The 144,179-nt window shown below is 46.8% G+C and overlaps 2 protein-coding genes and 1 long non-coding RNA gene across 3 annotated transcripts; 1 reads left to right on the top strand and 2 right to left on the bottom strand.

The window, feature by feature from the left end:
- Nucleotides 1-27,085: 27,085 nt before the first annotated feature.
- cnbpb (CCHC-type zinc finger, nucleic acid binding protein b) lies at nucleotides 27,086-70,120 on the bottom strand. Its single transcript, XM_045215123.1, has 6 exons — nucleotides 70,016-70,120; nucleotides 57,281-57,402; nucleotides 36,664-36,729; nucleotides 36,464-36,534; nucleotides 28,098-28,225; nucleotides 27,086-27,787 (listed from the first exon to the last, which is right to left on the bottom strand). The coding sequence occupies exons 2-6, from the start codon at nucleotides 57,381-57,383 to the stop codon at nucleotides 27,670-27,672; spliced, it is 486 nt and encodes a 161-aa protein (XP_045071058.1). The 5' UTR covers nucleotides 57,384-57,402; nucleotides 70,016-70,120; the 3' UTR covers nucleotides 27,086-27,669.
- LOC123484617 lies at nucleotides 39,547-42,113 on the bottom strand. The gene is made up of 3 exons (XR_006658599.1): nucleotides 42,050-42,113; nucleotides 41,626-41,722; nucleotides 39,547-39,590 (listed from the first exon to the last, which is right to left on the bottom strand). It is a non-coding gene; the product is annotated as an uncharacterized LOC123484617 (long non-coding RNA).
- Nucleotides 70,121-82,982: 12,862 nt separating the features above from the next.
- nuf2 (UF2 component of NDC80 kinetochore complex) lies at nucleotides 82,983-133,187 on the top strand. Its single transcript, XM_041870466.2, has 13 exons — nucleotides 82,983-83,075; nucleotides 83,379-83,506; nucleotides 83,919-83,993; nucleotides 93,198-93,274; nucleotides 98,510-98,571; nucleotides 104,346-104,443; nucleotides 112,967-113,040; nucleotides 113,255-113,348; nucleotides 113,469-113,531; nucleotides 113,624-113,902; nucleotides 125,680-125,855; nucleotides 127,024-127,159; nucleotides 132,218-133,187. Exons 2-13 carry the CDS (start codon nucleotides 83,384-83,386, stop codon nucleotides 132,323-132,325), a joined length of 1,365 nt encoding a protein of 454 aa, XP_041726400.1. The 5' UTR covers nucleotides 82,983-83,075; nucleotides 83,379-83,383; the 3' UTR covers nucleotides 132,326-133,187.
- The last annotated feature ends 10,992 nt before the right edge of the window (nucleotides 133,188-144,179 follow it).

The raw sequence follows: 144,179 nt of genomic DNA, 5'->3' as shown, positions 1-144,179 counted from the left end.
CATCAGAGGATCATCTGCATACAGTCTACCTTCACCCTCCATCAGAGGATCATCTGCATACAGTCTACCTTCACCCTCCATCAGAGGATCATCTGCATACAGTCTACCTTCACCCTCCATCAGAGGATCATCTACATACAGTCTACCTTCACCCTCCATCAGAGGATCATCTGCATACAGTCTACCTTCACCCTCCATCAGAGGATCATCTGCATACAGTCTACCTTCACCCTCCATCAGAGGATCATCTACATACAGTCTACCTTCACCCTCCAGAGGATCATCTGCATACAGTCTACCTTCACCCTCCATCAGAGGATCATCTGCATACAGTCTACCTTCACCCTCCATCAGAGGATCATCTGCATACAGTCTACCTTCACCCTCCATCAGAGGATCATCTGCATACAGTCTACCTTCACCCTCCATCAGAGGATCATCTGCATACAGTCTACCTTCACCCTCCATCAGAGGATCATCTGCATACAGTCTACCTTCACCCTCCATCAGAGGATCATCTGCATACAGTCTACCTTCACCCTCCATCAGAGGATCATCTGCATACAGTCTACCTTCACCCTCCATCAGAGGATCATCTGCATACAGTCTACCTTCACCCTCCATCAGAGGATCATCTGCATACAGTCTACCTTCACCCTCCATCAGAGGATCATCTGCATACAGTCTACCTTCACCCTCCATCAGAGGATCATCTGCATACAGTCTACCTTCACCCTCCAGAGGATCATCTGCATACAGTCTACCTTCACCCTCCATCAGAGGATCATTTGAATACAGTCTACCTTCACCCTCCATCAGAGGATCATCTACATACAGTCTATCTTCACCCTCCATCAGAGGATTATCTGCATACAGTCTACTTTCACCCTCCAGAGGATCATCTGCATACAGTCTACCTTCACCCTCCATCAGAGGATCATCTGCATAGTCTACCTTCACCCTCCATCAGAGGATCACCTGCATACAGTCTACCTTCACCCTCCATCAGAGGATCATCTGCATACAGTCTACCTTCACCCTCCATCAGAGGATCATCTGCATACAGTCTACCTTCACCCTCCATCAGAGGATCATCTGCATACAGTCTACCTTCACCCTCCATCAGAGGATCATCTGCATACAGTCTACCTTCACCCTCCATCAGAGGATCATCTGCATACAGTCTACCTTCACCCTCCATCAGAGGATCATCTGCATACAGTCTACCTTCACCCTCCATCAGAGGATCATCTGCATACAGTCTACCTTCACCCTCCATCAGAGGATCATCTGCATACAGTCTACCTTCACCCTCCATAGAGGATCATCTGCATACAGTCTACCTTCACCCTCCATCAGAGGATCATCTGCATACAGTCTACCTTCACCCTCCACAGAGGATCATCTGCATACAGTCTACCTTCACCCTCCATCAGAGGATCATCTGCATACAGTCTACCTTCACCCTCCATCAGAGGATCATCTGCATACAGTCTACCTTCACCCTCCATCAGAGGATCATCTGCATACAGTCTACCTTCACCCTCCATCAGAGGATCATCTACATACAGTCTACCTTCACCCTCCATCAGAGGATCATCTGCATACAGTCTACCTTCACCCTCCATCAGAGGATCATCTGCATACGTCTACCTTCACCCTCCATCAGAGGATCATCTGCATACAGTCTACCTTCACCCTCCATCAGAGGATCATCTACATACAGTCTACCTTCACCCTCCATCAGAGGATCATCTGCATACAGTCTACCTTCACCCTCCATCAGAGGATCATCTGCATACAGTCTACCTTCACCCTCCATCAGAGGATCATCTGCATACAGTCTACCTTCACCCTCCATCAGAGGATCATCTACATACAGTCTACCTTCACCCTCCATCAGAGGATCATCTGCATACAGTCTACCTTCACCCTCCATCAGAGGATCATTTGCATACAGTCTACCTTCACCCTCCATCAGAGGATCATCTGCATACAGTCTACCTTCACCCTCCATCAGAGGATCATCTGCATACAGTCTACCTTCACCCTCCATCAGAGGATCATCTGCATACAGTCTACCTTCACCCTCCATCAGAGGATCATCTGCATACAGTCTACCTTCACCCTCCAGAGGATCATCTGCATACAGTCTACCTTCACCCTCCATCAGAGGATCATCTGCATACAGTCTACCTTCACCCTCCAGAGGATCATCTGCATACAGTCTATCTTCACCCTCCATCAGAGGATCATCTGCATACAGTCTACCTTCACCCTCCAGAGGATCATCTGCATACAGTCTACCTTCACCCTCCATCAGAGGATCATCTGCATACAGTCTACCTTCACCCTCCATCAGAGGATCATCTGCATACAGTCTACCTTCACCCTCCATCAGAGGATCATCTGCATACAGTCTACCTTCACCCTCCATCGAGGATCATCTGCATACAGTCTACCTTCACCCTCCATCAGAGGATCATCTGCATACAGTCTACCTTCACCCTCCATCAGAGGATCATCTGCATACAGTCTACCTTCACCCTCCATCAGAGGATCATCTGCATACAGTCTACCTTCACCCTCTCAGAGGATCATCTGCATACAGTCTACCTTCACCCTCCATCAGAGGATCATCTGCATACAGTCTACCTTCACCCTCCAGAGGATCATCTGCATACAGTCTACCTTCACCCTCCATCAGAGGATCATCTACATACAGTCTATCTTCAACCTCCATCAGATGATCATCGGCATACAGTCTACCTTCACCCTCCATCAGAGGATCATCTGCATACAGTCTACCTTCACCCTCCATCAGAGGATCATCTGCATACAGTCTACCTTCACCCTCCATCAGAGGATCATCTACATATAGTCTACCTTCACCCTCCAGAGGATCATCTGCAACCAGTCTACCTTCACCCTCCATCAGAGGATCATCTGCATACAGTCTACCTTCACCCTCCAGAGGATCATCTGCATACAGTCTATCTTTACCCTCCATCAGAGGATCATCTACATACAGTCTACTTTCACCCTCCAGAGGATCATCTGCATACAGTCTACCTTCACCCTCCATCAGAGGATCATCTGCATAGTCTACCTTCACCCTCCATCAGAGGATCACCTGCATACAGTCTACCTTCACCCTCCATCAGAGGATCATCTGCATAGTCTATCTTCACCCTCCATCAGAGGATCATCTACATATAGTCTACCTTCACCCTCCACAGGATCATCTGCATACAGTCTACCTTCACCCTACATCAAAGGATCATCTGCATACAGTCTACCTTCACCCTCCATCAGAGGATCATCTACATACAGTCTACCTTCACCCTCCATCAGAGGATCATCTACATACAGTCTACTTTCACCCTCCAGAGGATCATCTGCATACAGTCTACCTTCACCCTCCATCAGAGGATCATCTGCATACAGTCTACCTTCACCCCCCATCAGAGGATCATCTGCATACAGTCTACCTTCACCCTCCATCAGAGGATCATCTGCATACAGTCTACCTTCACCCTCCATCAGAGGATCATCTGCATACAGTCTACCTTCACCCTCCATCAGAGGATCATCTGCATACAGTCTACCTTCACCCTCCATCAGAGGATCACCTGCATACAGTCTACCTTCACCCTCCATCAGAGGATCATTTGCATACAGTCTACCTTCACCCTCCATCAGATGATCATCTGCATACAGTCTACCTTCACCCTCCATCAGAGGATCATCTGCATACAGTCTACCTTCACCCTCCATCAGAGGATCATCTGCATACAGTCTACCTTCACCCTCCATCAGAGGATCACCTGCATACAGTCTACCTTCACCCTCCATCAGAGGATCATCTGCATACAGTCTACCTTCACCCTCCATCAGAGGATCATCTACATACAGTCTATCTTCACCCTCCATCAGAGGATCATCTGCATACAGTCTACCTTCACCCTCCATCAGAGGATCATTTGCATACAGTCTACTTTCACCCTCCATCAGAGGATCATCTACATATAGTCTACCTTCACCCTCCAGAGGATCATCTGCATACAGTCTACCTTCACCCTCCATCAGAGGATCATCTGCATACAGTCTACCTTCACCCTCCATCAGAGGATCATCTGCATACAGTCTACCTTCACCCTCCAGAGGATCATCTGCATACAGTCTACCTTCACCCTCCATCAGAGGATCATCTGCATACAGTCTACCTTCACCCTCCAGAGGATCATCTGCATACAGTCTACCTTCACCCTCCATCAGAGGATCATCTGCATACAGTCTACCTTCACCCTCCATCAGAGGATCATCTGCATACAGTCTACCTTCACCCTCCATCAGAGGATCATCTGCATACAGTCTACCTTCACCCTCCATCAGAGGATCATCTGCATACAGTCTACCTTCACCCTCCATCAGAGGATCATCTGCATACAGTCTACCTTCACCCTCCATCAGAGGATCATCTGCATACAGTCTACCTTCACCCTCCATCAGAGGATCATCTGCATACAGTCTACCTTCACCCTCCATCAGAGGATCATCTGCATACAGTCTACCTTCACCCTCCATCAGAGGATCATCTGCATACAGTCTACCTTCACCCTCCATCAGAGGATCATCTGCATACAGTCTACCTTCACCCTCCATCAGAGGATCATCTGCATACAGTCTACCTTCACCCTCCATCAGAGGATCATCTGCATACAGTCTACCTTCACCCTCCATCAGAGGATCATCTGCATACAGTCTACCTTCACCCTCCATCAGAGGATCATCTGCATACAGTCTACCTTCACCCTCCAGAGGATCATCTGCATACAGTCTACCTTCACCCTCCATCAGAGGATCATCTGCATACAGTCTACCTTCACCCTCCAGAGGATCATCTGCATACAGTCTACCTTCACCCTCCATCAGAGGATCATCTGCATACAGTCTACCTTCACCCTCCAGAGGATCATCTGCATACAGTCTACCTTCACCCTCCATCAGAGGATCATCTACATACAGTCTATCTTCAACCTCCATCAGATGATCATCGGCATACAGTCTACCTTCACCCTCCATCAGAGGATCATCTGCATACAGTCTACCTTCACCCTCCATCAGAGGATCATCTGCATACAGTCTACCTTCACCCTCCATCAGAGGATCATCTACATACAGTCTACCTTCACCCTCCAGAGGATCATCTGCATACAGTCTACCTTCACCCTCCATCAGAGGATCATCTGCATACAGTCTACCTTCACCCTCCAGAGGATCATCTGCATACAGTCTACCTTCACCCTCCATCAGAGGATCATCTACATACAGTCTACTTTCACCCTCCAGAGGATCATCTGCATACAGTCTACCTTCACCCTCCATCAGAGGATCATCTGCATAGTCTACCTTCACCCTCCATCAGAGGATCACCTGCATACAGTCTACCTTCACCCTCCATCAGAGGATCATCTGCATAGTCTATCTTCACCCTCCATCAGAGGATCATCTACATATAGTCTACCTTCACCCTCCATCAGAGGATCATCTGCATACAGTCTACCTTCACCCTCCATCAGAGGATCATCTGCATACAGTCTACCTTCACCCTCCATCAGAGGATCATCTACATACAGTCTACCTTCACCCTCCATCAGAGGATCATCTACATACAGTCTACTTTCACCCTCCATCAGAGGATCATCTGCATACAGTCTACCTTCACCCTCCATCAGAGGATCATCTGCATACAGTCTACCTTCACCCCCCATCAGAGGATCATTTGCATACAGTCTACCTTCACCCTCCATCAGAGGATCATCTGCATACAGTCTACCTTCACCCTCCATCAGAGGATCATCTACATACAGTCTACCTTCACCCTCCATCAGAGGATCATCTGCATACAGTCTACCTTCACCCTCCATCAGAGGATCACCTGCATACAGTCTACCTTCACCCTCCATCAGAGGATCATTTGCATACAGTCTACCTTCACCCTCCATCAGATGATCATCTGCATACAGTCTACCTTCACCCTCCATCAGAGGATCATCTACATACAGTCTACCTTCAACCTCCATCAGAGGATCATCTGCATACAGTCTACCTTCACCCTCCTTCAGAGGATCACCTGCATACAGTCTACCTTCACCCTCCATCAGAGGATCATCTGCATACAGTCTACCTTCACCCTCCATCAGAGGATCATCTACATACAGTCTACCTTCACCCTCCATCAGAGGATCATCTGCATACAGTCTACCTTCACCCTCCATCAGAGGATCATCTGCATACAGTCTACTTTCACCCTCCATCAGAGGATCATCTACATATAGTCTACCTTCACCCTCCAGAGGATCATCTGCATACAGTCTACCTTCACCCTCATCAGAGGATCATCTGCATACAGTCTACCTTCACCCTCCATCAGAGGATCATCTGCATACAGTCTACCTTCACCCTCCATCAGAGGATCATCTGCATACAGTCTACCTTCACCCTCCATCAGAGGATCATCTACATACAGTCTACCTTCACCCTCCAGAGGATCATCTGCATCCAGTCTACCTTCACCCTCCATCAGAGGATCATCTGCATAGTCTACCTTCACCCTCCAGAGGATCATCTGCATACAGTCTATCTTCACCCTCCATCAGAGGATCATCTACATACAGTCTACTTTCACCCTCCAGAGGATCATCTGCCTACAGTCTACCTTCACCCTCCATCAGAGGATCATCTGCATAGTCTACCTTCACCCTCCATCAGAGGATCATCTACATACAGTCTATCTTCACCCTCCAGAGGATCATCTACATACAGTCTACCTTCACCCTCCAGAGGATCATCTGCATACAATCTACCTTCACCCTCCATCAGAGGATCATCTGCATACAGCCTACCTTCATCCTCCATCAGAGGATCATCTACATACAGTCTACCTTCACCCTTCATCAGAGGATCATCTACATACAGTCTACCTTCACCCTCCAGAGGATCATCTGCATACAGTCTACCTTCACCCTCCATCAGAGGATCATCTACATACAGTCTACCTTCACCCTCCAGAGGATCATCTGAATATAGTCTACTTTCACCCTCCACAGGATCATCAACATACAGTCTACCTTCACCCGTCATTTCCTCTCTGCTGTTGTCTTGGTTTTGCTGCTCCCCAGCTGCCTGTGGTTGAGGCCACATCCTGTCCTTCTTCTTCTCCATCTTCCTTGTCTCAGTGTTACCATAGCTCTGACTGGAGACTGGAGGAGTCACCAGGTCATCTACCTTGTCTCAGTGTTACCATAGCTCTGACTGGAGACTGGAGGAGTCACCAGGTCATCTTCCTTGTCTCAGTGTTACCATAGCTCTGACTGGAGGAGTCACCAGGTCATCTACCTTGTCTCAGTGTTACCATAGCTCTGACTGGAGACTGGAGGAGTCACCAAGTCATCTACCTTGTCTCAGTGTTACCATAGCTCTGACTGGAGGAGTCACCAGGTCATCTACCTTGTCTCAGTGTTACCATAGCTCTGACTGGAGACTGGAGGAGTCACCAGGTCATCTACCTTGTCTCAGTGTTACCATAGCTCTGACTGGAGGAGTCACCAGGTCATACTGACTAGACTGCTTCATCTTCCTTGTCTCAATCCTAACCCTTCATCCCCAATTCCTAAGCATTCTAATAGACTCCAGTGGTGAGGTGTGGACTGCCAGGTTACTACTGTCAGAGGTTATTAGTCTGGTCAGGATAGGACCTCTGGTCAGGGTAGGGTCCTGTATTGGTCAGGATAGGACCTCTGGTCAGGGTAGGGTCCTGTATTGGTCAGGATAGGACCTCTGGTCAGGGTAGGGTCCTGTATTGGTCAGGATAGGACCTCTGGTCAGGGTAGGGTCCTGTATTGGTCAGGATGGGACCTCTGTTCAGGTAGGGTCCTGTATTGGTCAGGATGGGACCTCTGGTCAGGTAGGGTCCTGTATTGGCTGGGATGGGACCTCTGTCAGGTAGGGTCCTGTATTGGTCTGGTCAGGATGGGACCTCTGTTCAGGTTAGGGTCCTGTATTGGTCAGGATAGACCTCTGGTCAGGGTAGGGTCCTGTATTGGTCTGGTCAGGATAGGACCTCTGGTCAGGGTAGGGTCCTGTATTGGTCAGGATGGGACCTCTGGTCAGGTAGGGTCCTGTATTGGTCGGGATAGACCCTCTGTTCAGGGTAGGTACTGTATTGGTCAGGATAGGACCTCTGTTCAGGGTAGGGTCCTGTATTGGTCAGGATAGGACCTCTGGTCAGGATAGGGTCCTGTATTGGTTGTGATAGGACCTCTGGTCAGGTAGGGTCTGTATTGGTCAGGATAGGACCTATGTTCAGGTAGGGTCCTGTATTGGTCTGGTCAGGATAGGACCTCTGGTCAGGGTAGGGTCCTGTATTGGTCAGGATGGGACCTCTGGTCAGGTAGTAGGTCCTGTATTGGTCTGGTCAGGATAGGACCTCTGTTCAAGGTAGGGTCCTGTGTTGGTCAGGATAGGACCTCTGGTCAGGTAGGGTCCTGTATTGGTCAGGATGGGACCTCTGGTGAGGGTAGGGTCCTGTATTGGTCAGGATGGGACCTCTGGTCAGGGTAGGGTCCTGTATTGGTCTGGTCGGGATGGGACCTCTGGTCAGGTAGGGTCCTGTATTGGTCAGATGGGACCTCTGGTCAGGGAGTAGGGTCCTGTATTGGTCTGGTCAGGATAGGACCTCTGGTCAGGTAGGGTCCTGTATTGGTTAGGGATGGGACCTCTGGTCAGGTAGGGTCCTGTATTGGTCAGGATAGGACCTCTGTTCAGGTAGGTTCTGTGATTGGTCGGGATAGGACCTCTGTTCAGGGTAGGGTCCTGTATTGGTCTGGTCAGGATAGGACCTCTGTTCAGGTAGGGTCCTGTATTGGTCGGGATAGGACCTCTGGTCGGGTAGGGTCCTGTATTGGTCAGTGATAGGGACCTCTGGTCAGGTAGGGTCCTGTATTGGTCTGGTCAGGATAGGACCTCTGGTCAGGGTAGGGTCCTGTATTGGTCAGGATGGGACCTCTGGTCAGGTAGGGTCCTGTATTGGTCAGGATAGGACCTCTGGTCAGGGTAGGGTCCTGTATTGGTCAGGATGGGACCTCTGGTCAGGTAGGGTCCTGTATTGGTCTGGTCAGGATAGGACCTCTGGTCAGGGTAGGGTCCTGTATTGGTCTGGTGAGATAGGACCTCTGGTCAGGGTAGGGTCCTGTATTGGTCAGGATAGGACCTCTGGTCAGGGTAGGGTCCTGTATTGGTCTGGTCAGGATAGGACCTCTGGTCAGGGTAGGGTCCTGTATTGGTCAGGATGGGACCTCTGGTCAGGGTAGGGTCCTGTATTGGTCAGGATAGGACCTCTGGTCAGGGTAGGGTCCTGTATTGGTCTGGTCAGGATAGGACCTCTGTTCAGGGTAGGGTCCTGTATTGGTCAGGGATAGGACCTCTGGTCAGGGTAGGGTCCTGTATTGGTCTGGATAGGACCTCTGGTCAGGGTAGGGTCCTGTATTGGTCAGGATGGGACCTCTGGTCAGGGTAGGGTCCTGTATTGGTCTGGATAGGACCTCTGTTCAGGTAGGTTCTGTTTTTGGTCAGGATAGGACCTCTGTTCAGGGTAGGGTCCTGTATTGGTCAGGATAGGACCTCTGGTCAGGTAGGGTCCTGTATTGGTCTGGTCGGGATAGGACCTCTGGTCAGGGGTAGGGTCCTGTATTGGTCAGGATGGGACCTCTGTTCAGGTAGGGTCCTGTATTGGTCTGGTCAGGATAGGACCTCTGGTCAGGGTAGGGTCCTGTATTGGTCAGGATAGGACCTCTGGTGAGGGTAGGGTCCTGTATTGGTCAGGATGGGACCTCTGTTCAGGGGAGGGTCCTGTATTGGTCAGGATGGGACCTCTGGTCAGGGTAGGGTCCTGTATTGGTCTGGTCGGGATAGGACCTCTGGTCAGGGTAGGGTCCTGTATTGGTCTGGTCAGGATAGGACCTCTGGTCAGGTAGGGTCCTGTATTGGTCAGGATAGGACCTCTGGTCAGGGTAGGGTCCTGTATTGGTCTGGTCAGATAGGACCTCTGTTCAGGGTAGGGTCCTGTATTGGTCAGGATGGGACCTCTGGTCAGGGTAGGGTCCTGTATTGGTCTGGATAGGACCTCTGGTCAGGGTAGGGTCCTGTATTGGTCTGGTCAGGATAGGACCTCTGTTCAGGTAGGGTCCTGTATTGGTCGGGATAGGACCTCTGGTCAGGTAGGGTCCTGTATTGGTCAGGATAGGACCTCTGTTCAGGGTAGGGTCCTGTATTGGTCAGGATGGGACCTCTGGTCAGGGTAGGGTCCTGTATTGGTCAGGATAGGACCTCTGTTCAGGGTAGGTTCTGTATTGGTCAGGATAGGACCTCTGTTCAGGGTAGGGTCCTGTATTGGTCTGGTCAGGATAGGACCTCTGTTCAGGGTAGGGTCCTGTATTGGTCAGGATAGGACCTCTGGTCAGGGTAGGGTCCTGTATTGGCTGCGATGGGACCTCTGTTCAGGGTAGGGTCCTGTATTGGTCGGGATGGGACCTCTGGTCAGGGTAGGGTCCTGTATTGGTCTGGTTGGGATAGGACCTCTGGTCAGGGTAGGGTCCTGTATTGTCTGGTCAGGATAGGACCTCTGGTCAGGGTAGGGTCCTGTATTGGTTAGGGATGGGACCTCTGGTCAGGGTAGGGTCCTGTATTGGTCGGGATAGGACCTCTGTTCAGGGTAGGTTCTGTATTGGTCAGGATAGGACCTCTGTTCAGGTAGGGTCCTGTATTGGTCAGGATGGGACCTCTGGTCAGGGTAGGGTCCTGTATTGGTCTGGTCAGGATGGGACCTCTGTTCAGGTAGGGTCCTGTATTGGTCTGGTCAGGATAGGACCTCTGGTCAGGGTAGGGTCTTGTATTGGTCTGGTCGGGATAGGACCTCTGGTCAGGGTAGGGTCCTGTATTGGTCGGGGATAGGACCTCTGGTCAGGTAGGGTCCTGTATTGGTCTGGTCGAGATAGGACCTCTGGTCAGGGTAGGGTCCTGTATTGGTCAGGATGGGACCTCTGGTCAGGTAGGGTCCTGTATTGGTCAGGATAGGACCTCTGGTCAGGGTAGGGTCCTGTATTGGTCTGGTCAGGATAGGACCTCTGTTCAGGGTAGGGTCCTGTATTGGTCAGGATAGGACCTCTGGTCAGGGTAGGGTCCTGTATTGGTCAGGATAGGACCTCTGGTCAGGGTAGGGTCCTGTATTGGTCAGGATAGGACCTCTGGTCAGGGTAGGGTCCTGTATTGGTCTGGTCAGGATAGGACCTCTGGTCAGGGTAGGGTCCTGTATTGGTCAGGATGGGACCTCTGTTCAGGGTAGGGTCCTGTATTGGTCTGGTCAGGATAGGACCTCTGGTCAGGGTAGGGTCCTGTATTGGTCAGGATAGGACCTCTGGTGAGGGTAGGGTCCTGTATTGGTCAGGATGGGACCTCTGGTCAGGGTAGGGTCCTGTATTGGTCTGGTCAGGATAGGACCTCTGGTCAGGGTAGGGTCCTGTATTGGTCAGGATGGGACCTCTGGTCAGGGTAGGGTCCTGTATTGGTCTGGTCAGGATGGGACCTCTGTTCAGGGTAGGGTCCTGTATTGGTCTGGTCAGGATAGGACCTCTGGTCAGGGTAGGGTCCTGTATTGGTCTGGTCAGGATAGGACCTCTGGTCAGGTAGGGTCCTGTATTGGTCAGGGATAGGACCTCTGGTCAGGGTAGGGTCCTGTATTGGTCTGGTCAGGATAGGACCTCTGGTCAGGGTAGGGTCCTGTATTGGTCAGGATGGGACCTCTGGTCAGGGTAGGGTCCTGTATTGGTCAGGATAGGACCTCTGGTCAGGGTAGGGTCCTGTATTGGTCTGGTCAGGATAGGACCTCTGTTCAGGGTAGGGTCCTGTATTGGTCAGGATAGGACTTCTGGTCAGGGTAGGGTCCTGTATTGGTCAGGATAGGACCTCTGTTCAGGGTAGGGTCCTGTATTGGTCAGGATGGGACCTCTGGTCAGGTAGGGTCCTGTATTGGTCAGGATAGGACCTCTGTTCAGGGTAGGTTCTGTATTGGTCAGGATAGGACCTCTGTTCAGGGTAGGGTCCTGTATTGGTCAGGATAGGACCTCTGGTCAGGGTAGGGTCCTGTATTGGTCTGGTGATGGGACCTCTGGTCAGGGTAGGGTCCTGTATTGGTCTGGTCAGGATAGGACCTCTGGTCAGGGTAGGGTCCTGTATTGGTCATGATAGGACCTCTGTTCAGGGTAGGTTCCTGTATTGGTCAGGATAGGACCTCTGTTCAGGGTAGGGTCCTGTATTGGTCAGGATAGGACCTCTGGTCAGGTAGGGTCCTGTATTGGTCGGGATAGGACCTCTGGTCAGGGTAGGGTCCTGTATTGGTCTGGTCAGGATAGGACCTCTGGTCAGGGTAGGGTCCTGTATTAGTCAGGATGGGACCTCTGTTCAGGGTAGGGTCCTGTATTGGTCAGGATGGGACCTCTGGTCAGGGTAGGGTCCTGTATTGGTCTGGTCAGGATGGGACCTCTGTTCAGGGTAGGGTCCTGTATTGGTCAGGATAGGACCTCTGGTGAGGGTAGGGTCCTGTATTGGTCAGGATGGGACCTCTGTTCAGGGGAGGGTCCTGTATTGGTCAGGATGGGACCTCTGGTCAGGGTAGGGTCCTGTATTGGTCTGGTCAGGATAGGACCTCTGGTCAGGGTAGGGTCCTGTATTGGTCTGGTCAGGATAGGACCTCTGGTCAGGGTAGGGTCCTGTATTGGTCAGGATAGGACCTCTGGTCAGGGTAGGGTCCTGTATTGGTCTGGTCAGGATAGGACCTCTGTTCAGGGTAGGGTCCTGTATTGGTCAGGATGGGACCTCTGGTCAGGGTAGGGTCCTGTATTGGTCAGGATAGGACCTCTGGTCAGGGTAGGGTCCTGTATTGGTCTGGTCAGGATAGGACCTCTGTTCAGGGTAGGGTCCTGTATTGGTCAGGATAGGACCTCTGGTCAGGGTAGGGTCCTGTATTGGTCAGGATAGGACCTCTGTTCAGGGTAGGGTCCTGTATTGGTCAGGATGGGACCTCTGGTCAGGGTAGGGTCCTGTATTGGTCAGGATAGGACCTCTGTTCAGGGTAGGTTCTGTATTGGTCAGGATAGGACCTCTGTTCAGGGTAGGGTCCTGTATTGGTCTGGTCAGGATAGGACCTCTGTTCAGGGTAGGGTCCTGTATTGGTCAGGATAGGACCTCTGGTCAGGGTAGGGTCCTGTATTGGTCAGGATGGGACCTCTGTTCAGGGTAGGGTCCTGTATTGGTCAGGATGGGACCTCTGGTCAGGGTAGGGTCCTGTATTGGTCTGGTCAGGATAGGACCTCTGGTCAGGGTAGGGTCCTGTATTGGTCTGGTCAGGATAGGACCCTGGTCAGGTAGGGTCCTGTATTGGTCAGGATGGGACCTCTGGTCAGGGGTAGGGTCCTGTATTGGTCAGGATAGGACCTCTGTTCAGGGTAGGTTCTGTATTGGTCAGGATAGGACCTCTGTTCAGGGTAGGGTCCTGTATTGGTCAGGATGGGACCTCTGGTCAGGGTAGGGTCCTGTATTGGTCTGGTCAGGATGGGACCTCTGTTCAGGGTAGGGTCCTGTATTGGTCTGGTCAGGATAGGACCTCTGGTCAGGGTAGGGTCTTGTATTGGTCTGGTCAGGATAGGACCTCTGGTCAGGGTAGGGTCCTGTATTGGTCAGGATAGGACCTCTGGTCAGGGTAGGGTCCTGTATTGGTCTGGTCAGGATAGGACCTCTGGTCAGGGTAGGGTCCTGTATTGGTCAGGATGGGACCTCTGGTCAGGGTAGGGTCCTGTATTGGTCAGGATAGGACCTCTGGTCAGGGTAGGGTCCTGTATTGGTCTGGTCAGGATAGGACCTCTGTTTAGGGTAGGGTCCTGTATTGGTCAGGATAGGACCTCTGGTCAGGGTAGGGTCCTGTATTGGTCAGGATAGGACCTCTGGTCAGGGTAGGGTCCTGTATTGGTCAGGATAGGACCTCTGGTCAGGGTAGGGTCCTGTATTGGTCTGGTCAGGATAGGACCTCTGGTCAGGGTAGGGTCCTGTATTGGTCAGGATGGGACCTCTGTTCAGGGTAGGGTCCTGTATTGGTCTGGTCAGGATAGGACCTCTGGTCAGGGTAGGGTCCTGTATTGGTCAGGATAGGACCTCTGGTGAGGGTAGGGTCCTGTATTGGTCAGGATGGGACCTCTGGTCAGGTAGGGTCCTGTATTGGTCTGGTCAGGATAGGACCTCTGGTCAGGGTAGGGTCCTGTATTGGTCAGGATGGGACCTCTGGTCAGGTAGGGTCCTGTATTGGTCTGGTCAGGATGGGACCTCTGTTCAGGTAGGGTCCTGTATTGGTCTGGTCAGGATAGGACCTCTGGTCAGGGTAGGGTCCTGTATTGGTCTGGTCAGGATAGGACCTCTGGTCAGGTAGGGTCCTGTATTGGTCAGGATAGGACCTCTGGTCAGGGTAGGGTCCTGTATTGGTCTGGTCAGGATAGGACCTCTGGTCAGGGTAGGGTCCTGTATTGGTCAGGATGGGACCTCTGGTCAGGGTAGGGTCCTGTATTGGTCAGGATAGGACCTCTGGTCAGGGTAGGGTCCTGTATTGGTCTGGTCAGGATAGGACCTCTGTTCAGGGTAGGGTCCTGTATTGGTCAGGATAGGACTTCTGGTCAGGGTAGGGTCCTGTATTGGTCAGGATAGGACCTCTGTTCAGGGTAGGGTCCTGTATTGGTCAGGATGGGACCTCTGGTCAGGGTAGGGTCCTGTATTGGTCAGGATAGGACCTCTGTTCAGGGTAGGTTCTGTATTGGTCAGGATAGGACCTCTGTTCAGGGTAGGGTCCTGTATTGGTCAGGATAGGACCTCTGGTCAGGTAGGGTCCTGTATTGGTCAGGATGGGACCTCTGGTCAGGGTAGGGTCCTGTATTGGTCTGGTCAGGATAGGACCTCTGGTCAGGGTAGGGTCCTGTATTGGTCATGATAGGACCTCTGTTCAGGGTAGGTTCTGTATTGGTCAGGATAGGACCTCTGTTCAGGGTAGGGTCCTGTATTGGTCGGATAGGACCTCTGGTCAGGGTAGGGTCCTGTATTGGTCAGGATAGGACCTCTGGTCAGGGTAGGGTCCTGTATTGGTCTGGTCAGGATAGGACCTCTGGTCAGGGTAGGGTCCTGTATTAGTCAGGATGGGACCTCTGTTCAGGTAGGGTCCTGTATTGGTCAGGATGGGACCTCTGGTCAGGGTAGGGTCCTGTATTGGTCTGGTCAGGATGGGACCTCTGTTCAGGGTAGGGTCCTGTATTGGTCTGGTCAGGATAGGACCTCTGGTCAGGGTAGGGTCCTGTATTGGTCTGGTCAGGATAGGACCTCTGGTCAGGGTAGGGTCCTGTATTGGTCAGGATAGGACCTCTGGTCAGGGTAGGGTCCTGTATTGGTCTGGTCAGGATAGGACCTCTGGTCAGGGTAGGGTCCTGTATTGGTCAGGATGGGACCTCTGGTCAGGGTAGGGTCCTGTATTGGTCAGGATAGGACCTCTGGTCAGGGTAGGGTCCTGTATTGGTCTGGTCAGGATAGGACCTCTGTTCAGGGTAGGGTCCTGTATTGGTCAGGATAGGACCTCTGGTCAGGGTAGGGTCCTGTATTGGTCAGGATAGGACCTCTGGTCAGGGTAGGGTCCTGTATTGGTCAGGATGGGACCTCTGGTCAGGGTAGGGTCCTGTATTGGTCAGGATAGGACCTCTGTTCAGGGTAGGTTCTGTATTGGTCAGGATAGGACCTCTGTTCAGGGTAGGGTCCTGTATTGGTCAGGATAGGACCTCTGGTCAGGGTAGGGTCCTGTATTGGTCTGGTCAGGATAGGACCTCTGGTCAGGGTAGGGTCCTGTATTGGTCAGGATGGGACCTCTGTTCAGGGTAGGGTCCTGTATTGGTCTGGTCAGGATAGGACCTCTGGTCAGGGTAGGGTCCTGTATTGGTCAGGATAGGACCTCTGGTGAGGGTAGGGTCCTGTATTGGTCAGGATGGGACCTCTGTTCAGGGGAGGGTCCTGTATTGGTCAGGATGGACCTCTGGTCAGGGTAGGGTCCTGTATTGGTCTGGTCAGGATAGGGACCTCTGGTCAGGGTAGGGTCCTGTATTGGTCTGGTCAGGATAGGACCTCTGGTCAGGGTAGGGTCCTGTATTGGTCAGGATAGGACCTCTGGTCAGGGTAGGGTCCTGTATTGGTCTGGTCAGGATAGGACCTCTGTTCAGGGTAGGGTCCTGTATTGGTCAGGATGGGACCTCTGGTCAGGGTAGGGTCCTGTATTGGCCAGGATAGGACCTCTGGTCAGGGTAGGGTCCTGTATTGGTCTGGTCAGGATAGGACCTCTGTTCAGGGTAGGGTCCTGTATTGGTCAGGATAGGACCTCTGGTCAGGGTAGGGTCCTGTATTGGTCAGGATAGGACCTCTGTTCAGGGTAGGGTCCTGTATTGGTCAGGATGGGACCTCTGGTCAGGGTAGGGTCCTGTATTGGTCAGGATAGGACCTCTGTTCAGGGTAGGTTCTGTATTGGTCAGGATAGGACCTCTGTTCAGGGTAGGGTCCTGTATTGGTCTGGTCAGGATAGGACCTCTGTTCAGGGTAGGGTCCTGTATTGGTCAGGATAGGACCTCTGTTCAGGGTAGGGTCCTGTATTGGTCAGGATGGGACCTCTGTTCAGGGTAGGGTCCTGTATTGGTCAGGATGGGACCTCTGGTCAGGGTAGGGTCCTGTATTGGTCTGGTCAGGATAGGACCTCTGGTCAGGGTAGGGTCCTGTATTGGTCTGGTCAGGATAGGACCTCTGGTCAGGGTAGGGTCCTGTATTGGTCAGGATGGGACCTCTGGTCAGGGTAGGGTCCTGTATTGGTCAGGATAGGACCTCTGTTCAGGGTAGGTTCTGTATTGGTCAGGATAGGACCTCTGTTCAGGGTAGGGTCCTGTATTGGTCAGGATGGGACCTCTGGTCAGGGTAGGGTCCTGTATTGGTCTGGTCAGGATGGGACCTCTGTTCAGGGTAGGGTCCTGTATTGGTCTGGTCAGGATAGGACCTCTGGTCAGGGTAGGGTCCTGTATTGGTCTGGTCAGGATAGGACCTCTGTTCAGGGTAGGGTCCTGTATTGGTCAGGATAGGACCTCTGGTCAGGGTAGGGTCCTGTATTGGTCTGGTCAGGATAGGACCTCTGGTCAGGGTAGGGTCCTGTATTGGTCAGGATGGGACCTCTGGTCAGGGTAGGGTCCTGTATTGGTCAGTGATAGGACCTCTGGTCAGGGTAGGGTCCTGTATTGGTCTGGTCAGGATAGGACCTCTGTTCAGGGTAGGGTCCTGTATTGGTCAGGATAGGACCTCTGGTCAGGGTAGGGTCCTGTATTGGTCAGGATAGGACCTCTGGTCAGGTAGGGTCCTGTATTGGTCAGGATAGGACCTCTGGTCAGGGTAGGGTCCTGTATTGGTCTGGTCAGGATAGGACCTCTGGTCAGGGGTAGGGTCCTGTATTGGTCAGGATGGGACCTCTGTTCAGGGTAGGGTCCTGTATTGGTCTGGTCAGGATAGGACCTCTGGTCAGGGTAGGGTCCTGTATTGGTCAGGATAGGACCTCTGGTGAGGGTAGGGTCCTGTATTGGTCAGGATGGGACCTCTGGTCAGGGTAGGGTCCTGTATTGGTCTGGTCAGGATAGGACCTCTGGTCAGGGTAGGGTCCTGTATTGGTCAGGATGGGACCTCTGGTCAGGGTAGGGTCCTGTATTGGTCTGGTCAGGATGGGACCTCTGTTCAGGGTAGGGTCCTGTATTGGTCTGGTCAGGATAGGACCTCTGGTCAGGGTAGGGTCCTGTATTGGTCTGGTCAGGATAGGACCTCTGGTCAGGGTAGGGTCCTGTATTGGTCAGGATAGGACCTCTGGTCAGGGTAGGGTCCTGTATTGGTCTGGTCGGGATAGGACCTCTGGTCAGGGTAGGGTCCTGTATTGGTCAGGATGGGACCTCTGGTCAGGGTAGGGTCCTGTATTGGTCAGGATAGGACCTCTGGTCAGGGTAGGGTCCTGTATTGGTCTGGTCAGGATAGGACCTCTGTTCAGGGTAGGGTCCTGTATTGGTCAGGATAGGACTTCTGGTCAGGGTAGGGTCCTGTATTGGTCAGGATAGGACCTCTGTTCAGGGTAGGGTCCTGTATTGGTCAGGATGGGACCTCTGGTCAGGGTAGGGTCCTGTATTGGTCAGGATAGGACCTCTGTTCAGGGTAGGTTCTGTATTGGTCAGGATAGGACCTCTGTTCAGGGTAGGGTCCTGTATTGGTCAGGATAGGACCTCTGGTCAGGGTAGGGTCCTGTATTGGTCAGGATGGGACCTCTGGTCAGGGTAGGGTCCTGTATTGGTCTGGTCAGGATAGGACCTCTGGTCAGGGTAGGGTCCTGTATTGGTCATGATAGGACCTCTGTTCAGGGTAGGTTCTGTATTGGTCAGGATAGGACCTCTGTTCAGGGTAGGGTCCTGTATTGGTCAGGATAGGACCTCTGGTCAGGGTAGGGTCCTGTATTGGTCAGGATAGGACCTCTGGTCAGGGTAGGGTCCTGTATTGGTCTGGTCAGGATAGGACCTCTGGTCAGGGTAGGGTCCTGTATTGGTCAGGATAGGACCTCTGGTCAGGGTAGGGTCCTGTATTGGTCAGGATAGGACCTCTGGTCAGGGTAGGGTCCTGTATTGGTCTGGTCAGGATAGGACCTCTGGTCAGGGTAGGGTCCTGTATTAGTCAGGATGGGACCTCTGTTCAGGGTAGGGTCCTGTATTGGTCAGGATGGGACCTCTGGTCAGGGTAGGGTCCTGTATTGGTCTGGTCAGGATGGGACCTCTGTTCAGGGTAGGGTCCTGTATTGGTCTGGTCAGGATAGGACCTCTGGTCAGGGTAGGGTCTTGTATTGGTCTGGTCAGGATAGGACCTCTGGTCAGGGTAGGGTCCTGTATTGGTCAGGATAGGACCTCTGGTCAGGGTAGGGTCCTGTATTGGTCGAGGATGGGACCTCTGGTCAGGGTAGGGTCCTGTATTGGTCAGGATGGGACCTCTGTTCAGGGTAGGGTCCTGTATTGGTCAGGATGGACCTCTGGTCAGGGTAGGGTCCTGTATTGGTCTGGTCAGGATAGGACCTCTGGTCAGGTAGGGTCCTGTATTGGTCAGGATGGGACCTCTGGTCAGGGTAGGGTCCTGTATTGGTCAGGATAGGACCTCTGGTCAGGGTAGGGTCCTGTATTGGTCTGGTCAGGATAGGACCTCTGTTCAGGGTAGGGTCCTGTATTGGTCAGGATAGGACCTCTGGTCAGGGTAGGGTCCTGTATTGGTCAGGATAGGACCTCTGGTCAGGGTAGGGTCCTGTATTGGTCAGGATGGGACCTCTGGTCAGGGTAGGGTCCTGTATTGGTCAGGATGGACCTCTGTTCAGGGTAGGTTCTGTTTTGGTCAGGATAGGACCTCTGTTCAGGGTAGGGTCCTGTATTGGTCAGGATAGGACCTCTGGTCAGGGTAGGGTCCTGTATTGGTCTGGTCAGGATAGGACCTCTGGTCAGGGTAGGGTCCTGTATTGGTCAGGATGGGACCTCTGTTCAGGGTAGGGTCCTGTATTGGTCTGGTCAGGATAGGACCTCTGGTCAGGGTAGGGTCCTGTATTGGTCAGGATAGGACCTCTGGTGAGGGTAGGGTCCTGTATTGGTCAGGATGGGACCTCTGGTCAGGGTAGGGTCCTGTATTGGTCTGGTCAGGATAGGACCTCTGGTCAGGGTAGGGTCCTGTATTGGTCAGGATGGGACCTCTGGTCAGGGTAGGTCCTGTATTGGTCTGGTCAGGATGGGACCTCTGTTCAGGGTAGGGTCCTGTATTGGTCTGGTCAGGATAGGACCTCTGGTCAGGTAGGGTCCTGTATTGGTCTGGTCAGGATAGGACCTCTGGTCAGGGTAGGGTCCTGTATTGGTCAGGATGGTACCTCTGGTCAGGGTAGGGTCCTGTATTGGTCAGGATAGGACCTCTGGTCAGGGTAGGGTCCTGTATTGGCCTGGTCAGGATAGGACCTCTGTTCAGGGTAGGGTCCTGTATTGGTCAGGATAGGACCTCTGTTCAGGGTAGGGTCCTGTATTGGTCTGGTCAGGATAGGACCTCTGGTCAGGGTAGGGTCCTGTATTGGTCAGGATGGTACCTCTGGTCAGGGTAGGGTCCTGTATTGGTCAGGATAGGACCTCTGGTCAGGGTAGGGTCCTGTATTGGTCTGGTCAGGATAGGACCTCTGTTCAGGGTAGGGTCCTGTATTGGTCAGGATAGGGACCTCTGTTCAGGGTAGGGTCCTGTTTTGGTCAGGATAGGACCTCTGTTCAGGGTAGGGTCCTGTATTGGTCAGGATGGGACCTCTGGTCAGGGTAGGGTCCTGTATTGGTCAGGATGGGACCTCTGTTCAGGGTAGGGTCCTGTATTGGTCTGGTCAGGATGGGACCTCTGTTCAGGGTAGGGTCCTGTATTGGTCAGGATAGGACCTCTGGTCAGGGTAGGGTCCTGTATTGGTCAGGATGGGACCTCTGTTCAGGGTAGGGTCCTGTATTGGTCAGGATAGGACCTCTGGTCAGGGTAGGGTCCTGTATTGGTCTGGTCAGGATAGGACCTCTGGTCAGGGTAGGGTCCTGTATTGGTCAGGATGGGACCTCTGTTCAGGGTAGGGTCCTGTATTGGTCTGGTCAGGATAGGACCTCTGGTCAGGGTAGGGTCCTGTATTGGTCAGGATAGGACCTCTGGTGAGGGTAGGGTCCTGTATTGGTCAGGATGGGACCTCTGGTCAGGGTAGGGTCCTGTATTGGTCTGGTCAGGATAGGACCTCTGGTCAGGGTAGGGTCCTGTATTGGTCGGGATGGGACCTCTGGTCAGGGTAGGGTCCTGTATTGGTCTGGTCAGGATGGGACCTCTGTTCAGGGTAGGGTCCTGTATTGGTCTGGTCAGGATAGGACCTCTGGTCAGGGTAGGGTCCTGTATTGGCCTGGTCAGGATAGGACCTCTGGTCAGGGTAGGGTCCTGTATTGGTCAGGATAGGACCTCTGGTCAGGGTAGGGTCCTGTATTGGTCTGGTCAGGATAGGACCTCTGGTCAGGGTAGGGTCCTGTATTGGTCAGGATAGGACCTCTGTTCAGGGTAGGTCCTGTATTGGTCAGGATAGGACCTCTGTTCAGGGTAGGGTCCTGTATGCTGGTCAGGATAGGACCTCTGGTCAGGGTAGGGTCCTGTATTGGTCAGGATAGGACCTCTGGTCAGGGTAGGGTCCTGTATTGGTCTGGTCAGGATAGGACCTCTGGTCAGGGTAGGGTCCTGTATTGGTCAGGATGGGACCTCTGTTCAGGGTAGGGTCCTGTATTGGTCTGGTCAGGATAGGACCTCTGGTCAGGGTAGGGTCCTGTATTGGTCAGGATAGGACCTCTGGTCAGGGTAGGGTCCTGTATTGGTCAGGATGGGACCTCTGGTCAGGGTAGGGTCCTGTATTGGTCTGGTCAGGATAGGACCTCTGGTCAGGGTAGGGTCCTGTATTGGTCAGGATGGGACCTCTGGTCAGGGTAGGGTCCTGTATTGGTCAGGATAGGACCTCTGGTCAGGGTAGGGTCCTGTATTGGTCTGGTCAGGATGGGACCTCTGTTCAGGGTAGGGTCCTGTATTGGTCTGGTCGGGATAGGACCTCTGGTCAGGGTAGGGTCCTGTATTGGCCTGGTCAGGATAGGACCTCTGGTCAGGGTAGGGTCCTGTATTGGTCAGGATGGGACCTCTGTTCAGGGTAGGGTCCTGTATTGGTCAGGATAGGACCTCTGGTCAGGGTAGGGTCCTGTATTGGTCTGGTCAGGATAGGACCTCTGTTCAGGGTAGGGTCCTGTATTGGTCAGGATAGGACCTCTGGTCAGGGTAGGGTCCTGTATTGGTCAGGATAGGACCTCTGTTCAGGGTAGGGTCCTGTATTGGTCTTCAGGATAGGACCTCTGTTCAGGGTAGGGTCCTGTATTGGTCAGGATAGGACCTCTGGTCAGGGTAGGGTCCTGTATTGGTCAGGATAGGACCTCTGGTCAGGGTAGGGTCCTGTATTGGCCTGGTCAGGATAGGACCTCTGTTCAGGGTAGGGTCCTGTATTGGTCAGGATAGGACCTCTGGTCAGGGTAGGGTCCTGTATTGGTCTGGTCAGGATAGGACCTCTGTTCAGGGTAGGGTCCTGTATTGGTCAGGATGGGACCTCTGGTCAGGGTAGGGTCCTGTATTGGTCAGGATAGGACCTCTGGTCAGGGTAGGGTCCTGTATTGGTCTGGTCAGGATAGGACCTCTGTTCAGGGTAGGGTCCTGTATTGGTCAGGATAGGACCTCTGGTCAGGGTAGGGTCCTGTATTGGTCAGGATAGGACCTCTGTTCAGGGTAGGTTCTGTATTGGTCAGGATAGGACCTCTGTTCAGGGTAGGGTCCTGTATTGGTCAGGATAGGACCTCTGGTCAGGGTAGGGTCCTGTATTGGTCAGGATAGGACCTCTGGTCAGGGTAGGGTCCTGTATTGGTCTGGTCAGGATAGGACCTCTGGTCAGGGTAGGGTCCTGTATTGGTCAGGATAGGACCTCTGTTCAGGGTAGGGTCCTGTATTGGTCTGGTCAGGATAGGACCTCTGGTCAGGGTAGGGTCCTGTATTGGTCAGGATAGGACCTCTGGTGAGGGTAGGGTCCTGTATTGGTCAGGATGGGACCTCTGGTCAGGGTAGGGTCCTGTATTGGTCTGGTCAGGATAGGACCTCTGGTCAGGGTAGGGTCCTGTATTGGTCAGGATGGGACCTCTGGTCAGGGTAGGGTCCTGTATTGGTCTGGTCAGGATGGGACCTCTGTTCAGGGTAGGGTCCTGTATTGGTCTGGTCAGGATAGGACCTCTGGTCAGGGTAGGGTCCTGTATTGGCCTGGTCAGGATAGGACCTCTGGTCAGGGTAGGGTCCTGTATTGGTCAGGATAGGACCTCTGGTCAGGGTAGGGTCCTGTATTGGTCTGGTCAGGATAGGACCTCTGGTCAGGGTAGGGTCCTGTATTGGTCAGGATGGGACCTCTGTTCAGGGTAGGGTCCTGTATTGGTCAGGATAGGACCTCTGGTCAGGGTAGGGTCCTGTATTGGTCTGGTCAGGATAGGACCTCTGTTCAGGGTAGGGTCCTGTATTGGTCAGGATAGGACCTCTGGTCAGGGTAGGGTCCTGTATTGGTCAGGATAGGACCTCTGTTCAGGGTAGATTCTGTATTGGTCAGGATAGGACCTCTGTTCAGGGTAGGGTCCTGTATTGGTCAGGATAGGACCTCTGGTCAGGGTAGGGTCCTGTATTGGTCAGGATAGGACCTCTGGTCAGGGTAGGGTCCTGTATTGGTCTGGTCAGGATAGGACCTCTGGTCAGGGTAGGGTCCTGTATTGGTCAGGATGGGACCTCTGGTCAGGGTAGGGTCCTGTATTGTTGGTCAGGATAGGACCTCTGGTCAGGGTAGGGTCCTGTATTGTTCAGGATAGGACCTCTGGTGAGGGTAGGGTCCTGTATTGGTCAGGGATGGGACCTCTGGTCAGGGTAGGGTCCTGTATTGGTCTGGTCAGGATAGGACCTCTGGTCAGGGTAGGGTCCTGTATTGGTCAGGATGGGACCTCTGTTCAGGGTAGGGTCCTGTATTGGTCTGGTCAGGATAGGACCTCTGGTCAGGGTAGGGTCCTGTATTGTTCAGGATAGGACCTCTGGTGAGGGTAGGGTCCTGTATTGGTCAGGATGGGACCTCTGGTCAGGGTAGGGTCCTGTATTAGGGTCCTTTCAGCTCACAGAGCTGATGCTGAATCGATCACTCTGTTGTTGGGGACCATCTTCAGTTGGATCCGAGTTCCCTGAAGGATGTCATTTTATCCGAGCAAACAACACCTGGGGAAAGACAAGTAGTGCTACACATCTGCACTAATCAGTGTGAGGATAGAGAATAAACTGCATTCCCCAAAAAACATACAGCTGCAATTCAGTGTTCTTTCTGTTCCGCAACCAATTACCTTCAGAAGTCACAAAATTAGTTAAATAATGTCCACCTGTGTGTCACGTGATCTCAGTATATATACACCTGTTCTGAAAGGCCCCAAGAGTCTGCAACGCCACTAAGCAAGCAGCACCATGAAAACCAAGGAGCTCTCCAAACAGGTCAGGGACAAAGTTATGGAGAAGTACAGATCAGGGTTGGGTTATAAAAACATATCCGAAACTTTGAACATCATTAAAGCACCATTAAATCCATTATTAAAAATGGAAAGAATATGGCACCACAACAAATCTGCCAAGAGAGGGCCGCCCACCAAAACTCACAGACCAGGCAAGGAGGGCATTAATCAGAAGCAACAAAGAGACCAAAGATAACCCTGAAGGAGCTGCAAAGCTCCACAGCGGAGATTGGAGTATCTGTCCATTGGACCACTTTAAGCCGTACACTCCACAGAGCTGGGCTTTACTGAAGGGTGGCCAGAAAAAAGCCACTGCTTAAAGAAGAAAATAAGCAAACACGTTTGGTGTTCGCCAAAAGGCATGTGGGAGACTCCCCAAACATATGGAAGAAAGTACTCTGGTCAGATGAGACTAAAATTGAGCTTTTTGGGCATCAAGGAAAACGTTATGTCTGGTGCAAACCCAACACCTCTCATCACCCCGAGAACACCATCCCCACAGTGAAGCATGGTGGTGGGAGCATCATGCTGTGGGGATGTTTTTCATCGGCAGGGACTGGGGAAACTGGTCAGAATTGAAGGAATGATGGATGGCGCTAAATACAGTGAAATTCTTCAGGGAAACCTGTTTCAGTCTTCCAGAGATTTGAGACTGGGACGGAGGTTCACCTTCCAGCAGGACAATGACCCTAAGCATACTGCTAAAGCAACACTTGAGTGGTTTAAGGGGAAACATTTAAATGTCTTGGAATGGCCTAGTCAAAGCCCAGACCTCAATCCAATTGAGAATCTGTGGTATGACTTAAAGATTGCTGTACACCAGCGGAACCCATCCAACTTGAAGGAGCTGGAGCAGTTTTGCCTTGAAGAATGGGCATACTCTTTTCCCTGATTACATTGTATTTTCCCTGATTACATAGTCTTTTCCCTGATTACATTGTCTTTTCCCTGATTACATTGTCTTTTCTCTTCAATGGAATTATGTAGTTACTCCTTTGTTATTGTGGCCCCGTGTAGCTCAGTTGGTAGAGCAGGGTTCAGTTGGTAGAGCAGGGCTCAGTTGGTAGAGCAGGGTTCAGTTGGTAGAGCAGGGCTCAGTTGGTAGAGCAGGGTTCAGTTGGTAGAGCAGGGTTCAGTTGGTAGAGCAGGGCTCAGTTGGTAGAGCAGGGCTCAGTTGGTAGAGCAGGGCTCAGTTGGTAGAGCAGGGCTCAGTTGGTAGAGCAGGGCTCAGTTGGTAGAGCAGGGCTCAGTTGGTAGAGCATGGCGCTTGCAACGCCAGGGTTGTGGGTTCGATTCCCACGGGGGGCCAGTATGAAAAATGTATGCACTCACTAACTGTAAGTCGCTGTGGATAAGAGCGTCTGCTAAATGACTAAAATGTAAAATTACTGTCAAATAAATGTATGTACATAGCCTTGATTTACATATTGTACACCTAGTAATTAAAAGTCTTATAAGAGAAAGGTGGGAGATTTGGAATGTGATTTCTATGTGTTCTGTGTCAAGGGATATCCCAGCGTGTAAAGTCTGTTTAATAACTGGCTTTAGTTACACTGGTAACATCACTTAGAGGTACGCTCTCTGGTGCTGAAACTGATCCAGAGTTCCAGACGACAGGACTAGAATTACAACAGTCTCTGTTCATTCTGCACGGGAGGGAGGGCGGGCGGGCAACCCTTTTCTTCAACCCTCTACACTCTCTTAGACTCAAAAGGTCTAACCCTCATTTAACTAGATACAGCTCACCAACTTTTAAAAGGGCTCAGACACACCAATATCATTTGCTGGCTGAGTACTTGGCGAACGTAATTTGTGAACAGAGTGCGCACCAATTTGACATGTACAATCGCGTGAAAAATGTACTGAACGATCGGCAGACGAACGCTAGATGGCGCCCTAACCCTCGTTTAGCTATAATAGATCAAAACTCACTTAACCAACTCAAAGTTCTTCACACATGTAGAATGGGTCATCAATACTCCATGAGACAGTTTGAGAAAAATACTTTATGTACTTGTAGTTTGTAAATATGTCAATCAGTGGAGGCTGCTGAGGGATGTGGTGTCAATATACGTCAATGTGAAGAAAGAGAATGCATCAGCAATTAACGCTTTGAAGATATGAACTCGGAAAAGAATGTTCAGTCTAATTCCCCTTCCTTTATTCAGGTTAAAATGACATTAGACATTTTAATGTTCTAGGACTTAAGTTGCACTTCCTTTCCACATAAAAACGGAGTACAAGCAAATTATATTTTTTACAGTAGTCCAAGTGATATATTGTACAAAAATAACATTGAGTTATGCGAAAACATTCTCATCTTAAAATTCTGTTTTCAGATTTTCTTATCTTCTCGTTCCTTGTTGAAGTTTCATCTTTCTCCATGGTGATAATACATCAACTTACTGCAATCATGGGATCAAAACTCTGATTCTGATGTGATCTCAGCTGGACCTACAGCAGCTGACACTGTACAAAGACATGCACCTTTTATGAATTCATAATCATTGTATTTTATTTTGTGAATTTGCTGTGACTGTCTGTATTCATACACAATGTTGGGGCGGGTTATCTCCCGGTCTCTGCAAGCTACCGTCCGTCTGTCTGCAAGCTACCGTCTGTCTGTCTGCAAGCTACCGTCTGTCTGTCTGCATGCTGCCGTCTGTCTGCAAGCTACCGTCTGTCTGTCTGTCTGTCTGTCTGTCTGTCAGCTGCCGTCTGTCTGTCTGCATGCTGCCGTCTGTCTGTCTGCATGCTGCCGTCTGTCTGTCTGCATGCTGCCGTCTGTCTGTCTGCATGCTGCCGTCTGTCTGTCTGTCTGTAAGCTGCCGTCTGTCTGCAAGCTACCGTCCGTCCGTCCGCCCGTCTGTCTGTCTGTCTGCCTGCATGCTGCTGTCGGACTGAACCGTAACCATAACGACCACTGGCCGGGGCTGCTGTCTCACATCAGTCACTCTCTCGCAGGTCGACTCCGTTTTTTGTTCCAGAAAACTAAAACAAAGTCAATCTTTATGGGAAGCTCTGACAGAGACTTCCTACCCACTCACTCTCACTAAGGGCTGGTTTCCCGGACCTGGTAGGGAGGGCATCCACTCATCATTCATCCCTGGTCACCAGTGGCATGGAAAGGGGGTTCTTTAACAAAGCATTATACATTAACCTCTACCAAACTAAACAAACATGTTGGATTAAATGTAGAAAGTGGATGTTTCAACCCGTCCTCCTTTTCCAGCGGACTGGTGTGGGACGAGCCTCCGTAGCCTGCCGCGGGCCAGAGGGGAGGATTCAGACAAAATTATACAACCATCCATGTGAAAAAGGAGGGGCGTATGAAGGTAACCGAGCGCTAGGCCGTGGCCTCGATGGTACATTCTTTAGCCAGGTGACCAGACTTGCCGCAGTTGTAGCAGTTGACTTCGCTGGCCTTGCTGCACTGGACGGCAACATGGCCGATCTCACCACACCTGGTGGGAGACAGAGAGGAGAGAGATGAGGTTTAGGTAAGACAAGGGAGTTATTCGGGACAACGTTTTATGTCCTGATATTTAAAAGAATACTATAGAGGTCTCATCTTTTGGTATCAACCTTTCCAACTGATTTGTACCTGACACACACACTAGTGATACCTGGCCTTCCATCATGGCTGCCCCAACTCAAACATATCACAGGGAAGCAGCTTAACGATACACTGGCCAGTTTACCTTGTAAAAAAGATGTGCTCACCTTCTCACAGCCCTTCTGGATGAGTCCTAGTAATGGTATGTTTTAACTCACCTGTAACACTTGACCTTGTCACAGCCCTTCTGGATATGGCCGAAGCCTCCACAGGAGTAACACTTCTGCTCGTTGGCATGGTCACAGTCCCGGGCCACATGGCCGGCCTTGCCACAGTTATAACAGACCTGTATAACGACATAATATTGTAACATCATAGCATTATAACATGATAACAGTAACACAATAAGTTAAATAAACGTATTAAATAAATAAAATTAGGCTATAACATTATAATATAACAATTAAGAACATAAATCACCGGCCACAGTTATAACACACCTGCATTATATTAGGGCCCTATAAAATCATCACTGTGGAAAACGTGGACGGAATCCAGACATAAAAACAAAATTCTAAAATATTCAAATATGTATTGAATTTAGTAGGAAATCAACTAAATGTATTGAATGCGGAACGAGGGAGAGCTCGGTTTGTTGTTTTGGAAAGTTTCTAGCTAGCTACCTAGCTAGCATCAGTTGCTGGGACCGCTACTATCTGTCCAGTGATCCCGCCGACCAAAGCCTGGTCTGAGGAGCTATTTGGCGTAGCAACTAGCCTAGCTGCTAGCTAGCTGCCTATCAAGCTAGCAGGGTTTTCTTGAGGGCTTGAACGCAGCCCGTGACGCGGTTAGCCATTGTGGCTGGGACTGTGGATTGTCCCAGACTTGTGGCTGTCTAGATCCCTGCTGTTTGTTGTTGTTGTTGTTGTTTTCCATCTTCCCTGTGACCTGTCCTGTCTGGATCTGTGAGGAGTAACAGCGTAACCTACGTTGCTAGCTACCATGACAAAGACCAAAGCCGGTGGGAGTACCGTTGAGGACAGTGGTGTCTATCACAGGTGAAGGATAATTTAAAACGAACAAAAAAGTTCTACAAGCAGTTGTTACAACGACAAGAAAATAGCTTCAAGTGTTTTGTCCAAATACTGGTTGATTCAACTAATAAAATAATGGATGACCTGACCAGAGATGTCCAGGACCTAAAGAACAGTTTGAGTTTTCCCAGGGTCAGCTCGATGAGTTTAAACAGGAGAACGTCAAGATGACAGCAATCTGTAAGTCATTGAGAGAGGACATCAGTTGTGTGTGTGAATCCATGATAACAATGACGGAGAAATCAGATGATCTCAACGGACAATCAAGGCGGAATAACATGGTTGTGGACAGAATTGCAGAATCTCCAAATGAGACCTGGACGGAGTCTGAGGACAAAGTGAGGGAAATGATCTCTGAGAAACTGAAGATGGACCACAGGAAGATTGAGGTGGAGCGTGCCCACAGTACTGGAAAACCCACCACCGGCCCAGGTGACAGGCCCAGGCCGATAGTGGTCAAGTTCCTGAGGTTCAAGGACAAGGTAGCTGTTCTGGAAAGAGCCAAGAACTTGAGAGGAACGTATATCTTCCTCAACAGGGACTGTCCTGAAGCTGTGCGGCAGAAGAGGAAATAACCTTTCCCAGCCATGAAATCTGCCAGAGCGCATGGGGACATTGCTTACATCTGCTATGACAGGCTCATTGTCCACCCTCCCTCCAAACAGCCTGGAAGGGATGAGAGAGCCAAGCCTTTGGGTTCGTAGCTTCAACCCCGCAGCACACACACACCAATTGATTAATGGATGCTGAATGTATATATTTTTTTATCTTGCTTTGTTTGCTCTTTTCCATATTATGTCTATCTCTGATAAGCTGCCCAGGAAAGGGCTGAAAATAGCTCATATCAATATATGTAGCCTTAGAAATAAGGTTCATGAAATCAATAACTTGCTAACATCAGATAACATTCATCCATTTCTGAAACTCACTTAGATAATTCATTTGATGATACAGCAGTAGTAATACAAGGATATAACATCTATAGAAGAGACAGGAATGCTTATGGGGGAGGTGTTGCTATATCAAGTGTTATGGAAGTGTTGTGGTTGCAGGTTCACTTGGCACATCTAAAGCCTTTTCTTTTGGGGTGTTGCTATTGGCCACCAAGTGCTAACAGTCAGTATCTAAATAATGTGTGAAATGCTTGATAGTGTATGTGATGTATACAGAGAGGTCTACTTTCTTGGGGACCTGAATATTGACTGGTTTTCATCAAGCTGTCTGCTCAAGAGAAGGCTTCTCACTGTTTTTCAAACAGAAATTTGCATCCTGTAGCACTAACTCCAAAAAGTTTTGGTACACTGTAAAGTCCATGGAGAATAAGAGCACCTCCTCCCAGCTACCCACTGCACTGAGGCTAGGAAACACTGTCACCACCGATAAATCTACAATAATCGAGAATTTCAATAAGCATTTTGCTACAGCTGGCCATGCTTTCCACCTGGCTACCACTACCCCGGCCACCAGCTCTGCACCCTCCGCTGCAACTTGCCCATGCCCCCCCCCCGCTTCTCCTTCACCCAAATTCAGATAGCTGATGTTCTGAAAGAGCTGCAAAATCTGGACCCCTACAAATCAGCTGGGCTAGACAATCTGGACCCTTTCTTTCTAAAACTAGCCGCCGAAATTGTCGCAATCCCTATTACTAGCCTGTTCAACCTCTCTTTCGTAACGTCTGAGATCCCCAGAGATTGGAAAGCTGCCGCGGTCATCCCCCTCTTCAAAGGGGGTGACACTCTAGATCCAAACTGTTACAGACCTATATCCATCCTGCCCTGCCTTTCGAAAGTATTTGAAAACCAAGTTAAACAAACAGATCACCGACCATTTCGAATCCCACCGTACCTTCTCCGCTATGCAATCTGGTTTCCGAGCTGGTCATGGGTGCACCTCAGCCACGCTCAAGGTCCTAAACAATATTATAACCGTGATCGGTAATAGACAGTACTGTGCAGCCGTCTTCATCGACCTGGCCAAGGCTTTCGACTCTGTCAATCACCGCATTCTTATTGGCAGACTAAATAGCCTTGGTTTCTCAAATGATTGCCTCGCCTGGTTCACCAACTACTTCTCAGATAGAGTTCAATGTGTCAAATCGGAGGGCCTGTTGTCTGGACCTCTGGCAGTCTCTATGAGGGTGCCACAGGGTTCAATTCTTGGGCCGACTCTTTTCTCTGTGTATATCAATGATGTCGCTCTTGCTGCTGGTGACTCTCAGATCCACCTCTACGCAGACGACACCATTTTGTATACATCTGGCCCTTCATTGGACACTGTGTTAACAAACCTCCAAACGAGCTTCAATGCCATACAACACTCCTTCCGTGGCCTCCAACTGCTCTTTAACGCTAGTAAAGCAAAATGCATGCTCTTCAATCGAACGCTGCTTGCACCCGCCCACCCGACTAGAATCACTACTCTCGGGCGGGTCTGACTTACAATATGTGGACAACTACAAATACCTAGGTGTCTGGTTAGACTGTAAACTGTCCTTCCAAACTCACATTAAGCATCTCCAATCCAAAGTTAAATCTAGAATTGGCTTCCTATTTTGCAACAAAGCCTCCTTCACTCATGCTGCTAAACATGCCCTCGTAAAACTGACTATCCTACTGATCCTTGACTTCGGCGATGTCATTTACAAAATAGCTTCCAACACTATACTCAGCAAATTGGATGTAATCACAGTGCCATCCGTTTTGTCACCAAAGCCCCATATACTACCCACCACTGTGACCTGTACGCTCTCGTTGGCTGGCCCTCACTACATATTCGTCGCCAAACCCACTGGCTCCAGGTCATCTATAAATCTATTCTAGGCAAATCCCCGCCTTATCTTAGCTCATTGGTCACCACAGCAACACCCACCCGTAGTATGCGCTCCAGCAGGTATATCTCACTGGTCATCCCCAAAGCCAACACCTCCTTTGGCCGCCATTCCTTCCAGTTCTCTACTGCAAATGACTGGAACGAACTGCAAAAATCTCTGAAGCTGGAGACACTTATCTCCCTCACTAACTTTAAGCATCAGTTGTCAGAGCACCTTACCGATCACTGCACCTGTACACAGCCCATCTGTAATTATCCCACCCAACTACCTCATCCCCATATTGTTATTTACATTGTTATTTATTTTACTCATTTGCACCCCAGTATCTCTATTTGCACATCATCTTCTGCACATCTATCATTCCAGTGTTAATACTAAATTGTAATTATTTTGCACTATGGCCTATTTATTGCCTTACCTCCATAACTTACTACATTTGCACACACTGTATATAGATTTTCTATTGTGTTATTGACTTTATGTGTTGTTTTACCCCATATGTAACTCTGTGTTGTTGTTGTTTTTATCGCACTGCTTTGCTTTATCTTGGCCAGGTCGCAGTTGTAAATGAGAACTTGTTCTGAACTGGCTTACCTGGTTAAATAAAGGTTAAATAAATAAAATAAAAGTAACCTGTAATCTGGTTCAGGTTATTAAATCAACCTATCAGGGTGTTTACAAACACTACAGGAACAAGATCATCCACATGTATTGATCACATTTTTACTAATACTGTAGAACTTTGTTCTAAAGCTGTTTCCGTACCCACTGGATGCAGTGATCACAATATAGTGGCTATATGCAGGAAAGCCAAAGTTCCAAAAGCTGGGCCTAAAATAGTGTATAAGAGATCATACAAATGATTTAGCGGTGACTTATGTGGATGATGTAAAAATATTTGGTGGTCTGATGTGATCAATAAGGAGCATCCAGACGCTGCATTTGATGAATTTATGAAATTGCTTCTTCCAATTATTGATAAACATGCACCTGTTAAGAAACAGACTGTTAGACCTGTTAAGGCTCCATGGGTTGATGAGGAATTGAAAAACTGTCTGGTTGAAAGAGACGGGGCAAAAGGAGTGGCTAATAAGTCTGGCTGCACATCTGACTGGCTGACTTACTGCAAATTGAGAAATTATGTGACTAAACTCAACAAAAAGAAGAAGAAACTGTCTTATGAAGCCAAGATCAATGATATAAAGAATGATTGAAAAAAGTACTTTAAATGAAATTATGGGCAGAAAGACAAATTCAACTCCATCTTTCATCGAATCAGATGGCTTATTCATCACAAAACCATTTGATGTTGCCAATTATTTTAATGATTACTTCATTGGCAAAGTGGGCAAACTTAGGCAGGAAATGCCAACAACGAACAGTGTGCCATCGTATTCATGCATTAAAAAACAAGTTAGAAAAGTTAGTGACAAATGACAAACCTCCTGGCATTGACAACTTAGATGGAAAGCTACTGAGGATGGTAGCTGACTCTATGGCCACTCCTATCTGTCATATCTTTAATCTGAGCCTAGAGGAAAGTCTTTGTCCTCAGGCCTGGAGGGAAGCCAAAGTCATTCCGTTACCCAAGAGTGGTAAAGCTGCCTTTACTGGTTCCAACAGCTCTTAGCAAAATGTTTGAAAAAATAGTATTTGACCAAATGCAATGCTATTTCTCTGTAAAAAAAAATGAACAACAGACTTTCAGCATGCTTATATAGAAGTGCACTCAACATGTACGGCACTGCACTGACACAAATGACTGATGATTGGATGAAATAAATTGATAATTAGAAGATTGTGGGAGCTGTACTGTTAGATTTCAGTGCAGCCTTTGATATTATTGACCTTTAGCACTCATGTCCAAGAACACCAAGGGTAGGTAACAACACATCTGCCACGCTGATCCTCAACACGGGGGCCCCTCAGACTCCAACACCATCATTAAGTCTGCCGACAACACAACAGTGGTAGGCCTGATCACCGACAACGATGAGACAGCCTATAGGGAGGAGGTCAGAGACCTGGCCGTGTGGTGCCAGGATAACAACCTCTCCCTCAATGTGATCAAGACAAAGGAGATGATTGTGGACTACAGGAAAAAGAAGAGGACCGAGCACGCCCCCATTCTCATCGACGGGGCTGTAGTGGAACAGGTTGAGAGCTTCAAGTTCCTTGGTGTTCACATCACCAACAAACTATCATGGTCTAAACACACCAAGACAGTCGTGAAGAGGGCACAACAAAGCCTATTCCCCCTCAGGAGACTGAAAGGATTTGGCATGGGTCCTCAGATCCTCAAAAAGGTTCTACAGCTGCACCATCGAGAGCATTCTGACTGGCTGCATCACCGCCTGGTATGGCAACTGCTCGGCTTCCGACCGCAAGGCACCACAGAGGGTAGTGCGTACGGCCCAGTACATCACTGGGGCCAAGCTTCCTGCCATCCAGCACCTCTATACCAAGCGGTGTCAGAGGAAGGCCCTAAAAACTGTCAAAGACTCCAGCCACCCTAGTCATAGACTGTTCTCTCTACTACCGCACGGCAAGCGGTACCGGAGCGCCAAGTCTAGGTCCAAAAGGCTTCTCAACAGCTTCTATCCCCAAGCCATAAGACTCCTGAACAGCTAATCATGGCTACCCAGACTATTTGCACCCCCACCCCACCCCCTCTTTTATGCTGCTGCTACTCTGTTTATTATTTATGCATAGTCACTTTAACTCTACCCACATGTACATATTACCTCAATTACCTCGACTAGCTGGTGCCCCCGCACATTGACTGTGTACCGGTACACCCCTGTATATAGCCTCCCTGTTGTTATTTTATTTTACTGCTGCTCTTTAGTTATTTGCTTTAAACATTTTTTTACTTAACACTTTTTTTCTTTTACTTTTTTCTTTAAAAACTGCATTGTTGGTTAAGGGCTTGAAAGTAAGCATTTCACTAATGTCTACACCTGTTGTATTCGGCGCATGTGGCAAATAAAATTGGATTTCATATTGTCCAGTTGTGTGGTCGAGTGCTGCAAGGAAAGACCTAGTTAAGCTGCAGATGGCCCAGAACAGAGCGGCACGTCTTGCTCTTCATTGTAATCAGAGGGCTGATATAAATAATATGCATGCCAGTCTCTCTTGGCTAAGAGTTGAGGAAAGACTGACTGCATCAGTTCTTTTTATAAGAAAGATTAATGTGTTGAAAATCCCAAATTGTTTACATAGTCAACTTACACACAGCTCTGACCCCCCCAGACATGCCACCAGGGGCCTTTTCACAGTCCCCAAATCCAGAACAAATTCAAGAAGCGTACTGTATTATATAGAGCCATTATTTACATTTAAGTCATTTAGCAGACTCTCTATATTCAGAGCGACTTACAGTAGTGAGTGCATACATTTTTGTACTGGTCCCCCGTGGGAATCGAACCCACAACCCTACCAACTGAGCATGGAACTCCCATCTCATATTGCTCAAATAAACAGCAAACCTGGTTTCAGAAAACAGATAAAGCAACACCTCACGGCACGACGCCTCTCCCCTATTTGACCTAGATAGTTAGTGTGTATGTACTGATATGTAAGCTTACGTGTGCTTTAAAAAAAAAAAGATGTAGTTCTGTCCTTCAGCCGTTCTTGTCTATTAATGTTCTGTATTATGTCATGTTTCTTGTTTTATGTGGATCCCAGGAAGAGTAGCTGCTGCTTTTGGAATAGCTAATGGGGATCCTAATAAAATACCAAAATACCAAATACCAACTTAGAAGGAAATCAACTAAATGTATTGTAAATTATAAAATGCATTCATTTGCCCAAGTTAATCACAAGACATGAACAAAATGCATCAGTGATTTGATCAGTGCCACATTGTGAAAGGGCACAGGAATGCCCCTGTATGTGTGTTGTAGTATTCTGTATGTCTGGTCTACACGCTGTGTAGCTGTTAGCAATAATGCTAATGATAACGGTCTCTGGTAGAAGGAAAGGCTTTCCCAAAAACCTTCTCAATAAAATGTTAAACTACAAAGTCGCCTATGCATACCTGGCAAAATGATAGATTATTTGCACCAATCCAGTGGTCATTTGTTTTGCTAACTCTGCAATCACAGAAGCACTGGCTGGTGAACACTTGCATTACAGGGAACTACACCCCCCCACAAGAAAAACAGAAGCACTGGCTGGTGAACACTTGCATTACAGGGAACTACACCCCCCCACAAGAAAAACAGAAGCACTGGCTGGTGAACACTTGCATTACAGGGAACTACACCCCCCCACAAGAAAAACAGAAGCACTGGCTGGTGAACACTTGCATGAAAGGGAACTACACCCCCCCACAAGAAAAACAGAAGCACTGGCTGGTGAACACTTGCATTACAGGGAACTACACCCCCCCACAAGAAAAACAGAAGCACTGGCTGGTGAACACTTGCATTAAAGGGAACTACACCCCCCCACAAGAAAAACAGAAGCACTGGCTGGTGAACACTTGCATGAAGGAACTACACCCCCCACAAAAGCACTGGCTGGTGAACACTTGCATTACAGGGAACTACACCCCCCCACAAGAAAAACACAATCAGGCAAAATAATACGTGGTTTTATAGGGACCAAATAATAACATGATTAACATAGAATATTATTCTGTTAAGCCTTGACAGACCTGTTCCCTCTCCTTCTTGGGCTCCTTACAGTCCCTGGAGATGTGTCCTCCACGACCACAGTTATAGCATGCTGCAGAAACAACACACAACATACAGGAACATCTCACTAACCCAACATCAGACTAGTAGTCAAACTCCTAAACTGGTCTGATGTAAACACAAGTGTGGTCATCATTTTTCTAAGATGAGACGTCCTCACCATCCTCAGTCCTCTCACAGTCCCTAGCGACGTGACCAGGCTCTCCACAGCGATAGCAGAACAGATCTGAGGAACAGGAATAACAACATCATTATTGTAAAATCACATTATTGCTTTGCCAGACATGTGACAATAGGTATGAGTTAGCGCACAGTCTCAGAGCTGCCCAGGGCCAAGTTAGCGCACAGTCTCAGAGCTGCCCAGGGCCAAGTTAGCACACTGTCTCAGAGCTGCCCAGGGCCAAGTTAGCACACTGTCTCAGAGCTGCCCAGGGCCAAGTTAGCACACTGTCTCAGAGCTGCCCAGGGCCAAGTTAGCACACTGTCTCAGAGCTGCCCAGGGCCAAGTTAGCACACTGTCTCAGAGCTGCCCAGGGCCAAGTTAGCACACTGTCTCAGAGCTGCCCAGGGACCAAGTTAGCACACTGTCTCAGTGCTGCCCAGGGCCAAGTTAGCGCACTGTCTCAGAACCCAGCTGCCCAGGACCAAGTTAGCACACAGTCTCAGAGCTGCACAGGGAGCTGCCCAGGGCCAGAGTTAGCACACTGTCTCAGAGCTGCCCAGCTCCAGGGCCAAGTTAGCACACTGTCTCAGAGCTGCCCAGGGCCAAGTTAGCACACTGTCTCAGAGCTGCCCAGGGCCAAGTTAGCACACTGTCTCAGAGCTGCCCAGGACCAAGTTAGCACACTGTCTCAGAGCTGCCCAGGACCAAGTTAGCACACTGTCTCAGAGCTGCCCAGGACCAAGTTAGCACACTGTCTCAGTGCTGCCCAGGGAGCTGCCCAGGGCCAAGTTAGCACACTGTCTCAGAGCTGCCCAGGACCAAGTTAGCACACTGTCTCAGAGCTGCCCAGGGAGCTGCCCAGGGCCAAGTTAGCACACTGTCTCAGAGCTGCCCAGGGCCAAGTTAGCACAGTGTCTCAGAGCTGCCCAGGACCAAGTTAGCACACTGTCTCAGTGCTGCCCAGGGCCAAGTTAGCACACTGTCTCAGAGCTGCACAGGAGCTGCCCAGGGCCAAGTTAGCACACTGTCTCAGAGCTGCCCAGGGCCAAGTTAGCACACTGTCTCAGAGCTGCCCAGGACCAAGTTAGCACACTGTCTCAGTGCTGCCCAGGGAGCTGCCCAGGGCCAAGTTAGCACACTGTTTCAGAGCTGCCCAGGGCCAAGTTAGCACACGGTCTCAGAGCTGCCCAGGGCCAAGTTAGCACACTGTCTCAGTGCTGCCCAGGACCAAGTTAGCACACTGTCTCAGAGCTGCCCAGGGCCAAGTTAGCACACTGTCTCAGAGCTGCCCAGGGCCAAGTTAGCACACTGTCTCAGTGCTGCCCAGGAGCTGCCCAGGGCCAAGTTAGCACACAGTTTCCAGAGCTGCCCAGGGCCAAGTTAGCACACTGTCTCAGAGCTGCCCAGGGCCAAGTTAGCAAACTGTCTCAGTGCTGCCCAGGGAGCTGCCCAGGACCAAGTTAGCCCACTGTCTCAGAGCTGCCCAGGGAGCTGCCCAGGGCCAAGTTAGCACACGGTCTCAGAGCTGCCCAGGGCCAAGTTAGCACACTGTCTCAGTGCTGCCCAGGGCCAAGTTAGCACACTGTCTCAGTGCTGCCCAGGACCAAGTTAGCACACTGTCTCAGTGCTGCCCAGGGCCAAGTTAGCACACTGTCTCAGAGCTGCCCAGGGCCAAGTTAGCACACTGTCTCAGAGCTGCCCAGGACCAAGTTAGCACACTGTCTCAGTGCTGCCCAGGGAGCTGCCCAGGACCAAGTTAGCACACTGTCTCAGTGCTGCCCAGGACCAAGTTAGCACACTGTCTCAGTGCTGCCCAGGGCCAAGTTAGCACACTGTCTCAGTGCTGCCCAGGGCCAAGTTAGCACACTGTCTCAGTGCTGCCCAGGGCCAAGTTAGCACACTGTCTCAGTGCTGCCCAGGACCAAGTTAGCACACTGTCTCAGTGCTGCCCAGGGCCAAGTTAGCACACGGTCTCAGTGCTGCCCAGGACCAAGCTCTGGAACACAAAACAGGAGAAAACTTTTTGAAACTGAGTTCCATGGGAAGGTTGAATACTACCTAAACCTTCATCTTCAGTTTCCCTGTAATGTAGTCAGTACCTTACCTTTCCCTGTCTATTGATCACTACCCTGTAATGTAATCAGTACCTTACCTTTCCCTGTCTATTGATCACTACCCTGTAATGTAGTCAGTACCTTACCTTTCCCCTGTCTATTGATCACTACCCTGTAATGTAGTCAGTACCTTAACTTTCCCTGTCTATTGATCACTACCCTGTAATGTAGTCAGTACCTTACCTTTCCCTGTCTATTGATCACTACCCTGTAATGTAGTCAGTACCTTACCTTTCCCCTGTCTATTGATCACTACCCTGTAATGTAGTCAGTACCTTACCTTTCCCTGTCTATTGATCACTACCCTGTAATGTAGTCAGTACCTTACCTTTCCCCTGTCTATTGATCACTACCCTGTAATGTAGTCAGCACCTTACCTTTCCCTGTCTATTGATCACTACCCTGTAATGTAGTCAGTACCTTACCTTTCCCGTCTATTGATCACTACCCTGTAATGTAGTCAGTACCTTAACTTTCCCTGTCTATTGATCACTACCCTGTAATGTAGTCAGTACCTTACATTTCCCCTGTCTATTGATCACTACCCTGTAATGTAGTCAGCACCTTACCTTTCCTGTCTATTGATCACTACCCTGTAATGTAGTCAGTACCTTACCTTTCCCCTGTCTATTGATCACTACCCTGTAATGTAGTCAGTACCTTAACTTTCCCTGTCTATTGATCACTACCCTGTAATGTAGTCAGTACCTTACCTTTCCCTGTCTATTGATCACTACCCTGTAATGTAGTCAGTACCTTACCTTTCCCCTGTCTATTGATCACTACCCTGTAATGTAGTCAGTACCTTACCTTTCCCCTGTCTATTGATCACTCCCCTGTAATGTAGTCTCCCTGTCTATTGATCACTACCCTGTAATGTAGTCAGTACCTTACCTTTCCCCTGTCTATTGATCACTACCCTGTAATGTAGTCAGTACCTTACCTTTCCCCTGTCTATTGATCACTACCCTGTAATGTAGTCAGTACCTTACCTTTCCCTGTCTATTGATCACTACCCTGTAATGTAGTCAGTACCTTACCTTTCCCTGTCTATTGATCACTACCCTGTAATGTAGTCAGTACCTTACCTTTCCCCTGTCTATTGATCACTACCCTGTAATGTAGTCAGTACCTTACCTTTCCCGGTCTATTGATCACTACCCTGTAATGTAATCAGTACCTTACCTTTCCCAGTATATATATATATATATATAACTACCCTGTAATGCAGTCAGAACCTTACCTTTCCCTGTCTATTGATCACTCCCCTGTAATGTAGTCAGCACCTTACCTTTTCCCTGTCTATTGATCACTACCCTGTAATGTAATCAGTACCTTACCTTTCCCCCGTCTATTGATCACTACCCTGTAATGTAGTCAGTACCTTACCTTTCCCTGTCTATTGATCACTACCCTGTAATGTAGTCAGTACCTTACCTTTCCCTGTCTATTGATCACTACCCTGTAATGTAGTCAGTACCTTACCTTTCCCTGTCTATTGATCACTACCCTGTAATGTAGTCAGTACCTTACCTTTCCCCTGTCTATTGATCACTACCCTGTAATGTAGTCAGTACCTTACCTTTCCCCTGTCTATTGATCACTGCCCTGTAATGTAATCAGTACCTTACCTTTCCCCCGTCTATTGATCACTACCCTGTAATGTAGTCAGTACCTTACCTTTCCCTGTCTATTGATCACTACCCTGTAATGTAGTCAGTACCTTACCTTTCCCTGTCTATTGATCACTACCCTGTAATGTAGTCAGTACCTTACCTTTCCCTGTCTATTGATCACTACCCTGTAATGTAGTCAGTACCTTACCTTTCCCCTGTCTATTGATCACTACCCTGTAATGTAGTCAGTACCTTACCTTTCCCTGTCTATTGATCACTACCCTGTAATGTAGTCAGTACCTTACCTTTCCCCTGTCTATTGATCACTACCCTGTAATGTAGTCAGTACCTTACCTTTCCCTGTCTATTGATCACTACCCTGTAATGTAGTCAGTACCTTACCTTTCCCCCTGTCTGTCTATATATCACTACCCTGTAATGTAGTCAGTACCTTACCTTTCCCCTGTCTATTGATCACTACCCTGTAATGTAGTCAGTACCTTACCTTTCCCGGTCTATTGATCACTGCCCTGTAATGTAGTCAGTACCTTACCTTTCCCCTGTCTATTGATCACTACCCTGTAATGTAGTCAGTACCTTACCTTTCCCTGTCTATTGATCACTACCCTGTGATGTAGTCAGTACCTTACCTTTCCCTGTCTATTGATCACTACCCTGTAATGTAGTCAGTACCTTACCTTTCCCTGTCTATTGATCACTACCCTGTAATGTAGTCAGTACCTTACCTTTCCCCTGTCTATTGATCACTACCCTGTAATGTAGTCAGTACCTTACCTTTCCCTGTCTATTGATCACTACCCTGTAATGTAGTCAGTACCTTACCTTTCCCCTGTCTATTGATCACTACCCTGTAATGTAGTCAGCACCTTACCTTTCCCTGTCTATTGATCACTACCCTGTAATGTAGTCAGTACCTTACCTTTCCCGTCTATTGATCACTACCCTGTAATGTAGTCAGTACCTTAACTTTCCCTGTCTATTGATCACTACCCTGTAATGTAGTCAGTACCTTACATTTCCCCTGTCTATTGATCACTACCCTGTAATGTAGTCAGCACCTTACCTTTCCCTGTCTATTGATCACTACCCTGTAATGTAGTCAGTACCTTACCTTTCCCCTGTCTATTGATCACTACCCTGTAATGTAGTCAGTACCTTAACTTTCCCTGTCTATTGATCACTACCCTGTAATGTAGTCAGTACCTTACCTTTCCCTGTCTATTGATCACTACCCTGTAATGTAGTCAGTACCTTACCTTTCCCCTGTCTATTGATCACTACCCTGTAATGTAGTCAGTACCTTACCTTTCCCCTGTCTATTGATCACTCCCCTGTAATGTAGTCTCCCTGTCTATTGATCACTACCCTGTAATGTAGTCAGTACCTTACCTTTCCCCTGTCTATTGATCACTACCCTGTAATGTAGTCAGTACCTTACCTTTCCCCTGTCTATTGATCACTACCCTGTAATGTAGTCAGTACCTTACCTTTCCCTGTCTATTGATCACTACCCTGTAATGTAGTCAGTACCTTACCTTTCCCTGTCTATTGATCACTACCCTGTAATGTAATCAGTACCTTACCTTTCCCCTGTCTATTGATCACTACCCTGTAATGCAGTCAGTACCTTACCTTTCCCTGTCTATTGATCACTACCCTGTAATGTAGTCAGTACCTTACCTTTCCCCTGTCTATTGATCACTACCCTGTAATGTAGTCAGTACCTTACCTTTCCCGGTCTATTGATCACTACCCTGTAATGTAATCAGTACCTTACCTTTCCCAGTATATATATATATATATATATATATATATATATAACTACCCTGTAATGCAGTCAGAACCTTACCTTTCCCTGTCTATTGATCACTCCCCTGTAATGTAGTCAGCACCTTACCTTTTCCCTGTCTATTGATCACTACCCTGTAATGTAATCAGTACCTTACCTTTCCCCCGTCTATTGATCACTACCCTGTAATGTAGTCAGTACCTTACCTTTCCCTGTCTATTGATCACTACCCTGTAATGTAGTCAGTACCTTACCTTTCCCTGTCTATTGATCACTACCCTGTAATGTAGTCAGTACCTTACCTTTCCCCTGTCTATTGATCACTACCCTGTAATGTAGTCAGTACCTTACCTTTCCCCTGTCTATTGATCACTGCCCTGTAATGTAATCAGTACCTTACCTTTCCCCCGTCTATTGATCACTACCCTGTAATGTAGTCAGTACCTTACCTTTCCCCTGTCTATTGATCACTACCCTGTAATGTAGTCAGTACCTTTACCTTTCCCCTGTCTATTGATCACTACCCTGTAATGTAGTCAGTACCTTACCTTTCCCCTGTCTATTGATCACTACCCTGTAATGTAATCAGTACCTTACCTTTCCCCTGTCTATTGATCACTACCCTGTAATGTAATCAGTACCTTACCTTTCCCTGTCTATTGATCACTACCCTGTAATGTAGTCAGTACCTTACCTTTCCCTGTCTATTGATCACTACCCTGTAATGTAGTCAGTACCTTACCTTTCCCCTGTCTATTGATCACTACCCTGTAATGTAGTCAGTACCTTACCTTTCCCCTGTCTATTGATCACTACCCTGTAATGTAGTCAGTACCTTACCTTTCCCCTGTCTATTGATCACTCCCCTGTAATGTAGTCAGTACCTTACCTTTCCCCTGTCTATTGATCACTACCCTGTAAATGTAGTCAGTACCTTACCTTTCCCCTGTCTATTGATCACTACCCTGTAATGTAGTCAGTACCTTACCTTTCCCCTGTCTATTGATCACTACCCTGTAATGTAGTCAGTACCTTACCTTTCCCTGTCTATTGATCACTACCCTGTAATGTAGTCAGCACCTTACCTTTCCCCTGTCTATTGATCACTGCCCTGTAATGTAGTCAGTACCTTACCTTTCCCCTGTCTATTGATCACTACCCTGTAATGCAGTCAGTACCTTACCTTTCCCTGTCTATTGATCACTACCCTGTAATGTAATCAGTACCTTACCTTTCCCCTGTCTATTGATCACTACCCTGTAATGTAGTCCGTAATGATCAACAACTCCAGTGGAACGTCACTTCCTGTTGAACGCTGAACGAGGGAGAGCTCGGTTTGTTGTTTTGGAAAAGTTTGTTGTTTTAAAAGTGTATTGAAACATTTTAGTAGCTTGTTAACTTTATAGTTTGGATCCCGTGATGCAGTTGGCATCAGTTGCTGGGACTGCTACTCTCTGTGAGGAGCTATTTGGCATAGCTGCAAGCTAGCTGCCTATCAAGCTAGCTGGGCTTCTTGAGGGCTTGAACGCATCCCGCGACGTGGTTAGCCATTGTGGCTGGGACCGAGGATTGTCCCGGGTTTGTGGCTGCATACATTTTACATTTTAGGCTTTTAGCAGACGCTCTTATCCAGAGCAACTTACAGTTAGTGAGTGCATACATTTTTCATACTGGCCCCCCGTGGGAATCGAACCCACAACCCTGGCGTTGCAAACGCCATGCTCTACCAACTGAGCTACACAGGACTAGATCCCTGCTGTTTTAAAATCTTCCCTGTGACCTGTCCTGTCTGGAACTGAGAGGAGTAACAGCGTAACCTACGTTGCTAGCTACCATGACAAAGACCAAAGCCGGTGGGAGTACCGTTGAGGACAGTGGTGTCTATCACAGGTGAAGGATAATTTAAAACGAACAAAAAAGTTCTACAAGCAGTTGTTACAACGACAAGAAAATGCTTTGAGTATTTTGTCCAAATACTGGTGGATTCAACTAATAAAAGAATGGATGACCTGACCAGAGAGGTCCAGGACTTGAACAGCTTGCAGTTCTCCCAGGGTCTGCTCGAGGAGTTTAAACAGGAGAATGGCAAGATGACAGCAATCTGTAAGTCATTCAGAGAGGACATCAGTTCTGTGTGTGAATCCATGACAACAATGATGGATAAATCAGATTCTCAAAGGACAATCAAGGCGGAATAACATGGTTGTGGACAGACTTGCAGAATCTCCACGTGACCTGTACGGAGTCGGATGACAAAGTGAGGGAAATGATCTGTGAGAAATTGAAGATGGACCACAAGAAGATTGAGGTGGAGCGCGCCCACAGGACAGGAAAACCCACCACCGGCCCAGGTGACAGGCCCAGGCTGATAGTGGTCAAGTTCCTGAGGTTCAAGAACAAGATAGCTGTTCTGGAAAGAGCCAAGAACTTGAGAGGAACGTACATCTTCCTCAACGAGGACTATCCTGAATTGTACCTGGCGCCGACGAGGATGGCGGCCTCGCAACTAGCTCTTAGGAAACATCGCGATATTTTGTTTTTTTATGTATTATTTTTTACATTATTAGCTCAGAAAGTGTTTTGTATCATTACATACAGCCGGAAAAAACTGTTGAATATCAGAGCGGCGGTAACTCACCAACATTACGACCAGGAATACGACTTTCCCGAAGCAGATCCTTTGTTTGCTCTCCCCAGGGCAATTGAACTGATTCCAGCGGCTGACCAAAAACATCGGCGGCGGAGGAGAGGCATTCGGAGCGGCCTGCTGGTTTGAGTTAGGAGACACGCACACCACCCACCGCTTCCAAGTATACTACTCGCTAATGTTCAGTCTCTGGTTAACAAGCTCGACGGGGTCCGGGCAAGGATTTCTTTCCAGAGAGACATCAAGGCCTGTAACATACTTTGTTTCACGGAAACATCGCTCTCTGGGGATATTCTGTAGAAATCGGTCCAGCCAGATGGGTTCTCAGTTCATCGCGCAGACAGGAATAAATATCTCTCTGGGAAGCAGAAGGGCGCAGGTGTGTGTTTCATGATTAACGACTCATGGTGTAATTGTAGTAACATACGGGAACTCGAGTCTTTCTGTTCACCCGACCTAGAATACCTCACAATCAAATGCCGACCGTATTATCTCCCAAGAGAATTCTCTTTGGTTATAGTCACGGCCGTGTATATCCCCCCTCAAGTCGATACCACGGCAGCCATCAAATAACTTCACTGGACTTTATGCAAACTGGAAACCACATTTGTAGCTGGGGATTTTAACAAAGCAAATTTGAGGACCAGGCTGCCGAAGTTCTATCAACATAACGACTGTTGTACTCGCGCCGCTAAAATCCTCGACCATTGCTATTCGAACTTCCGGGATGGTTATAAGGCCCTCCCCTGCCCTCCTTTCAGCAAATCTGACCATGACTCCATTTTGCTCCTCCCTTCCTATAGGCAGAAACTCAAACAGGAAGTACCCGTGCTAAGGACTATTCAACGCTGGTCTGACCAATCGGAATCCACACTTCAAGATTGTTTTGATCACGTGGAACTGGGATATGTTCCAGGTAGCTTGCGAAAATAATTTAGACGAATACACTGAAACGGTGACTGAGTTTATCAGGAAGTGTATAGGCGATGTTGTGCCAACTGTGACCATTAAAACCTACCCTAACCGGAAACCGTGGATAGATGGCAGCATTCACGCAAAACTGAACACGCGAACCACCGCATTTAACCATGGCAAGGTGACTGGGAATATGGCAGAATGCAAACAGTGTAGCTACTCACTCCGCAAGGCAATTAAACTGGCAAAACATCAGTATAGAGACAAAGTGGAGTCGGAATTCAACGGCTCAGACACGAGACATATGTGGCAGGGTCTACAGACAATCACGGACTACAAAAGGAAAACCAGCCACGTCGCCGACACCGTCGTCTCGCTTCCAGACAAGCTAAACACCTTCGCCCGCTTTGAGGATAACACAGTGCCACCGACGAGGCCCACTACCAAGGACTGTGGTCTCTCCTTCTCCGTGGCTGATGTGAGTAAGACATTTAAGCATGTTAACCCTCGCAAGGCTGCCGCCAAGACGCCATTCCTAGCCGCGTCCTCAGAGCATGCGCAGACCAGCTGGCTGGTGTGTTTACGGACATATTCAATCTCTCCCTTTCCCAGTCTGCTGTTACCACATGCTTCAAGATGGCCACCATTGTTCCTGTACCCAAGAAAGCAAAGGTAACTTAACTAAATGACTATCGCCCCGTAGCACTCACCACTGTCATCATGAAGTGCTTTGACAGACTAGTCAAGGATCATATCACCTCTACCTTACCTGTCACCCTAGACCCACTTCAATTTGCTTACCGCCCCAATAGATCCACAGACGATGCAATCGCCATCACACTGCCCTATCCCATCTGGACAAGAGGAATACCTATGTAAGAATGCTGTTCATTGACTATAGCTCAGCATTCAACACCATAGTACCCTCCAAGCTCATCATTAAGCTTGAGACCCTGGGTCTGAACCCCGCCCTGTGAAACTGGGTCCTGGACTTCCTGACGGGCCGCCGCCAGGTGGTGAAGGTAGGAAACAACATCTCCACTTCGCTGATCCTCAACACTGGGGCCCCACAAGGGTGCATGCTCAGCCCCATCCTGTACTCCCTGTTCACCCATGACTTCGTGGCCAAGCACGCCTCCAACTCAATCATCAAGTTTGCAGACGACACAACAGTAGTAGGCTTGATTACCAACAACGACGAGACAGCCTACAGGGAGGAGGTGAGGGCTCTGGGAGTGTGGTGCCAGGAAAATAACGTCGCACTCCACGTCAACAAAACAAAGGAGATGATCGTGGACTTCAGGAAACAGCAGAGGGTGCACCCCCCTATCCACATCGACGGGACCACAGTGGAGAAGGTGGAAAGCTTCAAGTTCCTTGGCGTACACATCACTGACAAGCTGAAATGGTCCACCCATGCAGACAGTGTGGTGAAGAAGGCGCAACAGAGCCTCTTCAACCTCAGGAGGCTGAAGAAATTTGGCTTGGCACCTAAAACCCTCAATCTTTTACAGGTGCTGTCGGGCTGTATCACCGCCTGGTACGGCAACTGCACTGCCCGCAACCGCAGGGCTCTCCAGAGGGTGGTGCGGTCTGCCGAACGCATTACCGGGGGCAAACTACCCGCCCTCCAAGACACCTACAGCACGCGATGTCACAGGAAGGCCAAAAAGATCATCAAGGACATCAACCACCCGAGCCACTGCCTGTTCACCCCGCTATCATCCAAAAGGCGAGGTCAGTACAGGTGCATCAAAGCTGGGACCGAGAGAATGAAAAACAGCTTCTATCTCAAGGCCATCAGACTGTTAAATAGCCATCACTAGCACATTAGAGGCTGCTACTGCCTATTGAAATTAATGGCCACTTTAAGAAATGGAACACTAGTCACTTCAATAATGTTTACATATCTTGCACTACTCATCTCATATGTATATACTGTGTTCTATTCTATTCTACTGTATCTTAGTCCATGACGCTCTGTCATTGCTTGTCCATATATGTATATATTCTTAAATTCCATTCCTTACTTAGATTTGTGTGTATTGGGTATATGTTGTGAAATTGTTAGATATTACTTGTTAGATATTACTGCACTGTCGGAGCTCCCCACTGTATGTATGTATGTATATATATATATATATATATGTATCTTTGTTTGTTTGCTCTTTTCAATATTATGCCTATCTCCGATAAGCTACCCAGGAAAGGGCTGAAAATAGCACGTGAATATATGTAGCCTTAGAAATAAGGTTCATGAAATCAATAACTTGCTAACATCAGATAACATTTATATATTAGCCATTTCAGAGACTCACTTAGATAATTCATTTGATGATACAGCAGTAGCAATACAAGGACATCTATCTATGAATCTCCCGAGTGGCGCAGTGGTCTAAGGCACTGTATTGCAGTGTTAGCTGTGCCACTAGAGATCCTGGTTTGAATCCAGGCTCTGTCGTAGCTGGCCGTGACCGGGAGACCCATGGGGCGGCGCACAATTGGCCCAGCGTCGTCCAGGATGTAGCTCAGTTGGTTGAGCATGGCGTTTGCAACGCCAGGGTTGTGGGTTCGATTCCCACGGGGGGCCAGTAAAAATATATATATATATATAAAAAAAGAATGATGTATGCACTCACTAACTGTAAGTCGCTCTGGATAAGAGCATCTGCTAAATGACTAAAATGTAATGTAAAAATCTATAGAAGAGACAGGAATGCTTATGGGGGAGGTGTTGCTGTATGTACACACACACACACACACACACACACTACCGTTCAAAAGTTTGGGGTCATTTAGACATTTCCTTGTTTTCCATGAAAACATACATGAAATGAGTTTGAATAGGAAATATAGCAAAATGCATAGGAAATGTAGTCATTGACAAGGTTAGAAATAATGATTTTTAATGGAAATAATAATTGTGTCCTTCAAAGTTTGCTTTCGTCAAAGAATCCTCCATTTGCAGCAATTACAGCCTTGCAGACCTTTGGCATTCTAGTTGTCAATTTGTTGAGGTAATCTGAAGAGATTTCACCCCATACTTCCTGAAGCACCTCCCACAAGTTGGATTGGCGTGATGGGCACTTCTTACGTACCATACGGTCAAGCTGCTCCCACAACAGCTCAATAGGGTTGAGATCCGGTGACTGTGCTGGCTACTCCATTATAGACAGAATACCAGCTGACTGCTTCTTCCCTAAATAGTTATTGCATAGTTTGGAGCTGTGCTTTGTGTCATTGTCCTGTTGTAGGAGGAAATTGGCTCCAATCAAGCGCCGTCCACAGGGTAAGGCATGGCGTTGCAAAATGGAGTGATAGCCTTTCTTCTTCAAGATCCCTTTTACCCTGTACAAATCTCCCACTTTACCGCCACCAAAGCACCCCCAGACCATCACATTGCCTCCACCATGCTTGACAGATGGCATCAAGCACTCATCCAGCATCTTTTCATTTGGTCTGCGTCTCACAAATGTTCTTCTTTGTGATCCGAACACCTCAAAACTTCGATTTGTCTGTCCATAACACTTTTTTCCAATCTTCCTCTGTCCAGTGTCTGTGTTATTTTGCCCATCTTAATCTTTTCTTTTTATTGGCCAGTCTGAGATATTGCTTTTTCTTTGCAACTCTGGAAGGCCAGCATCCCGGAATCGCCTCTTCACTGTTGACATTGAGACTGGTGTTTTGCGGGTACTATTTCATGAAGCTGCCAGTTGAGGACCTGTGAGGCGTCTGTTTCTCAAACTAGACACTAATGGATTTGTCCTCTTGCTCAGTTATGCACCGGGGCCTCCCACTCCTCTTTCTATTCTGGTTAGAGACAGTTTGCGCTGTTCTGTGAAGGGAGTAGTACACAGCATTGTACCAGATCTTCAGTTTCTTGACAAATCTCGCATGGAATTGGCTATGTTGCAGGCTCTGTCGCAGCCGGCCGCGACCGGGAGACCCATGGGCGGCGCACAATTGGTCCAGCGGAGGGTTTGGCCGGCAGGGATGTGGGTTCGTTTCCCACAGGGAGCCAGTATGAAAAAAAACAAAAAAAAAACATGTATGCATTCACTAACTGTAAGTCGCTCTGGATAAGAGCGTCTGCCAAATGACAAAAATGTAAATGTAAATGAATAGCCTTCATTTCTCAGAACAAGAATAGACTGACGTGTTTCAGAAGAACGTTTTTTGTTTCTGGCCATTTTGATCCTGTAATCGAACCCACAATTGCTGATGCTCCAGATACTCAACTAGTCTCAAGAAGGCCAGTTTTATTGCTTCTTTAAATCAGCACAACAGTTTTCAGCTGTGCTAACATAATTGCAAAAGGGTTTTCTAATGATCAATTAGCCTTTTAAAATGATAAAATTGGATTAGCAAACACAACGTGCCATTGGAACACAGGACTGATGGTTGCTGATAATGGGCCTCTGTACGCCTATGTAGATATTCCATTAAAAATCAGCCGTTTCAGCTACAATAGCCATTTACAACATTAATGTCTACACTGTATTTCTGATCAACTTTATGTTATTTTAATGGACCAAAAAATTGCTTTTCTTTCGAAAACAAGGACATTTCTAAGTGACCCCAAACGTTTGAACGGTAGTGTATATTCAGAACCATATCCCTATAATGCTTAGAGAAGATCTTATGTCAAGTGTTATTGAAGTGTTGTGGTTGCAGGTTCACTTGGCACATCTAAAGCCTTTTCTTTTGGGGTGTTGCTATTGGCCACCAAGTGCCAACAGCCAGTATCTAAATAATGTGTGAAATGCTTGATAGTGTATAACCGATCTACAGTGAGGGGAAAAAGTATTGTCTGTATATATGACTCCTTACTGTATGTGTGACTCCATCCTGTATATACAGAGAGGGAAAAAAGTATTTGATCCCCTGCTGATTTTGTACGTTTGCCCACTGACAAAGAAATTACCAGTCTATAATTTTAATGGTAGGTTTATTTGAACAGTGAGAGACAGAATAACAACAAAAAAATCCAGAAAAACGCATGTAAAAAATGTTATAAATTGATTTCAATTTTAATGAGGGAAATAAGTATTTGACCCCCTCTCAATCAGAAAGATTTATGGCTCCCAGGTGTCTTTTATACAGGTAAAGAGCTGAGATTAGGAGCACACTCTTAAAGGGAGTGCTCCTAATCTCACCTTGTTACCTGTATAAAAGACACCTGTCCACAGAAGCAATCAATCAGATTCCAAACTCTCGACCATGGCCAAGACCAAAGAGCTCTCCAAGGATGTCAGGGACAAGATTGTAGACCTACACAAGGCTGGAATGGGCTACAAGACCATCGCCAAGCAGCTTGGTGAGAAGGTGACAACAGTTGGTGCGATTATTCGCAAATGGAAGAAACACAAAATAACTGTCAATCTCCCTCGGCCTGGGGCTCCATGCAAGATCTCACCTCGTGGAGTTGCAATGATCATGAGAACGGTGAGGAATCAGCCGGATCAGGATCTTGTCAATGATCTCAATGCAGCTGGGACCATAGTCACCAAGAAAACAATTGGTAACACACTACGCTGTGAAGGACTGAAATCCTGCAGCGCCCGCAAGGTCCCCCTGCTCAAGAAAGCACATACAGTGGGGAGAACAAGTATTTGATACACTGCCAATTTTGCAGGTTTTCCTACTTACAAAGCATGTAGAGGTCTGTAATTTTTATCATAGGTACACTTCAACTGTGAGAGACGGAATCTAAAACAAAAATCCAGAAAATCACATTGTATGATTTTTAAGTAATTAATTTGCATTTTATTGCATGACATAAGTATTTGATACATCAGAAAAGCACAACTTAATATTTGGTACAGAAACCTTTGTTTGCAATTACAGAGACCATACGTTTCCTGTAGGTCTTGACCAGGTTTGCACACACTGCAGCAGGGATTTTGGCCCACTCCTCCATTCAGACCTTCTCCAGATCCTTCAGGTTTCGGGGCTGTCGCTGGGCAATACGGACTTTCAGCTCCCTCCAAAGATGTTCTATTGGGTTCAGGTCTGGAGACTGGCTAGGCCACTCCCGGACCTTGAGATGCTTCTTACGGAGCCACTCCTTAGTTGCCCTGGCTGTGTGTTTCGGGTCGTTGTCATGCTGGAAGACCCAGCCACGACCCAGCTTACTGAGGGAAGGAGGTTGTTGGCCAAAATCTTGCGATACATGGCCCCATCCATCCTTCCTTCAATACGGTGCAGTCGTCCTGTCCCCTTTGCAGAAAATCATCCCCAAAGAATGATGTTTCCACCTGGTGTTCTTGGGGTTGTACTCATCCTTCTTCCTCCAAACACAGCGAGTGGAGTTCAGACCAAAAAGCTCTATTTTTGTCTCATCAGACCACATGACCTTCTCCCATTCCTCCTCTGGATCATCCATATGGTCATTGGCAAACTTCAGACGGGCCTGGACATGCGCTGGCTTGAGCAGGGGGACCTTGCGTGCGCTGCAGGATTTTAATCCATGACGGCGTAGTGTGTTACTAATGGTTTTCTTTGAGACTGTGGTCCCAGCTCTCTTCAGGTCATTGACCAGGTCCTGCCATGTAGTTCTGGGCTGATCCCTCACCTTCCTCATGATCATTGATGCCCCACGAGGTGAGATCTTGCATGGAGCCCCAGACCGAGGGTGATTGACCGTCATCTTGAACTTCTTCCATTTTCTAATAGTTGCGCCAACAGTTGTTGCCTTCTCACCAAGCTGCTTGCCTATTGTCCTGTAGCCCATCCCAGCCTTGTGCAGGTCTACAATTTATCCCTGATGTCCTTACACAGCTCTCTGGTCTTGGCCATTGTGGAGAGGTTGGAGTCTGTTTGATTGAGTGTGTGGACAGGTGTCTTTTATACAGGTAACGAGTTCAAACAGGTGCAGTTTATACAGGTAATGAGTGGAGAACAGGAGGGTTTCTTAAAGAAAAACTAACAGGTCTGTGAGAGCCGGAATTCTTACTGGTTGGTAGGTGATCAAATACTTATGTCATGCAATAAAACGCAAAATAATTACTTAAAAATCATACAATGTGATTTTCTGGATTTTTGTTTTAGATCCGTCTCTCACAGTTGAAGTGTACCTATGATAAAAAATTACAGACCTCTACATGCTTTCTAAGTAGGAAAACCTGCAAAATTGGCAGTGTATCAAATACTTGTTCTCCCCACTGTATACAGGCCCGTCTGAAGTTTGCCAATGAACATCTGAATGATTCAGAGGAGAACTGGGTGAAAGTGTTGTGGTCAGATGAGAACAAAAACAACTCAACTCGCCGTGTTTGGAGGAGGAGGAATGCTGCCTATGACCCCAAGAACACCATCCCCACCGTCAAAAATGGAGGTGGAAACATTATGCTTTGGGGGTGTTTTTCTGCTAAGGGGACAGGACAACTTCACCGCATCAACGGGACGATGGACGGGGCCATGTACCATCAAATCTTGGGTGAGAACCTCCTTCCCTCAGCCAGGGCATTGAAAATGGGTCGTGGATGGGTATTCCAGCATGACAATGACCCAAAACACACGGCCAAGGCAACAAAGGAGTGGCTCAAGAAGAAGCACATTAAGGTCCTGGAGTGGCCTAGCCAGTCTCCAGACCTTAATCCCATAGAAAATCTGTGGAGGGAGCTGAAGGTTCGAGTTGCCAAACGTCAGCGTCGAAACCTTAATGACTTGGAGAAAATCTGCAAAGAGGCCTGGGACAAAATCCCTCCTGAGATGTGTGCAAATCTGGTGGCCAACTACAAGAAACGTCTGACCTCTGTGATTGGCAAAACCCTTGTTGGCACCAAGTACTAAGTCATGTTTTGCAGAGGGGTCAAATACTTACTTCCCTCATTAAAATGCAAATCAATTTATAAAATTTTTGACATGCGTTTTTCTGTATTTTTTTGTTGTTATTCTGTCTCTCACTGTTCAAATAAACCTACCAATAAAATTATAGACTGATCATGTCTTTGTCAGTGGGCAAATTTACAAAATCAGCAGGGGATCAAATACTTTTTTCCCTCACTGTATGTATGTGATTTAAACAGAGAGGTCTACTTTCTTGGGGACCTGAATATTGACCGGTTTTCATCAAGCTGTCCGCTCAAGAGGAAGCTTCTCACTGTAACCAGTGCCTGTAATCTGGTTCAGGTTATTAATCAACCTACCAGGGTGTTTACAAACACTACAGGAACAATATCATCCACATGTATTGATCACATTTTTACCAATACTGTAGAACTTTGTTCTAATGCTGTATCCGTACCCATTGGATGCAGTGATCACAATATAGTGGCTATATCCAGGAAGGCAAAGTTCCAAAAGCTAAAATAGTGTATAAGAGATGATACAAAAGATTTTGCTGTGACTCTTTATGTGGATGATGTTAAAAATGTGTTGGTCTGATGTGTTTAATAAGGAGCATCCAGACGCTGTACTTGATGAATTTATGAAATTGCTTCTTCCAATTATTGATAAACATGTACAGTTGAAGTCGGAGGTTTACATACACCTTAGCCAAATAAATTTAAACTCAGTTTTTCACAATTCCTGACATTTAATCCTAGTAAAAATTCCCTGTTTTAGGTCAGTTAGGATCACCACTTTATTTTAAGAATGTGAAATGTCAGAATAATAGTAGAGAGAATGATTTATTCCAGCTTTTATTTCTTTCATCACATTCCCAGTGGGTCAGAAGTGTACATACACTCAATTAGTATTTTGTAGCATTGTCTTTCAATTGTTTAACTTGGGTCAAACGTTTCGGGGAGCCTTCCACAAGCTTCCCACAATAAGTTGGGTGAATTTTGGCCCATTCCTCCTGACAGAGCTGATGTAACTGAGTCAGGTTTGTAGGCCTCCTTGCTCGCACACGCCTTTTCAGTTCTGCCCACAAATGTTCTATAGGATTGAGGTCAGGGCTTTGTGATGGCCACTCCAATACCTTGACTTTGTTGTCCTTAAGCCATTTTTCCACAACTTTGGAAGTACGCTTGGGGTCATTGTCCGTGCTTCACGGATGGTGTTCTTCGGCTTGCAAGAACCCCCATTTTCCTCCAAACATAACAATGGTCATTATGGCCAAATAGTTATATTTTTGTTTCATCAGACCAGAGGACATTTTTCCAAAAAGTATGATCTTTGTCCCCATGTGCAGTTGCAAACCGTAGTCTGGCTTTTTTATGGCGGTTTTGGAGCAGTGGCTTCTTCCTTGCTGAGCGGCTTTTCAGGTTATGTCGATATAGGACACGTTTTACTGTGGATATATACCCTTTTGTACCTGTTTCCTCCAGCATCTTCACAAGGTCCTTTGCTGTTGTTCTGGGATTGATTTGCACTTTTCGCACCAAAGTACGCTCATCTCTAGGAGACAGAACGCGTCTCCTTCCTGAGCGGTATGACGGCTGCGTGGTCCCATGGTGTTTATACTTGCATACGATTGTTTGTACAGATGAACGTGGTACCTTCAGGTGTTTGGAAATTGCTCTCAAGGATGAACCAGACTTGTGGAGGTCTACAATTTTTTTTCTGAGGTCTTGGCTGATTTCTTTTGATTTTCCCATGATGTCAAGCAAAGAGGCACTGAGTTTGAAGGTAGGCCTTGAAATACATCCACAGGTACACCTCCAATTGACTCAAATTATGTCAATTAGCCTATCAGAAGCTTCTAAAGCCATGACATCATTTTCTGGAATTTTCAAAGCTGTTTAAAGGCACAGTCAACTTAGTGTATGTAAACTTCTGATCCACTGGAATTGTGATACAGTAAATTATAAGTGAAATAATCTGTCTGTAAACAATTGTTGGAAAAATTACTTGTGTCATGCAAAAAGTAGATGTCCTAACCGACTTGCCAAAACTATAGTTTGTTAACAAGAAATTCTGGAGTGGTTGAAAAACGAGTTTTAATGACTCCAACATACGTGTATGTAAACTTCCGACTTCTACTGTACCTGTTAGTAAACTGACTGTTAGACCTGTTAAGGCTCCATGGATTGATGAGGAATTGAAAAACTGTCTGGTTGAAAGAGACGGGGCAAAAGGAGTGGATAATAAGACCGGCTGCACATCTGACTGGTTGTTGACTGTCTATTGATCACTACCCTGTAATGTAGTCAGTACCTTACCTTTCCCCTGTCTATTGATCACTACCCTGTAATGTAGTCAGTACCTTACCTTTCCCTGTCTATTGATCACTACCCTGTAATGTAGTCAGTACCTTACCTTTCCCTGTCTATTGATCACTACCCTGTAATGTAGTCAGTACCTTACCTTTCCCTGTCTATTGATCACTACCCTGTAATGTAGTCAGTACCTTACCTTTCCCGGTCTATTGATCACTACCCTGTAATGTAGTCAGTACCTTACCTTTCCCTGTCTATTGATCACTACCCTGTAATGTAGTCAGTACCTTACCTTTCCCCTGTCTATTGATCACTACCCTGTAATGTAGTCAGTACCTTACCTTTCCCTGTCTATTGATCACTACCCTGTAATGTAGTCAGTACCTTACCTTTCCCTGTCTATTGATCACTACCCTGTAATGTAGTCAGTACCTTACCTTTCCCTGTCTATTGATCACTACCCTGTAATGTAGTCAGTACCTTACCTTTCCCTGTCTATTGATCACTACCCTGTAATGTAGTCAGCACCTTACCTTTCCCTGTCTATTGATCACTACCCTGTAATGTAGTCAGTACCTTACCTTTCCCTGTCTATTGATCACTACCCTGTAATGTAGTCAGTACCTTACCTTTCCCTGTCTATTGATCACTACCCTGTAATGTAGTCAGTACCTTACCTTTCCCGGTCTATTGATCACTACCCTGTAATGTAGTCAGTACCTTACCTTTCCCCTGTCTATTGATCACTACCCTGTAATGTAGTCAGTACCTTACCTTTCCCCTGTCTATTGATCACTACCCTGTAATGTAGTCAGTACCTTACCTTTCCCCTGTCTATTGATCACTACCCTGTAATGTAGTCAGTACCTTACCTTTCCCTGTCTATTGATCACTACCCTGTAATGTAGTCAGTACCTTACCTTTCCCTGTCTATTGATCACTACCCTGTAATGTAGTCAGTACCTTACCTTTCCCCTGTCTATTGATCACTACCCTGTAATGTAGTCAGTACCTTACCTTTCCCCTGTCTATTGATCACTACCCTGTAATGTAGTCAGTACCTTACCTTTCCCGGTCTATTGATCACTACCCTGTAATGTAGTCAGTACCTTACCTTTCCCCTGTCTATTGATCACTACCCTGTAATGTAGTCAGTACCTTACCTTTCCCCTGTCTATTGATCACTACCCTGTAATGTAGTCAGTACCTTACCTTTCCCCTGTCTATTGATCACTACCCTGTAATGTAGTCAGTACCTTACCTTTCCCTGTCTATTGATCACTACCCTGTAATGTAGTCAGTACCTTACCTTTCCCTGTCTATTGATCACTACCCTGTAATGTAGTCAGTACCTTACCTTTCCCGGTCTATTGATCACTACCCTGTAAATGTAGTCAGTACCTTACCTTTCCCCCTCCCGCGGCCCTTGCCTCGTCCCCGCCCGGCGTTCGGACAGTTCTTGATCCAGTGGCCGGTACGTCCGCATCCATAACACTCATTACTATTCATCTCCACTAGTTCCTACAACCTGAGGAGAGAAACAGACACATACAGTCAGCCCTAATACAGCCAGACACATACAGTCTAGGGCTGTCCCCGATTAAACAAAATCTTGGTCGACCGAAAGTCGTCTGTTGTTTTGACCAATCGATTGCTCTAAATATTTAAAAGGTGTATTTTTTGCCAAATATAGACACACCCTATGTGTTTTAATAAAATCAACTATATGCATTGAGCTCGTCTGATGCTTTAAGCTTACGGTTTGATGCCTCAAGAGGGAGCCAGAGATCTAGATAACCAGAAGAAAAAACCTTAACCTGACCCAACTATTCTCCTCCCTCTCCTGCTGGCTTTCGCAGAATGTGGCATTACTTTCCTGAAGTTGCCAGTAATAGGATACACAAGGAATAGGCAACCTTTCTGCCAATTTATCTTACCATTTCTACCGATCTGCGTGCCAGTTATGGTTTTCATATGCAGATTTGTGAAAGTTTAATTTATAATAACGTCTTCATATCTCATAATGTGGTTAATCAAAATTATTTCCAAATAATATAAACCTGAAAAGTAAATTCTATTGCCATTGCCAACTATGTAAAAATAGCCTACATAAAAGGCAAAAAAAAAATAATTGCAGCCTGCAGGTAGACAATATCTTGATAAAAATAAATATCCTATAAATCACATGGCCTGTCTGCAATTAACTTGAAACATTGCATAAAATATTCTGGGCCCTCAGAGTTTCCTGCGCCAGTGAGCTCGGGACAGACACAGCTGTTGGCTTGAGCTCCTGTTCCTCTTATAGAATATCAGCTCAAAAGTATTGTGGAGCTCCTGCACCGAAATATAAACAGTAGCAGCACCCAAAATGAGTACCAGAACCTATTTCAGTCCAAGTCAAACACTGATAAGAAGCCTATTTTATGACGTTTCCACTGGATCTGAGCATTACATTTTCCCCTTTCACGCTGAGTGGTTATCGAAAGGGAGAGAGCTGGAAAGATTTTTCAAATACATTGAGGAACTATTGTAATTCTCAATGGATATAAAAACCGAGTTTGTTTGCTTGCTGTTTGAGGTGAAGAAAACATTGCTTTGAGAAGCTCCACAGGTCATTAGTGGTGGTGCGTTAAGCCAATCAGAAATACTATCAGATCCCCAAATGGACACATTTATAAGTCTACATTTGAGCGCAGGCCAGGTAGGAAACCTATTTTATAGGACTACTTCTATGCGTAATCAGGTGCGCGTCCTTACTCAACATTGACAGGAGCGTTCCAAACAAAAGACAATGACTAAATTGACAAAACTCATACATATAATTAAATAAAGCAAAACTTGTTTATCACAAGTGTAGCATAGGTTTTGCACTCTGCAAACAATGTGTCCACTCCGACAATGAGAACGGGAAGACTGGAATAATAATATTGAATGCATTAAAATAAAATGAACATAACCTTGTAGATTAGAAATTATAGGAATTAACGGTAAATGTACTATTGGTGATGTAATGGGGAATAGATATACACTATAACATGCAAATCAAATCACATTTTATTTGCCACATGCGCCGAATACAACAGGTGTAGACCTTCCAGTGAAATGCTTACTTACAAGCCCTTAACCAACAACGTAGTTAAGAAAAATAAGTGTTAAGAAAGTATTTACTAAATAAACTGAAGTAAAAAAGTCAATGTGTGGGGGTACAGGTTAGTCCAGGTAATAATGAGGCTATATACAGGGAGTACAGAGTCAATGTGTGGGGGTACAGGTTAGTCCAGGTAATAATGAGGCTATATACAGGGAGTACAGAGTCAATGTGCGGGGGTACAGGTTAGTCATGGTAATAATGAGGCTATATACAGGGAGTGCCGGTACAGAGTCAATGTGTGGGGGTACAGGTTAGTCCAGGTAATAACGAGGCTATATACAGGGGGTACTGGTACCGAGTCAATGTGTGGGGGTACAGGTTAGTCCAGGTAATAACGAGGCTATATACAGGGAGTGCCGGTACAGAGTCAATGTGTGGGGGTACAGGTTAGTCCAGGTAATAACGAGGCTATATACAGGGAGTGCCGGTACAGAGTCAATGTGCGCGGGTACAGGTTAGTCCAGGTAATAATGAGGCTATATACAGGGGGTACAGAGTCAATGTGTGGGGGTACAGGTTAGTCCAGGTAATAACGACGCTATATGGGGGGGTACCGGTACAGAGTCAATGTGTGGGGGTACAGGTTAGTCCAGGTAATAATGAGGCTATATGGGGGGGTACAGGTTAGTCCAGGTAATAACGACGCTATATGGGGGGGTACCGGTACAGAGTCAATGTGTGGGGGTACAGGTTAGTCCAGGTAATAATGAGGCTATATGGGGGGGTACAGGTTAGTCCAGGTAGTAATGAGGCTATATGGGGGGTACAGGTTAGTCCAGGTAGTAATGAGGCTATATACGGGGGTACAGGTTAGTCCAGGTAGTAACGAGGCTATATGGGGGGTACAGGTTAGTCCAGGTAATAATGAGGCTATATGGGGGGGGTACAGGTTAGTCCAGGTAGTAACGAGGCTATATGGGGGGTACAGGTTAGTCCAGGTAGTAGAGGCTATATGGGGGGTACAGGTTAGTCCAGGTAGTAATGAGGCTATATGGGGGTACAGGTTAGTCCAGGTAGTAATGAGGCTATATAGGGGGTACAGGTTAGTCCAGGTAGTAACGAGGCTATATGGGGGGTACAGGTTAGTCCAGGTAGTAACGAGGCTATATGGGGGGTACAGGTTAGTCCAGGTAGTAACGAGGCTATATGGGGGGGGTACAGGTTAGTCCAGGTAATAATGAGGCTATATGGGGGGTACAGGTTAGTCCAGGTAGTAATGAGGCTATATGGGGGGGTACAGGTTAGTCCAGGTAGTAATGAGGCTATATGGGGGGGTACAGGTTAGTCCAGGTAATAATGAGGCTATATGGGGGGTACAGGTTAGTCCAGGTAGTAATGAGGCTATATGGGGGGTACAGGTTAGTCCAGGTAGTAATGAGGCTATATGGGGGGTACAGGTTAGTCCAGGTAATAATGAGGCTATATGGGGGTAACAGGTTAGTCCAGGTAGTAATGAGGCTATATGGGGGGGTACAGGTTAGTCCAGGTAGTAATGAGGCTATATGGGGGGGTACAGGTTAGTCCAGGTAATAATGAGGCTATATGGGGGACAGGTTAGTCCAGGTAATAATGAGGCTATATACAGGGGGTACAGGTTAGTCCAGGTAGTAATGAGGCTATATACAGGGGGTACAGGTTAGTCCAGGTAGTAATGAGGCTATATACAGGGGGTACAGGTTAGTCCAGGTAGTAATGAGGCTATATGGGGGGGTACAGGTTAGTCCAGGTAGTAATGAGGCTATATGGGGGGTACAGGTTAGTCCAGGTAATAACGAGGCTATATACAGGGGGTACAGGTTAGTCCAGGTAATAACGAGGCTATATACAGGGGGTACAGGTTAGTCCAGGTAATAACGAGGCTATATACAGGGGGTACAGGTTAGTCCAGGTAGTAATCAGGCTATATACAGGGGGGGTACAGGTTAGTCCCGGTAATAACGAGGCTATATACAGGGGGGGTACAGGTTAGTCCAGGTAATAACGAGGCTATATACAGGGGGGTACAGGTTAGTCCAGGTAATAACGAGGCTATATACAGGGGGTACAGGTTAGTCCAGGTAATAACGAGGCTATATACAGGGGGTACAGGTTAGTCCAGGTAATAACGAGGCTATATACAGGGGGTACAGGTTAGTCCAGGTAGTAATGAGGCTATATACAGGGGGTTACAGGTTAGTCCAGGTAATAACGAGGCTATATACAGGGGGTACAGGTTAGTCCAGGTAGTAACGTGGCTATATACAGGGGGTACAGGTTAGTCCAGGTAATAACGAGGCTATATACAGGGGGTACAGGTTAGTCCAGGTAATAACGAGGCTATATACAGGGGGGGTACAGGTTAGTCCAGGTAATAACGAGGCTATATACAGGGGGTACAGGTTAGTCCAGGTAATAACGAGGCTATATACAGGGGGGGTACAGGTTAGTCCAGGTAATAACGAGGCTATATACAGGGGGTACAGGTTAGTCCAGGTAATAGAGGTAAAGATAATAAACAGCAGCGGGAAAAAATTTGTAGAATCCAAATAGCCATTTCATTAATACAGTATATACATATGAGATGAAGTCCGGGTAGCCATGATTAGCTGTTCAGGAGTCTTCTGGCTTGGGGGTAGAAGCTGTTAAGAAGCCTTTTGGAACTAGACTTTGCGCTTCGGTACCACTTGCCATGTGGTAGTAGAGATAAGTCTATCACCAGGGTGGCTGGAGTCTTAGACAAAATTGTTCCACCTCTTGTCCAGGTGGAAAAGGGAAGTGTGGCGTGCAATAGAGATTGCATTATGCAAATTGGAGTGGGTCTAGGGTTTCTGGGATAATGGTGTTGATGTGAGCCATGACCAGCCTTTCAAAGCACTTCATGGCTACAGACGTGAGTGCTACGGGTCAGTAGTCATTTAGGCAGGTTACATGTTGGTATTACAGACAGTCAGGGACAGGTTGAAAATGTCAGTGAAGACACTTGCCAGTTGGTCAACGCATGCTCGGAGTACACGTCCTGGCCTTGTGAATGTTGACCTGTTTAAAGGTCTTACTCACATCGGCTATGGAGAGCGTGATCACAGTCGTCCGGAACAGCTGGTGCTCTCATGCATGCTTCAGTGTTGCTTGCCTCGAAGCACGCATAGAAGTCATTTGGCTCATCTGGTAGGCTCGTGTCACTGGGCAGCTCGCAGCTGTGCTTCCCTTTCTAGTCTGTAATAGTTTGCAAGCCCTGCCACATCCGACAAGCATCAGAGCCAGTGTAATAGAATTCAATCTTAGTCCTGTATTGACGCTTTGCCTGTTTGATGGTTCGTCTGAGGGCATAGCGGGATTTCTTATAAGCGTCCAGGTTAGAGTCCCGCTCCTTGAAAGCGGCAGCTCTACCCTTTAGCTCAGTGCGGATGTTGCCTGTGAATTCATCGCTTCTGGTTGGGGTATGTACGTACGGTCACTGTGGGGACACGATCACTGTGGGGACGACGTCATCAATGCACTTATTGATGAAGCCAGTGACTGATGTGGTGTACTCCTCAATGCCATTGGAAGAATCCCGGAACATATTCCAGTCTGTGCTAGCAAAACAGTCCTGTAGCTTAGCATCTGCGTCATCTGACCACATCCGTATTGAGTGAGTCACTGGTGCTTCCTGCTTTAGTTTTTGCTTGAAAGCAGGAATCAGGAGGATAGAGTTATGGTCAGATTAGCCAAATGGAGGGCGAGGGAGAGCTTTGTACGCGTCTCTGTGTGTGGAATAAAGGTGGTCTAGAGTTTATTTTCCTCTGGTTGCACATATAAAATGCTGGTAGAAATTTGGTAAAACTGATTTAAGTTTCCCTGCATTAAAGTCCACGGCCACTAGGAGCGCCTCTGGATGAGCGTTTTCCTGTTTGCTTGTGGCCATATACAGCTCATTGAGTGCGGTCTTAGTGCCAGCATCGGTTTGTGGTGGTAAATAGACAGCTACGAAAAATATAGATGAAAACTCTCTTGGTAAATAGTGTGGTCTACAGCTTATCATTAGATATTCTACCTCAGGCGAGCAAAACCTTGAGACTTCCTTAATATTAAGTTATGAAACAATGAATGTGCACAAATTGGCGGGAGGGAGAAGTGCATTGTGCATCTGGGCGCATGGTCAATCCGACATCTGCATCGGCCATGCAGCATTTATGGTGATATGGCCTCAGCAGAAGTCAGGGCATTCATACTTCTTGCGCTTTGCAGTGCAGAGCTGTTGTTGTCAAGGAAGTGAGTTTGTGTTTATACAGGATGTACCGCTCCCACCTACCGTCAACGCGGCGCTATACAGAGCCCTCCGCATTGTTACAAAATTTGGGAGGCACATGGCGATGCAGAGCTCGAGTTGGCCTCTGCATGCCTCTGGAGGCTCCGCAATTGCGTCACACCCTCCACATGGAGCCTCCGACCACATTTTCGAATCAAGCATAAATTGGCTTTTAGTCTAGGCCTCCGCAATGGATTAGTTCACTGAGATGGGCGCAAATATAAAACAAAATGGAAAAAAAGCATACAGTATTCATACCCCTTCTCCACCTTTTGTTACAGCCTTATTCTAAAATTGATTCAATAAAATGTTTTTCCCTCAATCTACACACAATACCCCATAATGAAAAAGTGAAAAACAGGTTTTTTGAACTTTTGCAAATGTAAAAAACAGAAATACCTTATTTACATAAGTATTCAGACCCTTTGCTATTAGACTCGAAATTGAGCTCAGGTGCATCCTGTTTCCATTGATCATCCTTGAGATGTTTCTACAACTTGATTGGAGTCCACCTGTGGTAAATTCAATTGATTGGACATGATTTGGAAAGGCACACACCTGTCTATTTAAGGTCCCACAGTTGACAGTGCATGTCAGAGCAAAAACCAAGCCATGAGATCGAAGGAATGGTCCGTAGAGCTCCGAGGCAGGATTGTGTGGAGGCACAGATCTAGGGAAGGGTACCAAAACATTTCACAGTGGCCTCCATCATTCTTAAATGGAAAAAGTTTGGAACCACCAAGACTCTTCCTAGAGCTCGCAGCACGGCCAAACTTAGCAATTGGGGGAGAAGGGCCTTGGTCAGGGAGGTGACCAATAATCTGATGGTCATTCTGACAGAGCTCTAGAGTTCCTCTGTGGAGATGGGAGAACGTTCCAGAAGAACAACCATCTCTGCAGCACTCCACCAAATCAGGCCTTTACGGTAGAGTGGCCAGACGTAAGCCACTCCTCAGTAAAAGGCACAATCGTACTACACTGGCTCTGACTCTCGTCGGATGTGGCAGGGCTTGCAAACTATTACGTACCCAGCCGCGAGCTGCCCATTGATGCGAGCCTACCGGACGAGCTAAATGCCTTTTATGCTCGCGTCGAGGCAAGCAACACTGAAGCATGCATGAGAGCACCAGCCGTTCCGGATGACTGTGTGATCACGCTCTCCGTAGCCGATGTGAGCAAGACCTTTAAACAGGTCAACATTCACAAGGCCGCGGGGCCAGACGGATTACCAGGGTGTGTACTCAGAGCATGCATGGACCAACTGGCAAGTGTCTTCACTGACATTTTCAACCTCTCCCTGACAGAGTCTGTAATACCCACATTTTTCAAGCAGACCACCATAGTCCCTGTAACCAAAAATGCAAAGGTAACCTGCCTAAATGACTACCGCCCCGTAGCACTCACGTTGGTAGCTATGAAGTGCTTTGAACGGCTGGTCATGGCTCACATCAACACCACCATCCCGGAAACCCTAGACCCACTCCAATTCGCATACCGCCCCAACAGATGACGCAACCTCAATCACACTCCACACTGCCCTTTCCCATCTGGATAAAAGGAACACCTATGTGAGAATGCTATTCATTGACTACAGCTCAGCGTTCAATGCCATAGTGCACACAATGCTCATCACTAAGCTAAGGACCCTGGGACTAAACACCTCCTTCTGCAACTGGATCCTGGACTTCCTGACGGGCCACCCCCAGGTGGTAAGGGTAGGTAACAACATCTGAAACGCTGATCCTCAACACCAGGGCCACTCAGGGGTGCGTGCTTAGTCCCCACCTGTACTCCCTGTTCACGCACGACTGCGTGGCCAAGCACGACTCCAACACCATCATTAAGTTTGCTCACGACGGTAGGCCTGATCACCGACAACGATGAGACAGCCTGGTTGTAGTGGAGCAGGTTGAGAGCTTCAAGTTCCTTGGTGTCCATATCACCAACAAACTATCATGGTCCAAACACACTAAAACAGTCGTGAAGAGGGCACAAAGCCTATTTCCCCTCAGGAGACTGAAAATATTTGGCATGGGTCCCCAGATCCTCAAAACGTTATACAGCTGCACCATCGAGAGCATCCTGACCGGTTTCATCACTGCCTGGTATGGCAACTGCTCGGCATCCGACTGTAAGGCGCTACAGAGGGTAGTGCGTACGGCCCAGTACATCACTGGGGCCAAGCTTCCTGCCATCCAGGACCTCTATACCAGGCGGTGTTAGAGGAAGGCCCTCAAAAATTGTCAAAGACTCCAGCCACCCTAGTCATAGACTGTTCTCTCTGCTACCGCACGGCAAGCGGTACCGGAGCGCCAAGTCTAGGTCCAAAAGGCTCCTTAACAGCTTCTACACCCAAGCTATAAGACTGCTGAACAATTAAACAAATGGCCACCCGGACTATTTACATTGAAAATAGCTATGCTGCGACGCTCGTCATCTAGGCTGACAGATCTTGAGTGGATCTGCAGAGAAGAATGGGAGAAACTCCCCAAATACAGGTGTGCCAAGCTTGTAGCGTCATACTCAAGAAGAGTCGAGGCTGTAATCGCTACAAAATGTGCTTCAAAGTACTGAGTAAATGGTCTGAATAGTTATGTAAATGTGATATTTCTGTATATAATTTTTTATAAAATTAGCTAAAATGTCTAAAAACCTGTTTTTACTTTGTCATTATGGGGTGTTGTGTGTAGATTGATGAGGGGGAAAAAACAATGTTATCAATTTGAGAATAAGGCTGTAAAGTAACATAATGTGGAAAAGGTAAAGGGGTCTGGGGGTCGCGGGAGGATTTTAAGGGGTCGCAGGACTTGTGCAAGAACATATAAAAAATGATATTATTATTTTGAAAGGTAACCGCCGCACCTAAACTTACACTTCTAAAGGATAGTTGCTGACTTTACCCAACGTTACCGCTACACACAGGCGTGCACCGCTTATTGTTGCTGACTTTACCCAACGTTACCGCTACACACAGGCGTGCACCGCTTATTGTTGCTGACTTTACTCAACGTTACCGCTACACACAGGCGTGCACCGCTTATTGTTGCTGACTTTACCCAACGTTACCGCTTACACACAGGCGTGCACCGCTTATTGTTGCTGACTTTACCCAACGTTACCGCTACACACAGGCGTGCACCGCTTATTGTTGCTGACTTTACCCAACGTTACCGCTACACACAGGCGTGCACCGCTTATTGTTGCTGACTTTACCCAACGTTACCGCTACACACAGGCGTGCACCGCTTATTGTTGCTGACTTTACCCAACGTTACCGCTACACACAGGCGTGCACCGCTTATTGTTGCTGACTTTACCAACGTTACCGCTTACACACAGGCGTGCACCGCTTATTGTTGCTGACTTTACCCAACGTTACCGCTACACACAGGCGTGCACCGCTTATTGTTGCGGACTTTACTAACGTTACCGCTACACACAGGCGCACCGCTTATTGTTGCTGACTTTACCCAACGTTACCGCTACACACAGGCGTGCACCGCTTATTGTTGCTGACTTTACCTAACGTTACCGCTACACACAGGCGTGCACCGCTTATTGTTGCTGACTTTACCAATGTTACCGCTACACACAGGCGTGCACCGCTTATTGTTGCGGACTTTACCCAACGTTACCGCTACACACAGGCGTGCACCGCTTATTGTTGCTGACTTTACCCAATGTTACCGCTACACACAGGCGTGCACCGCTTATTGTTGCTGACTTTACCCAACGTTACCGCTACACACAGGCGTGCACCGCTTATTGTTGCGGACTTTACCCAACGTTACCGCTACACACAGGAGTGCACCGCTTATTGTTGCTGACTTTACCCAACGTTACCGCTACCCACAGGCGTGCACCGCTTATTGTTGCTGACTTTACCCAACGTTACCGCTACACACAGGCGTGCACCGCTTATTGTTGCTGACTTTACCCAACGTTACCACTACACACAGGCGTGCACCGCTTATTGTTGCTGACTTTACCCAACGTTACCGCTACCCACAGGCGTGCACCGCTTATTGTTGCTGACTTTACCCAACGTTAGGCGTTAGGCTTATTGCTGCTGACACGTGCGGTAGTTTGCCCCCGGTAATGCGTTCGGCAGACCGCACCACCCTCTGGAGAGCCCTGTGGTTGCGGGTGGTGCAATTGCCGTACCAGGCGGTGATCCAGCCCGACAGGACACTCTCAATTGTGCATCTGTAAATGTTTGTGAGGGTTTTAGGTGCCAAGACAAATTTCTTCAGCCTCCTGAGGTCGAAGAGGCTCTGTTGCGCCTTCTTCACCACACTGTCTGTGTGGGTGGACTATTTCAGTTTGTCAGTGATGTGTACGCCAAGGAACTTGAATCTTTCCACCTTCACTGTGGTCCTGTCGATGTGGATAGGGGGGTGCACCTTCTGCTGTTTCCTGAAGTCCACGATCATCTCCTTTGTTCTGTTGACGTTGAGTGAGAGGTTATTTTCCTGGCACCACACTCCCTGAGCCCTCACCTCCTCCCTGTAGGCCGTCTCGTCATTGTTGGTAATCAAGCCTACTACTGTTGTGTCGTCTGCAAACTTGATGATTGAGTTGGAGGCGTGCTTGGCCACGCAGTCATGGGTGAACAGGGAGCGTGAGCCCTCACCTCCACGCAGTCAATGTGTCAAAGAAAGGGACTGGGGCACAATGTGTCAAAGAAAGGGACCGGGGCACAATGTGTCAAAGAAAGGGACCGGGGCACAATTGATTTGAACAGAGGGACAAAGAGGATACCTTCAAGATGAAGCTTACCGTTTGGCCAAATCAACCTCCTCCCTGTAGGCTGTCTCGTCATTGTCAATGTGTCAAAGAAAGGGACCGGGGCCAAAGCTTACCGTTTGGCCAAATCATGTTTCTAACGGGAGGATTGACATATTTCCCAATGCTGACTTCGAGATTCAGAATCTGATCAACAAAGCGCACGGCGACACACTGAAAAAAAAACGTTAAGCAACATCTTATTAAGCTGCAGGGGAAGTTTTGCGACCACTTCCCAGAGGAGAACAGGAGACAAGACGACTGGATACCGGACCCCTTTCCAGTGGAGATGGGAAGCGACACGTTGCCAAGCAACGAAGAGGATCAACTGGTGGAGCTGTCATGTGATCGCAGACTGAGCATGCACTTCCCGGAAATGACACTGCCAAAGTTCTGGTGCAGCGTAGTGGGAGAGTATCCTGCTCTCACCTGTCACCCAATCAGAATCATGCTACCGTTCAGCACTACCTATCTGTGTGGAAGTGGCTTCTCTGCTATGGCCGTGCTTAAAATTAAAAGCAGAAACAAACTGGACAGCCAGCATGACCTCTGAGATGCCCTGTCAACCATCACCCCAGATTTCAATAAACTGATCAAACTGAAGAAACACCCCGTTTTCCCACTGATAGGCCACACACAATAAATAAATCAAATCAAATCAAATCAAATTTTATTGGTCACATGCGCCGAATACAACAGGTGCAGACATTACAGTGAAATGCTTACTTACAGCCCTTAACCACCAATAAAACAGGTAAATGAGTTATTGTTCAGTATGTTAATTAATTCGGACTTTTATTTGACATTTTATTGAACTGGTTAGAAACGTACACCTTTAAAAAAAACTAAGGTTGTGAAACTATTCACATGGTAATGGCTGATTACGAAATCCTAATGATTGTTGTGTTTTCTATTTTAAACACTGGTATGTGTTACTGTTCATTAACATTATTGGACTGGTTTTGATGTCATGTTCTGAGTCTGATCATTTATTACGCCCCACTCCTGAACTGGTCGCCTAATTAAATGGCTTATTCTCTTGAATTGATAATATATGTTCTCAGTTAATATGGTTGTGTAATGACTTTCTTTAATACCATAATAGTAGCCCATTGAGTCTATTTTGCAAGTGAAGCCTGCCCAAGAAGGCAGCTGCAATACATTTTACATTTACATTTTTAGTCATTTACATTTTTCATACCTTTTTCATACTGGCCCCCCGTGGGAAACGAACTCACAACCCTGGCGTTGCAAGCGCCATGCTCTACCAACTGAACTACAAAATGTAATCAACAGTCCATAATATTGGGTCGCAGGCAACAGTCCATAACATTGGCTCGAATCTAGGTTGTGCCTTTAGATTTGGGGAAAATTAACTAAGGAATAATTGTTCACTTCTCAAACCCCAGCCTGGTCTACTTGGCAAGCGTTCCCGGAAGTCTCGCGATGTTTCATGGTGTTTAGAAACTGTACTGTCTTTGATACCACTGAATCTATCTACGCTAGCTAACAAGCTATCGCGATGTTTCATGGTGTTTAGACACTACTGTCTTTGATACCTCTGAATCTATCTACGCTAGCTAACAAGCTAACTAGGTAAGCAACACCAAAACAAAGACGATATGCGTTTTATAAAATCATTTCAAATTGCGAGGTCAATACATTTGCAGATATCTTTCGAGACAAAGTCTGGATCTGGCAAATAAATAATTAAATCCTGCGACTTTCCCGCGCAGCCTGACGCAGTAGACCAAAGTGCGTTGTCAGAAAATGTGTTTAGCTAGCTAGCCAAGGAACCACATCAGCTCGTCTTGCATTTATTTACATTTCGGTCGTACTTTAGACAGACTGCGACTCCTTACGACACATGTGAACTATTTAAACATGTCTTCCACAGTTTAATTGTTTATATTTGTGTCCGTTATTACAGCCACTCACCTCAATTACGTGACTGCGCCTGGTTGTTGTCGGTCTCGCCTCTGCGCCACACGCGGTTTGCACACGGTCCTCTACTCCCGTCCTGTCCTGTCCTGCCCTCCTCTCCTCCTCCTCCTCTTCCTCCCCATGGACGCTGCCGTTGCACACGGCTCTGCTCTGGTTCTCAAACAGACCATAACATTAAGTCGGCTCCACATACTAGGCCTATGTGTCTCTACTGCATGTATCTGTTGGAAGGAACAGAGGAAGGTTAGAAAAGGGATGAAACAATCAGTGGAGTGAGGAGAAAATGAGGTGCTCTGAAAGAGTACAGAGAGCAGGTAGAGTCAGGACATGAACCCAGAGAGCAGGTGGAGTCAGGACATGGACCCAGAGAGCAGGTGGAGTCAGGACATGGACCCAGAGAGCAGGTGGAGTCAGGACATGGACCCAGAGAGCAGGTGGAGTCAGGACATGGACCCAGAGAGCAGGTGGAGTCAGGACATGGACCCAGAGAGCAGGTGGAGTCAGGACATGGACCCAGAGAGCAGGTGGAGTCAGGACATGGACCCAGAGAGCAGGTGGAGTCAGGACATGGACCCAGAGAGCAGGTGGAGTCAGGACATGGACCCAGAGAGCAGGTGGAGTCAGGACATGGACCCAGAGAGCAGGTGGAGTCAGGACATGGACCCAGAGAGCAGGTGGAGTCAGGACATGGACCCAGAGAGCAGGTGGAGTCAGGACATGGACCCAGATGCCGGGAGCTGGCATGCTTCTGGTAAAAATAGCTTCCTCCCTGCAATTAGGGTTAAGTGCCTTGCTCAAGGGCATCATCAACAGATGTTTCACCTAGTCAGCCCGGGGATTTGAACCAGCAACCTTTCAGTTACTGGCCCAACGCTCTTAAAATCGCTAGGCTACCTGCCACCTGATGAGAAACCTCAAATCCTCCTGCTGGACTGAAACAGCAGCCACGTCATGTCCTCCCCTCCGCTACACACCACCCAGACCAGCAGCCACGTCATGTCCTCCCCTCCGCTACACACCACCCAGACCAGCAGCCACGTCATGTCCTCCCCTCCGCTACACACCACCCAGACCAGCAGCCACGTCATGTCCTCCCCTCCGCTACACACCACCCAGACCAGCCACAGGGCTGTCTTCAGGAAACTGCCGTAACGCACTTTCTCTTATTAAAGTAGCAGATTGTCAAATACATTTGATACAACAGAAAACTAAAATCAGCTAGCAATAGGAATATGCAGCGGTCCTGTATAGGCTACCTGAACCAGCATGACATAAGCTGTCCTCGCGTTCTCTCCTAGCATGGATAGAAAGCTGTCCTCGCGTTCTCTCCTAGCATGGATAGAAAGCTGTCCTCGCGTTCTCTCCTAGCATGGATAGAAAGCTGTCCTCGCGTTCTCTCCTAGCATGGATAGAAAGCTGTCCTCGCGTTCTCTCCTAGCATGGATAGAAAGCTGTCCTCGCGTTCTCTCCTAGCATGGATAGAAAGCTGTTAGCTGAACAGGGCTTGTTTCATTATGCAGTGTACTATCTATAGCTATACACTGAGTATGCCAAACATTAAGAACACCTTCCTAATATTGAGTTGCACCACCACCCCTTTTTGCCTTCAGAACAGCCTCAATTCGTCAGGGTATGGACTCTACAAGATGTCGAAAGCGTTCCTCAGTGATGCTGGCCCATGTTGACTGCAATGCTTCCCACAGTTGTAATAATAATATAATCTAATAATAATATAATATGCCATTTAGCAGACGCTTTTATCCAAAGCGACTTACAGTCATGCGTGCATACATTTTTTTGTGTATGGGTGGTCCCGGGGATCGAACCCACTACCTTGGCGTTACAAGCGCCGTGCTCCACCACAAGAGCTACAGAGGTTGTCAAGTTTGGACGTCCTAATGGGTGGTGGATTCTTGATACACACGGGAAACTGTTGAGCGTGGAAAACCCAGCAGCGTTGCAGTTCTTGACACAAACTGGTGCACCTGGCACCTACTGCCATAGATCGTTCAAAGGCACTTTCATTTTTTGTCTTGTACATTCACCCTCTGAATAGCACACATACACAATCCATGTCTCATGGCTTAAAAATCCTTCTTTAACTTGTCTCCTCCCCTTCATCTACAGTGATTGAAGTGGATTTAACAAGTGTCATCAATAAGGGATCATAAATTATAAATAAATTGGTCATTTAGCAGACGCTCTTATCCAGAGCGACTTACAGGAGCAATTAGGGTTAAGTGCCTTGCTCAAGGGCACATCGACAGGTTTTTCACCTAGTCGGCTCGGGGATTAGAACCAGCGACCTTTCGGTTACTGGCACAACGCGCTTAACCACTAAGCCACCTGCTGGATTCACCTGGTCAGTCTGTCATGGAAAGAGCAGATGTTTTTTTTTAACACATCAATTAGCCTAACAATGTGGAAAGAAGTAGTCGGCTTGAGGATAAATTCAACCACTATTTATTGTTGAACTCAGTGGGTTTTGTCTGACTAATAGCCTACAAATGGGCTGCAATATTCAAGGTAAATTAAATGAACCCTAAATCTCCTGAAGTCCTCCTTTTTCGTGTGCAAATGTTTTCACCATGGCCTGTAGGTCCAGGTTGCGGGCCCAACAGTTTTCTATACAGATTCCCGCCAACCCAGATATTCTTTCCTGAGACGTTGTGCATTTGTGCAGCCCAGTTGTGTAGGCTATTAGCCAGATAAAACCCACTGAGTTCAACAATAAATAGTGGTTGAATTTATCCTCAAGCCGACTACTTCTTTCCTCATTGTTAGGCTAATTGATGTGGGTTTTTTAAATAAAACTATTATAAATAGCAGCTAAAGATGGTATACACTGAGTATACAAAACATTAGGAACACCTGCTCTTTCCATGACAGACTGACCAGGTGTCCATTGCGCTGCCACAATTTAAAGGAGTTAAGGAGAATGAGAGGCTGAATTAAAGATGTTGCAGAACTGCTGTATTTGAATCACCCCTCTCTTCTGCCCAGTTTCCCTGATACTGGGCAGTCAGGCTGTTTTCACCATCCCTGTAACAGATCGTTTTCTAAACTAAAACTCATGAAGATCTACATAAGAAGCATTACGCTCTCGGTCTGATACACCACATGACCAAAAGTATGTGGACACCTGCTCGACCAACATCTCATTCCAAAATCTTGGCCATTAATATGGAGTTGGTCCCCTCTTTGCTGCTATAACAGCCTCCACTCTTCTGGGAAGGCTTTTCCACTGCATCTCAGTGCTAGAGGCGTCACTACAGACCGAGTGGAGCAGCGGTCTAAGGCACTGCATCTCAGTGCTTGAGGCGTCACTACAGACCCCCCTGGTTCGATTCCAGGCTGTATCACAACCGGTCGTGATTGGGAGTCCCATAGGGCGGCGCACAATTGGCCCAGCGTCGTCCGGGTTTGGCCGGTGTAGGCCGTCATTGTAAATAAGAATTTGTTCTTAACTGACTTGCCTAGTTAAATAAAGGTTAAATAAAATAAATATATATAATCTGCCAATTACCCTCAAGTACTTGGCTTTCTACTTAGACAAGAGTTCTACCTGGATGTAAAGGTCAGTGATTGGTCAGAGTCCACACAACAGAGAGAAGGAGAGCCATCAGTACTTTACGTTTGAACAGACTCACTTTCAGCCAATTACGACGCAATCTGAATGCACACTAGTAAAAAAGTTACATTTAACTTTTTTATATATATGGTTCAATTCTGACACATCTATTAAAACTTGTTTGTCTTGTTTTATTTACAGATTCTTGCAATACCACCACCGACTGGACCAATGTTCCCAATACCACCACCGACTGGACCAATGTTCCCAATACCACCACCGACTGGACCAATGTTCCCAATACCACCACCGACTGGACCAATGTTCCCAATACCACCACCGACTGGACCAATGTTCCCAATACCACCACCGACTGGACCAATGTTCCCAATACCACCACCGACTGGACCAATGTTCCCAAGACAGTTAGAATGTACTATATAACTTTAACTGTCTTTACAAATTGTCTTGACAAACTTAGATTCTAATAGTTGGTTAGGGTGCTCATACGCAGTCAGGAACAACTCATGATCCTACAGTAGATGTAATAAACGTGGAATTGGATGAGGAATATGACCAGTCACCTTAAGAGCAGTTTTCTCCCAGTGCTGTGTCTATACTTTACCTGCATATAGGCCTAACGTTTGTTTTTTACTGATTATGTAATAATGCTACCTCACACTTAAGTACTGTATTTGTGTAGTGTTTCTCCAATATAAACGGTTCTCTGATGCTGCTTCTTGAAAAAACTCAAGATAAATACGTTTGTAGTTACTATAGACTTAATTTGTAGTGCAGAACACATTTTCTTTAATTTGTTTGAATATCAGCTGTGTGGTGGATGCAGAGATGGAGTTTATTTTGTGTTTGCTTTTAATTAGTTGTGTGATGATTCAAATGCATAATACCTCAATCTGTCACTTTTAAATGCTTTCTTAAACTTTCAGCTATTTCTTGGACAGATGCCCTACTCCAAGAACTCCAGGAGCTGTTGGACAGATGCCCTACTCCAAGAACTCCAGGAGCTGTTGGACAGATGCCCTACTCCAAGAACTCCAGGAGCTGTTGGACAGATGCCCTACTCCAAGAACTCCAGGAGCTGTTGGACAGATGCCCTACCCAAGAACTCCAGGCTGTTGGACAGATGCCCTACTCCAAGAACTCCAGGAGCTGTTGGACAGATGCCCTACTCCAAGAACTCCAGGAGCTGTTGGACAGATGCCCCTACTCCAAGAACTCCAGGAGCTGTTGACAGATGCCCTACTCCAAGAACTCCAGGAGCTGTTGGACAGATGCCCTACTCCAAGAACTCCAGGAGCTGTTGGACAGATGCCCTACTCCAAGAACTCCAGGAGCTGTTGGACAGTTCTGAGGTCCACTATGAGGCCTCACCACCACTGCTCACAGCCTCATCAGTCTGGGCTACCGGACAGCAAATGTCTTCAGAAAGGCTGAGGGAGGCGAGGCCATATCTCCTTGACAACTGGCTGGCAGTGGAGGATGTGACCTCATAACCCAGACGTCAACGGTGTGGTACCAACCCAGCTGCCGTGTGCTGTAGAGACTGCCTTCCATAACCCAGATGTCAACGGTGTGGTACCAACCCAGCTGCCGTGTGCTGTAGAGACTGCCTTCCATATCTCTTGTCAACGGTGTGGTACCAACCCAGCTGCCGTGTGCTGTAGAGACTGCCTTCCATATCTCTTGTCAACGGTGTGGTACCAACCCAGCTGCCGTGTGCTGTAGAGACTGCCTTCCATGTCCCTTGTCAACAGTGTGGTACCAACCCAGCTGCCGTGTGCTGTAGAGACTGCCTTCCATATCCCTTGTCAACAGTGTGGTACCAACCCAGCTGCCGTGTGCTGTAGAGACTGCCTTCCATGTCCCTTGTCAACGGTGTGGTACCAACCCAGCTGCCGTGTGCTGTAGAGACTGCCTTCCATGTCCCTTGTCAACGGTGTGGTACCAACCCAGCTGCCGTGTGCTGTAGAGACTGCCTTCCATATCTCTTGTCAACGGTGTGGTACCAACCCAGCTGCCGTGTGCTGTAGAGACTGCCTTCCATATCTCTTGTCAACGGTGTGGTACCAACCCAGCTGCCGTGTGCTGTAGAGACTGCCTTCCATGTCCCTTGTCAACGGTGTGGTACCAACCCAGCTGCCGTGTGCTGTAGAGACTGCCTTCCATATCCCTTGTCAACAGTGTGGTACCAACCCAGCTGCCGTGTGCTGTAGAGACTGCCTTCCATGTCCCTTGTCAACGGTGTGGTACCAACCCAGCTGCCGTGTGCTGTAGAGACTGCCTTCCATGTCCCTTGTCAACGGTGTGGTACCAACCCAGCTGCCGTGTGCTGTAGAGACTGCCTTCCATGTCCCTTGTCAACGGTGTGGTACCAACCCAGCTGCCGTGTGCTGTAGAGACTGCCTTCCATGTCCCTTGTCAACGGTGTGGTACCAACCCAGCTGCCGTGTGCTGTAGAGACTGCCTTCCATGTCCCTTGTCAACGGTGTGGTACCAACCCAGCTGCTGTGTGCTGTAGAGACTGCCTTCCATATCCCTTGTCAACGGTGTGGTACCAACCCAGCTGCCGTGTGCTGTAGAGACTGCCTTCCATATCCCTTGTCAACGGTGTGGTACCAACCCAGCTGCCGTGTGCTGTAGAGACTGCCTTCCATAACCCAGATGTCAACGGTGTGGTACCAACCCAGCTGCCGTGTGCTGTAGAGACTGCCTTCCATGTCCCTTGTCAACAGTGTGGTACCAACCCAGCTGCCGTGTGCTTTAGAGACTGCCTTCCATGTCCCTTGTCAACGGTGTGGTACCAACCCAGCTGCCGTGTGCTGTAGAGACTGCCTTCCATGTCCCTTGTCAACGGTGTGGTACCAACCCAGCTGCCGTGTGCTGTAGAGACTGCCTTCCATGTCCCTTGTCAACGGTGTGGTACCAACCCAGCTGCCGTGTGCTGTAGAGACTGCCTTCCATATCCCTTGTCAACGGTGTGGTACCAACCCAGCTGGATAAGGTATTGGTGTTGTACAGCAGAGTGTAAGAGGAGGGGAAACTACCAGGCAGTTGGAAGGAGGCAGTAGTGGTACAATCCGGAAGCCCGGGAAGGATCCAACGAAGCCAACAAGCTATCGGCCAATAGCTTTAACATCACATGTATGTAAGATTATGGAACGCATGATTACGGCGAGGCTAACTCACTTCCTGGAGAGCAGAGGGTTAGTAACGCCACATCAGAGTGGGTTCAGGAAGGGTAGGGGAACTATGGATCCAGTGCTCTGCTTAGAAGCAGCGGTCAGGAAGAGTAGGGGAACAAGGAGACTGTTGTAGCTGTCTTTTTTGATGTGGAGAAGGCGTATGATATGATGTGGAAGGAGGGGTTAATCAAGCTTGATATTATGGGGGTAGGAGGAAGAACGTACAACTGGATAAAGGACTTCCTCTTTGGAAGGTCTATCCAGGTGAGGGTGGGGAAGTCTTTATCAGGCAGCTACTTGGTGGATAATGGAACACCGCAGGGGAGCGTGATTAGTCCTCTGTTGTTCTCAATCATGATCAATGATGTTTACTCTCAGGTACGGCCGGATATAGGGAGGTCGTTATTTGCAGAGGATGGGGCCTTATGGAAGAGGGGAAGAAATGTGCCATACATAGTCAGGAAGGTACAGGAAGTAATTGATGAGGTAGAGCGGTGGGCATTAATGTGGGGATTCAGGTTCTCTGTAGAGAACTCAAACAGTGTTTTTACCAGGAGGAAGGTGGGAGATGAGGTATGCTTTGAGGGAGATTTTTTTAGTGGACTATGAGATAAAACTGTGTTAATCACGAACATATAGTTAGAATTCTTTGTTGCTAGGCAAGAACTTAATTGGGTAATTTCACTGTGTGTGTGTGTGTGAAGTGGGAATCTGATCTAGGGTCGAATTGCTCGCTCTTACTTAAATCCATGGCTGTCCTACCTTTTCAGAGACTGAAACCAGACTGTGGCCTAATGCATCTCTCCTCAAACAAAGGTTCTGAGAGCGGAGCCAAAGTTGAACAGCGTTTAGACTAGCCATGAGTAATTACAGTATGGTGGGAGGGGAAGAGGAGTAGGTTTGGGTGTGTTTGAAAGATTAAGTGTGAACCTGTCATGTCCAACAATCAATCTTCAGGTCAAGCTCAGGAGAGCTGGGGTTGAACAGAGTTTAAACTAAACATGAGTGTTTTTACAAGATAAGGGATTGATTGTAGGTAGAAAACTATATGTTTTACAGCCCTCTAACCAATTGTACTATTATGTGTGTTTTTCCGCGTTATTTGTAATTTATTTTGTACATAATGTTTCTGCCATCGTCTCTTATAACCAAAAAGAGCTTCTGGATATCAGGACAGCGATTACTCACCTCGTATTGGAGAGGTTTTTTCTTCAACGAGGCGGCCGCGAAGGATATCCTACAGACACCCAACAAGGCCCAAATCCCCGTCATTCGCATGAGGAAGAGACGGAGATATCGTGGACGTAGGTCGGGGTGCCTTGTAAGGATCCGACGGCGAGCGAGTAAACTGCCTCTTCCATCAATCCTATTAGCAAATCTTCAATCATTGGAGAACAAATTGGATGACCTAAGATTACGGTTATCCTACCAACGGGACATTAAAAACTGTAATATCTTATGTTTCACCGAGTCGCGGCTGAACGACGACATGGATAACATACAGCTAGCGGGCTATACGCTACATCGGCAGGATAGAACGGCTGACTCCGGTAAGACAAGGGGTGGCGGTCTGTGTATATTTGTAAACAACAGCTGGTGCACAAAATCAAATACTAAGGAAGTCTCGAGGTTTTGCTCGCCTGAGGTAGAGTATCTTATGATAAGCTGTAGACCACACTATTTACCAAGAGAGTTTTCATCTATATTTTTCATAGCTGTCTATTTACCACCACAAACCAATGCTGGCATTAAGATTGCACTGAATGAGTTGTACAAGGCCATAAATCAACAGGAAAACGCTCATCCAGATGCAGCGCTCCTAGTGGCCGGGACTTTAATGCAGGGAAACTTAAATCCGTTCTACCTAATTTCTACCAGCATGTTAAATGTGCAACCAGAGGAAAAAAACTCTAGACCACCTTTACTCCACACACAGAGACGCATACAAAGCTCTCCCTCGCCCTCCATTTGGCAAATCTGACCATAACTCTATCCTCCTGATTCCTGCTTATAAGCAAAAACTAAAGCAGGAAGCACCAGTGACTCGGTCAATAAAAAAGTGGTCAGATGAAGCAGATGCTAAGCTACAGGACTGTTTTGCTAGCACAGACTGGAACATGTTCCGGGATTCTTCAGACAGCATTGAGGAGTACACCACATCAGTCACTGGCTTCATCAATAAGTGCATCGATGATGTCGTCCCCACAGTGACCGTACGTACATACCCAAACCAGAAGCCATGGATTACAGGAAACATCCGCACTGAGCTAAAGGGAAAACTATTACAGACTACAAAGGGAAGCACAGCCGCGAGCTTCCCAGTGACACAAGACTTCCAGACGAGCTAAACCACTTCTATGCTCGCTTCGAGGCAAGCAACACTGAAGCATGCATGAGAGCACCAGCTGTTCCGGATGACTATGTGATCACGCTCTCCGTAGCCGATGTGAGTAAGACTTTTAAGCAGGTCAACATTCACAAGGCCGCAGGGCCAGACGGATTACCAGGACGTGTACTCAGAGCATGTGCTGACCAACTGGCAAGTGTCTTCACTGACATTTTCAACATGTCCCTGACTGAGTCTGTAATACCAACATGTTTCAAGCAGACCACCATAGTCCCCGTGGCCAAGGACTCTAAGATAACCTGCCTAAATGACTACCGACCCGTAGCACTAACGTCTGTAGCCATGAAGTGCTTTGAAAGGCTGGTCATGGCTCACATCAACAGTATTATCCCAGACACCCCAGACCCACTCCAATTTGCATACCGCCCCAACAGATCCACAGATGATGCAATCTCTATTGCACTCCACACTGCCCTTTCCCACCTGGACAAGAGGTGCAGCTGCACCATCGAGAGCATCCTGACTGGTTGTATCACCGCCTGGTATGGCAACTGCTTGGCCTCCGACCGCAAGGCACTACAGAGGGTAGTGCGTACGGCCCAGTACATCACTGGGGCCAAGCTTCCTGCCATCCAGGACCTCTATACCAGGCGATGTCAGAGGAAGGCCCTCAACATTGTCAAAGACTCCAGCCACCCTAGTCATAGACTGTTCTCTCTGCTACCGCACGGCAAGCGGTACCGGAGTGCCAAGTCTAGGTCCAAAAGACTTCTCAACAGCTTCTACCCCCAAGCCATAAGACTCCTGAACAGCTAATCATGGCTACCCGGACTATTTGCACTGCCCCCCCCACCCCATCCTTTTACGCTGCTGCTACTCTGTTAATTATTTATGCATAGTCACTTTAACTCTACCCACATGTACATATTACTTCAACTACCTCAACTAGCCGGTGCCCCCGCACATTGACTCTGCACCGGTACCCCCCTGTATATATAGCCTCCCTACTGCTATTTTATTTTACTTCTGCTCTTCTTTTCTCAACACTTTTTTTGTTGTTGTTTTATTTTTACTTTTTTGTAAAAAATAAATGCACTGTTGGTTAAGGGCTGTATGTCAGCATTTCACTGTAATGTCTGCACCTGTTGTATTCGGCGCATGTGGCCAATAAAATTTGATTTGATTTGATTGTATTACTATTGATTCTGAACTGAATAAAAGTTGAATTTAGCCGCAATCATAGACAAAGGAAGTGGGCGGAGTGATAGAGAGTGGGAAACTGAAGAGGGAGGGATTTTAAGCTAGGATGTGTGTGAATGAGACTATATAGAGGGGGAGCAGAGAGAGAGAAAATGGGCTACTCTGCAGATTAGCCTTGCTTTGTTGAAATTGTAATAAAGTCAAATCTTGATTCTACAAAAACTCTGGAAGAACTTTGATTTTAATAAAGTATAGTGATTATTTTCCACAACAGCTTGAGGTTATATGGGAGAAACTTGGAGAGGGTGGGGGCCTTCAGGTTCCTTGGGGTATACTTTGACACCAGATTGATCTGGGCAGAACACATTGAGAGAGTGGTGGGAAAGTGTAAGAAGGTGCTAAATGTGATGCGCTGTCTGACGGGGAAGGAGTGGGGGGCTGGGCGTTCCTCATTGAAGACCATGTATGTTGCATTGATCCGATCTGTAATAGACTATGGCAGTATAGTGTATGGTTCGGCAGCCCGGACCTCACTGGAAAGGCAAGATGTCATACAGGGGCAAGGACTCAGAATATGTAGTGGGGCGTTTCGGACTGGAAAGGTGTCACGAGAATTTTGTTATCTCAATGGTTGAAGTCAACTACCTCTTAAATCTTTTAATATTTCCCAAGAGGTTGTAAATCTCTTAGTTTAAATAAAATAAGCAAAGACCCAATTCTGCAATGGTCAGCCTTTATTCATTGAGAGCTCTCCAATGGTCAGCCTTTATTCATTGAGAGCTCTCCAGTGGTCAGCCTTTATTCATTGAGAGCTCTCCAATGGTCAGCCTTTATTCATCTGAAAATCATACACAACGTTTTTTATACCTTTACTACGCCCCTAAATGGGCCAATGAAAAAGCTCCTAGCCCATATTTAGGCAACTCTCACATTTCTCTATAAGCTTGAAGAAGCTCCTAGTCTGTTGCTGAGCAACATGCATCCTACACAGACACCTAAGATGGGGACATGTTCTTCAGTGTCTAGTTTCACATCCTGTTTCCTGCTAGCATAGATATCCAAATAAGCCAAAGCCCTCGTTTTTCTTCTAACTAAACTTATTGTAGTTTTATGATTTTATCACATTCCTATAATTTTCAGGGTGTAATACTTTTAGTCACATTAACAAATTCCTTTATCAAAAGGCTAGATGTCATACAGGGGCAAGGACTCAGAATATGTATTGGGGCGTTTCGGACGTCCCCAGTGGCTGCATTACAGGTGGAGATGGGGGATATGCCGTTGCAGATTAGGAGACAGCAGCTGGCAATTAATTATTGGGTCAACCTACAAGGACATGGGGTGTCTCATCCTGCGAAAGGGATTTTACAGGCATGCTGGGAACATGAGCGAAGACAGAACACGAGCTTTGGGTGGGTGGATAATACCCAGGCGAAGGAGATGGGACTGGATGGAAGGGAGTTTAGTCCAACGGTAGTTATTCCTGTAAATCCACCATGGCTACTCCCGCCTCCAGTAGTTGATCTGGAAGTGTTGGAGAGACTACAGAAAGATAGGGAGGGGGTTGATCCAGCTGATTTCTTTAAGAGACGTCTGGAAACTGTGTATCAGGATTTTGTGGCCATTTACACAGATGGTTCAAAAGATCCAAGGACAGGACGTACTGGGTCAGCATTTGTAGTGCAGGAGTGTGGGGTGGAAGTCAGGAAACGTATTACAGATCATCTGGCTGTATATATGGCGGAGCTGATGGCCGTACTGTTGGCCTTGCAGTGGGTGGAGGAAATTAAGCCAGACAGAGTAGTTATTTGCTCTGATTCATGTGCAGTGTTAATGAGCCTCCAGTCCTTTAGCTCACGTAGCAGACAAGACCTGCTTTATGAGGTGCTACAAACCCATGGCAGGATTAAACAGATGGGTATTCAGATAAGATTTACTTGGGTCCCAGCCCATGTTGGGGTGGAGGGGAACGAGGCTGTAGATGAACAGGCTAAACAAGCACTTAGTAGTGGGGATGTTGATGTTGAAGTGTCAATGAGCAAGGCAGAGGCAAAAAGACTGATATATACAGTGATGTTGCAGAGATGGCAGGAGCAGTGGAATATAGATAATAAGGGAAGGCATTTATTTCAAGTACAGAGGAAAGTCGGGGAGGGGAGGACGGCAGGAAGGGACAGAAGAGAGGAGGCTATACAAGATTAAGGGTGGGACACAGCCAGTTGAATAAGACATTAAACGTGATCGGAAAGCATTATATTATATTATTATATTATAAAGCATCCATCAGGAAAGTGTGATTATTGTCAGGAAATAGATACTGTGGAGCATGTATTGCTACAGTGTGGGCCGTATCAGAGGGAAAGAGAGAGGGTGAGATTTAGTATGAGGGAGGAAATTCGTTTAAAGAGTATATTGAGCAGAACGTCATTAGATATAGTTTTAAATATTTTGTTACCTTTTTTTAAGAGAAACGGGGTTGGCAGCTAGGATTTAGTTTCTCCCCGTCTCTGGCCCACATTCCAGTACGTTAGGTGGCGGTAATGCACCATAATGTTGGATGCCAACCGCCGATAAAACCCACTGAAGAAGAACCATGCGGTGGCGCTGTAGCTCACCAATAATCAACAGAAGAAGAAGAAAAACACGGAAGTGACCTCGAAGGCGCCAAAAATCAAAGTACCAGACGTGAAATTGTTAGCTACCGTAGACAACTAGTCTATAACACGATATCAGGTAATCAAACTACTCTTTGCAAAGTCGTTATAATAATAATTACTGTTTGAAACATCTAGCTTTAAACATTTATATCGACTATGTGTCAGACAAAGCAAGCGAGCTAGCCAAGTTAGCTATCTGGGCTAACGTTAGCTAACGTTAAATAGTGAATAGTTAGCTAGTTAACGTTAGAGCAGATAACAAGTTCAAATGTACTGATATGAATAATGGTAGTGTACCGTAGCCAACTACCCAAGCAAAAACATTGATCTGAATTCGAATTGCTTGTTAATTCAGTTTTTTTTGTTTGTAATTTCCTAGGAACAATGACGGAGAACACTTTCCCAGTGTATAAAGTGGACGCCATCGTAACTTTCTTCCGCACTGAGGTCCTTACCGGGCAGGAGGCAAAACATTTCACTAAGAACGACCTTGCACCGAGCCCAAAGGTAAAACACCTTTTTAAAAGAGCATGAATATGACCTCATGAGATCTCCAATAACATACATACACACAGAGGTTGTACTGTATGAATGACTCCTATCCCATATACATTTTAGTCATTTAGCAGACGCAGACGCTCTTATCCAGAGCGACTTACAGTTAGTGAATACATAAAATATATACTGGCCCCCCGTGGGAATCAAACCCACAACCCTGGCGTTGCAAACGCCATGCTCTATCAACGGCCGGCTGCGACAGAGCCTGGATTCGAACCAGGATCTCTAGTGGCACAGTTAGCACTGCAAAGCAGTGCCTTAGACCACTGCGCCACTCAGGAGCTACATATAAAAGTGATAATTTATTTGCAGCTGCCAGTGTTGGTAGTATAATACAATGTTGTTGTTGTCCCCATTGTAGCCAGATGCAGTCCAGAGACTGTACATGAGAATACTGCAACTCCTGTACCGCTTCAAGCCTGAGTGTCATTACATGGTATGTACTCTTACACTACAAATCACATTTAATTGGTCACATACACATATTTAGCAGATGTTATTGTGGGTGTAGCGAAATGCTTGTACATATATATGATTCTATAGCTTTAAACACACACATTACTTTTAATCAATACAATATATATATATAATATATATATATCCAGAACGTGAAACAGGCCAGTATCTCCTGACAACACTGAGGCTCATTTCAGTATAGATGCATTTTATATATGTACAGTGGGGGTCTGAAATTATTGACATCCTTAATAAAGATGAGCAAAAATGGCTGGAAGTTCCAGCCTCCTGGCAGAGGCAACTAGGTTTTGGCTAAAATGTCCTGGTACTGGTTAAAGTTCATGATGGCGTTGACCTTAAAGGCCCAGTGCCGTCAAAACCGCGATTTTATCAATGCCCCCCTAGTTAAAAATAGTTTCAGAATACTCTAAAATCTCAGTATTTAAAATGAATGTGGGAAGAAAAAAAGAAATTTGCAATAAGAAAAATAACTCTACAGCAATCTTTTAAGTGGACCACAAAAAATATAAAATACTTAGGATGCATAATAAGTGACAACAAATATATAAAGATAACTTTGTCCCATTATTCAACAATATCAAAGCAGATCTAATTAAATGGAACAATCTTCCCATTAATCTTACTGGCAGAATAAGCCTCTTCAGAATGGCATGGCTCCCAAAGTTCTAATATTTATTCTAGGTATTACCAATTACCCCACCGAAGACATTCTTTACAAAAATATACTCTGTCATAATAGACTTTATATGGGCAAACACATTTTTTACATCTTCCTAAATCTGAGGGTGGTTTTAACCTTCCAGACTTGGAATTGTATCAACTCAACACCCAAGGCTTTTCCTGGCGACATATATACTGAACAAAAATATACACTCAACATGCAAAGATTACGGATACGGAGTTACAGTATTTGTATTTATTATGGATCCCCATTAGTTCCTGCCAAGGCAGCAGCTACTCTTCCTGGGGTTTATTATGGATCCCCATTAGTTCCTGCCAAGGCAGCAGCTACTCTTCCTGGGGTTTATTATGGATCCCCATTAGTTCCTGCCAAGGCAGCAGCTACTCTTCCTGGGGTTTATTATGGATCCCCATTAGTTCCTGCCAAGGCAGCAGCTACTCTTCCTGGGGTTTATTATGGATCCCCATTAGTTCCTGCCAAGGCAGCAGCTACTCTTCCTGGGGTTTATTATGGATCCCCATTAGTTCCTGCCAAGGCAGCAGCTACTCTTCCTGGGGTTTATTATGGATCCCCATGAGTTCCTGCCAAGGCAGCAGCTACTCTTCCTGGGGTTTATTATGGATCCCCATTAGTTCCTGCCAAGGCAGCAGCTACTCTTCCTGGGGTTTATTATGGATCCCCATGAGTTCCTGCCAAGGCAGCAGCTACTCTTCCTGGGGGTTTATTATGGATCCCCATTAGTTCCTGCCAAGGCAGCAGCTACTCTTCCTGGGGTTTATTATGGATCCCCATGAGTTCCTGCCAAGGCAGCAGCTACTCTTCCTGGGGTTTATTATGGATCCCCATTAGTTCCTGCCAAGGCAGCAGCTACTCTTCCTGGGGTTTATTATGGATCCCCATTAGTTTCTGCCAAGGCAGCAGCTACTCTTCCTGGGGTTTATTATGGATCCCCATTAGTTCCTGCCAAGGCAGCAGCTACTCTTCCTGGGGTTTATTATGGATCCCCATGAGTTCCCTGCCAAGGCAGCAGCTACTCTTCCTGGGGTTTATTATGGATCCCCATTAGTTCCTGCCAAGGCAGCAGCTACTCTTCCTGGGGTTTATTATGGATCCCCATTAGTTTCTGCCAAGGCAGCAGCTACTCTTCCTGGGGTTTATTATGGATCCCCATGAGTTCCTGCCAAGGCAGCAGCTACTCTTCCTGGGGTTTATTATGGATCCCCATGAGTTCCTGCCAAGGCAGCAGCTACTCTTCCTGGGGTTTATTATGGATCCCCATTAGTTCCTGCCAAGGCAGCAGCTACTCTTCCTGGGGTTTATTATGGATCCCCATTAGTTCCTGCCAAGGCAGCAGCTACTCTTCCTGGGGTTTATTATGGATCCCCATTAGTTCCTGCCAAGGCAGCAGCTACTCTTCCTGGGGTTTATTATGGATCCCCATTAGTTCCTGCCAAGGCAGCAGCTACTCTTCCTGGGGTCCAGCAAAATTAAGGCAGTTATACATTTGAAAAACATTACAATTCAGATTTCACAACATATTATGTGCCCTCAGGCCTCTACTCTACTATCACATATCTATAACACAAAATCCATGTGTACATGTGTGTGTATAGTGCGTATGTTATCGTGTGTTTGTATGCATGTGTCTATGTTTGTGTCTCTTCACAGTCCCCGCTGTTCCATAAGGTGTATTTTTACCTGTTTTTTAAAATCTGATTCTACTGCTTGCATCAGTTACTTGATGTGGAATAGAGTTCCATGTAGTCATGGCTCTATGTAGTACTGTGCGCCTCCCATAGTCTGTTCTTGACTTGGGGACTCTGAAGAGACCTCTGGTGGCATGTCTTGTGGGGTATGCATGGGTGTCTGAGCTGTGTGCCAGTAGTTCAAACAGACAGCTCGGTGCATTCAACATGTCAATACCTCTCACAAATACAAGTAGTGATGAAGTCAATCTCTCCTCCACTTTGAGCAAGGAGAGATTGACATGCTAGCTCTCTGTGTACATCCAAGGGCCAGCCGTGCTGCCCTGTTCTGAAATTCAATTGTAATTTTCCTAAGTCCCTCTTTGTGGCACCTGACCACACGACTGAACAGTAGTCCAGGTGTGACCAAACTAGGGCCTATAGGACCTGCCTTGTTGATAGTGCTGTTAAGAAGGCAGAGCAGCGCTTTATTATGGACAGATTTCTCCCCATCTTAGCTACTGTTGTATCAATATGTTTTGACCATGACAGTTTACAATCCAGGGTTACTCCAAGCAGTTTAGTCACCTCAACTTGTTGAATTTCCACATTATTCATTACAAGATTTAGTTGAGGTTTAGGGTTTAGTGAATGATTAGTCCCAAATACAATGCTTTTAGTTTCAGAAATATTTAGGACTAACTTATTCCTTGCCACCCACTCTGAAACTAACTGCAACTCTTTGTTAAGTGTTGTTGTCATTTCAGTCGCTGTAGTAGCTGACGTGTATAGTGTTGATTCATCCGCATACATAGACACTGGATTTACTCAAAGCCAGTGGCATGTTGTTAGTAAAGATTGAACAAAGTAAAGGGCCTAGACAGCTGCCCTGGGGAATTCCTAATTCTACCTGGATTATGTTGGAGAGGCTTCCATTAAAGAACACCCTCTGTGTTCTGTTAGACAGATAACTCTATATCCACAATATAGCAGGTGGTGTAAAGCCATAACACACACTACCGGTCAAAAGTTTTAGAATACCTACTCATCCAAGGGTTTTTCTTCATTTTGACTATTTTCTACATTGTAGAATAATAGTGAAGACATTTAAAACTATGAAATAACACATATGGAATCATTTAGTAACCAAAAAAGTGTTAAACAAATCAAAATATATTTTAGATTTTAGATTCTTCAAATAGGCACCCTTTGCCTTGATGACAGCTTTGCACACTCTTGGCATTCTCTCAACCAGCTTCATGAGGTAGTCACCTGGAATGCATTTCAAGTAACAGGTGTGCCTTCTTAAAAGTTAATTTGTGGAATTTCTTTCCTTAATGCATTTGAGCCAATCAGTTGTGTTGTGACAAGGTAGGGGGGGTATACAGAAGATAGCCCTATTTTGTAAAATACAAAGTCCATATTATGGCAAGAACAGCTCAAATAAGAAAAGGGAAACGACAGTCCATCATTACTTTAAGACATGAAGGTCAGTCAATACGGAACATTTCAATAACTTTAACATTTTCTTCAAGTGCAGTCACAAAAACCATCAAGCGCTATGAAACTGGCTCAGATGAGGACTGCCTGAACCAGGTTGCAGGCACTAGTTACAGCTTTCTCTTGAGTGGGCAGCGTGATGAAAGTCAGTCAATATTTAAATCACCCAGAAAGTATACCTCTATTGATATCACACATGTTATCAAGCATTTCACACATATTATCCAGATCCTGACCGTTAGCACTTGGTGGTCTATAGCAGCTTCCCACCAGAATGGGCTTTAGGTGAGGCAGATGAACCTGTAACCATATTACTTCAACAGTATTTAACATGAGATCCTCTCTAAGCTTTACAGGACTGTGGTTCTGAATATAGACCGCAACACCGCCCCCGTTGGCATTTCTGTCTTTTCTGTAAATGTTATAACCTTGTTTTGCTACCACTGTATCATCAAATGTATTATCTAAGTGAGTTTCAGAGATTGTCAAAATATGAATGTGATCTGTTACTAGCAAATTATTGATTTCATGAACCTTGTTTCTTAAGCTACATATGTTAATGTAGGCTATTTTTAACACTTTTCTTGGATGCTTGATTATTTTTCTTGCTTTACTGGGAAGCTTAGCAGAGGTAGACATACTCTGTTTATTTTTATTAGTGCAGGGTGAGCTGCATACAGTGGACTTCCTCCTAGGTCACACCGCCTCAGTGTTAACATTATTACTAATATAAATGGTTCACAGTATCAAAGGCAGTAGACAGGTCTAGAAGGATAAGAGCAGAGGAGAGAGAGTTAGCTTTAGCAGTGCGGAGAGCCTCCGTGACACAGAGAAGAGCAGTCTCAGTTGAATGACCAGTCTTGAAACCTGACTGGTTTGGATCAAGAAGGTCATTCTGAGAGAGATAGCAAGAGAGTTGGCTAAAGACGGCACGCTCAAGACATGGCATAAGGGGGTGCAGGGAGATACCTGAGATACCTGATGGGTTGGATGATACCTTTCTCGTCAATCATCTTGAAAAAATGTATACTGAACTGGAAATCAACCAATCCTCCATCGTTAACACAATGGAAACATCAAATCCCCCCCCCCCCCCCTGATTTTCCTGTGTTTTACACTATACTTGTTTTGTCACATACAGTGGGGGAAAAAAGTATTTAGTCAGCCACCAATTGTGCAAGTTCTCCCACTTAAAAGGATGAGAGACGCCTGTAATTTTCATCATAGGTACACGTCAACTATGACAGACAAATTGAGAAAAAGAATTCCAGAAAATCACATTGTAGGATTTTTAATGAATTTATTTGCAAATTATGGTGGAAAATAAGTATTTGGTTACCTACAAACAAGCAAGATTTCTGGCTCTCACAGACCTGTAACTTCTTCTTTAAGAGGCTCCTCTGACCTCCACTCGTTACCTGTATTAATGGCACCTGTTTGAACCTGTTATCAGTATAAAAGACACCTGTCCACAACCTCAAACAGTCACACTCCAAACTCCACTATGGCCAAGACCAAAGAGCACCAGAAACAAAATTGTAGACCTGCACCAGGCTGAGAAGACTGAATCTGCAATAGGTAAGCAGCTTGGTTTGAAGAAATCAACTGTGGGAGCAATTATTAGGAAATGGAAGACATACAAGACCACTGATAATCTCCCTCGATCTGGGGCTCCACGCAAGATCTCACCCCGTGGGGTCAAAATGATCACAAGAACGGTGAGCAAAAATCCCAGAACCACACGGGGGGACCTAGTGAATGACCTGCAGAGAGCTGGGACCAAAGTAACAAAGCCTACCATCAGTAACACACTACGCCGCCAGGGACTCAAATCCTGCAGTGCCAGACGTGTCCCCCTGCTTAAGCCAGTACATGTCCAGGCCCGTCTGAAGTTTGCTAGAGTGCATTTGGATGATCCAGAAGAGGATTGGGAGAATGTCATATGGTCAGATGAAACCAAAGAGAACTTTTTGGTAAAAACTCAACTCGTCGTGTTTGGAGGACAAAGAATGCTGAGTTGCATCCAAAGAACACCATACCTACTGTGAAGCATGGGGGTGGAAACATCATGCTTTGGGGCTGTTTTTCTGCAAAGGGACCAGGACGACTGATCCGTGTAAAGGAAAGAATGAATGGGGCCATGTATCGTGAGATTTTGAGTGAAAACCTCCTTCCATCAGCAAGGGCATTGAAGATGAAACGTGGCTGGGTCTTTCAGCATGACAATGATCCCAAACACACCGCCCGGGCAACGAAGGGGTGGCTTCGTAAGAAGCATTTCAAGGTCCTGGAGTGGCCTAGCCAGTCTCCAGATCTCAACCCCATAGAAAATCTTTGGAGGGAGTTGAAAGTCTGTGTTGCCCAGCGACAGCCCCAAAACATCACTGCAGTGTGTGAAAACCTTGTGACTTACAGAAAACGTTTGACCTGTGTCATTGCAAACAAAGGGTATATAACAAAGTATTGAGAAACTTTTGTTATTGACCAAATACTTATTTTCCACCATAATTTGCAAATAAATTCATTAAAAATCCTACAATGTGATTTTCTGGATTTTTTCCCCCCATTTTGTCTGTCATAGTTGACATGTACCTATGATGAAAATTACAGGCCTCTCTCATCTTTTTAAGTGGGAGAACATGCACAATTGGTGGCTGACTAAATACTTTTTTCCCCCACTGTATATATACACTGCTCAAAAAAATAAAGGGAACAGGTATTTATCCCAGGTATTTAAGGAATACCTGGGATAGGATAAAGTTAACCTTCTACCCCCCAAAAAAAAAACAACAACAACATTGTAAAGTGGTTATCCCACTGGCTATAAGGTGAATGCACCTATTTGTAAGTCGCTCTGGATAAGAGTGTCTGCTAAATGACGTAAATGTAAAATGTAAATGGAACACTTAGACAACACAATGTAACTGTCCACTTAGGAAGCAACACTGATTGACAATACATTTCACATGCTGTTGTGCAAATGGAATAGACAACAGGTGGAAATTATAGGCAATTAGCAAGACATCCCCAATAAAGGACTGGTTTTGCAGGTGGTGACCACAGACCACTTCTCAGTTCCTATGCTTCCTGGCTGATGTTTTTGTCGCTTTTGAATGCTGGCGGTGCTTTCACTCTAGTGGTAGCATGAGACGGAGTCTACAACCCACACAAGTGGCTCAGGTAGTGCAGCTCATCCAGGATGGCACATCAATGTGAGCTGTGGCAAGAATGTTTGCTGTGTCTGTCAGCGTAGTGTCCAGAGCATGGAGGCGCTACCAGGAGACAGGCCAGTACATCAGGAGACGTGGAGGAGGCCGTAGGAGGGCAACAACCCAGCAGCAGGATTGCTACCTCTGCCTTTGTGTAAGGAGAAGCAGGAGGAGCACTGCCAGAGCCCTGCAAAATGACCTCCAGCAGGCCACAAATGTGCATGTGTCTGCTCAAACGGTCAGAAACAGACTCCATGAGGGTGGTATGAGGGCCCGACGTCCACAGGTGGGGGTTGTGCTTACAGCCCAACACCGTGCAGGACGTTTGGCATTTGCCAGAGAACACCAAGATTGGCAAATTCGCCACTGGCGCCCTGTGCTCTTCACAGATGAAAGCAGGTTCACACTGAGCACACTGTGACAGACATGACAGAGTCTGGAGATGCCGTGGAGAACGTTCTGCTGCCTGCAACATCCTCCAGCATGACCGGTTTGGCGGTGGGTCAGTCATGGTGTGAGGGGGCATTTCTTTGGGGGGCCGCACAGCCCTCCATGTGCTCGCCAGAGGTAGCCTGACTGCCATTAGGTACCGAGATGAGATCCTCAGACCCCTTGTGAGACCATATGCTGGTGCGGTTGGCCCTGGGTTCCTCCTAATGCAAGACAATGCTAGACCTCATGTGGCTGGAGTGTGTCAGCAGTTCCTGCAAGAGGAAGGCATTGATGCTATGGACTGGCCCGCCCGTTCCCCAGACCTGAATCCAATTGAGCACATCTGGGACGTTCAAAAGCGACGTTCTGTCTGCTTCCTTCATGGTCGTCAATGACAACCAGAGGTGTCGTTCCGCGACCACCGAAGTGGCCATGGACCTCCCCGCGCAGACAGCCGAAGCCTGAGTTCTGGACGCCTCCTCCACCTCCTCCCGGTCCAGCTCGGTCCAACCCGTGGTTAGACGGGACAGAGCGGCCGTTAGGAGGGCAATATTATTAGCTGCTGCTACAGCTTGGGCTCCCAACGTAAAAGACTTCTCTACCAGCTGCGCTGTGAGATGATCCTTCTGCGTCGGCAAGGTGGCTTTCTTAGAAGAGGGCCAGGGACTCGAACCCGGTACGAGATACGCAGCCATGGCGCTCTCTAACCTGGGGATTCCCTTAGTGAGGCCCTGGTATCTTCCTTCCACTCTGGTGAATGGGAGGTACGACTTGGCCGGCGAACGCGCCGCCAGAGGTGCCTCCCATGAGCCCTCGACGTATTTTGCCAGTGAGCGCATTGCTGGAGCCAATGGCTCTGCCGCTCTCCTTGGCCGGGAATAAGGGCCGCCCTCCATCATATCCACTTCCGGTGCGGAGGGAATAGGGGGCAGCGCTATTTCCAAACGTTGAGCAGCCCTCTCAATGAGTCCGGGAAAATCCGAACGCAGAGAGGCTGCAGCGAAGGACAGGGCTACTGATCTCTCAGAGCCCGTGTCGTCATCGCCTAGGGAACTGCAAGCCCTCTCACTCTCCAAGGGAAAGGGGGGCTTGAACGTGTGGGTCAGAGGGTCGGATTGTTCCATCGGAATATCCGTCTCCTCCCCATAATCCCCGTCATCTCCTGAGTCGGCGCCATCCGATGATGCCTCTGAAGCAGAGGCTAGCACCGACAACACGTCCTCTAGAGGAATATCCTCCCTAAAAAACGTCCAGCGCTGCTTCCTCTCCTTTAAAGAGACCTTACAGATAATTGTATGTGTGGGATACAGAGATGAGGTAGTCATTCAAAAAATTATTTTAAACAATATTGTTGCACACAGAGTGAGTCCACTCAACTTTATATGACTTGTTAAGCACATGTTTTACTCCTGAACTTATTTAGGGGTTATTTAGATATTTCAGCTTTTCATTTTTAATTAATTTGTAACAATTTCTAAAAACATTTTTGGGTTTTGTGTGTAGGCCAGTGACACAAATTCAGGCTGTATCACAAATGTAGAAAAGTCGAGGCCTGTGAATACTTTCTGAAGGCACCGTATGTACTGTATATATGTATCTGATGAATCCTAGCCCTGTTATTGCTATCTGATGTCATGTGATGTGTTCCCCTACAGGTCCCATTCTCTGAGAACGTCCAGCACCCCCAGCTCCATGAGTGGCCCACTGCTGTCATGAGTGTCTACCTGAGGATGTGAGTAGTTGGCTACCTGAGGATGTGAGTAGTTGGCTACCTGAGGATGTGAGTAGTTGGCTACCTGAGGATGTGAGTAGTTGGCTACCTGAGGATGTGAGTAGTTGGCTACCTGAGGATGTGAGTAGTTGGCTACCTGAGGATGTGAGTAGTTGGCTACCTGAGGATGTGAGTAGTTGGCTACCTGAGGATGTGAGTAGTTGGCTACCTGAGGATGTGAGTAGTTGGCTACCTGAGGATGTGTCTACCTGAGGATGTGAGTAGTTGTTGTGTTGTCTACCTGAGGATGTGAGTAGTTGGCTACCTGAGGATGTGAGTAGTTGTCTACCTGAGGATGTGAGTAGTTGTCTACCTGAGGATGTGAGTAGTTGGCTACCTGAGGATGTGAGTAGTTGTTGATGTTGTCTACCTGAGGATGTGAGTAGTTGTCTACCTGAGGATGTGAGTAGTTGTTGATGTTGCTACCTGAGGATGTGAGTAGTTGTTGATGTTGTCTACCTGAGGATGTGAGTAGTTGTTGATGTTGTCTACCTGAGGATGTGAGTAGTTGTCTACCTGAGGATGTGAGTAGTTGTTGATGTCTACCTGAGGATGTGAGTAGTTGTTGATGTTGTCTACCTGAGGATGTGAGTAGTTGTTGATGTTGTCTACCTGAGGATGTGAGTAGTTGTTGATGTTGTCTACCTGAGGATGTGAGTAGTTGTTGATGTTGTCTACCTGAGGATGTGAGTAGTTGTTGATGTTGTCTACCTGAGGATGTGAGTAGTTGTTGATGTTGTCTACCTGAGGATGTGAGTAGTTGTTGATGTTGTCTACCTGAGGATGTGAGTAGTTGTCTACCTGAGGATGTGAGTAGTTGGCTACCTGAGGATGTGAGTAGTTGTTGATGTTGTCTACCTGAGGATGTGAGTAGTTGGCTACCTGAGGATGTGAGTAGTTGTTGATGTTGTCTACCTGAGGATGTGAGTAGTTGTTGATGTTGTCTACCTGAGGATGTGAGTAGTTGTTGATGTTGTCTACCTGAGGATGTGAGTAGTTGTTGATGTTGTCTACCTGAGGATGTGAGTAGTTGTTGATGTTGTCTACCTGAGGATGTGAGTAGTTGTCTACCTGAGGATGTGAGTAGTTGGCTACCTGAGGATGTGAGTAGTTGTTGATGTTGTCTACCTGAGGATGTGAGTAGTTGTTGATGTTGTCTACCTGAGGATGTGAGTAGTTGTTGATGTTGTCTACCTGAGGATGTGAGTAGTTGTTGATGTTTTCTACCTGAGGATGTGAGTAGTTGTTGATGTTTTCTACCTGAGGATGTGAGTAGTTGTTGATGTTGTCTACCTGAGGATGTGAGTAGTTGTTGATGTTGTCTACCTGAGGATGTGAGTAGTTGTTGATGTTGTCTACCTGAGGATGTGAGTAGTTGTTGATGTTGTCTACCTGAGGATGTGAGTAGTTGTTGATGTTGTCTACCTGAGGATGTGAGTAGTTGTTGATGTTGTCTACCTGAGGATGTGAGTAGTTGTTGATTTGTCTACCTGAGGATGTGAGTAGTTGTTGATGTTGTCTACCTGAGGATGTGAGTAGTTGTTGATGTTGTCTACCTGAGGATGTGAGTAGTTGTTGATGTTGTCTACCTGAGGATGTGAGTAGTTGTTGATGTTGTCTACCTGAGGATGTGAGTAGTTGTTGATGTTGTCTACCTGAGGATGTGAGTAGTTGTCTACCTGAGGATGTGAGTAGTTGTGGTTTCTACCTGAGGATGTGAGTAGTTGTTGATGTTGTCTACCTGAGGATGTGAGTAGTTGTTGATGTTGTCTACCTGAGGATGTGAGTAGTTGTCTACCTGAGGATGTGAGTAGTTGTTGATGTTGTCTACCTGAGGATGTGAGTAGTTGTTGATGTTGTCTACCTGAGGATGTGAGTAGTTGTTGATGTTGTCTACCTGAGGATGTGAGTAGTTGTTGATGTTGTCTACCTGAGGATGTGAGTAGTTGTTGATGTTGTCTACCTGAGGATGTGAGTAGTTGTTGATGTTGTCTACCTGAGGATGTGAGTAGTTGTTGATGTTTTCTACCTGAGGATGTGAGTAGTTGTTGATGTTTTCTACCTGAGGATGTGAGTAGTTGTTGATGTTGTCTACCTGAGGATGTGAGTAGTTGTTGATGTTGTCTACCTGAGGATGTGAGTAGTTGTTGATGTTGTCTACCTGAGGATGTGAGTAGTTGTTGATGTTGTCTACCTGAGGATGTGAGTAGTTGTTGATGTTGTCTACCTGAGGATGTGAGTAGTTGTCTACCTGAGGATGTGAGTAGTTGGCTACCTGAGGATGTGAGTAGTTGGCTACCTGAGGATGTGAGTAGTTGTTGATGTTGGCTACCTGAGGATGTGAGTAGTTGTTGATGTTGTCTACCTGAGGATGTGAGTAGTTGTTGATGTTGTCTACCTGAGGATGTGAGTAGTTGTTGATGTTGTCTACCTGAGGATGTGAGTAGTTGTTGATGTTGTCTACCTGAGGATGTGAGTAGTTGTTGATGTTGTCTACCTGAGGATGTGAGTAGTTGTTGATGTTGTCTACCTGAGGATGTGAGTAGTTGTTGATGTTGTCTACCTGAGGATGTGAGTAGTTGTCCCTGATTGAGTAGTTGGCTACCTGAGGATGTGAGTAGTTGTTTTTCTACCTGAGGATGTGAGTAGTTGGCTACCTGAGGATGTGAGTAGTTGTTGATGTTGTCTACCTGAGGATGTGAGTAGTTGGCTACCTGAGGATGTGAGTAGTTGTTGATGTTGTCTACCTGAGGATGTGAGTAGTTGTTGATGTTGTCTACCTGAGGATGTGAGTAGTTGTTGATGTTGTCTACCTGAGGATGTGAGTTGATGTTGGCTACCTGAGGATGTGAGTTGTTCTTGATGGTGTTTTCTACCTGAGGATGTGAGTTGATGTTGGCTACCTGAGGATGTGAGTTGTTCTTGATGGTGTTTTCTACCTGAGGATGTGAGTTGTTCTTGATGGTGTTTTCTACCTGAGGATGTGAGTTGTTCTTGATGGTGTTTTCTACCTGAGGATGTGAGTTGATGTTGGCTACCTGAGGATGTGAGTTGTTCTTGATGGTGTTTTCTACCTGAGGATGTGAGTTGATGTTGGCTACCTGAGGATGTGAGTTGTTCTTGATGGTGTTTTCTACCTGAGGATGTGAGTTGTTGTTGATGGTGTTTTCTACCTGAGGATGTGAGTTGTTCTTGATGGTGTTTTCTACCTGAGGATGTGAGTTGTTGTTGATGATGTCTACCTGAGGATGTGAGTAGTTGTTAATGATGTCTACCTGAAGATGTGAGTTGATGTTGGCTACCTGAGGATGTGAGTTGTTCTTGATGGTGTTTTCTACCTGAGGATGTGAGTTGTTCTTGATGGTGTTTTCTACCTGAGGATGTGAGTAGTTGTTAATGATGTCTACCTGAGGATGTGAGTAGTTGTTGATGTTGTCTACCTGAGGATGTGAGTAGTTGTTGATGTTGTCTACCTGAGGATGTGAGTAGTTGTTGATGTTGTCTACCTGAGGATGTGAGTAGTTGTTGATGTTGTCTACCTGAGGATGTGAGTAGTTGTTGATGTTGTCTACCTGAGGATGTGAGTTGATGTTGGTGTTTTCTACCTGAGGATGTGAGTTGTTGTTAATGATGTCTACCTGAAGATGTGAGTTGTTCTTGATGGTGTTTTCTACCTGAGGATGTGAGTTGATGTTGATGGTGTTTTCTACCTGAGGATGTGAGTTGTTGTTGTTGATGATGTCTACCTGAGGATGTGAGTTGTCTACCTGATGGGAGTTGTTGTTGTTGAAATGTCTACCTGAGGATGTGAATTGTTATCTACCTGAGGATGTGAGTTGTCTACCTGAGGATGTGAATTGTTGTCTACCTGAGGATGTGAGTTGTTGTTGATTATGTCTACCTGAGGATGTGAGTTGTTGTTGATTATGTCTACCTGAGGATGAGTTGTCTACCTGAGGATGTGAATTGTTTTCTACCTGAGGATGTGAGTTGTTGTCTACCTGAGGATGTGAATTGTTGTCTACCTGAGGATGTGAGTTGTTGTCTACCTGAGGATGTGAATTGTTGTCTACCTGAGGATGTGAGTTGTTGTTGATTATGTCTACCTGAGGATGAGTTGTCTACCTGAGGATGAGTTGTCTACCTGAGGATGAGTTGTCTACCTGAGGATGAGTTGTCTACCTGAGGATGTGAATTGTTGTTGTCATCCTTGGTATGACTATCTTAAAACAATTCCATATGTTAGCTCAGAACCCCCCCGGGCTTCTAGAGGGTTAAAGTAGTTGGCAATGTCAGTGGGTTTTGTGATGAATGAGAGCCATCTGATTCAATTAATGATGGAGCTGAGTTTGCCTTTTTGCCAAACATTTGATTTAAGGTGCTCCAAAGTTTTTTACTATCATTCTTTATGTCATTTAGCTTTGTTTCATAGTTTAGTTTCTTCTTCTTTTAATTCAGTTTAGTCACATGATTTCTAAATTTTCAGTACGTTTGCCAATCGGTTGTGCAGCCAGACTTATTGTGCAGCCAGACTTATGATTATTAGTAACTGGAATAAGCAATTTCATAAATGTGTCAAGTGCAGTGTCTGGTTGCTCCTCATTACACACCACAGACCAGGAAATATTCTTTACATCAACAACATAGGAATCACTACAAAACGTATTGTATGACCTCTTATACACTATATTAGGCCCAGCCTTTGGACCTGTGGTTTTCATAGATATGGCTACTATATTGTGATCACTACATCCGATGGATTTGGATACTGCTTTAAAGCAGATTTCTGCAGCATTAGTAAAGATGTGATCAATACATGTTGATGATTTAATTCCTGTACTGTTTGTAACTACCCTGGTAGGTTGACTGATAACCTGAACCAGGTTGCAGGCACTGGTTACAGTTTGAAGCTTTCTCTTGAGAAGGCAGCTTGATGAAAGTCTGGCAATATTTAGGTCACCACTGTGTATTGCTACCACTGTATCAGCAAAGGTATTATCCAACTGAGTTTCAGAGATTGAATATGAATGTCATCTTAATGTGGGCTATTTTTAGCACATTTCTGGGATGCTTGATTGTTTTGATTGTTTTTTGTTTTAAATAATTATATTGTTGTCACAGTGTGAATCAATTATATTGTTTTAACAGTGTGGAGTCGGTTATACTGTTTCATCTTTGATGTCTCTTCTGTTCCAGGCGTCAGTTCCTGCGGATGTGCTACGTGTATGACTTCTCACTGAACGACCTGCTGGCTCCCAGTGAGTATGAACTGACTTCTCACTGAACGACCTGCTGGCTCCCAGTGAGTATGAACTGACTTCTCACTGAACGACCTGCTGGCTCCCAGTGAGTATGAACTGACTTCTCACTGAACGACCTGCTGGCTCCCAGTGAGTATGAACTGACTTCTCACTGAGCGACCTGCTGGCTCCCAGTGAGTATGAACTGACTTCTCACTGAACGACCTGCTGGCTCCCAGTGAGTATGAACTGACTTCTCACTGAACGACCTGCTGGCTCCCAGTGAGTATGAACTGACTTCTCACTGAACGACCTGCTGGCTCCCAGTGAGTATGAACTGACTTCTCACTGAACGACCTGCTGGCTCCCAGTGAGTATGAACTGACTTCTCACTGAACGACCTGCTGGCTCCCAGTGAGTATGAACTGACTTCTCACTGAACGACTTGCTGGCTCCCAGTGAGTATGAACTGACTTCTCACTGAACGACCTGCTGGCTCCCAGTGAGTATGAACTGACTTCTCACTGAACGACCTGCTGGCTCCCAGTGAGTATGAACTGACTTCTCACTGAACGACTTGCTGGCTCCCAGTGAGTATGAACTGACTTCTCACTGAACGACCTGCTGGCTCCCAGTGAGTATGAACTGACTTCTCACTGAACGACCTGCTGGCTCCCAGTGAGTATGAACTGACTTCTCACTGAAACGACCTGCTGGCTCCCAGTGAGTATGAACTGACTTCTCACTGAACGACTTGCTGGCTCCCAGTGAGTATGAACTGACTTCTCACTGAACGACCTGCTGGCTCCCAGTGAGTATGAGCTGACTTCTCACTGAACGACCTGCTGGCTCCCAGTGAGTATGAGCTGTCTGAAAGAGGATGACATCCACAGTATTTCTGTCTTCTTTAGTTGACTGGTGCCAAGATATTGCAGTGAAAGGGTTATTTTCACACACCATATGACTCCTTCCAAATGCTGTAGTTACTGACCTAGCAGATCTTTAGTGTCTCACAGTGATGTCACCTGGCTGCTGTAGGAAACTGAACGTCCATCTTGGTCGAGTTACTCCCCAACTACATTGAAAATTATCAATTAGGGATGTAACGATTCATTAATATGCATCGGTCCCCAGTTCAAATGTTTAAGATATGAGCACATCGGTCCGCGGGACCCCAAACGATCCAAATGTAGCATGCGTCGGTCAGAAAATCAATTTGAATGTTACGAATCGCCGGTTTACTAAAATGTTTTGCTCAAATTACTTTCTTTCTACCTTCCGGAAAATACCCCTGCGTCCTCTCCTTCAGTGTCGAACTAAGCATGTAAGTATGTTGACAGTCATTGATCTACAAGTCATTTTGCATACCGAACAACCCCAGGCAATATCAATAGCCTAGTCAAACTGTGCTCAGCTTCAAGCGCTGACCAACGAGTGGTAGGCCTATTCCTGATCTGGCACATCTGCGGGTCACCTTCAACATTCAAATGTTTTGTAAAATGGCTTGCGCAATATTAGGCTTTATTAGTTTGGTGACAACCAAAGTAATTTGCTAGGTTATTTTTATCAAATGCGCTGTTGAAAATTGTGTTGTACCTGAATAAAAGTATCCTTAGCTACCGCCGGAGGCACAACTCTCATCTGGCTATAGGTAAGCTACATTCTGATCGGGGCTACATTAGAATTCATTTAAATTGTTCAGGTTCACCATCAGCAATACTTTTGGAAGTTTTGCTTGAAACAATCAGTATACATGGTAATTTTTTAATTTTTTTTTGTAGATGAGCTTTAATATTGCAGATAGATTGTAGTTTCCATCAATGTAATTGTCTGCATAATTTCCAATCCCCTATATATATATATATACCCCCCCCAAAAAAAAATTTGTAAAGTGGTTATCCCACTGGCTATAGGGTGAATGCACCAATTTGTGAGTCGCTCTGGATAAGAGCGTCTGCTAAATGACGTAAATGTGCCCTTGAGCAAGGCACTTAACCCTAATTGCTCCTGTAAGTCGCTCTGGATAAGAGTGTCTGCTAAATGACTAAAATGTAAATGTAAATATATATATACACATACATACATACATACATACATACATACATACATACATACATACAGTTGAAGTCGGAAGTTTACATACACTTAGGTTGGAGACATTAAAAATCGTTTTTCAACCACTCCACAAATTTCCTGTTAACAAACTATAGTTTTGGCAAGTCGGTTAGGACATCTACTGTGTGCATGACACAAGTAATTTGTCCAACAATTGTTTACAGACAGATTATTTCACTTATAATTCACTGTATCACAATTCCAGTGGGTCAGAAGTTTACATACACTAAGTTGACTGTGCCTTTAAACAGCTTGGAAAATTCTAGAAAATGATGTCATGGCTTTAGAAGCTGATAGGCTAATTGACATCATTTGAGTCAATTGGAGGTGTACCTGTGGATGTATTTCAAGGCCTACAGTGGGGGAAAAAAGTATTTAGTCAGCCACCAATTGTGCAAGTTCTCCCACTTAAAAAGATGAGAGAGGCCTGTAATTTTCATCATAGGTACACGTCAACTATGACAGACAAATTGAGAAATAAAAATCCAGAAAATCACATTGTAGGATTTTTTATGAATTTATTTGCTAATTATGGTAAAAAATAAGTATTTGGTCACCTACAAACAAGCAAGATTTCTGGCTCTCACAGACCTGTAACTTCTTCTTTAATAGGCTCCTCTGTCCTCCACTCGTTACCTGTATTAATGGCACCTGTTTGAACTTGTTATCAGTATAAAAGACACCTGTCCACAACCTCAAACAGTCACACTCCAAACTCCACTATGGCCAAGACCAAAGAGCTGTCAAAGGGCACCAGAAACAAAATTGTAGACCTGCACCAGGCTGGGAAGACTGAATTTGCAATAGGTAAGCAGCTTGGTTTGAAGAAATCAACTGTGGGAGCAATTATTAGGAAATGGAAGACATACAAGACCACTGATAATCTCCCTCGATCTGGGGCTCCACGCAAGATCTCACCCCGTGGGGTCAAAATGATCACAAGAACGGTGAGCAAAAATCCCAGAACCACACGGGGGGACCTAGTGAATGACCTGCAGAGAGCTGGGACCAAAGTAACAAAGCCTACCATCAGTAACACATTATGCCGCCAGGGACTCAAATCTTGCAGTGCCAGACGTGTCCCCCTGCTTAAGCCAGTACATGTCCAGGCCCGTCTGAAGTTTGCTAGAGTGCATTTGGATGATCCAGAAGAGGATTGGGAGAATGTCATATGGTCAGATGAAACCAAAATATAACTTTTTGGTAAAACCTCAACTCGTCGTGTTTGGAGGACAAAGAATGCTGAGTTGCATCCAAAGAACACCATACCTACTGTGAAGCATGGGGGTGGAAACATCATGCTTTGGGGCTGTTTTTCTGCAAAGGGACCAGGACGACTGATCCGTGTAAAGGAAAGAATGAATGGGGCCATGTATCGTGAGATTTTGAGTGAAAACCTCCTTCCATCAGCAAGGGCATTGAAGATGAAATGTGGCTGGGTCTTTCAGCATGACAATGATCCCAAACTCACCGCCCGGGCAACGAAGGAGTGGCTTCGTAAGAAGCATTTCAAGGTCCTGGAGTGGCCTAGCCAGTCTCCAGATCGCAACCCCATAGAAAATCTTTGGAGGGAGTTGAAAGTCCGTGTTGCCCAGCGACAGCCCCAAAACATCACTGCTCTAGAGGAGATCTGCATGGAGGAATGGGCCAAAATACCAGCAACAGTGTGTGAAAACCTTGTGAAGACTTACAGAAAATGTTTGACCTGTGTCATTGCCAAAAAAGGGTATATAACAAAGTATTGAGAAACTTTTGTTATTGACCAAATACTTATTTTCCACCATAATTTGCAAATAAATTCATTAAAAATCCTACAATGTGATTTTCTGAATTTTTTTCCCTCATTTTGTCTGTCATAGTTGACGTGTACCTATGATGAAAATTACAGGCCTCTCTCATCTTTTTAAGTGGGAGAACTTGCACAATTGGTGGCTGACTAAATACTTTTTTCCCCCACTGTACCTTCAAACTCAGTGCCTCTTTGCTTGACATCATGGGAAAATCAAAAGAAATCAGCAAAGACCTCAGGAAAAAAATGGTAGACCTCCACAAGTCTGGTTCATCCTTGGGAGCGATTTCCAAACGCCTGAAGGTACCACGTTCATCTGTACAAACAATAGTACGCAAGTATAAACACCATGGGACCACGCAGCTGTCATACCGCTCAGGAAGAAGACGCGTTCTCTCTCCTAGAGATGAACGTACTTTGGTGCAAAAAGTGCAAATCAATCCCAGAACAACAGCAAAGGATCTTGTGAAGATGCTGGAGGAAACAGGTACAAAAGTATCTATATCCACAGTAAAACGAGTCATATATCGATATAACCTGAAAGACCGCTCAGCAAGGAAGAAGCCACTGCTCCAAAACCGCCATAAAAAAAGCCAGACTACGGTTTGCAACTGCACATGGGGACAAAGATCGTACTTTTTGGAGAAATGTCCTCTGGTCTGATGAAACAAAAATAGAACTGTTTGGCCATAATGACCATCGTTATGTTTGGAGGAAAAGGGGGGTTCTTGCAAGCCGAAGAATACCATCCCAACCGTGAAGCACGGGGTGGCAGCGTCATGCTGTGGGGGTGCTTTGCTGCAGGAGGGATTGGTGCACTTCACAAAATAGATGGCATCATGAGGAAGGAAAATGATGTGGATATATTGAAGCAGCATCTCAAGACATCAGTCAGGAAGTTAAAGCTTGGTCGCAAATGGGTCTTCCAAATGGACAATGACCCCAAGCATACTTCCAAAGTTGTGGCAAAATGGCTTAAGGACAACAAAGTCAAGGTATTTGAGTGGCCATCACAAAGCCCTGACCTCAATCCTATAGAAAATCTGTGGGCAGAACTGAAAAGGCGTGTGCGAGCAAGGAGGCCTACAAACCTGACTCAGTTACACCAGCTCTGTCAGGAGCAATGGGCCAAAATTCACTCAACTTATTGTGGGAAGTGTGTGGAAGGCTCCCCGAAACGTATGACCCAAGTTAAACAATTTAAAGGTAATGCTACCAAATACTAATTGAGTGTATGTAAACTTCTGACCCACTGGGAATGTGATGAAAGAAACAAAAGCTGAAATAAATCATTCTCTCTAATATTATTCTGACATTTCACATTCTTAAAATAAAGTGGTGATCCTAACTGACCTAAGACAGGGAATTTTTACTAGAATTAAATGTCAGGAATTGTGAAAAACTGAGTTTAAATGTATTTGGCTAAGGTGTATGTAAACTTCTGACTTCAACTGTAAATGAGGGTCGAATGTGACAGCTCACATAAATGAGGGTCGAAGGTGACAGAGCACATAAATGAGGGTCAAAGGTGACGGAGCACATAAATGAGGGTCAAAGGTGACAGAGCACATAAATGAGGGTCGAAGGTGACAGAGCACATAAATGAGGGTCGAAGGTGACAGAGCACATGAATGAGGGTCGAAGGTGACAGAGCACATACAGTGGGGAAAAAAAGTATTTAGTCAGCCACGTGTATCGAGATACGTATCGGATCGTCTTGGAAATGAAAGATGCACATCCCTAGCGTCAATCAATGGTTGTGTGCCATGTCATCGGCTGTGTAGTCTGGCCCCAGATTGCTAATTCATATAATGTGGTTAGCTGATATGTAAAAGTGGTATCCAGGCCCATCACCCTTAGATAACCTTCCTATTTGTCTGTCTGTCAGAGGTGAAGAGGACTGTGACCATCCTGAGTGGCATCATGAACTATCTTCACTTCAGGAAGCAGAGGCTGGATATGACTATGGGACACCAGGAGAGATTTGTAAGTCTGACTGAGATACATTATCCCTTACTGCTCAGTTACCACTGAGATACATTATCCCCTACTGCTCAGTTACCACTGAGATACATTATCTCCTACTGCTCAGTTACCACTGAGACACATTATCTCCTACTGCTCAGTTACCACTGAGATACATTATCTCCTACTGATCAGTTACCACTGAGACACATTATCTCCTACTGCTCAGTTACCACTGCGATACATTATCTCCTACTGATCAGTTACCACTGAGACACATTATCTCCTACTGCTCAGTTACCACTGCGATACATTATCTCCTACTGATCAGTTACCACTGAGACACATTATCTCCTACTCCTCAGTTACCACTGAGACACATTATCTCCTACTGATCAGTTACCACTGAGATACATTATCTACCACTGATCAGTTACCACTGAGACACATTATCTACTACTGGTCAGTTACCACTGAGACACATTATCTCCTACTGGTCAGTTACCACTGAGACACATTATCTCCTACTGGTCAGTTACCACTGAGATACATTATCCCCTACTGCTCAGTTACCACTGCAGAGCATGTTGTCAGAGATGGGACTTTCAGTGCTGTGAGGGTAGGCTAGATGGGGTAACATAATGTTGTACCAGACTAGCTGCATTGTGTTCTAAGATGGTAGTGTTCAATCGGCTATGTGTTTCATCGTGTGTTTCATTAGTATGGTGCTGTAACAGTAGTGTCTGTACTTTGTGATTAGTATGGAACGGTAGTGTGATTAGGATGGTACGGTAGTGTGATTAGTATGGTACGGTAGTGTGGTTAGTATGGTAGTATGGTACGGTAGTGTGATTAGTATGGTACGGTAGTGCGATTAGTATGGTACGGTAGTGTGATTAGTATGGTACGGTAGTGTGGTTAGTATGGTACGGTAGTGTGATTAGTATGGTACGGTAGTGTGATTAGTATGGTACGGTAGTGTGATTAGTATGGTACGGTAGTGTGGTTAGTATGGTACGGTAGTGTGATTAGTATGGTAGTATGGTACGGTAGTGTGATTAGTATGGTACGGTAGTGTGGTTAGTATGGTACGGTAGTGTGATTAGTATGGTACGGTAGTGTGGTTAGTATGGTACGGTAGTGTGGTTAGTATGGTACGGTAGTGTGGCTAGTATGGTACGGTAGTGTGGTTAGTATGGTACGGTAGTGTGGTTAGTATGGTACGGTAGTGTGGTTAGTATGGTACGGTAGTGTGATTAGTATGGTACGGTAGTGTGATTAGTATGGTACGGTAGTGTGGTTAGTATGGTACGGTAGTGTGATTAGTACGGTACGGTAGTGTGGTTAGTATGGTACGGTAGTGTGGTTAGTATGGTACGGTAGTGTGGTTAGTATGGTAGTATGGTACGGTAGTGTGGTTAGTATGGTACGGTAGTGTGGCTAGTATGGTACGGTAGTGTGGTTAGTATGGTACGGTAGTGTGGTTAGTATGGTACGGTAGTGTGATTAGTATGGTACGGTAGTGTGGTTAGTATGGTACGGTAGTGTGGTTAGTATGGTACGGTAGTGTGGTTAGTACGGTACGGTAGTGTGGTTAGTATGGTACGGTAGTGTGGTTAGTATGGTACGGTAGTGTGGTTAGTATGGTAGTATGGTACGGTAGTGTGGTTAGTATGGTACGGTAGAGTGGTTAGTATGGTACGGTAGAGTGGTTAGTATGGTACGGTAGAGTGGTTAGTATGGTACGGTAGAGTGGTTAGTATGGTACGGTAGTGTGGTTAGTATGGTAGTATGGTACGGTAGTGTGGTTAGTATGGTACGGTAGAGTGGTTAGTATGGTACGGTAGTGTGGTTAGTATGGTACGGTAGAGTGGTTAGTATGGTACGGTAGTGTGGTTAGTATGGTACGGTAGTGTGATTAGTATGGTACGGTAGTGTGGTTAGTATGGTAGTATGGTACGGTAGTGTGGTTAGTATGGTACGGTAGTGTGGTTAGACCCCTGGTAAACAATATAGCACCTCATCTAGGTGCTGCTCTGCTGTTTGTTGCTACTTGGCTACCTGCCAAACTATTCACGTTTTACTTTTAATAAACGTTTAATCAATCTCTGTGTTCAACAAATTTACCAACTTTTTAAGTTTTGTCTCCCTCACCTTTTTTCGTTAAACTTTTTCACCCCGGACGTTTATCCCGAGACAGAAGAGTCATTTTCCTGTGCGTTTTAGCTGCCAACTTTACGTTATTTTCCTTTTTTCCATCGCAACTTTTTTCCCTTATTCAACTTTTTCACTCCGGACGCTTTATCTGGACATGGTTCATCAACATCTTCAACAGCCGAAGCTAAGTAGTAACATTAACATGATGTCTTCTAATTGCAGTCGCTGTACTCATAATATACAGGAGAATTCTCGCCTTACGGCGAGAATAGCTGTGCTACAAGCCCAGCTTCAGACGCAATCGTTAGGCAAGGGTAATATCAGTGTAGGAAAGGAAGAAACAGCGTCTGTGCCACCAGTAAGTACAGACAGTAACGTTAGTATAAATCCCCCCCGCACAGTCCCCGCAGCCGGACAACTTTCTCATGGCTTCTGGAGGGAAATACTGTTGGAATGCTCAACCGGTGTCGCTCATTCAGCCGACAGAAACCTTCAACCGGTTTTCCCCATTATGTAGCGAGTCGGAGTCTGAGTCTGAGTCTTCTCTAGTCTCTACTCCTCCCGTTACGGGGTCTGAGACTCGAAGGCTCCCACCATTAGCTCTGACAAATTGAAAACCCTAGTCATTGGCGACTCCATTACCCGCAGTATTAGACTTAAAACGAATCACCCAGCGATCATACACTGTTTACCAGGGGGCAGGGCTACCGACGTTAAGGCTAATCTAAAGATGGTGCTGGCTAAAGCTAAAACTGGCGAGTGTAGAGAGTATAGAGATATTGTTATCCACGTCGGCACCAACGATGTTAGGATGAAACAGTCAGAGGTCACCAAGTGCAACATAGCTTCAGCGTGTAAATCAGCTAGAAAGATGTGTCGGCATCGAGTAATTGTCTCTGGCCCCCTCCCAGTTAGGGGAAGTGACGAGCTCTACAGCAGAGTCTCAGCACTCAATCGCTGGTTGAAAACTGTTTTCTGCCCCTCCCAAAAGATAACATTTGTGGATAATTGGCCCTCTTTCTGGGACTCACCCACAAACAGGACCAAGCCTGACCTGCTGAGGAGTGACGGACTCCATCCTAGCTGGAGGGGTGCTCTCCTCTTATCTACCAACATAGATAGGGCTCTAACTCCTCTAGCCCCACAGTGAAATAGGGTGCAGGCCAGGCAGCAGGCTGTTAGCCAACCTGCCAGCTTAGTGGAGTCTGCCAATAGCATAGTCAGTGTAGTCAGCTCAGCCATACCCATTGAGACTGTGTCTGTGCCTCGACCTAGGTTGGGCAAAACTAAACATGGCGGTGTTCACCCTAGCAATCTTATTAGGATAAAGACCTCCTCCATTCCTGCCATTATTGAAAGAGATCGTGATACCTCACATCTCAAAATAGGGTTACTTAATGTTAGATCCCTCACTTCAAAGGCAGTCATAGTCAATGAACTAATCACTGATCATAATCTTGATGTGATTGGCCTGACTGAAACATGGCTTAAGCCTGATGAATTTGCTGTGTTAAATGAGGCCTCACCTCCTGGTTACACTAGTGACCATATTCCCCGTGCATCCCGCAAAGGCGGAGGTGTTGCTAACATTTACGATAGCAAATTTCAATTTACAAAAAAAAAATGGCGTTTTCATCTTTTGAGCTTCTAGTCATGAAATCTATGCAGCCTACTCAATCACTTTTTATAGCTACTGTTTACAGGCCTCCTGGGCCATATACAGCGTTCCTCTCTGAGTTTCCTGAATTCCTATCAGACCTTGTAGTCATAGCAGATCATATTCTAATTTTTGGTGATTTTAATATTCACATGGAGAAGTCCACAGACCCACTCCAAAAGTCTTTCGGAGCCATTATCGACTCAGTGGGTTTTGTCCAACATGTCTCTGGACCTACTCACTGCCACAGTCATACTCTGGACCTAGTTTTGTCCCATGGAATAAATGTTGTAGATCTTAATGTTTTTCCACAAAATCCTGGACTATCGGACCACCATTTTATTACGTTTGCAATCGCAACAAATAATCTGCTCAGACCCCAACCAAGGAGCATCAAAAGTCGTGCTATAAATTCTCAGACAACACAAAAATTCATTGATGCCCTTCCAGACTCCTTCTGCCTACCCAAGGACGTCAGAGGACAAAAATCAGTTAACCACTTAACTGAGGAACTCAATTTAACCTTGCGCAATACCCTAGATGCAGTTGCACCCTAAAAACGAAAAACATTTGTCATAAGAAACTAGCTCCCTGGTATACAGAAAATACCCGAGCTTTGAAGCAAGCTTCCAGGAAATTGGAACGAAATGGCGCCACACCAAACTGGAAGTCTTCCGACTAGCTTGGAAAGACAGTACCGTGCAGTACCGAAGAGCCCTCACTGCTGCTCGATCATCCTACTTTTCCAACTTAATCGAGGAAAATAAGAACAATCCAAAATTTCTTTTTGATACTGTTGCAAAGCTAACTAAAAAGCAGCATTCCCCAAGAGAGGATGGTTTTCACTTCAGCAGTGATAAATTCATGAACTTCTTTGAGGAAAAGATCATGACCATTAGAAAGCAAATTACGGACTCCTCTTTGAATCTGCGTATTCCTCCAGGGCTTAGCTGTCCTGGATCTGCACAGCTCTGCGAGGGCCTGGGATCGGGAGAGACACTTAAGTGTTTTAGTACTATATCTCTTGACACAATGATGAAAATAATCATGGCCTCTAAACCTTCAAGCTGCATACTGGATCCTATTCCTACTAAACTGCTGAAGGAGCTGCTTCCTGTGCTTGGCCCTCCTATGTTGAACATAATAAACAGCTCTCTATCCACCGGATGTGTACCAAACTCACTAAAAGTGGCAGTGATAAAGCCTCTCTTGAAAAAGCCAAACCTTGACCCGGAAAATATAAAAAACTATCGGCCTATACTCGAATCTTCCATTCCTCTCAAAAATTTTAGAAAAAGCTGTTGCGCAGCAACTCACTGCCTTTCTGAAGACAAACAATGTATACGAAATGCTTCAGTCTGGTTTTAGACCCCATCATAGCACTGAGACTGCACTTGTGAAGGTGGTAAATGACCTTTTAATGGCGTCAGACCGAGGCTCTGCATCTGTCCTCGTGCTACTAGACCTTAGTGCTGCCTTTGACACCATCGATCACCACATTCTTTTGGAGAGACTGGAAACCCAAATTGGTCTACACGGACAAGTTCTGGCCTGGTTTAGATCCTACCTGTCGGAAAGATATCAGTTTGTCTCTGTGAATGGTCTGTCCTCCGACAAATCAACTGTACATTTCGGTGTTCCTCAAGGTTCCGTTTTAGGACCACTATTGTTTTCACTATATATTTTACCTCTTGGGGATGTTATTCGAAAACATAATGTTAACTTTCACTGCTATGCGGATGACACACAGCTGTACATTTCAATGAAGCATGGTGAAGCCCCAAAATTGCCCTCGCTAGAAGCCTGTGTTTCAGACATAAGGAAGTGGATGGCTGAAAACTTTTTACTTTTAAACTCGGACAAAACAGAGATGCTTGTTCTAGGTCCCAAGAAACAAAGAGATCTTCTGTTAAATCTGACAATTCATCTTGATGGTTGTAAAGTCGTCTCAAATAAAACTGTGAAGGACCTCGGCGTTACTCTTGATCCTGATCTCTCTTTTGACGAACATATCAAGACTGTTTCAAGGACAGCTTTTTTCCATCTACGTAACATTGCAAAAATCAGAAATTTTCTGTCCAAAAATGATGCAGAAAAATTAATCCATGCATTTGTTACTTCTAGGTTAGACTACTGCAATGCTCTATTTTCCGGCTACCCGGATAAAGCACTAAATAAACTTCAGTTAGTGCTAAATACGGCTGCTAGAATCCTGACTAGAACCAAGAAATTTGATCATATTACTCCAGTGCTAGCTTCCCTACACTGGCTTCCTGTTAAGGCAAGGGCTGATTTCAAGGTTTTACTGTTAACCTATAAAGCGTTACATGGGCTTGCTCCTACCTATCTTTCCGAGTTGGTCCTGCCGTACATACCAATACGTACGCTACGGTCACAAGACGCAGGCCTCCTAATTGTCCCTAGAATTTCTAAGCAAACAGCGGGAGGCAGGGCTTTCTCCTATAGATCTCCATTTTTATGGAACAGTCTGCCTACCCATGTGAGAGACGCAGACTCGGTCTCAACCTTTAAGTCTTTACTGAAGACTTATCTCTTCAGTAGGTCATATGATTGAGTGTAGTCTGGCCCAGGAGTGTGAAGGTGAACGGAAAGGCTCTGGAGCAACGAACAGCCCTTGCTGTCTCTGCCAGGCCGGTTCCCCTCTCTCCACTGGGGTTCTCTGCCTCTAACCCTGTTGCAGGGGCTGAGTCACTGGCTTGCTGGTGCTCTTTCATGCCGTCCCTGGGAGGGGTGCGTCACTTGAGTGGGTTGAGTTACTGACGTGATCTTCCTGTCTGGGTTGGCGCCCCCCCTTGGTTTGTGCTGTGGTGGAGACCTCTGTGGGCTATACTCGGCCTTGTCTCAGGATTGTAAGTTGGTGGTTGGGGATATCCCTCTAGTGGTGCGGGGGCTGTGCTTTGGCGGAGTGGGTGGGGTTATATCCTTCCTGTTTGGCCCTGTCCGGGGTTTCTTCGGATGGGGCCACAGTGTCTCCGGACCGCTCCTGTCTCAGCCTCCAGTATTTATGCTGCAGTAGTTTATGTGTCGGGGGGCTGGGGTTAGTTGGTTATACCTGGAGTACTTCTCCTGTCTTATCCAGTGTCCTGTGTGAATTTAAGTATGCTCTCTCTAATTCTCTCGTTCTCTCTTTCTCTCTGAGAACCTGAGCCCTAGGACCATACGTCAGGACTACCGGGCATGATGACACCTTGCTGTCCCCAGTCCGCCTGGCCTTGCTGCTATTCCAGTTTCAACTGTTCTGCCTGCGGCTACGAAACCCCTACCTGTCCCAGACCTGCTGTTTTCAACTCTTAATGATCGGCTATGAAAAGCCAACTGAGAGACCTGAGCCCTAGGACCATACGTCGGGACTACCGGCCGTGGTGACTCCTTGCTGTCCCCAGTCCGCCTGGCCTTGCTGCTATTCCAGTTTAAACTGTTCTGCCTGCGGTTATGGAACCCCTACCTGTCCCAGACCTGCTGTTTTAAACTCTTAATGATCGGCTATGAAAAGCCAACTGAGATTTATTCCTGATTATTATTTGACCATGCTTGTCACTTATGAACATTTTTGAACATCTTGGCATGGTTCTGTTATAATCTCCACCCGGCACAGCCAGAAGAGGACTGGCCACCCCTCATAGCCTGGTTCCTCTCTAGGTTTCTTCCTAGGTTTTGCCTTTCTAGGGAGTTTTTCCTAGCCACCGTGCTTCTACACCTGCATTACTAGCTGTTTGGGGTTTTAGGCTGGGTTTCTGTACAGCACTTCGAGATATTAGCTGATGTAAGAAGGGCTATATAAAATAAAATTGATTGAAATTGATTGATAGTATGGTACGGTAGTGTGGTTAGTATGGTACGGTAGTGTGGTTAGTATGGTACAGTAGTGTGGTTAGTATGGTACGGTAGAGTGGTTAGTATGGTAGTATGGTACGGTAGTGTGGTTAGTATGGTACGGTAGTGTGGCTAGTATGGTACGGTACTGTGGTTAGTATGGTACGGTAGTGTGGTTAGTATGGTACGGTAGTGTGATTAGTATGGTACGGTAGTGTGGTTAGTATGGTACGGTAGTGTGGTTAGTATGGTACGGTAGAGTGGTTAGTATGGTAGTATGGTACGGTAGTGTGGTTAGTATGGTACGGTAGTGTGATTAGTATGGTACGGTAGTGTGGTTAGTATGGTAGTATGGTACGGTAGTGTGGTTAGTATGGTACGGTAGTGTGGTTAGTATGGTACGGTAGTGTGGTTAGTATGGTACGGTAGTGTGGTTAGTATGGTACGGTAGTGTGGTTAGTATGGTACGGTAGTGTGGTTAGTATGGTACGGTAGAGTGGTTAGTATGGTACGGTAGTGTGGTTAGTATGGTACGGTAGTGTGGTTAGTATGGTACGGTAGTGTGGTTAGTATGGTACGGTACTGTGATTAGTATGGTACGGTAGAGTGGTTAGTATGGTACGGTAGTGTGGTTAGTATGGTACGGTAGTGTGATTAGTATGGTACGGTAGTGTGGTTAGTATGGTGCGGTAGTGTGGTTAGTATGGTACGGTAGTGTGATTAGTATGGTACGGTAGTGTGGTTAGTATGGTACGGTAGTGTGGTTAGTATGGTACGGTAGTGTGGTTAGTATGGTACGGTAGTGTGGTTAGTATGGTACGGTAGTGTGGTTAGTATGGTACGGTAGAGTGGTTAGTATGGTACGGTAACAGTAGTCTGTTCTCTTGTTGTTTCAGAGAGAAGACATGGACAAGCTTCAGGCCTACTCACGAGGAACTAAAGACGCACAGAAGAAAATGGACAAGCTGACGTAAGAATGAGAGGATGAGATGTAGCCTTGGAAGCTGAACAGATCTGTACAGCATTAGACTTTTGAGATGTAGCCCTGGAAGCTGAACAGATCTGTACAGCATTAGACTTTTGAGATGTAGCCCTGGAAGCTGAACAGATCTGTAGCCCTGGAAGCTGAACAGATCTGTAGTACAGTGAGTCCTGACCTTTGACTCCTCTCCTCCTCTCTCCAGTACCATCCCTCCAGAGCAGCAGGCTGAAGCGAGGGAATTGGACTCTGCTCTCTCTGACCTGCAGACCAACACCATGCACCAGTACCAGGAAGTGGTAGGTACTGTACAGTACTCCACCAGGTCATATTCATTAGGTACCAAATGGAACAAAAGACTGAAACAGGGAGGGACTACCTGGACTTGTTCAAGAAGAAACGTTTATGTTTTGTTTCAGAATGCAATCAATGAGAATATTGCAGAGTGGAAAACTGAGATGGCAGAGAAGTCCCAAAAACTGGTAAGTTATGATCAAGCTGAAGAATGCTTTGAAATGTTGAAGTGATAATCCTGCGTACATGTTATCATGCAAGACGACTCTGTGTTTGTCAGACCCAGTTGAAGGTCGACGTGGCCACTCTAAAGGAGAACATTGGTAAGCTAAAGTCTCAGATCGTTGAGTCTCCTGAAGAGATGAAGATTCAGATGGAGAAGATGAAGGAGAACGTGAAGAACATCAAGCTGGCCATCGAGACGGCAGACGAGCGCCTGGTGGGGCTGCAGGGTAATGTCCAGGGTGTGACTCACAGCGAGGCAGAGATCCAGCTGATGTTTAAATTACTGCAGGACCTCCAGAGCTCCATGAACAAGACCCAACAACACCAGGAAGAGGTTAGTATTGTTGTTGTTGTTGTTAGACCCAACAGCACCAGGAAGAGGTTAGTGCTGTTGTTGTTGTTAGACCCAACAGCACCAGGAAGAGGTTAGTACTGCTGTTGTTAGACCCAACAGCACCAGGAAGAGGTTAGTGCTGTTGTTGTTGTTAGACCCAACAGCACCAGGAAGAGGTTAGTGCTGTTGTTGTTGTTAGACCCAACAGCACCAGGAAGAGGTTAGTGCTGTTGTTGTTGTTAGACCCAACAGCACCAGGAAGAGGTTAGTGCTGTTGTTGTTAGACCCAACAGCACCAGGAAGAGGTTAGTGCTGTTGTTGTTAGACCCAACAGCACCAGGAAGAGGTTAGTATTGCTGTTGTTAGACCCAACAGCACCAGGAAGAGGTTAGTGCTGTTGTTGTTGTTAGACCCAACAGCACCAGGAAGAGGTTAGTGCTGTTGTTAGACCCAACAGCACCAGGAAGAGGTTAGTATTGCTGTTGTTAGACCCAACAGCACCAGGAAGAGGTTAGTGCTGTTGTTGTTAGACCCAACAGCACCAGGAAGAGGTTAGTGCTGTTGTTGTTGTTAGACCCAACAGCACCAGGAAGAGGTTAGTGCTGTTGTTGTTGTTAGACCCAACAGCACCAGGAAGAGGTTAGTGCTGTTGTTGTTAGACCCAACAGCACCAGGAAGAGGTTAGTATTGTTGTTGTTGTTAGGCCCAACAGCACCAGGAAGAGGTTAGTGCTGTTGTTGTTGTTAGACCCAACAGCACCAGGAAGAGGTTAGTATTGCTGTTGTTAGACCCAACAGCACCAGGAAGAGGTTAGTGCTGTTGTTGTTGTTAGACCCAACAGCACCAGGAAGAGGTTAGTATTGCTGTTGTTAGACCCAACAGCACCAGGAAGAGGTTAGTGCTGTTGTTGTTGTTGTTGTTGTTAGACCCAACAGCACCAGGAAGAGGTTTGTGCTGCTGTTGTTAGACCTAACAGCACCAAGAAGAGGCTTTAGGACAGTTGTGTCCTGTCCTGCTGTGTACTGTCCTGCTGTGTACTGTCCTGCTGTGTGCTGTCCTGCTGTGTACTGTCCTGCTGTGTACTGTCCTGCTGTGTGCTGTCCTGCTGTGTACTGTCCTGCTGTGTCCTGTCCTGCTGTGTACTGTCCTGCTGTGTACTGTCCTACTGTGTGCTGTCCTGCTGTGTGCTGTCCTACTGTGTCCTGTCCTGCTGTGTGCTGTCCTGCTGTGTACTGTCCTGCTGTGTGCTGTCCTACTGTGTCCTGTCCTGCTGTGTACTGTCCTGCTGTGTCCTGTCCTGCTGTGTGCTGTCCTGCTGTATACTGTCCTGCTGTGTCCTGTCCTGCTGTGTACTGTCCTACTGTGTCCTGTCCTGCTGTGTCCTGTCCTGCTGTGTCCTGTCCTGCTGTGTCCTGTCCTGCTGTGTATACTGATAGATAGGCCTAGTGTACGGTTCTTACTGTCTGTCTGGTGGCTGACCTGCCTATACTGATAGATAGGCCTAGTGTACGGTTCTGACTGTCTGTCTGGTGGCTGACCTGCCTATACTGATAGATAGGGCTAGTGTACGGTTCTGACTGTCTGTCTGGTGGCCAACCTGCCTATACTGATAGATAGGCCTAGTGTACGGTTCTGACTGTCTGTCTGGTGGCCAACCTGCCTATACTGATAGATAGGCCTAGTGTACGGTTCTGACTGTCTGGTGGCCAACCTGCCTATACTGATAGATAGGCCTAGTGTACGGTTCTGACTGTCTGTCTGGTGGCTGACCTGCCTATACTGATAGATAGGCCTAGTGCAGGGTTCTGACTGTCTGTCTGGTGGCCGACCTGCCTATACTGATAGATAGGCCTAGTGTACGGTTCTGACTGTCTGGTGGCTGACCTGCCTATACTGATAGATAGGCCTAGTGCAGGGTTCTGACTGTCTGTCTGGTGGCTGACCTGCCTATACTGATAGATAGGCCTGAGTGTACGGTTCTGACTGTCTGTCTGGTGGCTGACCTGCCTATACTGATAGATAGGCCTAGTGTACGGTTCTGACTGTCTGTCTGGTGGCTGACCTGCCTATACTGATAGATAGGCCTAGTGTACGGTTCTGACTGTCTGTCTGGTGGCCGACCTGCCTATACTGATAGATAGGCCTAGTGTACGGTTCTGACTGTCTGGTGGCCAACCTGCCTATACTGATAGATAGGCCTAGTGTACGGTTCTGACTGTCTGTCTGGTGGCTGACCTGCCTATACTGATAGATAGGCCTAGTGCAGGGTTCTGACTGTCTGTCTGGTGGCCGACCTGCCTATACTGATAGATAGGCCTAGTGTACGGTTCTGACTGTCTGGTGGCTGACCTGCCTATACTGATAGATAGGCCTAGTGCAGGGTTCTGACTGTCTGTCTGGTGGCTGACCTGCCTATACTGATAGATAGGCCTAATGCAGGGTTCTGACTGTCTGTCTGGTGGCTGACCTGCCTATACTGATAGATAGGCCTAATGCAGGGTTCTGACTGTCTGTCTGGTGGCTGACCTGCCTATACTGATAGATAGGCCTAGTGTACGGTTCTGACTGTCTGTCTGGTGGCTGACCTGCCTATACTGATAGATAGGCCTAGTGTACGGTTCTGACTGTCTGTCTGGTGGCTGACCTGCCTATACTGATAGATAGGCCTAGTGCAGGGTTCTGACTGTCTGTCTGGTGGCCGACCTGCCTATACTGATAGATAGGCCTAGTGTACGGTTCTGACTGTCTGGTGGCTGACCTGCCTATACTGATAGATAGGCCTAGTGCAGGGTTCTGACTGTCTGTCTGGTGGCTGACCTGCCTATACTGATAGATAGGCCTAGTGTACGGTTCTGACTGTCTGTCTGGTGGCTGACCTGCCTATACTGATAGATAGGCCTAGTGCAGGGTTCTGACTGTCTGGTGGCTGACCTGCCTATACTGATAGATAGGCCTAGTGTACGGTTCTGACTGTCTGTCTGGTGGCTGACCTGCCTATACTGATAGATAGGCCTAGAGTACGGTTCTGACTGTCTGTCTGGTGGCTGACCTGCCTATACTGATAGATAGGCCTAGTGCAGGGTTCTGACTGTCTGTCTGGTGGCTGACCTGCCTATACTGATAGATAGGCCTAGTGTACGGTTCTGACTGTCTGTCTGGTGGCCAACCTGCCTATACTGATAGATAGGCCTAGTGTACGGTTCTGACTGTCTGGTGGCCAACCTGCCTATACTGATAGATAGGCCTAGTGTACGGTTCTGACTGTCTGGTGGCTGACCTGCCTATACTGATAGATAGGCCTAGTGTACGGTTCTGACTGTCTGTCTGGTGGCTGACCTGCCTATACTGATAGAGAGGCCTAGTGTATCGGTTCTGACTGTCTGTCTGGTGGCCAACCTGCCTATACTGATAGATAGGCCTAGTGTACGGTTCTGACTGTCTGGTGGCCAACCTGCCTATACTGATAGATAGGCCTAGTGTACGGTTCTGACTGTCTGTCTGGTGGCTGACCTGCCTATACTGATAGATAGGCCTAGTGCAGGGTTCTGACTGTCTGTCTGGTGGCCGACCTGCCTATACTGATAGATAGGCCTAGTGTACGGTTCTGACTGTCTGGTGGCTGACCTGCCTATACTGATAGATAGGCCTAGTGCAGGGTTCTGACTGTCTGTCTGGTGGCTGACCTGCCTATACTGATAGATAGGCCTAGTGCAGGGTTCTGACTGTCTGTCTGGTGGCTGACCTGCCTATACTGATAGATAGGCCTAGTGTACGGTTCTGACTGTCTGTCTGGTGGCTGACCTGCCTATACTGATAGATAGGCCTAGTGTACGGTTCCTGACTGTCTGTCTGGTGGCTGACCTGCCTATACCTGATAGATAGGCCTAGTGTACGGTTCTGACTGTCTGTCTGGTGGCTGACCTGCCTATATTTATAGATAGGCCTAGTGTACGGTTCTGACTGTCTGTCTGGTGGCTGACCTGCCTATACTGATAGATAGGCCTAGTGTACGGTTCTGACTGTCTGTCTGGTGGCTGACCTGCCTATACTGATAGATAGGCCTAGTGTACGGTTCTGACTGTCTGTCTGGTGGCTGACCTGCCTATACTGATAGATAGGCCTAGTGTACGGTTCTGACTGTCTGTCTGGTGGCTGACCTGCCTATACTGATAGATAGGCCTAGTGCAGGGTTCTGACTGTCTGTCTGGTGGCCGACCTGCCTATACTGATAGATAGGCCTAGTGTACGGTTCTGACTGTCTGGTGGCTGACCTGCCTATACTGATAGATAGGCCTAGTGCAGGGTTCTGACTGTCTGTCTGGTGGCTGACCTGCCTATACTGATAGATAGGCCTAGTGCAGGGTTCTGACTGTCTGTCTGGTGGCTGACCTGCCTATACTGATAGATAGGCCTAGTGTACGGTTCTGACTGTCTGTCTGGTGGCTGACCTGCCTATACTGATAGATAGGCCTAGTGTACGGTTCTGACTGTCTGTCTGGTGGCTGACCTGCCTATACTGATAGATAGGCCTAGTGTACGGTTCTGACTGTCTGTCTGGTGGCTGACCTGCCTATACTGATAGATAGGCCTAGTGTACGGTTCTGACTGTCTGTCTGGTGGCTGACCTGCCTATACTGATAGATAGGCCTAGTGTACGGTTCCTGACTGTCTGTCTGGTGGCCAACCTGCCTATACTGATAGATAGGCCTAGTGTACGGTTCTGACTGTCTGGTGGCCAACCTGCCTATACTGATAGATAGGCCTAGTGTACGGTTCTGACTGTCTGTCTGGTGGCTGACCTGCCTATACTGATAGATAGGCCTAGTGCAGGGTTCTGACTGTCTGTCTGGTGGCTGACCTGCCTATACTGATAGATAGGCCTAGTGTACGGTTCTGACTGTCTGTCTGGTGGCCAACCTGCCTATACTGATAGATAGGCCTAGTGTACGGTTCTGACTGTCTGGTGGCCAACCTGCCTATACTGATAGATAGGCCTAGTGTACGGTTCTGACTGTCTGGTGGCTGACCTGCCTATACTGATAGATAGGCCTAGTGTACGGTTCTGACTGTCTGTCTGGTGGTTGACCTGCCTATACTGATAGATAGGCCTAGTGTACGGTTCTGACTGTCTGTCTGGTGGCCAACCTGCCTATACTGATAGATAGGCCTAGTGTACGGTTCTGACTGTCTGTCTGGTGGCCAACCTGCCTATACTGATAGATAGGCCTAGTGTACGGTTCTGACTGTCTGGTGGCCAACCTGCCTATACTGATAGATAGGCCTAGTGTACGGTTCTGACTGTCTGTCTGGTGGCTGACCTGCCTATACTGATAGATAGGCCTAGTGCAGGGTTCTGACTGTCTGTCTGGTGGCCGACCTGCCTATACTGATAGATAGGCCTAGTGTACGGTTCTGACTGTCTGGTGGCTGACCTGCCTATACTGATAGATAGGCCTAGTGCAGGGTTCTGACTGTCTGTCTGGTGGCTGACCTGCCTATACTGATAGATAGGCCTAGTGCAGGGTTCTGACTGTCTGTCTGGTGGCTGACCTGCCTATACTGATAGATAGGCCTAGTGTACGGTTCTGACTGTCTGTCTGGTGGCTGACCTGCCTATACTGATAGATAGGCCTAGTGTACGGTTCTGACTGTCTGTCTGGTGGCTGACCTGCCTATACTGATAGATAGGCCTAGTGTACGGTTCTGACTGTCTGTCTGGTGGCTGACCTGCCTATATTTATAGATAGGCCTAGTGTACGGTTCTGACTGTCTGTCTGGTGGCTGACCTGCCTATACTGATAGATAGGCCTAGTGTACGGTTCTGACTGTCTGTCTGGTGGCTGACCTGCCTATACTGATAGATAGGCCTAGTGTACGGTTCTGACTGTCTGTCTGGTGGCCAACCTGCCTATACTGATAGATAGGCCTAGTGTACGGTTCTGACTGTCTGGTGGCCAACCTGCCTATACTGATAGATAGGCCTAGTGTACGGTTCTGACTGTCTGTCTGGTGGCTGACCTGCCTATACTGATAGATAGGCCTAGTGCAGGGTTCTGACTGTCTGTCTGGTGGCCGACCTGCCTATACTGATAGATAGGCCTAGTGTACGGTTCTGACTGTCTGGTGGCTGACCTGCCTATACTGATAGATAGGCCTAGTGCAGGGTTCTGACTGTCTGTCTGGTGGCTGACCTGCCTATACTGATAGATAGGCCTAGTGCAGGGTTCTGACTGTCTGTCTGGTGGCTGACCTGCCTATACTGATAGATAGGCCTAGTGTACGGTTCTGACTGTCTGTCTGGTGGCTGACCTGCCTATACTGATAGATAGGCCTAGTGTACGGTTCTGACTGTCTGTCTGGTGGCTGACCTGCCTATACTGATAGATAGGCCTAGTGTACGGTTCTGACTGTCTGTCTGGTGGCTGACCTGCCTATACTGATAGATAGGCCTAGTGTACGGTTCTGACTGTCTGGTGGCTGACCTGCCTATACTGATAGATAGGCCTAGTGCAGGGTTCTGACTGTCTGTCTGGTGGCTGACCTGCCTATACTGATAGATAGGCCTAGTGTACGGTTCTGACTGTCTGTCTGGTGGCTGACCTGCCTATACTGATAGATAGGCCTAGTGCAGGGTTCTGACTGTCTGGTGGCTGACCTGCCTATACTGATAGATAGGCCTAGTGTACGGTTCTGACTGTCTGTCTGGTGGCTGACCTGCCTATACTGATAGATAGGCCTAGAGTACGGTTCTAACTGTCTGTCTGGTGGCTGACCTGCCTATACTGATAGATAGGCCTAGTGCAGGGTTCTGACTGTCTGTCTGGTGGCTGACCTGCCTATACTGATAGATAGGCCTAGTGTACGGTTCTGACTGTCTGTCTGGTGGCCAACCTGCCTATACTGATAGATAGGCCTAGTGTACGGTTCTGACTGTCTGGTGGCTGACCTGCCTATACTGATAGATAGGCCTAGTGTACGGTTCTGACTGTCTGGTGGCTGACCTGCCTATACTGATAGATAGGCCTAGTGTACGGTTCTGACTGTCTGTCTGGTGGCTGACCTGCCTATACTGATAGATAGGCCTAGTGTACGGTTCTGACTGTCTGTCTGGTGGCCAACCTGCCTATACTGATAGATAGGCCTAGTGTACGGTTCTGACTGTCTGTCTGGTGGCCAACCTGCCTATACTGATAGATAGGCCTAGTGTACGGTTCTGACTGTCTGTCTGGTGGCTGACCTGCCTATACTGATAGATAGGCCTAGTGCAGGGTTCTGACTGTCTGTCTGGTGGCCGACCTGCCTATACTGATAGATAGGCCTAGTGTACGGTTCTGACTGTCTGGTGGCTGACCTGCCTATACTGATAGATAGGCCTAGTGCAGGGTTCTGACTGTCTGTCTGGTGGCTGACCTGCCTATACTGATAGATAGGCCTAGTGCAGGGTTCTGACTGTCTGTCTGGTGGCTGACCTGCCTATACTGATAGATAGGCCTAGTGTACGGTTCTGACTGTCTGTCTGGTGGCTGACCTGCCTATACTGATAGATAGGCCCTAGTGTACGGTTCTGACTGTCTGTCTGGTGGCTGACCTGCCTATACTGATAGATAGGCCTAGTGTACGGTTCTGACTGTCTGTCTGGTGGCCAACCTGCCTATACTGATAGATAGGCCTAGTGTACGGTTCTGACTGTCTGTCTGGTGGCCAACCTGCCTATACTGATAGATAGGCCTAGTGTACGGTTCTGACTGTCTGGTGGCCAACCTGCCTATACTGATAGATAGGCCTAGTGTACGGTTCTGACTGTCTGTCTGGTGGCTGACCTGCCTATACTGATAGATAGGCCTAGTGCAGGGTTCTGACTGTCTGTCTGGTGGCCGACCTGCCTATACTGATAGATAGGCCTAGTGTACGGTTCTGACTGTCTGGTGGCTGACCTGCCTATACTGATAGATAGGCCTAGTGCAGGGTTCTGACTGTCTGTCTGGTGGCTGACCTGCCTATACTGATAGATAGGCCTAGTGCAGGGTTCTGACTGTCTGTCTGGTGGCTGACCTGCCTATACTGGATAGATAGGCCTAGTGTACGGTTCTGACTGTCTGTCTGGTGGCTGACCTGCCTATACTGATAGATAGGCCTAGTGTACGGTTCTGACTGTCTGTCTGGTGGCTGACCTGCCTATACTGATAGATAGGCCTAGTGTACGGTTCTGACTGTCTGTCTGGTGGCTGACCTGCCTATACTGATAGATAGGCCTAGTGCAGGGTTCTGACTGTCTGTCTGGTGGCCGACCTGCCTATACTGATAGATAGGCCTAGTGTACGGTTCTGACTGTCTGTTGGCTGACCTGCCTATACTGATAGATAGGCCTAGTGCAGGGTTCTGACTGTCTGTCTGGTGGCTGACCTGCCTATACTGATAGATAGGCCTAGTGTACGGTTCTGACTGTCTGTCTGGTGGCTGACCTGCCTATACTGATAGATAGGCCTAGTGCAGGGTTCTGACTGTCTGGTGGCTGACCTGCCTATACTGATAGATAGGCCTAGTGTACGGTTCTGACTGTCTGTCTGGTGGCTGACCTGCCTATACTGATAGATAGGCCTAGAGTACGGTTCTGACTGTCTGTCTGGTGGCTGACCTGCCTATACTGATAGATAGGCCTAGTGCAGGGTTCTGACTGTCTGTCTGGTGGCTGACCTGCCTATACTGATAGATAGGCCTAGTGTACGGTTCTGACTGTCTGTCTGGTGGCCAACCTGCCTATACTGATAGATAGGCCTAGTGTACGGTTCTGACTGTCTGGTGGCCAACCTGCCTATACTGATAGATAGGCCTAGTGTACGGTTCTGACTGTCTGGTGGCTGACCTGCCTATACTGATAGATAGGCCTAGTGTACGGTTCTGACTGTCTGTCTGGTGGCTGACCTGCCTATACTGATAGATAGGCCTAGTGCAGGGTTCTGACTGTCTGTCTGGTGGCCGACCTGCCTATACTGATAGATAGGCCTAGTGTACGGTTCTGACTGTCTGGTGGCTGACCTGCCTATACTGATAGATAGGCCCTAGTGCAGGGTTCTGACTGTCTGTCTGGTGGCTGACCTGCCTATACTGATAGATAGGCCTAGTGTACGGTTCTGACTGTCTGTCTGGTGGCTGACCTGCCTATACTGATAGATAGGCCTAGTGTACGGTTCTGACTGTCTGTCTGGTGGCCGACCTGCCTATACTGATAGATAGGCCTAGTGTACGGTTCTGACTGTCTGTCTGGTGGCCAACCTGCCTATACTGATAGATAGGCCTAGTGTACGGTTCTGACTGTCTGGTGGCCAACCTGCCTATACTGATAGATAGGCCTAGTGTACGGTTCTGACTGTCTGTCTGGTGGCTGACCTGCCTATACTGATAGATAGGCCTAGTGTACGGTTCTGACTGTCTGGTGGCTGACCTGCCTATACTGATAGATAGGCCTAGTGCAGGGTTCTGACTGTCTGTCTGGTGGCTGACCTGCCTATACTGATAGATAGGCCTAGTGTACGGTTCTGACTGTCTGTCTGGTGGCTGACCTGCCTATACTGATAGATAGGCCTAGTGCAGGGTTCTGACTGTCTGGTGGCTGACCTGCCTATACTGATAGATAGGCCTAGTGTACGGTTCTGACTGTCTGTCTGGTGGCTGACCTGCCTATACTGATAGATAGGCCTAGAGTACGGTTCTGACTGTCTGTCTGGTGGCTGACCTGCCTATACTGATAGATAGGCCTAGTGCACGGTTCTGACTGTCTGTCTGGTGGCTGACCTGCCTATACTGATAGATAGGCCTAGTGTACGGTTCTGACTGTCTGTCTGGTGGCCAACCTGCCTATACTGATAGATAGGCCTAGTGTACGGTTCTGACTGTCTGTCTGGTGGCTGACCTGCCTATACTGATAGATAGGCCTAGTGTACGGTTCTGACTGTCTATCTGGTGGCTGACCTGCCTATACTGATAGATAGGCCTAGTGCAGGGTTCTGACTGTCTGTCTGGTTTCCGACCTGCCTATACTGATAGATAGGCCTAGTGTACGGTTCTGACTGTCTGGTGGCTGACCTGCCTATACTGATAGATAGGCCTAGTGTACGGTTCTGACTGTCTGTCTGGTGGCTGACCTGCCTATACTGATAGATAGGCCTAGTGTACGGTTCTGACTGTCTGTCTGGTGGCTGACCTGCCTATACTGATAGATAGGCCTAGTGTACGGTTCTGACTGTCTGTCTGGTGGCTGACCTGCCTATACTGATAGATAGGCCTAGTGCAGGGTTCTGACTGTCTGTCTGGTGGCCGACCTGCCTATACTGATAGATAGGCCTAGTGTACGGTTCTGACTGTCTGGTGGCTGACCTGCCTATACTGATAGATAGGCCTAGTGTACGGTTCTGACTGTCTGTCTGGTGGCTGACCTGCCTATACTGATAGATAGGCCTAGAGTACGGTTCTAACTGTCTGTCTGGTGGCTGACCTGCCTATACTGATAGATAGGCCTAGTGCAGGGTTCTGACTGTCTGTCTGGTGGCTGACCTGCCTATACTGATAGATAGGCCTAGTGTACGGTTCTGACTGTCTGTCTGGTGGCCAACCTGCCTATACTGATAGATAGGCCCTAGTGTACGGTTCTGACTGTCTGGTGGCCAACCTGCCTATACTGATAGATAGGCCTAGTGTACGGTTCTGACTGTCTGGTGGCTGACCTGCCTATACTGATAGATAGGCCTAGTGTACGGTTCTGACTGTCTGTCTGGTGGCTGACCTGCCTATACTGATAGATAGGCCTAGTGTACGGTTCTGACTGTCTGTCTGGTGGCCAACCTGCCTATACTGATAGATAGGCCTAGTGTACGGTTCTGACTGTCTGTCTGGTGGCCAACCTGCCTATACTGATAGATAGGCCTAGTGTACGGTTCTGACTGTCTGGTGGCCAACCTGCCTATACTGATAGATAGGCCTAGTGTACGGTTCTGACTGTCTGGTGGCTGACCTGCCTATACTGATAGATAGGCCTAGTGCAGGGTTCTGACTGTCTGTCTGGTGGCTGACCTGCCTATACTGATAGATAGGCCTAGTGTACGGTTCTGACTGTCTGTCTGGTGGCCAACCTGCCTATACTGATAGATAGGCCTAGTGTGCACGGTTCTGACTGTCTGTAGCTGACCTGCCTATACTGATAGATAGGCCTAGTGTACGGTTCTGACTGTCTGTGTGGTGCTGCCTATACTGATAGATAGGCCTAGTGTCACGGTTCTGACTGTCTGTCTGGTGGCTGACCTGCCTATACTGATAGATAGGCCTAGTGCAGGGTTCTGACTGTCTGTCTGGTGGCCGACCTGCCTATACTGATAGATAGGCCTAGTGTACGGTTCTGACTGTCTGGTGGCTGACCTGCCTATACTGATAGATAGGCCTAGTGCAGGGTTCTGACTGTCTGTCTGGTGGCTGACCTGCCTATACTGATAGATAGGCCTAGTGTACGGTTCTGACTGTCTGTCTGGTGGCCAACCTGCCTATACTGATAGATAGGCCTAGTGTACATTTTATGAATTTTTCTTATTGTTTTAACGGAAAAGAGATAAAATTGCAGTTTAAATGTCCATTTGACACATCCCTACCTACAACAAGTTCACCAACAATCACACTAACAAGAGCCCACATGAAGCATTCATTAAATGTTATTAAACTTGGACCTCAAATGTGATGCTTTTGCCGGCTAAGGTGTGTGTGTGTGTGTGTGTGTGTGTGTGTGTGTCTAGGTCCAGAAGCTGGTCTGTGTGTATGAGACACAGCAGAAGGAACTGAAGAACCTTGGTGTGATGGGGGGTCAGCTGAAGAGAGCTTTAGGGATGAAGATGGACAAGGAGTCCAAACAACAGATACGACGACAGAAGAAGAAGGAGATGAAGGATCAACACGTTCAGGATGTACTGGGGTAGGAGGAGAGGAGAGGGGGTAGGGGAGAGGAGAGGAGAGGGGGTGGGGAGAGGAGAGGAGAGGGGGTGGGGTAGGAGGAGAGGAGAGGTAGGAGGAGAGGGGGTAGGGGAGAGGAGAGAGGGTGGGGAGAGGAGAGGGAGAGAGGGTGGGGGTGGGGGGGAGAGGAGAGAGGGTGGGGTGGGGGGAGGAGAGAGGGTAGGGTGGGGGAGAGAGAGGGTAGGGGTGGGGGAAGAGGAGAGAGGGTAGGGTGGGGGAGAGGAGAGAGGGTGGGGGTGGGGGAGAGGAGAGAGGGTGGGGTGGGGGGGAGAGGAGAGAGGGTGGGGTGGGGGAGAGGAGAGAGGGTGGGGTGGGGGAGAGGAGAGAGGGTGGGGGTGGGGGAGAGGAGAGAGGGTGGGGGAGAGGAGAGAGGGGGGGGGGGGAGAGGAGAGAGGGTGGGGTGGGGAGAGGAGAGAGGGTGGGGGTGGGGGAGAGGAGAGAGGGTGGGGGGAGAGGGTGGGGTGGGGGAGAGGAGAGAGGGTGGGGTGGGGGAGAGGAGAGAGGGTGGGGAGAGGAGAGAGGGTGGGGTGGGGGAGAGGAGAGAGGGTGGGGTGGGGGGGGAGAGGAGAGAGGGTGGGTTTGGGGGAGAGGAGAGGGGTGGGGGAGAGGAGAGAGGGTGGGGGAGAGGAGAGAGGGTGGGGGAGAGGAGAGAGGGTGGGGTGGGGGGAGAGGAGAGAGGGTGGGGTGGGGGGAGAGGAGAGAGGGTGGGGTGGGGGAGAGGAGAGAGGTTGGGGTGGGGGAGAGGAGAGAGGGTGGGGTGGGGGAGAGGAGAGAGGGTGGGGTGGGGGAGAGGAGAGGGTGGGGTGGGGGGGGAGAGGAGAGAGGGTGGGGCGGGGGAGAGGAGAGAGGGTGGGGCGGGAGAGAGGAGAGAGGGTGGGGCGGGGGAGAGGAGAGAGGGTGGGGCGGGGGAGAGGAGAGAGGCTGAGAGGACCAGGTAGCTTAGTGGTTAAGAGCGTTGTGCCAGTAATCGAAAGGTCGCTGGTTCTAATCCCCGAGCCGACTAGGTGAAAAATCTGCCGATGTGCCCTTGAGCAAGGCACTTAACCCTAATTGCTCCTGTAAGTCGCTCTGGATAAGAGCGTCTGCTAAATGACGTAAATGTAAATGTAAATATATGTGTGCCTTTATAGTCAGTGTGACCATGTTCACCAGAAGAGGGAGCAGATAGCGGACCAGATCCAGGAGATAGACAGAGAGACTCAACACCACCGCAGTCAGGTGACCACCCTGAGGGACGCCTGCAGCCAGGAGACTGAGAAAGCACAGGTAACACACCATGTCTAGTAGCTATAGTAACAGGTAACACACCATGTCTAGTAGCTATAGTAACAGGTAAAACACCATGTCTAGTAGCTATAGTAACAGGTAACACACCATGTCTAGTAGCTATAGTAACAGGTAACACACCATGTCTAGTAGCTATAGTAACAGGTAACACACCATGTCTAGTAGCTATAGTAACAGGTAACACACCATGTCTAGTAGCTATAGTAACAGGTAACACACCATGTCTAGTAGCTATAGTAACAGGTAACACACCATGTCTAGTAGCTATAGTAACAGGTAACACACCATGTCTAGTAGCTATAGTAACAGGTAACACACCATGTCTAGTAGCTATAGTAACAGGTAACACACCATGTCTAGTAGCTATAGTAACAGGTAACACACCATGTCTAGTAGCTATAGTAACAGGTAACACACCATGTCTAGTAGCTATAGTAACAGGTAACACACCATGTCTAGTAGCTATAGTAACAGGTAACACACCATGTCTAGTAGCTATAGTAACAGGTAACACACCATGTCTAGTAGCTATAGTAACAGGTAACACACCATGTCTAGTAGCTATAGTAACAGGTAACACACCATGTCTAGTAGCTATAGTAACAGGTAAAACACCATGTCTAGTAGCTATAGTAACAGGTAACACACCATGTCTAGTAGCTATAGTAACAGGTAACACACCATGTCTAGTAGCTATAGTAACAGGTAACACACCATGTCTAGTAGCTATAGTAACAGGTAACACACCATGTCTAGTAGCTATAGTAACAGGTAACACACCATGTCTAGTAGCTATAGTAACAGGTAACACACCATGTCTAGTAGCTATAGTAACAGGTAACACACCATGTCTAGTAGCTATAGTAACAGGTAACACACCATGTCTAGTAGCTATAGTAACAGGTAACACACCATGTCTAGTAGCTATAGTAACAGGTAACACACCATGTCTAGTAGCTATAGTAACAGGTAACACACCATGTCTAGTAGCTATAGTAACAGGTAACACACCATGTCTAGTAGCTATAGTAACAGGTAACACACCATGTCTAGTAGCTATAGTAACAGGTAACACGCCATGTCTAGTAGCTATAGTAACAGGTAACACACCATGTCTAGTAGCTATAGTAACCGGTAACACGCCATGTCTAGTAGCTATAGTAACAGGTAACACGCCATGTCTAGTAGCTATAGTAACAGGTAACACACCATGTCTAGTAGCTATAGTAACAGGTAACACACCATGTCTAGTAGCTATAGTAACAGGTAACACACCATGTCTAGTAGCTATAGTAACAGGTAACACACCATGTCTAGTAGCTATAGTAACAGGTAACACACCATGTCTAGTAGCTATAGTAACAGGTAACACACCATGTCTAGTAGCTATAGTAACAGGTAACACACCATGTCTAGTAGCTATAGTAACAGGTAACACGCCATGTCTAGTAGCTATAGTAACAGGTAACACGCCATGTCTAGTAGCTATAGTAACAGGTAACACACCATGTCTAGTAGCTATAGTAACAGGTAACACACCATGTCTAGTAGCTATAGTAACAGGTAACACGCCATGTCTAGTAGCTATAGTAACAGGTAACACACCATATCTAGTAGCTATAGTAACAGGTAACACACCATGTCTAGTAGTTATAGTAACCGGTAACACACCATGTCTAGTAGTTATAGTAACCGGTAACACACCATGTCTAGTAGCTATAGTAACAGGTAACACGCCATGTCTAGTAGCTATAGTAACAGGTAACACGCCATGTCTAGTAGCTATAGTAACAGGTAACACGCCATGTCTAGTAGCTATAGTAACAGGTAACACACCATGTCTAGTAGCTATAGTAACAGGTAACACACCATGTCTAGTAGCTATAGTAACAGGTAACACACCATGTCTAGTAGCTATAGTAACAGGTAACACGCCATGTCTAGTAGCTATAGTAACAGGTAACACACCATGTCTAGTAGCTATAGTAACAGGTAACACACCATGTCTAGTAGCTATAGTAACAGGTAACACGCCATGTCTAGTAGCTATAGTAACAGGTAACACGCCATGTCTAGTAGCTATAGTAACAGGTAACACACCATGTCTAGTAGCTATAGTAACAGGTAACACACCATGTCTAGTAGCTATAGTAACAGGTAACACACCATGTCTAGTAGCTATAGTAACAGGTAACACACCATGTCTAGTAGCTATAGTAACAGGTAACACACCATGTCTAGTAGCTATAGTAACAGGTAAAACACCATGTCTAGTAGCTATAGTAACAGGTAACACACCATGTCTAGTAGCTATAGTAACAGGTAACACACCATGTCTAGTAGCTATAGTAACAGGTAACACACCATGTCTAGTAGCTATAGTAACAGGTAACACACCATGTCTAGTAGCTATAGTAACCGGTAACACACCATGTCTAGTAGCTATAGTAACAGGTAACACACCATGTCTAGTAGCTATAGTAACAGGTAACACACCATGTCTAGTAGCTATAGTAACAGGTAACACACCATGTCTAGTAGCGATAGTAACCGGTAACACACCATGTCTAGTAGCTATAGTAACAGGTAACACACCATGTCTAGTAGCTATAGTAACAGGTAACACACCATGTCTAGTAGCTATAGTAACAGGTAACACACCATAAATGTCTAGTATGTCTATAGTGTATGGTGTGGAGATATACAGTATGTCTATAGTGTATGGTGTGTAGATATACAGTACGTGTATGGTGTGGAGATATACAGTACGTCTATGGTGTATGGTGTGTAGATATACAGTACGTCTATAGTGTATGGTGTGTAGATATACAGTACGTCTATAGTGTATGGTGTGTAGATATACAGTACGTCTATAGTGTATGGTGTGTAGATATACAGTACGTCTATAGTGTATGGTGTGTAGATATACAGTACGTCTATGGTGTATGGTGTGTAGATATACAATACGTCTATAGTGTATGGTGTGTAGATATACAGTACGTCTATAGTGTATGGTGTGTAGATATACAGTACGTCTATAGTGTATGGTGTGGAGATATACAGTATGTCTATAGTGTATGGTGTGTAGATATACAGTACGTCTATAGTGTATGGTGTGTAGATATACAGTACGTCTATAGTGTATGGTGTGTAGATATACAGTACGTCTATGGTGTGTAGATATACAGTACGTCTATGGTGTATGGTGTGTAGATATACAGTACGTCTATGGTGTATGGTGTGTAGATATACAGTACGTCTATGGTGTATGGTGTGTAGATATACAGTACGTCTATAGTGTATGGTGTGTAGATATACAGTACGTCTATAGTGTATGGTGTGTAGATATACAGTACGTCTATAGTGTATGGTGTGTAGATATACAGTACGTCTATAGTGTATGGTGTGTAGATATACAGTACGTCTATGGTGTATGGTGTGTAGATATACAGTACGTCTATAGTGTATGGTGTGTAGATATACAGTACGTCTATAGTGTATGGTGTGTAGATATACAGTACGTCTATAGTGTATGGTGTGGAGATATACAGTACGTCTATAGTGTATGGTGTGGAGATATACAGTACGTCTATAGTGTATGGTGTGTAGATATACAGTACGTCTATAGTGTATGGTGTGTAGATATACAGTACGTCTATGGTGTATGGTGTGTAGATATACAGTACGTCTATGGTGTGTAGATATACAGTACGTCTATGGTGTATGGTGTGTAGATATACAGTACGTCTATAGTGTATGGTGTGTAGATATACAGTACGTCTATAGTGTATGGTGTGTAGATATACAGTACGTCTATGGTGTGTAGATATACAGTACGTCTATAGTGTGTAGATATTATACAGTATGTCTATAGTGTATGGTGTGTAGATATACAGTACGTCTATAGTGTATGGTGTGGAGATATACAGTATGTCTATAGTGTATGGTGTGTAGATATACAGTACGTCTATAGTGTATGGTGTGGAGATATACAGTACGTCTATAGTGTATGGTGTGGAGATATACAGTACGTCTATAGTGTATGGTGTGGAGATATACAGTATGTCTATAGTGTATGGTGTGTAGATATACAGTACGTCTATAGTGTATGGTGTGGAGATATACAGTACGTCTATAGTGTATGGTGTGTAGATATACAGTACGTCTATAGTGTATGGTGTGTAGATATACAGTACGTCTATAGTGTATGGTGTGTAGATATACAGTACGTCTATAGTGTATGGTGTGGAGATATACAGTACGTCATGTGTGTAGTCTATAGTGTATGGTGTGTAGATATACAGTACGTCTATAGTGTATGGTGTGTAGATATACAGTACGTCTATAGTGTATGGTGTGTAGATATACAGTACGTCTATAGTGTATGGTGTGTAGATATACAGTACGTCTATAGTGTATGGTGTGTAGATATACAGTACGTCTATGGTGTATGGTGTGTAGATATACAGTACGTCTATGGTGTATGGTGTGTAGATATACAGTACGTCTATAGTGTATGGTGTGTAGATATACAGTACGTCTATAGTGTATGGTGTGTAGATATACAGTACGTCTATAGTGTATGGTGTGTAGATATACAGTACGTCTATAGTGTATGGTGTGTAGATATACAGTACGTCTATAGTGTATGGTGTGTAGATATACAGTACGTCTATAGTGTATGGTGTGGAGATATACAGTACGTCTATAGTGTATGGTGTAGAGATATACAGTACGTGTATGGTGTGGAGATATACAGTATGTCTATAGTGTATGGTGTGTAGATATACAGTATGTCTATAGTGTATGGTGTGTAGATATACAGTAGGTCTATAGTGTATGGTGTGTAGATATACAGTACGTCTATAGTGTATGGTGTGTAGATATTATACTCTATATCTCGTGTATCTACTCACCTTACATATTCAGACCTGACAACCTGTACGCATTTTGCATACACGCTACACAATTTGAGGTCAAAGTCCACTGGTGCAATATCAACCTTGATACTGAACTTGTCCTATCATCTTTTTATAGGACCTGTTTGATCGTCTACTGGCGGCTCTGGAGCATTTCCATAAGCGCATACAGAACCACATCGTCGAGGGCAACAACGACATCGTCAAGATGACAGCTAACTTCTAACACAGTGGAGTTGACTCCTCTCCATAACCCAGTCCTTAGTTTAGCTCTGCTAACTTCTAACCCAGTGGAGTTGACTCCTCTCCACAACCCAGTCCTTAGTTTAGCTCTGCTAACTTCTAACCCAGTGGAGTTGACTCCTCTCCATAACCCAGTCCTTAGTTTAGCTCTGCTAACTTCTAACCCAGTGGAGTTGACTCCTCTCCACAACCCAGTCCTTAGTTTAGCTCTGCTAACTTCTAACCCAGTGGAGTTGACTCCTCTCCATAACCCAGTCCTTAGTTTAGCTCTGCTAACTTCTAACCCAGTGGAGTTGACTCCTCTCCATAACCCAGTCCTTAGTTTAGCTCTGCTAACTTCTAACCCAGTGGAGTTGACTCCTCTCCATAACCCAGTCCTTAGTTTAGCTCTGCTAACTTCTAACCCAGTGGAGTTGACTCCTCTCCATAACCCAGTCCTTAGTTTAGCTCTGCTAACTTCTAACCCAGTGGAGTTGACTCCTCTCCATAACCCAGTCCTTAGTTTAGCTCTGCTAACTTCTAACCCAGTGGAGTTGACTCCTCTCCATAACCCAGTCCTTAGTTTAGCTCTGCTAACTTCTAACCCAGTGGAGTTGACTCCTCTCCACAACCCAGTCCTTAGTTTAGCTCTATCACTAGTCGTGTATTTTATGTGTTTCCACTGTGTGATGTTGTGATTTACACACAGTTGTCTTATTTTGGTAACATACAAACATACTACTTTTATTTGTGAATTAAAATAGCTCTCCTCACACTGTGGTGTCACCATCTCTTAATGTTACCACTTTTCAATCTTGTATATTAGACAAAACAATTGAATAGCATGAATAAATCCTTCTAACATACGTTAGTCCCACATGGTTTCTTTGTCACTAGCTTGTACTACACACACTAATTGGTCTTTTGGCCAATCACATCAGATCTTTTCACGTGTTGTTTCAGAACTCATCTGATTGGTCAAAAGACCAATTAGTGAAAAAAAGATCAGAATTGAGCTTCCTGTATAAACGCAGCCAGTGTGGCTATCCCTCCTAGAGCTAGGTTAAATACGCAGCGCAGAAGAACCCATGTTATAGCACCACTGAAATGTAATTTCCGATTGAGCCTACAAGCAGCATTTACCGTGAATGCAGTCTCCGCAAACACAGGAACATTGCCTTTTAATTTAAATATAGCGCGGATCTTCCGAGGTACAGATTTAATCTAAGGGCTGGATTCTGTAGCGCTGAAGATCTGCGTTATGGTGTGATTGAAATGTAAAGGCAATGTTTCTGCGTTCAGAGACTGCATTCACGGTAAACGCTGCGTAAAGGGGTCTACGCAGAATACGCTGCGTAAAGGGGTCTACGCAGAATACGCTGCGTAAAGGGGTCTACGCAGAATACGCTGCGTAAAGGGGTCTACGCAGAATACGCTGCGTAAAGGGGTCTACGCAGAATACGCTGCGTAAAGGGGTCTACGCAGAATACGCAAACGGGGCCGAGTGCAGTGCTGTCTTGCAATGTCGTTTTTTGTCACAAAAGGGGTGGCTCCTTTTAAGACGCTCTGTCATTCTACAGTTTTTCTTCTACCTGGAAATTGAGACCCAACGTATCATTCCTTGCGAAGACGGGCAGAGTTTTTCTATGGAAGTCCCGCCCCTGTCTACACATATTTTCCGGTATCCTTTCTTGTATGCACACCGGAGAGATGGACGTTCTGCTACTTCGCCTCTACTACTTGCAGGTGTTTTGTGCTTTTATTTTGAGATTTGCTACCCGCAATTATGTCTTTGTCCAGTTTTGAGGAGCGTCTGTGCAAACTGGTCAGACATGAGAACACCTTTACAACCCTTCGATGAGGTCATATTGGGACAAGCAGCACCAAAAGGACAGCAGCTATTCAGATCTCACGAAATCTGAACACTGATATCTAAGAAACATGGAGATACAGTGAGGGAAAAAAGTATTTGATCCCCTGCTGATTTTGTACGTTTGCCCACTGACAAAGACATGATCAGTCTAATTTTAATGGTAGGTTTATTTGAACAGTGAGAGACAGAATAACAACAAAAAAATCCAGAAAAACGCATGTCAAAAATGTTATAAATTGATTTGCATTTTAATGAGGGAAATAAGTATTTGACCCCTCTGCAAAACATGACTTAGTACTTGGTGGCAAAACCCTTGTTGGCAATCACAGAGGTCAGACGTTTCTTGTAGTTGGCCACCAGGTTTGCACACATCTCAGGAGGGATTTTGTCCCACTCCTCTTTGCAGATCTTCTCCAAGTCATTAAGGTTTCGAGGCTGACGTTTGGCAACTCGAACCTTCAGCTCCCTCCACAGATTTTCTATGGGATTAAGGTCTGGAGACTGGCTAGGCCACTCCAGGACCTTAATGTGCTTCTTCTTGAGCCACTCCTTTGTTGCCTTGGCCGTGTGTTTTGGGTCATTGTCATGCTGGAATATCCATCCACGACCCATTTTCAATGCCCTGGCTGAGGGAAGGAGGTTCTCACCCAAGATTTGACGGTACATGGCCCCGTCCATCGTCGCTTTGATGCGGTGAAGTTGTCCTGTCCCCTTAGCAGAAATACACCCCCAAAGCATAATGTTTCCACCTCCATGTTTGACGGTGGGGATGGTGTTCTTGGGGTCATAGGCAGCATTCCTCCTCCTCCAAACACGGCGAGTTGAGTTGATACCAAAGAGCTCGATTTTGGTCTCATCTGACCACAACACTTTCACCCAGTTCTCCTCTGAATCATTCAGATGTTCATTGGCAAACTTCAGACGGGCCTGTATATGTGCTTTCTTGAGCAGGGGGACCTTGCGGGCGCTGCAGGATTTCAGTCCTTCACGGCGTAGTGTGTTACCAATTTGTTTTCTTGGTGACTATGGTCCCAGCTGCCTTGAGATCATTGACAAGAACCTCCCGTGTAGTTCTGGGCAGATTCCTCACCGTTCTCTTGATCATTGCAACTCCACATGGTGAGATATTGCATGGAGCCCCAGGCCGAGGGAGATTGACAGTTATTTTGTGTTTCTTCCATTTGCGAATAATCGCACCAACTGTTGTCAACTTCTCACCAAGCTGCTTGGCGATGGTCTTGTAGCCCATTCCAGCCTTGTGTAGGTCTACAATCTTGTCCCTGACATCCTTGGAGAGCTCTTTGGTCTTGGCCATGGTGGAGAGTTTGGAATCTGATTGATTGATTGCTTCTGTGGACAGGTGTCTTTTATACAGGTAACAAACTGAGATTAGGAGCACTCCCTTTAAGAGTGTGCTCCTAATCTCAGATCGTTACCTGTATAAAAGACACCTGGGAGCCAGAAATCTTTCTGATTGAGAGGGGGTCAAATACTTTTTTTTTTTTTTTTTTTTTATGCCATTTAGCAGACGCTTTTATCCAAAGCGACTTACAGTCATGCGTGCATACATTTTTTTTTGTGTATGGGTGATCCCGGGGATCGAACCCACTACCTTGGCGTTACAAGCGCCGCGCTCTACCAGCTGAGCTACAGAGGACCACTTATTTCCCTCATTAAAATGCAAATCAATTTATAACATTTTTGACATGTGTTTTTCTGGATTTTGTTGTTGTTATTCTCTCTCACTGTTCAAATAAACCTACCATTAAAATTATAGACTGATCATGTCTTTGTCAGTGGGCAAACGTACAAAATCAGCAGGGGATCAAATCCTTTTTTCCCTCTCTGTAGATTGGGGACTGGTATGTTCTCAATGTGAAGGAGATGAGGGGGGCTGCTGCTGGTGGCTTGCCGAATGTCTGACAACTGGATTGGCTTCGTGTTCACATGAAACATTGTCAGACACCAATATGCCAGATACGGTCTGTACTAGACACCAATATGCCAGATACGGTCTGTACTAGACACCAATATGCCAGATACGGTCTGGACTAGACACCAATATGCCAGATACGGTCTGTACTAGACACCAATATGCCAGATACGGTCTGGACTAGACACCAATATGCCAGATACGGTCTGTACTAGACACCAATATGCCAGATACGGTCTGTACTAGACACCAATATGCCAGATACGGTCTGGACTAGACACCAATATGCCAGATACGGTCTGGACTAGACACCAATATGCCAGATACGGTCTGTACTAGACACCAATATGCCAGATACGGTCTGGACTAGACACCAATATGCCAGATACGGTCTGTACTAGACACCAATATGCCAGATACGGTCTGTACTAGACACCAATATGCCAGATACGGTCTGGACTAGACACCAATATGCCAGATACGGTCTGGACTAGACACCCAATATGCCAGATACGGTCTGGACTAGACACCAATATGCCAGATACGGTCTGGACTAGACACCAATATGCCAGATACGGTCTGGACTAGACACCAATATGCCAGATACGGTCTGGACTAGACACCAATATGCCAGATACGGTCTGTACTAGACACCAATATGCCAGATACGGTCTGGACTAGACACCAATATGCCAGATACGGTCTGGACTAGACACCAATATGCCAGATACGGTCTGTACTAGACACCAATATGCCAGATACTGGTCTGTACTAGACACCAATATGCCAGATACGGTCTGGACTAGACACCAATATGCCAGATACGGTCTGTACTAGACACCAATATGCCAGATACGGTCTGTACTAGACACCAATATGCCAGATACGGTCTGGACTAGACACCAATATGCCAGATACGGTCTGTACTAGACACCAATATGCCAGATACGGTCTGGACTAGACACCAATATGCCAGATACGGTCTGGACTAGACACCAATATGCCAGATACGGTCTGGACTAGACACCAATATGCCAGATACGGTCTGTACTAGACACCAATATGCCAGATACGGTCTGTACTAGACACCAATATGCCAGATACGGTCTGGACTAGACACCAATATGCCAGATACGGTCTGTACTAGACACCAATATGCCAGATACGGTCTGCCGACTAGACACCAATATGCCAGATACGGTCTGTACTAGACACCAATATGCCAGATACGGTCTGTACTAGACACCAATATGCCAGATACGGTCTGTACTAGACACCAATATGCCAGATACGGTCTGTACTAGACACCAATATGCCAGATACGGTCTGGACTAGACACCAATATGCCAGATACGGTCTGGACTAGACACCAATATGCCAGATACGGTCTGTACTAGACACCAATATGCCAGATACGGTCTGGACTAGACACCAATATGCCAGATACGGTCTGGACTAGACACCAATATGCCAGATACGGTCTGGACTAGACACCAATATGCCAGATACGGTCTGTACTAGACACCAATATGCCAGATACGGTCTGTACTAGACACCAATATGCCAGATACGGTCTGTACTAGACACCAATATGCCAGATACGGTCTGTACTAGACACCAATATGCCAGATACGGTCTGTACTAGACACCAATATGCCAGATACGGTCTGTACTAGACACCAATATGCCAGATACGGTCTGTACTAGACACCAATATGCCAGATACGGTCTGGACTAGACACCAATATGCCAGATACGGTCTGTACTAGACACCAATATGCCAGATACGGTCTGTACTAGACACCAATATGCCAGATACGGTCTGTACTAGACACCAATATGCCAGATACGGTCTGGACTAGACACCAATATGCCAGATACGGTCTGTACTAGACACCAATATGCCAGATACGGTCTGTACTAGACACCAATATGCCAGATACGGTCTGGACTAGACACCAATATGCCAGATACGGTCTGTACTAGACACCAATATGCCAGATACGGTCTGTACTAGACACCAATATGCCAGATACGGTCTGTACTAGACACCAATATGCCAGATACGGTCTGTACTAGACACCAATATGCCAGATACGGTCTGGACTAGACACCAATATGCCAGATACGGTCTGTACTAGACACCAATATGCCAGATACGGTCTGTACTAGACACCAATATGCCAGATACGGTCTGGACTAGACACCAATATGCCAGATACGGTCTGTACTAGACACACAATATGCCAGATACGGTCTGGACTAGACACCAATATGCCAGATACGGTCTGTACTAGACACCAATATGCCAGATACGGTCTGTACTAGACACCAATATGCCAGATACGGTCTGGACTAGACACCAATATGCCAGATACGGTCTGTACTAGACACCAATATGCCAGATACGGTCTGTACTAGACACCAATATGCCAGATACGGTCTGGACTAGACACCAATATGCCAGATACGGTCTGGACTAGACACCAATATGCCAGATACGGTCTGTACTAGACACCAATATGCCAGATACGGTCTGGACTAGACACCAATATGCCAGATACGGTCTGTACTAGACACCAATATGCCAGATACGGTCTGTACTAGACACCAATATGCCAGATACGGTCTGGACTAGACACCAATATGCCAGATACGGTCTGGACTAGACACCAATATGCCAGATACGGTCTGTACTAGACACCAATATGCCAGATACGGTCTGGACTAGACACCAATATGCCAGATACGGTCTGGACTAGACACCAATATGCCAGATACGGTCTGTACTAGACACCAATATGCCAGATACGGTCTGTACTAGACACCAATATGCCAGATACGGTCTGGACTAGACACCAATATGCCAGATACGGTCTGTACTAGACACCAATATGCCAGATACGGTCTGGACTAGACACCAATATGCCAGATACGGTCTGTACTAGACACCAATATGCCAGATACGGTCTGTACTAGACACCAATATGCCAGATACGGTCTGTACTAGACACCAATATGCCAGATACGGTCTGTACTAGACACCAATATGCCAGATACGGTCTGTACTAGACACCAATATGCCAGATACGGTCTGTACTAGACACCAATATGCCAGATACGGTCTGTACTAGACACCAATATGCCAGATACGGTCTGGACTAGACACCAATATGCCAGATACGGTCTGTACTAGACACCAATATGCCAGATACGGTCTGTACTAGACACCAATATGCCAGATACGGTCTGTACTAGACACCAATATGCCAGATACGGTCTGTACTAGACACCAATATGCCAGATACGGTCTGGACTAGACACCAATATGCCAGATACGGTCTGGACTAGACACCAATATGCCAGATACGGTCTGTACTAGACACCAATATGCCAGATACGGTCTGGACTAGACACCAATATGCCAGATACGGTCTGTACTAGACACCAATATGCCAGATACGGTCTGTACTAGACACCAATATGCCAGATACGGTCTGTACTAGACACCAATATGCCAGATACGGTCTGTACTAGACACCAATATGCCAGATACGGTCTGGACTAGACACCAATATGCCAGATACGGTCTGTACTAGACACCAATATGCCAGATACGGTCTGTACTAGACACCAATATGCCAGATACGGTCTGGACTAGACACCAATATGCCAGATACGGTCTGGACTAGACACCAATATGCCAGATACGGTCTGTACTAGACACCAATATGCCAGATACGGTCTGTACTAGACACCAATATGCCAGATACGGTCTGGACTAGACACCAATATGCCAGATACGGTCTGGACTAGACACCAATATGCCAGATACGGTCTGGACTAGACACCAATATGCCAGATACGGTCTGGACTAGACACCAATATGCCAGATACGGTCTGGACTAGACACCAATATGCCAGATACGGTCTGGACTAGACACCAATATGCCAGATACGGTCTGGACTAGACACCAATATGCCAGATACGGTCTGGACTAGACACCAATATGCCAGATCACGGTCTGTACTAGACACCAATATGCCAGATACGGTCTGGACTAGACACCAATATGCCAGATACGGTCTGTACTAGACACCAATATGCCAGATACTGGTCTGTACTAGACACCAATATGCCAGATACGGTCTGGACTAGACACCAATATGCCAGATACGGTCTGGACTAGACACCAATATGCCAGATACGGTCTGTACTAGACACCAATATGCCAGATACGGTCTGTACTAGACACCAATATGCCAGATACGGTCTGGACTAGACACCAATATGCCAGATACGGTCTGTACTAGACACCAATATGCCAGATACGGTCTGGACTAGACACCAATATGCCAGATACGGTCTGGACTAGACACCAATATGCCAGATACGGTCTGTACTAGACACCAATATGCCAGATACGGTCTGTACTAGACACCAATATGCCAGATACGGTCTGGACTAGACACCAATATGCCAGATACGGTCTGTACTAGACACCAATATGCCAGATACGGTCTGTACTAGACACCAATATGCCAGATACGGTCTGTACTAGACACCAATATGCCAGATACGGTCTGTACTAGACACCAATATGCCAGATACGGTCTGGACTAGACACCAATATGCCAGATACGGTCTGTACTAGACACCAATATGCCAGATACGGTCTGGACTAGACACCAATATGCCAGATACGGTCTGTACTAGACACCAATATGCCAGATACGGTCTGTACTAGACACCAATATGCCAGATACGGTCTGTACTAGACACCAATATGCCAGATACGGTCTGGACTAGACACCAATATGCCAGATACGGTCTGTACTAGACACCAATATGCCAGATACGGTCTGTACTAGACACCAATATGCCAGATACGGTCTGGACTAGACACCAATATGCCAGATACGGTCTGGACTAGACACCAATATGCCAGATACGGTCTGTACTAGACACCAATATGCCAGATACGGTCTGGACTAGACACCAATATGCCAGATACGGTCTGTACTAGACACCAATATGCCAGATACGGTCTGGACTAGACACCAATATGCCAGATACGGTCTGTACTAGACACCAATATGCCAGATACGGTCTGTACTAGACACCAATATGCCAGATACGGTCTGGACTAGACACCAATATGCCAGATACGGTCTGGACTAGACACCAATATGCCAGATACGGTCTGGACTAGACACCAATATGCCAGATACGGTCTGGACTAGACACCAATATGCCAGATACGGTCTGTACTAGACACCAATATGCCAGATGCGGTCTGTACTAGACACCAATATGCCAGATACGGTCTGTACTAGACACCAATATGCCAGATGCGGTCTGTACTAGACACCAATATGCCAGATACGGTCTGGACTAGACACCAATATGCCAGATACGGTCTGTACTAGACACCAATATGCCAGATGCGGTCTGGACTAGACACCAATATGCCAGATACGGTCTGTACTAGACACCAATATGCCAGATACGGTCTGGACTAGACACCAATATGCCAGATACGGTCTGTACTAGACACCAATATGCCAGATGCGGTCTGGACTAGACACCAATATGCCAGATACGGTCTGTACTAGACACCAATATGCCAGATGCGGTCTGGACTAGACACCAATATGCCAGATACGGTCTGTACTAGACACCAATATGCCAGATACGGTCTGGACTAGACACCAATATGCCAGATACGGTCTGTACTAGACACCAATATGCCAGATACGGTCTGTACTAGACACCAATATGCCAGATACGGTCTGTACTAGACACCAATATGCCAGATACGGTCTGTACTAGACACCAATATGCCAGATACGGTCTGTACTAGACACCAATATGCCAGATACGGTCTGGACTAGACACCAATATGCCAGATACGGTCTGTACTAGACACCAATATGCCAGATACGGTCTGGACTAGACACCAATATGCCAGATAACGGTCTGTACTAGACACCAATATGCCAGATACGGTCTGGACTAGACACCAATATGCCAGATACGGTCTGTACTAGACACCAATATGCCAGATACGGTCTGTACTAGACACCAATATGCCAGATACGGTCTGTACTAGACACCAATATGCCAGATACGGTCTGTACTAGACACCAATATGCCAGATACGGTCTGGACTAGACACCAATATGCCAGATACGGTCTGGACTAGACACCAATATGCCAGATACGGTCTGTACTAGACACCAATATGCCAGATACGGTCTGTACTAGACACCAATATGCCAGATACGGTCTGGACTAGACACCAATATGCCAGATACGGTCTGTACTAGACACCAATATGCCAGATACGGTCTGTACTAGACACCAATATGCCAGATACGGTCTGGACTAGACACCAATATGCCAGATACGGTCTGTACTAGACACCAATATGCCAGATACGGTCTGGACTAGACACCAATATGCCAGATACGGTCTGGACTAGACACCAATATGCCAGATACGGTCTGGACTAGACACCAATATGCCAGATACGGTCTGGACTAGACACCAATATGCCAGATACGGTCTGGACTAGACACCAATATGCCAGATACGGTCTGGACTAGACACCAATATGCCAGATACGGTCTGTACTAGACACCAATATGCCAGATACGGTCTGTACTAGACACCAATATGCCAGATACGGTCTGTACTAGACACCAATATGCCAGATACGGTCTGGACTAGACACCAATATGCCAGATACGGTCTGGACTAGACACCAATATGCCAGATACGGTCTGTACTAGACACCAATATGCCAGATACGGTCTGGACTAGACACCAATATGCCAGATACGGTCTGGACTAGACACCAATATGCCAGATACGGTCTGTACTAGACACCAATATGCCAGATACGGTCTGGACTAGACACCAATATGCCAGATACGGTCTGGACTAGACACCAATATGCCAGATACGGTCTGGACTAGACACCAATATGCCAGATACGGTCTGGACTAGACACCAATATGCCAGATACGGTCTGTACTAGACACCAATATGCCAGATACGGTCTGTACTAGACACCAATATGCCAGATACGGTCTGTACTAGACACCAATATGCCAGATACGGTCTGTACTAGACACCAATATGCCAGATACGGTCTGGACTAGACACCAATATGCCAGATACGGTCTGGACTAGACACCAATATGCCAGATACGGTCTGTACTAGACACCAATATGCCAGATACGGTCTGTACTAGACACCAATATGCCAGATACGGTCTGGACTAGACACCAATATGCCAGATACGGTCTGTACTAGACACCAATATGCCAGATACGGTCTGTACTAGACACCAATATGCCAGATACGGTCTGTACTAGACACCAATATGCCAGATACGGTCTGGACTAGACACCAATATGCCAGATACGGTCTGGACTAGACACCAATATGCCAGATACGGTCTGGACTAGACACCAATATGCCAGATACGGTCTGGACTAGACACCAATATGCCAGATACGGTCTGGACTAGACACCAATATGCCAGATACGGTCTGGACTAGACACCAATATGCCAGATACGGTCTGGACTAGACACCAATATGCCAGATACGGTCTGGACTAGACACCAATATGCCAGATACGGTCTGTACTAGACACCAATATGCCAGATACGGTCTGGACTAGACACCAATATGCCAGATACGGTCTGTACTAGACACCAATATGCCAGATACGGTCTGTACTAGACACCAATATGCCAGATACGGTCTGTACTAGACACCAATATGCCAGATACGGTCTGGACTAGACACCAATATGCCAGATACGGTCTGGACTAGACACCAATATGCCAGATACGGTCTGGACTAGACACCAATATGCCAGATACGGTCTGGACTAGACACCAATATGCCAGATACGGTCTGGACTAGACACCAATATGCCAGATACCGGTCTGGACTAGACACCAATATGCCAGATACGGTCTGGACTAGACACCAATATGCCAGATACGGTCTGTACTAGACACCAATATGCCAGA

This window comes from Coregonus clupeaformis, unplaced genomic scaffold (genome assembly GCF_020615455.1).
Source record: "Coregonus clupeaformis isolate EN_2021a unplaced genomic scaffold, ASM2061545v1 scaf0373, whole genome shotgun sequence".
Lineage (NCBI taxonomy): Eukaryota > Metazoa > Chordata > Actinopteri > Salmoniformes > Salmonidae > Coregonus > Coregonus clupeaformis.
Note: the sequence above shows the minus strand (reverse complement) of the source record. Positions and strands in the feature narration are given on the sequence as shown.

Coding starts and splice junctions, on each gene's coding strand:
- cnbpb (XM_045215123.1), bottom strand. CDS start 57,383: ATGAATAGTAATGAGTGTTATGGATGCGGACGTACCGGCCACTGGATC. Junction 36,730..57,280: donor GGGCCGCGGGAGGGGGAAAG/GTAAGGTACTGA, acceptor CCTGTTCCTCAG/ATCTGTTCTGCTATCGCTGT. Junction 28,226..36,463: donor CCAAGAAGGAGAGGGAACAG/GTCTGTCAAGGC, acceptor GTCGTTATACAG/GTCTGTTATAACTGTGGCAA.
- nuf2 (XM_041870466.2), top strand. CDS start 83,384: ATGACGGAGAACACTTTCCCAGTGTATAAAGTGGACGCCATCGTAACT. Junction 93,275..98,509: donor ATGAGTGTCTACCTGAGGAT/GTGAGTAGTTGG, acceptor CTTCTGTTCCAG/GCGTCAGTTCCTGCGGATGT. Junction 113,532..113,623: donor CAGAGAAGTCCCAAAAACTG/GTAAGTTATGAT, acceptor TGTGTTTGTCAG/ACCCAGTTGAAGGTCGACGT.